This window comes from Ricinus communis, chromosome 6 (genome assembly GCF_019578655.1).
Source record: "Ricinus communis isolate WT05 ecotype wild-type chromosome 6, ASM1957865v1, whole genome shotgun sequence".
Lineage (NCBI taxonomy): Eukaryota > Viridiplantae > Streptophyta > Magnoliopsida > Malpighiales > Euphorbiaceae > Ricinus > Ricinus communis.
Genome location: NC_063261.1, coordinates 1,991,811 through 2,135,989, shown reverse-complemented (window position 1 = coordinate 2,135,989; position 144,179 = coordinate 1,991,811). Strand labels below are relative to the sequence as shown.

Here is a 144,179-nt window from a genome sequence, read left to right as displayed (position 1 = left end):
TATATGATTTCTGCATAAAGCAGGGAGCTTCAAGACTTTGGAGCCTTGACGAAAACCCATTCTTTGAAACCTTAACATTCTCATCCAATATGGGAAAAGCTCTGTCCTCATTATTGAATAGCAATTTATTCACTTGATTTTAATGATTGCTCTGTTAAATTGCCTAATAAATCCATTTCACTTTCTAAAGTGTCCATTTCTTGCTCTTTCATCGTACAAATAGTCGCACTTAATTATTAATTTTTTAATTTTGAGAGTTCAATCATTCATTGTCATTTTTTATCAGTTTGACAAGCTAAAAATGCAATTATTTCTAATATATAAATAATTAACTCTTTGTTTTAATTATCAGCAACACTTGAAATATTCACCGCTTCTTATTTGAGTATGAAGCTTTTGATTTTCTCCTCGTTCTTTTTCTTGGATAAGAATAGGGATTTGAAATTATACAAATTTCTCTCCAATCTGTTGTCTTCAGTGAAGAAACTGTGTAAGCATTCTTTGCGGATCTAAAATTCTTTGCTCTTTCCAAGTCTTCTTGCATAGAAGAACACAACTATTGCAAAAACCAGAATGTTAGTGTCTTAGTTTGAGTAGGTGGAACCATTTTGTTTTGGTTTGTCTTTACATTTCTACCGAATGATTCAGGAATTTGTTTATTTGCTTTTTATTTAATATTTTATTAATAAAAAATAATAAAATATGCTTTATTTTAAAAAGGAGAATATGACTCTTAAAAATTAGATAAACGTACCTTTGGTATCCCGTGTTTTTATTGTTTTTGACAATTTCTCTTTATGTTTTTATTTGTCTATATTGAGTCCTTGTATTTTTATTTTTATTGACATTAAGTTATTTTTTTAACAATAAGTTAGTGTGTGTATTTCATGCTCGATTAATGAGAGTGTAAATAAATTTTTGAGTTTTTTTTATTAAATTTTTTATAAACATTTGCCTCATATACTTTTATTGATTTTGACAATAAGTCTTTATATTTTTATTTTTAGCAATAATAACTCCTTAAAATTTATTATTTAAAATTTGATTAATAAAAAATAGTAAAAATATTATAATTTAGTTTAACTTATTATTTTGATTAATAATATTCAAAAAAATTAGCCAAACAAAAAATCTATTAATAAAATACACAAATGCTAAACACTAACTAAAATGCATCCTCTGTATTTGAGTGTTTTATTAATAGTTTTGCAGTATAACTAGTTCTATAAATATTATTAATTAAAATAATAATTTTTATAATATTTTTACTATTTTTTGTTAGTCAAATTTTAAATAATAAATTTACTATTTTTTGTTAGTCAAATTTTAAATAATAAATTTCAAGAAGTTATCGGTGTTAAAAATAATACTATAAAGACTTATTGTCAAAAAAATAAAAGTATAAAAGGCAAATTTTCAAAAAATATAATAAGAAAAACTCAAAAAAATCATTTATACTCTTATTAATAGAGCATGGAATACATGCACTAACTTGCTTCTAAAAGAAAAATCAAATGTCACTAAAATTAAAAGTACAAGGACTCGATATAGACAAATAAAAGTAGAAAGGAAAATTGTCAAAAACAATAAAAGTGCAAGGTGCCAAAGATCCGTTTATCCTAAAAGATTTTAAAAGATGGATGAATTAAAGAGAAAAAGAAAAAGCTCTTACGTTCTATTTGGTATATGGAATTACTTAATTAAGCCATAATATTAGTAAAACAATATCATATTTAGTACATATGATAAATGTTGGACTTAACAATCACAATGGCTTAACTAACTTATGAAATAAGGCTAATCTAAAACCAGATCCTCCCATGTCTTTAATAATCCATATATAGTGGGATTACCAATCCATAATTATAAAATTTTGATCTCTAGAATAATCTTAATTTTTTATTTTATTTCTCAATTATGTATGCTTATATCAATACACCCTAAAAAAAAAAAAAATCTTCCTTTCATATGAATAAAATGTAGGACAAAGGGTGTTTAAGTAATTTGATTACTAATAACAATTTATTTATCTATTTATCTAGTTAAACAATTCTACTATATCTAGAAATTATAAAAATAAAATTAATTAATTCTATATATTAACATATTTATATCAAATAATGTTTAATATAAGCAATTAAATGGCTTATCTAAATATAAAATTAAATCTAATTTTAATGATTATGAATCGATGAATCAAAGAAAGAAAAAAAAGCATAATTTAAAACTATATATTTAGAAAGGATGGCTAAACGCATGAATGCGCGCTTGCGCCTCATGTTTTTACCCAATTGGGTGTAATTGTTATTCTTTTATGCTGTTTAGACTAGGGCTGAGCACGAATCGGTCTAATTCTGTTATTTATAAATCACCGTTACCATACCAAACCTCGGTTATTTTAAAATTGAAGGTACCGGTACCGTACCAAACATAAAAGGATCCAATACCGTATTGTACCAATTTTACGGTTCAATACAGTTCAGTTTGGTGCTATTTTCGGTTCTAAAAAATTTAAAATCACAATTTTAATCTCATCTTTAATCAAATACATTTAGAGAAAATATGATTACCAACCTAAAAAAAAGTAGCATGAAAATCTGAATTAAAATTGCAATCACATTCTTGAATAACCTGTTTCGCAATTCAATCACTTGCAAATACAATAATTCATTCAATATTCAAACACAAACCATTAAAATATATATTACTGCTAGCATAAAAATATTTTACAGATGGCAATCATTAAAATAAATAAATTTACAAACTTAATGTAGCACTAAAATACATGTCCAAAATTAGCAAAGGAGTGTTATTACCTCCCTTCAAAATTAGCATTCCATATTTAATCTTGGCATAAGGGACTCACCAATCTCAGGATCTTGAATAATTTCTACAATAAAAGTAAAAAATTACGTCAATAAGACTTAACAACATCAACAATAAACAAACATATATAAGAAGTAAAGAAATGTTACCTGACTCTATGCTTTCAATATCCTCTATTGATTCTTCTAGTTGGATAGGTTTATTTGAACTTCTAAGCTAATCTTGACAACAAATGAGGACATCCGCTGTTGTAGGAAGTAAAGAACTTCTATATTGTTAAAAGATGTTTTGACAATTTTTTCTCAAGTTTTATTTGATCCTTTTCAAAAAAAAAAATTAAATTTATAAATATAATTTAATATTTTTTATATTTTAATATTAATTTATAATATTTTAAAATTTAATAAATTAATTATTTCTAAATATTTAATTTTTAAGTTTTATTAGTATAATAATATAAAAATTATTTTTAAAATATTTATTTCTTAATTTTAATATTTATATAAATTAATGCTTTTAGTATAATTGATATTATTATTCTTAAAATAGAAATATTATATAATTAAAAATTAATTTATTAATAAATATAGTGTAAATAATATTATATTTATATAATAATATCTTTTATAATTTTTACTAATTTATATAACTTTTTATTAAATTAAGTAATTTTTAATTAATTTGTCAAAAATTTCTAGATAGTAAATAAATTTTAAATCTAGTATTATAGTATGTATACTAGATTACTAGTATCAATAAACTATGTGACATATTAATATATATAACTTATATTTTTTATAGAGTATAAAGTATATTATAATATTATAGTTATTTTTAATATGTATTATTTTTTATATTTCGATAACAATTGCTTGAATTATATAAATGATAAATATAAAATAATTTTTTAAAGAGTATATGTATTATTTTTTAATATATGTATTATTTATATAATATAAATAATTATTTATAAATATATGTAAAAAATTCGATTCTACGGTTTGATCCGGATCAGTACAAGACGGATCAGTTTTGGTACGGTTATAATACGGTTTTTACTAAAGAACTAGTACCATACCGTAATAGTAAAAAAATTCGGATCGGTTTAATTCAGTTATAAAAACTTTCGATTTTTTCAGTTCTGGTACTTTTCGGTAAGGTTATTCGGTTCGGGCGAGAATCACCGAGATCCATGCTCAGCCCTAGTTTAGACACATCACATGAGCATAATATATATGGGTATGTGATCAACCTCAGCTACAGAAGAACGAAGTTCCTCAATGGTAACATTATATCAAAGCATTGCAATGTAATCTAAAATGGCATCATTCACATGTTGACATCAAAACCAATATTTATTCCCATTCGATAACTCAAAGATATGGAATTAAGAGGAATGAGGATTTCAAGATTGCTTTAGACTAGGGACAAATAGTGTTCGACAAAGGAAACTAGTCCGAACAGTGAACTATCCGATCGATAGATGACAAGGAAGCCTGTGATAAAGCATTTTAGAGAAGCCTCTTTCTTGTATGCAGATTCATCATTGGCTCATCAATTAACAAGAACGCTCCTTGCATCATTCAATAAAGATCACCTTCCTTGTGGGTATGAATCACACAGTCTGAAGTTGGATACGAGATGCAGGTAAGGACATACCCCTTCTCCATTTGCTCATCGCTAAGAAATGACCCATCTGATTGGTCCACAGATCCAGAAGCCAGCTGCCCAGCGCAGGTAGAACAGGCCCCAGCTCTGCAAGAGTAAGGAAGCTCTACTCCTGCATTTTCCGCAGCATCAAGGACGTAAGTATCATCAGGAGCATCGAACTCGCTCTCTTCACCATTCGGTCCAATTAGTTTCACTTTGTATACTTTTGACATTGCAGATACCCGGAAAGAGGAAGACTTCAAGCCAAATGCTTTAGATACATTCTTTACGGATCCAAAAGAACATGAGCTCTTGATCAAGGCACAAGATTTGTCCATGCTTGCAGCTTTGCTAGAAAGTGGTACACTTCTAACCAAGCATGATGTGGGAAGTCGCACGGTTGACATTTTCCGCCTGAACTAGACCCATAAAAAGATACATGCATAAGCTTACTGTTGCTTCGTCATTATCTTAAAGAAACTTTACTAAAACATACTAAAAAGCCTAGAACGTGGAGGCTCTAGACACTTTTCTCTAAGATGAAAAGTAAGCAATTCTAAAACAATATAACATTAAAATGGTCAATAACTCTTAGTGTTCAAGCATACAGCTTTTACATTTTCATAGATATAGCAGCAGGAAAATTATCAAGGTACTAACAAAAAGCATGAAATTCGGCTTTTCTCCATGAGTTCTTAATCATGGTTGTTCTAGACTTGATAAGAAAAGCCAACTGCTGAACTTCCTGACTGACTCCATATTGTGGTCCATGAATTCAAAATAGACAAATCGCTTTCATAAACATTAAACAAATAAAGAGCCCTTGAGCTTAAAAAGTGAATACAATTCTCCTCATAGTCATATCAGGATAAACAATTCATAAGAACTGTAATTTACAGATGGCTGTGTTTGTGTTAGCAATATTCGCAGGAACCACGGAACATGTTCTCTACATCTTTAGTAGATACACCAATAACAAATAATGTAGCAAGATCATTTTTAAATCCCTAAATGGCAAAACTATAGTATAACTATAAGTCAATACATATATGCTGCAGCTGCCATGACAATGATCAGCATTGCACAAAATTTCAGATTTCTAGCTTTAACCAAGCTCAACTCAATTTCCCCTCCTTTTTTTTTAAAACTATGGTGTGTGTGCGCGCAGGTGTGTATATTACAGTGAATATGACATAATTTTGTGAAAATTAAAACATTTTGCTACCCCAACTAAGAGTTATGGTGTCTCAAAACAGTTTGATTAAAAAAAAAAACAAGCAGAGAAGAAGAAGTTAAGGAAAACCTCAGCAGATTTATACCTTGTTTTATTTCTAAATAAATCTGGTAAAAAGAAATGAAGAATCAAGAGCCCAAAATTCAGGACAACCAAATATAAGGACGAAACAACAAAGAAAATGAATTGAACAAGGAAAGAGATAGAAAACAAAGAAACAGTTAAATGCCTATGAAAGAACTAATTGAACTCACTACCAAAATAAGACTAATATGTTATGCAAATCATAAACAAAACCTTTAATCAGTCAAATACTTCAAATATATAAAATTAAAAGAAAAAGGGCATACAGTATTAGATCACTCATGAAGAACAAGCAAGTATAAAGAAGGAAAGATCACAAATGATGATATCAAGACGAGAAATCTCACAAGTGCAAGAACAGGGTGATGGGTGGTTATGAGCGATTGAAGTGAAACAGTAGGCGGAAAAACCAAAGTCCAGAGAGTGTAGCACTGGTGGGTGCCAGAAGGATCCTTTGCCCTACCAAATTCCTTTGCGTTTCTCGTCTCTGTTGCACTGTAATTTATATTATAATAAAATTCTTATATTACAGTAATTTTTCCTAAAAATGAATTAATTTAATTATAACAATAAATAACTTTAATATATATTATTAAAGTATTAAAAATCTAAAAATATATGATAAAAGTATATTAATTTAATAAAATTGATAGTATATCTAATAAGGTAATGGAATAAGATTTTCTCTATTTAAGTTTTTTTGAGTTTAAATGTAAATTTGACTCTTCAACTTGGAGTAATGTCAATTTATTCAGATTTTAAATTTTTAGCTCATCAACTTGGTAAAAGCGATTAATTTAGTTTAAATTTTTAAAAAATTAAGAGATTGGATTCTATGCATCATATAAAATAAATAAAAATTTAATTAAAAAACCTAATCAATAAATAAAATTTAATTTTATCTCTAAAACTTCATATTAAGTATCAAATTCAATTAAAATGAAATTATTTAAAAAAATTGAATTAAATAATAGTAATTAATTACTAATTTTTTATCCACTTGACTAAGTTATGATAAAAATATTAGAGATTAAGATTAATTATTTTAAAAAATTAAATTTTTTAGTTTTAATAAAAATTTAAATTGTATGAGTTTGATTTTATTATTTAATATAAATTTTTATTAAAAATCATAATTTAATTATTTTTGGTTAGATATTATTATTAAATTATATTAAAATAAAAATTTTATTATACAAATTATTTTACTAAGTTTAATATATAGTGTAAAGTTAAAGGACTAAGATAAATTTTACTTATTAAGTTCTTTATTTACTTATTTTGCATGATGCCTAAAATCTAATTTCTCAATTTTATTAGAATTTTGATTGATTTGGCTGTTTTTATTAAATTAGTGGATAAAATGAACTAAAAAGTTAAAATTTGAATAAATTGGTCATTGACTCTAAACTGATAGGTAAGTTGACCTTTAAAGCCTTTTTCTATTCAAACCTTTCTATTATTAAAGATTTAAACAAGGATGTAAATTAAACCTTGACTTATCATTTTTTTCTTTCAATCTCATTTTTCTCTATTTTTGTCATTTTTTATTGATATATTTTTATAAGATTAATTATTATTATTATAAAATTTATATATTATCAATTATAATATAAAGTTATAATGAAATATTATCAATTGTTAATAATATTAATTTCAAATAATAATATTATATAAGCATTAATTTATTTTAAAAATAGATTTATTCTAATTTATTTTTTTATATTTTTTATTTTACTTTTTCATTAAAAATTTAAAAATCTTAATTCCTTGCATAGAAAGTTAATATGCAAAATTGATGATTTATTTCAAATTTTTCATGCTACTATAAATATGTATGCAATTAATTAGTTAACAGATTCTTAGTATTAATAAATTTTAATGACTAGTTGAGTTATTCTACTAAATAAAATATTAAATTATTTCTTCATTATAATTAAATTCTACTTCTATCTCATTTTGATAATTAAATTCTTATTAATTTATGACAAAAACATTTATAATTAAAAATAGATACTCAAACTAAGAGATTTATTTGAATAGACTCGAAAAGAGTTTTCAACTTCTGGATTATAAATGAAAAAATGGAAGTTAAAATACATCTCTACAAACTAAAACTTAATTACATTCTCATAACTATATTCAAAGGAAAAAAAGACTATTTTTAAATAGTATAATAGCCAATATACTGCAAAAACTTATTTAATAGTTGTCCATAATATATTATTCGAGGATAATAATAATAGACTCACTGCAATACCAATTTAGTATTTTTCAAATTATGTCCTAATTATACTAAAGCCTATAAATCATATACATAATGGATCCAGTTGTAATGTTTTTCTTTTCGCATTCTATAGAAATTTTTTATTTTTTTTATTGAAATTCGTAAACGTTTTATGTCTATATTCATTAGGTGAAAAAGTTCACTCCAACAATGTTAATTGCAGTAAAGTAGTACCAAACGATTTAAGTATAGACATTGTTGCCATACTTATACAAATTTCAAGCTATCTAATGAAAATAATACGAAAATAACAAAAAAAATTTATAATATATATATAATTAAAGAAAATGCAGTAGTTTAATCATTTCCAACTGAGATCCATGGACAAAGTAAGTTGGAATTGTAATTTTTGAAACATTATAATAAAAGATGATGTGGTAAGTTAATTTTACTTACTAATATAAAAAAATTTATTGTATTTAGATGTAAAATATGTAAAAGATACACATATATAAAATTTTTAATGGTCATATTATTAAGTTTATGATAAATTATTTTTACTGATTCATAATTATTATTCTTTTAATAAGTACAATCAACTTCCTATATCATTTTTTTACTGTAAAACTTTAAAAATTGTTATGGGAAAGTATTTGTAAAAATAAATTAAAATTAATAAATATTTATTTTAAAAATTTAAAATAATTAAATAAAATTGTTAAAAAGTGTAAAGTTCAGAATTTAATTTATAATTAGACTTTATTTAAATTTTTTATACTTTATACTTGAATCATGTCAATTACTTTGAAATTATTAAGTAAAAAAAGATTCCATATGCTAAAATAATAATAATTTAATACTTATATTAATATTCTTTACATACATGCCACTATTACTTTTTCTTTTCTTTTTTGTTTCCTTTGATTTGTAATAATAATTTTAATATATAAAATACAAATATAAAATATAACATTGTACTTATTTATTGCATTATGATTCTACAATCATCCACACAATCTTAAATTTAAATGTGTTTATATAAAGACAGTAAATCTATATAATTCTAGAATTTTATTCAATTAGAATCAGTAGATAAATTAAGTAACAATCGAGTTAATGTAATTCTATTATTATTATTATTGCTATGATAAAAATATGATGAATTTATTTTATAATAAATTCTTATATTATTAATTTTCATAATAGCTCTATAGTATTATCTTGACATATTTATTTCTTTCATTTTAATGAATTAAAAATATTTATAAAGATGATCGTACATTAATAGAATCTTATTTAAATCTTAATCCAAATACAATTCTAACTTACTAATTATTAATAAATCATAGGCCAAATGCAATTCAATTATTTTTGTTTGTATGTCAAAAAAATTTTATTATAAAAAAAACAAAGCAAAAGTAAGAAGGCAAATAAAATAAATATTGTTATTAATTATAATAGATAATATAATAATAGTAATAATAATATAATTTAATCTAGAAAATATAGATAATTATAATAAATAAATAAAAACAATAATAGTTATTAACTTAATTAACTAAATAATCAATAATGTATTATGATTTGATGATATGGAATAGTGATGCACAGTGTCAATCCCTTATTTGAAATGTGACTTTTCCCACAAGTGCCCCTTTCTCTCGGGTTAATTTAGTTTGTTTCATATACTATTTACTAATAGACAGACATGTTCATTCAATGGTCTCTGGGCTCCGATAGGTTTTGTCTGTAAGGACTAATATGGTTTCTGTTTTTTAATAGCAAATGTATTACACTAAAAACAACAAGAAATGCATGAATTTGCATTAAGGCAGCAACAGTGGACTGTAATACCATTCACTACACTCTCTCCTATAGTGGGATACGCGTGGCATGACTATGACATGAGTTAATGGAGCTGAAAATGGAAAATGCTTGGTGTCAGCATTATACTCTTTAGAGCGAACGTGATTTGATTGTGGGCCTATACAATTATATCTTTTAGAGTCTAATTCATAATAAGGTATAGTATAATAGAAAAGGTAGTTACAAACGGCTATGAGTTTCGGCCATTATTTTTTTTATATCTAAATAATCTTTTTATTAATAATTTATTAATTTAGTTAATTAAAGTGCCGAAGTATTATATATATAAAATTTTAAAAAAATATTTTTATTTTTATATAAGTCTATATTAAATTAAATTTATTCTAAAATAAAATAAAAATATTTCTATTTAAATTATGGTAAAAAATACAGTATTTTATTTTTTTATTTAAAAAGATAAAATGTTATATTTTATAAAAGTAAAGAAAATTTGTAATTAGACAAACTTTAATATTATCTTTAGTAATTTTATATAATAAAAATATTCAAATAGATAGTAGTTAATATAAAGAATGGAAGTATATATTATTAAAAAATAAAAGATGTATATATAAATTATTTCAAATTTCAAAAATATTTATAATTTTTTTTTAAAATGAGATAATAAAGTAATGATATAATATAAAATATTTTTTAATTATGAATAATATAATAAAAAAATAAAGGATAATATGACACATGAGTTACATTTTAAAAAGTATAAACTATTGTGAATGACATTTTAGAAAAGTAAAAATCATTGTGAATGTGTAATGGGTAGTATATACTATGTGACACGTATAATATCTGATATAAAAACTGCAAAATGGGACAAAATTCATAAAGTATTTTCTTATTTAAATTATAAAAAATAACTTTAACATTTGTGCTCAACCAATTTATTTTATTTTTTCAATAAAAGTATGGTAAAATTACATTTGCAACGGTACTCTTTTTAGAAAGAATTGTGGTCCATAATTTGTCAGTAAGTATTACTAGCATTTTTCTTAACATTTTTCTTAATAAGTTGTATTTCAAAAGAGTAAATATTTTTTAGAAAATAAATTTATTTATTTGTTGAATATGTATTATGAATTATTAAAATAAATATGTGATTTGATTATTGGTCCATACTATAATATTTTAGCAAAATTGAATTTCTGAACTTGTTATTTCTTTGTATCTAGATCCCTCGTATTTAAAATAGTTGAATAAAATTTTCTGACTTTATTATATAGTGTCATTGAGTACTAGTTAAATGAATTTAATAAAAAAATTCTTCATTTGATGCTGTTAAGTTTAATAATAAAAAATTAAATTTTTGCAATTTTTTGTAATGGGAAAAGAAATGGAAAGAAAATTCAGGTAAAAGAAAGATTTAGATTTTAGGATTAGGGTTTTTATATTCAAAATTGAATTAATAAAAAAATGGTTTCTTTTCTAAAAATTGGAAATCTTCTTAACTTAATAAAATAAAACACACTCAAATATTTGTTAACTTAAGAGTTTAGTAACACCAAATTATAAAATAAAATAGTTTAAGTTTATCATTTTAAACAGAGAAAATTACATTATAATTTTTTTTCTGAAAATATATATATTTTTTACGATAATTTCTTTTCTCTTTCATTTATATTGTATTCATGTTTTATTTTTACTGTGTTTGACTTTTTCTACGGTGACTTGCGTCTTTTTTTATTCTTTATTTTTATTTTTGCTTTCTTTTTTATAATAAAATTACACTTTCATCTTTAAAGGTAAGAAATAGATGCATTTATTCCAGAGACTCACGTGTAGAGTGTAACTTCTGAAATATGAGGCAGAGAAGATAGTTGAAACTTCTGAAATATTATGATTGTAATATTCTCTACCATTCAGGTAAAGCGAATGTTGCGGCAGATGCCTTGAGCAGGAAATCAGTAGGTAGTCTTGCTCATATCAGTGCGGAGAAGAGACCCTGACTAAAGAGTTGCATGAATTGTGCGACCAAGAGTTGCAGATGGAGATATTGGAATCGGAAGCATTGTTAGCACTTTTAAGGTTAGGTCTATGCTTGTTGACAGAATCAGGCTAGCTCAAGATCAAGACCTACAATTACAGAAAATCTTGAAATAAGTGCAGCAAGTTCGAGCTAATGATTTTATTATAGATGATGACGGTACTCTCAAGATGGGCACTAGGTTGTGTGTTACTGATGTGGATAATCTCAGGAAGGAGATTTTAGAAGAGGCTCACTGTACAGCTTACATCATGCATCCAAGCTCTACCAATATGTATCACGATTTGAAGGTAATTATTGGTGGAATGGAATGAAAAGGGATGTGGCAGAATTTGTCTCCAAGTGTCTGACATGTCAGCAGGTTAAATTGGAGCATCAGAAGTCGTCAGGGTTATTGCAACCGCTTTCCATACCAGAGTGGAAATGAGAAAAGATTACTATGGATTTTATTTTAGGTTTACCCAAGACTTCGGCTGGTTATGATTCTATTTAGGTATTGTGGACGATTGGCTAAGTCAGCGCACTTCCTTCCTGTGAAGTCTACTTATTTTATGGTTAAGTATGCACGAGTGTATATAGAGAGAATTGTCAGTCTTCATGGCGTTCCTATTTCTCTAGTGTTTGGTAGAGGGCCGCAGTTCACTTCGAGGTTTTGGAGAAAGCTACAAGAAGAGCTTGGTATTAGATTGGACTTCAGTATAGCCTTTCACCTCCAGATTGACGGACAGTCGGAGAGGACAATTCAGACCTTATAGGATAAACTTCGGATGTGCGTGATAAATTTCGATGGTCAGTGGGATTGGTACCTACCATTAATTGAATTCGCGTATAACAATAACTATCGTGCAAGCATCAAGATGGCTCCTTATGAAGCATCGTATTGCAGGAAGTGCAGATCTTCTGTGTGCTAGGAAGAAATTGGTGAACAGAAGTTAGGAGGACCGGAGTTGTTTCAAATTACCTCGGAGAAGATTTCTATTAACCGCGAGAGATTGAAAACATCTTTTAGCAGTCAAAAGAGTTATGCGGATCTGAAGTGGAAGCACGTGGAGTTTAGTATTAAGGAGTATGTATTCTTGAAGATATCTCATATTCCAGGTGTGATGCGGCTTGATAAGAAAGGCAAGTTAGCCTTATGTTATGGGGGACCCTCCAAGATTATTAGCAGAATTGGAGACCTAGCCTATAAGTTGGATTTGCCGCCGAATTTCTCGCATGTGCATCTATTATTTCATATATTTATATTGAAAGAGTATATTTTAGTCGCTCGTGTTGCAACTTCAATATATGGAAGTGAGTAAAAACTTGACTTATGAGGAGCAACCAGTCATGATCGTGGACACGCAAGTTTGCCAACTTTGCTCTAAGGTTATACCGATGGTTAAGGTGTTGTGGCGGAATCATTCTACCAAGGAATGTATTTAAGAGGTCGAGCAAGAGATGAGAAATTCCTACTCTCATTTATTTCAGTCTTGAGGTAAGCCTTGTCCTTTCTAAAATTCGAAAACGAATTTTCTTAAGGGGGAGAATGTAATACCCGTAATTTTTAAATTTAAATTTTCATCTATTTTGAGGGTATTTTGATAAATAAATATTTTTAGTGTTAAATTGAGCACCATTTAATTTAATTTAATTTTATCTAATAATTTAAAAATATTAATTTCGATAGATTTTAAATTTAGATTTGTGATTTTAAAAGAGTAAGTTAATTTTATTTATATTTATATTAGCTTTATTTGAAAATACTTGTCTATATTTTACTTGGATTTAATCTACATTAAATATTAAAGAATTGTTTATTTTATAGAGTGATCTTTATTATTAAGAGTTTAAGCTAGTAATTAATGGTGACAATAATGATTAAGTGTATGTGTGTATATATACACATATGTATAATAATAGAAATAAAAAGGGTTTTACTGGAGCAATGCATTTAAGGAAGGGGGCTTTGGACTTTTTTCATCTTTTTGGAAAATTTCATTTTCGCCCCATCCCCTTCCTCCCTTCTTTTCCGACGCCACCTCCCTCTCCCCTACACCTTCCATTTCCAGCCACCTATCACCACCACTAGCCACCGAAACTTCCTCCTTCCTACTCCCTTGCGTTGTCGTCCTTCTTTCCCTCCTTCTTCTTCTTCTTCTTTTCTTCTTCTTCTTCTCCTCTGTCGATGTCGACTTGAGGTTGAAATTATTCCTCCTCGCTGCCACCATATAACCAACCTCCTATCATTGTTTACCTGCAGATCTGACGCTGGATTCGAGTTCCTCGCCCTCCAAAAGCCAGGAACAACCCTTCCTCCAGCCTCCATCATCGCCGACAATCTTGGTGAAGCCTCACTGAAGTAGCCCCCTTCCAGCCGCGATCCGATGTTCTCCGGCGAGATTTGGGCTGTGATTTCAGTGTTTTCGGACTCCTCGTACCGAAAGCTTCACATAGGCACCTCTAGATTCGAATTTTGACACAATTGGTAGTACCGGCTTTCATACCCCAATATTTTTCAGACGTGCAGGATTTCAAATTTTCGGGTCGATATAATTTTATTTGTACCTTAAAAATTATTTTATAATTTTAGAAAATATTGTTGCTATTAATTATCAATTATAAATTATTTAATTTTATTAGATTTAATTAATTATGACTTAGATATAAATATTATAAATTAAATAGTATGAAAGTAAGACCTCTCTAGTAAATGTGTGGTTCGAGGAACAACCAGGCGGAAGTTGGTGGACATATGACAACCTGGCCTAGAGAAGCAGTCCGACGAGTGATGGGTGTCGAATCCAACAAAAATATATTCCTACTCTTCAAATAAAAACAACTTGTAAATAGTGACAAGTAGGGTCGAATCCACAGATATTGGTAAGATTTATTTCTTTAACAAAATTCAAACAAAATTAGGGGGGATTTTAAATTTGGAATCAAAATAAATTAAACTAAAAATCAATTAGAAGCAATAATAAAATTTGAGAAGATAAATCAAGATGAAAAAACTCCAACCCAAGGTATTATCTCAGTTTTAATTCATTGAATTGATCATTGATGCAAATATAATTTCTAAATCCATTAATAAATTGGTTATAGTTGTTGAGAAGCTCTAACAACCTAATTTCTCCTTAATTTTTCGTTAATCAATGGAAACCATTTGATTAATTCTCTTATTAAATAAACAACCCTAGAAAAGCTTTCAAGATTTAATTTACCAATAGCAATGCAATATAAAGAAACTCAATCCTAGCCAACAAATACATAAGATGAATACATTTAGACTAAATCATGCATTCGCATAACATGGGTATGTTATTCTACCACTAATCATTAGAATAATTAAAAAATTATGGATTTAATATTCTAATTTGGCATAGACTGTCTTGATAATTGGGTAATAGGCCTTTTTACACAATCAACAAAAATAGAATTCCTAATAGACATAGAAGATACATGAATACTAATAAATTTGAGAAAATAATGAAGAACAATTAAATCTCACAACCCATATGAATTTAAACCTTAATTAACTTTGAGTTGGAAAGAAAAGAGTTCAGCCACACATAATTGTTAAAGAGAAAATAAAGCAAAGAAGAAAGCTAAAACAATGGATGAGAGGAAGAAAAATACTGTCTGTAGCCCTCTTTTCACTCTCTAAAACCTAAAATTGTCCTTATTTTCTCATCTCTTTCTTTTTATAGGAAAACTTGCCCCCTAAGAAATATTAGATGATGTGTCTAAAGGAGGAATCATTCATTCCTAAAATAACCTTACGCAGTGAGGGGTTTTTAGTAAATAAACATTCCCAAAAACAAATTAAAAAAAGCCACATGGCAAATAATGTCACTTTAAGCCTCTTTCCATAAATTCAGATTTCTGGAATACGTCGTGGGCACGCTCTAACTGAAGAGATCTTCTGCCATCTTTTCTCCCTTCTATCCAAAATTCTCCAAATCATCAAACTCTAAAAACTCATCAAATATCATCCTTTCAGCTTCATGTTGCATCAAAACATTCCGTCTATCAGGAAAATCAATAATCACAATTAAGATCCACAATTAAGCATAAATACTCAATAATAACTAAGAAAATATGATAATTAGTATGCATAAAATGCACACTATCAAAATACCCTACACTTGAACAATGCTTGTCCTCAAATATTCATTAAAATCATCAAGCATGTTCGGTTTTCTCTTCAACTCCTCTCATGATATATTCATCCATGATATAAATTATCACGTCTCACTTTTTCGAATTAAAATATAGCAAGAGATAAATGCAATCTACAAATGAGTCTTGAAAAGTTAACAAAAATGAGTATCAATTTTCTTAATAAATTCAAAATCAAAGTGCAATAAAACTTTAACACTCTCCCAAGGATTTCTCTCAATGCACTCAAGGTGTTTTAGGGTAATTATAAACTCTCAAGTCAATGCATAGAAAGAATTTCACCATAAGCTTGCTTATATATCAAATCTCCACCACTAAACAATGAATCAAATGCAAAAATCAAAGGGCTTAATAAGGTTGTAATGAGGCTTAGGTAATGGGTAGGTAATAAGGAAATTTGGCTATAAATAAGTTGAAGAATTTTTACAAAAACATACATACATGAAACTTAACCTTTAGGAACAATAATATTCAATTCAAGTTACATTCTGACACATAACATATTTCTCATGAACTCCTTTTTATTCATCTTTTTTTTTCTTTTCGCTTTTAATTTTTTTTTTGAATTCCTACTTTCTTTCCTTTCTCGTTTCTTTTATTTTTTTTATTTTTGATATCTTTGAAGAAGACTTTATTTAGTTTCTTCCACAACTTGAGAAATAGCACCATATAATTGCAACTTAAAATCCTAATAAACATCCAAAAGTTTTATGCATATAAATTCACAAAATCCTTCAACTTAGGTTATAAAAGAGGTAAAATAAAAGAAAAGGCTATAATAGATTAGATGGGGATTAATAAACAAAGAAAAGATTTAAGGCTCAAAATTGGTTCACTAGGGGTAAAATCAGGGTGGTTTTTTTTTTAGAGTTCAAATTGGCTATCCCTAATTGCCCTTATCATCTTAATGCATTCAGTCCATTAATGTGACCTTAATACGTATAACAAAGCAAGTTCTAGAAAAATCAATCTACACATGACAATCACATAATCAAGAAAAATATGGAGCATATACGAGGCGCGCTGTGAGGCTGGCGGTGGTTGGGCGTGGCAAAAATGCGTGGCTGCAGAAAATATTAGAGTAAAAAAAAGGTTTTATGAAAGAAAAAAAAATGATGATTAAATTTTTTTTTGTTTTAATTTAATTTTTTTAATTAATTTTTTTATTTTTTTTTTAATTCAAAATTCTTAAGAATTTGGAACAGAAGATCTTCTCTGTTAGAGCGTGGGCACACTCTGTTATCTTTATGTTAACTCAAAATGTAGCGTGCCCGCGTGCTAAACATAGTTCTTTTCTACCCCAAAACTCGTAAAAAAAATTTAGTAAGGAAACACAAAAATCAACTATAAAACTGTAAAATGACAAGAAAATAAAACAAACTAAAGAGTAAATTTGGGTTGCCTCCCAAAAAGCGCCTTTATTTAATGTCTCCGGCTAGACATGGTTGCACGCTATGTATAACTTGAACATTCCAAGTTAATTTCTGCAATATTGTCAAGTTGAAATCCCTCATAGAAAGGTTTTAAGCATTAACCATTAACTTTGAACATCTTTCCAGTGTCTTGGCTTTGAATTTCTACTGCACCATGAGAAAAAACATTAGTGACAGTAAAAGGACCATTCCATCTAGAACACAACTTACCTGGAAATAATTTGAGTCTAGAATTATAGAGAAGAACTTTTTGTCCAATACAAAAGCTCTTTCTAGAAATCATATTATCATGAAATTTCTTTGTCTTTTCTTTGTAAATTCGTGCACTCTCATATGCATCTAGACGAATTTGTTCTAGCTCTTATAGTTGCAATCTTCTTTGTGAACCGGCTTCATCCATCTCCATATTGCATTGCTTGACAGCCCAATATGCTTTATGTTCCAATTCAACCGGGAGGTGACACGGCTTCCTAAAAATTAGACGATAAGAGGCAATACCTATAGGAGTTTTATAAGCCATTCTATAAGACCATAGCGTATCTTTAGGTCGTGCACTCCAATCTTTCCTATTAGGATTAACAACCTTTTCGAAGATTGATTTGATTTCTCTATTGGAGACTTCCGCTTGCCCACTTGTTTGCGGGTGATAGGCCGTAGAAGTACAGTGAGTGACATTGTACTTTTTCAACAAGGCTTCAACCACTCTATTGCAAAAATGAGTGCCACGGTCACTAATCAAAGCTCTTGACGTGCCAAATGTTGAGAAAATTTGAGACTTAAGAAATCTACAATAACTTTAGAATCATTAGTCCGAGAAGCTTTTGCTACTACCCACTTTGAAACATAATCCATAGCAAGAAGTATGTAAATATTGCCATTAGAAGGAGGAAAAGGACCCATGAAATCTATGCCTTAAACATCAAATATTTCACAAATAAGAATGGAGGTAAGTGGCATTTGATCTCTATTTCCTAAGTTTCCCGTCTTTTGACAATTTTCGCATGCTTTAAAAAATATGTATGAATCACAAAACAAATTGGGCCAAAATAATCCACATTCTAACACCTTACGAGCTGTTCTTTTGGGGTCAAAGTGCCCTCCACATGCATATGAATGACAAAATGTTAGAATGGATGCAACTTCATGTTGTGATACACATCTTCTAATGATTTGATCGGAGCAAAATTTTCACAAGTAAGGATCATCCCATATATAATATTTGGCATCACTCTTAATTTGATCCCTTTGAGCCCTAGATAAATCATTTGGTAGCGTTCTAGTCACTAAGTAGCTAACTATATCGGCAAACCAAGGAATAGAATTATGAATAGAAAAGAGATGCTCATCTAGAAGTTCATCCTTCAAAGGTGATGGTTCTTCATTTGTGATTAAGCGACTAAGGTGATCCGCAACCAAATCCTCTGTTCCTTTCTTGTCTTTTATTGTCAAGTTGAACTCTTGTAGTAAGAGTATCCAACGAATAAGCCTTGGTTTTATGTCCTTCTTGGAAAGCAAATATTTGAGAGCTGCATGTTCAGAGTAAACAATTATGTTAGTTCCAAGTAAATATGAGCGAAATTTCTCAAAAGCAAAAACAATGGCTAAAAGTTCTTTTTCCGTTGTTGTGTAGTTGCATTATGCATTGTTTAGTGATCTTGAGGCATAGTAAATGACATGTGGAGCTCTTCCTACTCTTTGCCCAAGGACGGCACCCACGGCATGGTTGCTAGCATCACACATGATCTCAAACGAAAGTGTCCAATCTGGTGGTTGAATAATTGGTGCTGAAGTTAGCGCATCTTTCAATTTATCGAATGCCTCCTTACATGACTCATCGAGTACAAATTCAACATCCTTTTGTAGTAAGTGACACAATAATTGAGCTACTTTCAAAAAATCCTTGATGAAACGTCGATAGAATCCTGCATGACCAAGAAAAGAATGAACTTCCCGCACACTAGCGGGGTAAGGCAAGGATTTGATCACATCTATCTTAGATTTATCAACTTCAATTCCTTTAGAAGACACAACATGACCTAGAATAAGACCTTGATCAACCATGAAGTGACACTTTTTATAATTTAAAACTAGGTTTGTTTCTATACACCGCTTAAGAATTTTAGTAAGGTTAGCCAAACATTCATTAAAAGAATTACCATAGACCGTAAAATCATCCATAAAAACTTCTATGATATTCTCTACATAATCTGAAAATATACTAACCATACACCTTTGGAAGGTTGCGGGTGCATTACAAAGACCAAACGACATCCGTCGATATGCAAAGGTCCCAAATGGACAAGTGAAGGTTGTCTTTTCTTGGTCTTTGGGTGCCACCGGAACTTGGTGAAGACTTGATTGACCATCAAGACAATAAAAGTGAGAACGACCGGCTAAACACTCAAGCATTTAATCAATAAATGGGAGAGGAAAATGATCTTTCCGAGCTGAAGTATTCAATTTTCTATAGTCTATACAAACTCTCCACCCATTTTGAATGCGGGTTGGAACTGACTCACCATCTGAATTCTTTACAACTGTTATACCTGTTTTCTTTGGAACAACTTGAATTGGACTTACCCATTTGCTATTAGAAATTGGGTAGATCATACCTGCATCGAGAAGTTTCATAATTTCTTTCTTTACCACTTCCATCATAGGAGGGTTTAGTCGGCATTGGGCTTCTCTAAATGGCTTGCTCTCTTCTTCTAAAAGTATTCTATGCATGCACAAAGAGGGGCTCAATCCTTTGATATCAGCTATAGTCCACCCAATTGCTTCTTTGTACTCTCTAAGTACCCGAATCAACATCTCTCCTTCTAAAGTAGTGAGTTTATTAGATATGATAACCGACAATGATTTATTTTCTCCTAAAAACACATACTTTAGATGACTAGGTAGAGCTTTCAATTCTAACTTTGGTGCCTGTATAGTAGAAGGAATAAGCTTTTTGTGAGAATAAGATAAATCAATATAAGCAACATTATTTCTCACAAACTTGAGTGCATTCAATGCAAAAATGGTGTCTTGTAGAGGCGAATCTATCACATAAAGTGCTTCAAGGCGTAGAAGTTCTTTTGGATTGAGGTTGTTGGTGAGTGCAACTTGCAACTTGTCTTCATGTTCCAACTCAAAAGTTTTCTGCGCTAGAGTGTCAATTGCATCTAAAACAAAAACTGAGGATACATCACTAGGATATCTCATGGCATTATAGATATTAAATTTTATGATCTCATTATCAAATTCCATGCTAAGTGTGCCATTATGTACATCAATTTTTGTTTTTGAAGTTTTAAGAAATGGTCTTCCTAACAAAATTGATGTTGAATTAGGAGAATTATCTTCTTCCATGTCAAGTACATAAAAATCTGCAGGAAATACCAATTCATTCACTTGCACTAATACATCCTCTAAGACACCCTCAGGATACACAACCGACCTATCCACAAGTTGTATAACAACACCCGTTTCTTTTAATTTACCATATTTTAAATATGCATAAATTGAAAGAGGCATGACATTTATTGAGGCTCCTAAATCATACATTGCCCTCTTAATTTCAACACTGCCTATCTTACAAGGGATAGTAAACGTACCTGAATCCTTGCACTTGGGAGGTAGCTTTCTTTGAAGAATATCCGAAACATTCTCACCCATATTTATCTTTTCCATACCTTCTAACTTTTTCTTATTGGTGCACAACTCTTTAAGAAATTTAACATAACGAGGTACTTGCTTAATTGCATCGAGTAAAGGAATATTTACCTCAATTTTATGAAATGTCTCAAATATCTCTTTTTCCTCTTCTTGTTTCTTAGATTTGGCAAATCTTTCGGGAAAAGGAGGTTTTTTCACCAATACCTTTTGTTTCTCATTGTTGGGTACTTGAGATTGGTCGGTTTCTTGCGATGAGGTCACCACTTCTTTTTCAACCTCCTCTTCTAAGGCTTACCCATGCCTTTTTGCATCATCAAATTCTTTTAATTCTTTTCCGCTTCTCAAGGTTATTGCACTAGCATTGTGCCTTGGATTGACAATTGTTTATGATGGCAATTTACCTTAAGATTCTAATTTGCTCAATGAAGATGCCAATTGCCCTACTTGAGCCTCTAAATTTTGAATACTTGCTCTCGTTTCCTATTGAAAAACATTTATATCATTAGCAAGCTCTTTAACAATATCTTCAAGAGACATACCTTGCTTTATGGGAGGTGATTGTTGGAAGTTTCCTGATCTTTATTGGAAATTTTGATTAGAGTTTTGGAAATTTTGATTTCTTGATCCATAGTTAAGGTTAGGATGATCCATATATCCTGGATTGTACGTGTTTGAATAGGGATCATACTTCCTGTTTGGAAATCCTCCAACCATGTTGACTTGCTCATTAGAGTCCTTTTGAAGTGTTGGACACATGTCAGTTGGATGAACTTGGATCAGTACAAATTCCACAAACTCTGGCTTTTGGTGCATTTCCTAAGGCCAACTGTTGAACAAGAGAGGTTAGTTTAGATAATTGAGTTTCGATAGAATTGCTACTTGCCTCATTCACTCTTCTTGATGTTGAGTCTTGACCGAAGCCAAATTATTGAGAGTTGGCAGCCATGATGGAGATCAAGTCCCTAGCGGCTTGAGGAATTTTGTTCACTATAGCGCCTCCACTAGTGGCATCCATCATTTTTCTCTCCATGGGTAACAATCCCTCATAAAAGTATTAGATGAGAAGTTGTTCAGTAATTCCATATTGAGGGCAACTCGCGCACAATTTTTTAAACCGTTCCCAATATTCATGGAGAGTCTCCACTTCTTTTTGCTTGATTCCACATATTTTCCTCCTTATACTTGCGGCTCTTAAGGCGGGAAAGAACTTGTCAAGGAATGCTCTTGTCATATCCGTCCATGTGGTGATAGAACCGGATGGCAAATAGAATAGCCAATCCTTAGCTCTATCGGCTAATGAAAATGGAAATGCACGCATTTTAATTTGTTCTTCGGATACCCCTTGTGGTCTCATGCTCGAACACACCACATGAAATTCTTTCAAGTGTTTATGAGGATCTTCTTTCTCAAGACCGCGAAAAGTAGGTAATAAATATATCAAACCTGATTTTAGCTCAAAGGCTACCTCCAAATCGGGATATTAAATGCAAAGCGGTTGTTGGTCTACATTTGGTGCCGCCAATTCCCTTAGAGTTCTTCCTTGATTTTTCATGGTTTCTTCTAATTCAGAATCACTTGAAGAATCAACCAAGTCAAAATCTGTTTCCAATTCTGGAGGTGTAGAAGGTGAAGAAGATTTTGAATTCTTACGACGTTCTTTAGTCTCCTTTCTTATTCTTTTTGCGGTTTTCTCAATCTCAGGATCAAATTCAAATTTTTCTATATGAGAAGAACGAGGCATAAAAGAAATACTAATTAAGTGACACCAATCCCCGGCAACGGCGCCAAAATTTGATGGTCCAACAAAAATATATTCCTACTCTTCAAATAAAAACAACTTGTAAATAGTGACAAATAGGGTCGAATCCACAGAGATTAGTAAAATTTATTTCTTTAATAAAATTCAAACAAAATTAAGGGGATCTTAAATTTGGAATTAAAAAAAATTAAACTAAAAATCAATTAGAAGCAATAATAAAATTTGAGAAGATAAATCAATATGAGAAAACTCCAACCCAAGATATAATCTCAGTTTTAATTCATTGAATTGATCATTGATGCAAATATAATTTCCAAATCCATTAATAAATTGGTTATAGTTGTTGAGAAGCTCTAACAACCTAATTTCTCCTTAATTTTTCGTTAATCAATGGAAGCCATTTGATTAATTCTCTTATTGAATAAACAATCCTAGAAAAGCTTCCAAGATTTAATTTACTAATAGCAATGCAATCTAGAGAAACACAATCCTAGCCAACAAATACATAAGATGAATACATTTAGACTAGATCATGCATCCACATAATATGGGTATGTTATTTTACCACTAATCATTAGAATAATTAAAAAATTACAGATTTAATATTCTAATTTGGCATAGACTATCTTGATAATTAGGTAATAGGCCTTTTTACACAATCAACAAAAATAAAATTCCTAATAGACATAGAAGATACATGAATATTAATAAATTTGAGAAAATAATGAAGAACAATTAAATCTCATAACCCATATGAATTCAAACTTTAATTAACTTTGAGTTGGAAAGAAAAGAGTTCAACCACACATAATTGTTATAGAGAAAATAAAGCAAAGAAGAAAGCTAAAACAATGGATGAGAGGAAGAAGAAAACTGTCTGCAGCCCCCTTTTCACTCTCTAAAACCTAAAACTGTCCCTATCTTCTCATCTCTTTCTTTTTATAGAAAACTTGCCCCCTAAGAAATATTAGATGATGTGTCTAAAGGAGGAATCATTCATTTCTAAAATAACCTTAAGCAGTGAGGGGTTTTTAGTAAATAAACATTCCCAAAATAAATTAAAAAAGCCACATGGCAAATAATGTCACTTTAAGCCTCTTTCCATAAATTCGGATTTCTAGAATACGTCGTGGGCACGCTCTAACTGAAGAGATCTTCTGACATCTTTTCTCCCTTTTATCCAAAACTCTCCAAAGCATCAATCTCTATGAAAACTCATCAAATATCATCTTTTCAGCTTCATGTTGCATCAAAATGTTCCGTCTATCATGAAAATCAATAATCACAATTAAGATCCACAATTAAGCATAAATACTCAATAATAACCAAGAAAATATGATGATTAGTATGCATAAAATGCACACTATCAACGAGGGCTGAAAGTGGACGCCGGGCAAAGATAGGATGCCTAGACAAGGAGCGGCTTCTGACAGGTTTTTAGGATCACAGCATTCTAAGGTACAGGGTACATGAATGAATCAAATTGCACATTGAAATAAGACGGGAAATGGTTAATTACATATATGTAAAGAGTTGGAACTAATCATATGAGATGCTTTTGGTTATTTGGCTATGGAGTTATAGGAACTCCAAAGTTAAACGTGTTTAGTTTAGAGAATTTTCAGGATGGATGACCTCCTAAGAAGTTCTCAAACCCGCCAAAGGGACAAAACCGTGAGGCCAATAGGGTGCCAAAGCGGACAATATTTATTATTTTGTGAGAAAATATATCTAATATATATTACTGTATTTTTGAAATAATTTCTTAAATTATAGTATTTTTAAAAAAGGAAATTTGTTACAGTAAAAATAATATTTTTTAGATTATTTATGAAAAATCCCTTTTAAATATAAGAGGTTGAATTATAAAGAATGCTAAAATCCAGAAGCCCCAATTACAATTTTTGGCCTGTACGTTGTAGAGTGTAATTTATAGTAAGAATTTATAATGAAAGAGAAGATGCTAAACTGATGACATAACAGAAATTATATTTTAAGAAGCGTGCACAGGGGCGGACCCAGCAAGGGAGCAGTGGGGTAAAACACTTAAGTTGATTAAGCTGATCCTGGTTCAAGTCTCATTGCACACAATTTCATTAATTTTTTCCTGCATTCATGTACTCAATTTTAGTTTTTTTATTTACATTTTTAATTTATATATTTTTACATTTCAATCATATACTATTGAAATATATATGACAATTTAATTAGATTTTATTTTAGTGGTGATAAATTTCTCTTTTTATTAAATAATTAATTTTTATTCTTATTCTTTAAATCTCTAATTTATTTATCAATTATTTGTATTTATTTTATTAAAAGTAATGTGTTTAATAATTTAACAAAAATATAATAGACAAATTAAATTTAAAAAACTGAAAATGAAAGAAGATATGTTGTAAAAGACAAAATAAAGAAAATAATAGAAAAGATAATAATTAAATATTAATTTGAGATGCTCAAATAATAGGTAAAACAAATCTAATAAAATTAAAATAAAAAAGAAAAAACGACAAAAGCGCACAATAACACTTATATTAAATATAATATTTTAATTTTATGTAAACTACTATATTAAGTTGAATTTTAAAATTTGGTTCAGTTTTGATTTATTATTTTTAAGCTTTTTATTTTTTAAATAAATTTGATTCAAAAATTAAATAAATTGATACTCATTTTTTAGCCTTCACTCATTTTCAATGTTGTGTCGACTTCTGGATGTGAACCGTTTTGAATGCTCGTAGAAACTATTAGGATCGCTAAAGAAATGATGTTTGTAATTCATAAGTACAAGTAAAACACTATGATGTCGATCTCTTAATGAATTATGAGGTAACTTATTATATAGATTAATTATCAATATAAAACAATAAGAGTAAATTTAAACACTCTAAACTAATATTTTGAAAAAGTAAAATATTCATAAAGAAATAAAATAAACTATAAATAAAATAAATATACAATGAAAATACAAATACTTATGATTTAAAATTATAAGCTAAAAATCTAGCCAATTACTTAATAATTCTATTATTTTACTTTAAGCATAAATTTAATGAATGAGATGGTGATGTGTATTTTTCTTTAATTATTCAAACTAATAATGGAGGTAAATTTTTTTCTACCAACATAGATTGAAAGAAAGATAGTGTCACTAATACATTCAACCTAAATATTTTCATAATAACTATTATTATTAAATTGATATGATGTTAGCTAATGATAATAATTAGAACTAATAAAGATACGAAGATATAGAAATCATTTATTAAATAAATAAATAATAAGGTTCATATATAAGTAAAAAGACTAAACTAAATATTTATAAAAACTAGTCTAACATAGTTAACCTGATAATAATGATATTAAATAGAAAGATATAAAACAAAACAAAAAATAAAAGCTTTCTTGAAATTTAGAATCCTTGAAATAGGAAGATGATTGGTTCTCACTTTCCACTTCTTGAAAAATTTCTTACATCTTAAAAAAATAATGAAAACTAAGACTAAAGTATTTTTTGAAGATAAACTATAGAGAAAATTGCAGAAAGAAGAATGATGGACATATGCATATAGGAGATATAGCAGTCCAGATCTAGGAATTGAAAATAGGAACAACATCCTAACCCAGTCTAGATTCAATGCCTCATCCGTCTATGAATGGAATATAGATGGAATGTCTGAGTACAACATCCTTGGTCCCTGGAAATCACCAGGGAAAACAAGTTTTATTTGAATCAAATATTTTCTTGAAGTAATTTCCTTTAAAACATTGATAAAGTTTTCAGGAACATTTTCAGAAACTTCAAGGTTTTGAAAATCATTTTCCTCATCAGAATCAGAATCACTATTCTGTTTGAGGATCAGGCTTTGAAGCAAAACAGAATCATTTTGTTGTTTTTCTTTCAACTCTTTGAGTTCTGTTTTGATGGTTTTAATCTCCTTCTGGAGTTCCTGAACAGTAGGAAGAGGGTTTTTCAACTTCTTCCCTTTGTCCAAAATCATAGTAAGATCATAAGTATTCTTACTAGAAGAAGGAACCAAAGATTCAGTTTTTAACCAAAGATTCAATTTTTAAAATCTCTTTTAAAACCTGCTTTTGAATAAGAGGATCACTAATATGCTTTACAGATATCCTATAAAATAACTCTTAATATAAATTCTAATAATAATAAAAATGACTAAAATATCTATAAGATAAATAGTGATTTTCGGCTAGCCCATTAAAATATCTAGTCCACACGTCTTTGATTATGGTTTTTGGCGTAAACATATCCAATTAAACTCTTTTTAAAGTATTTTTCTCGATTTTTTCCTTTTTGGCCAATATTACCTGAAAATAGACAATAAATTTAAATAAGGTATAAATGCTTATTTTTACCATATTATATATATAAAAAATATATCATTAATACTCTAAAATATTCTAAATAACTATATATAATTGGGACCTATCAAAAACTAGCCGTAAAAGATGTCCAATAAAAGAAATTACATATATATTAGGAAAAGATAAAATAAAATGAGAGATATTAAAATAAAATTATCTTGAGAATTGAATAATTTAACAACTGAAGTTGTTTTTTTCAATTATGCTTATAATAAGTTTAAATCATGTCACTTATATTAATAATAGGGATAAGATAAAGAGAATCCAATAATAAGAAAGTGATTAGCATTCCTCAAATAAATATAGATTTCTTGCATTCTCCTCCATCGCTTACTCTTTAACTAGATAAGTATACGGTTGATAGATGATTTAATTTTAATGTCATAAGAATTATAAAATTATAGAATATTAAAATTAAAATTGAATAATACCATATCATAAAGATTTAGCAAAATACTGAAAATATTAACTGATTACATAACTATATATATATATATATATATATATAAATTGTTTTATTGAATCTTTTATTAGATATATAAACATATTATATCTTTTAAATACTTTATATACTTACTAATTTTGATGACTATAAATTCATTCATTAAGAAAGTTTATTTTCTCTTTTACATAATTTAATAATTTTTTTCCAGTTTGAATTCTTTAATTTTTTTACTATAATCATAATATTACATGAAATTAAATAAATAGGAATATCTCATAAAATTAAATAAATTAAACATTTTAATAGTATAATTTGAATCAAATTAAATTATTTTATTATAACTTGATTTAATATCTGATTACTTTATTTATTTTTTAATATCTTTTTATGGATTAAATATTTTATATATTTTAAGTATATAATTTAATAATATTTTCTCACTTTACATATATAAAAGTAAAAATATTTTATATTACTTTTTAATTTACTAAATTATAGATTAGAACAATATTAAAATATTGCTCTCATATATATATATATATATATATATATATATATATATATATATATATATATATATATATATATATATATATATATTAAATTGCATGAAATCTAATTTAGCAATTATTTTTTAATAAATAGATAATTTATTTATTAACCTAAAAGTTAATTCTATTAACAAAACTCTTTTACTTGAAACTAAACTATGTCAAAATAATTTCAATGAAATATATGTAAAATAGAATAAAAAGAGAAATGCATGGTATAAATGAGTACAAATGTGATGATTTAAAAGAAAAAATAATTAATAAGATAATTATTTTATTATGAAAATAAAAAAATAATTAAAACTCGAAATCATAAAAATTAATTTGAAAGAAAATAATTCTTATAAGATAATTAAAATTTATAATTAAATTGTTTTATGTCGTAATACAATACTTAAATTTTTTTATTTAAAGTGAAAATTATAAAAATAATTCAAAAAGATAGAACAATAATTATGCATCATAATTAAGATATTAAAATTATAATATATTACTTTTATATAAAATAGTAAAGAATAATAAAATAATTAATTTTTTAATAATTAAAAAAGATAGTTTAGAATTCATAATATGGGTGTGAGAAAACAATATTATATATAGATTTAATTGAAAATGTTATCCAGTTTACAATACTATACACAAAGCAAAATTAAATCTCCATAAAGTCAAAAGAAAAATTCCTAATGTCTTACACCATTAGACAAACCTTTCAAGAAAATTTAACACTACTGATGGTTGATCTCACCATCACCGAAGAATCAAGATACAATAATGATAGATGTCACCTCTAACTTGATTGCCAAAGTAATAATTATAAAAATAGCTATAACTTAATCTGTGAAATAAATAATTATTAATATTTAATTATAAAATCAATCATTTAATATAAAAAAGCTAAATAATTAAAAAAATAGTATATCAATTTATTAAAATTTGATAATTAAATATTTAAACTTTAAAACTATAATAAATACATAAATTTAATAAATATTTATAATTAAATGTATATAGTAGGTTAATAGTTATTATCAATCTGAAACTTTGAAATACATATTATTAATTTAACAAATGAAATAGATAAAATGATAAATTTTTTTCCAAAAAGTATCTAATTCTAATAAAATAACATATCGTTCTCACTACCAACATCATTATACTGTGACCATTATATTTTTATTAATTTTTCTAAAAATAATCTTTATAAAACACTGAGCAACACTATGTATTTTTTAACCTATCATCATAAACATTTAAAATAAAATTAATAATTATTTAGAATGATACTAGCATTTTTTATTGTGACACTTATAGTATTTATTTATATTATCTTATTTATTTTTGTAATTTTTCTATTTAAATGAAAAATTTATCTTTATAAATATAGATATTATCTTTTATTATCTGAAAATATAATATGATTTGATTTAGGTCTAATTACTAATTAATTTCTGATTTTTCGCTCTTTTAATAAAATTACCCAATTTTTCAGAATTTACAAAATCAGATAATTTTTTCATTTTTTTTAACAAAAATACATTATGGTGAGATCTTTTGAGTTTTTACAGTAAGAGTATTTATGTGGCATTCACATGTGTCTATCATAGTTAATGGCGGCACTGCTCGTTTCTATCACCGCATGGCTATCTCTCATATTTTCCAGAACCACAACCTGTTGTTGGCCCCGGTTCTGAAAATGGGAAGGCAACCTCAACACTTTCTCTTGGCATTAGGCAGTCTACTAGATCCGATAGCTTATTTTGCAAAATTTCATCCCTACCTATAGCCATAAAAAGATCCCCATTTGAGATTGAGATTGATACCAAGTATTCAAAGGCTTTTGTACCTAAAACAGTAGCAACCATAGCCCTATTTTCATGATTCCATGCTGCACCTTCTCCCATGCCTATCTCAATCTTCATTTTCTATAAAATTAAATCAAAATCATAGCTTTACAACTAAATTCCCAAATTACAGAGAAAAAAATATAAAAAAAGAATCTAATAATGCATCCAAAGAAAATAAAATCATACAAATGTTTTCCTTGCATAACAGAACTCTATTTATAAAATTTTAGATCTTGAGAATACTAGAACTAAGTTACAAAGAAACCCCAAAAAAGAGTATAGTAAAATTAATGCAAAGAGAAAATAATTGAAAGACTAATTGTACACACTAGTTGAAAGCAAGCCAAGTAGTATCATGAGACAAGATAACAATTGGTTTAAGAAGAAGGTAGTAGAATAATAGATGAACTTTGGCAGTTATAAAATCTTTTCCAAGAAACTGACAGTTCAATTTGAGGAATAATATGTTTTTGGAAAACAAACAATCGGCTTAACTTCACAAACAATAAGGAATGGAAAAAAAAAAACAAATCGATCCCTTCTTTCCTTTTTTTTGTAGCATAACGTGATCCTTGTTGCTCTAGAAACAACGCAAGGATTTCATGCCGCTGTGATGGCGACCTAACAACATGAGAGGGCACATGTGGCTTAAGAAGAAGTGTCTAAAGAGGATGGGCTTCTTATTTCCGCCTTTATAACTTGTAAATGATGGATGAGAGTTTTGTGTTCTTTTTATGCTATCAAAACCACAAATCCAATTTGAGGAGATGAGAAAGAAGACAACATCCAGATTCTAGAATTTTGCTTCTTTTATTTGTTGTTTTAATTTTAAATCGTTAATAAAACAATGCGTCTTGATAAAGTGATGAGTTACCAAATGTATTTTTACTGACTAAGCTTTTTCTTTTTTATTAATAATTTTAGTTGTCACGTAAGCATTTTTATAGTAGATATTTAAAAATTTTCATTTAAAAAGAGTTTTTATTAAAAAATTAAAAGCAAAAGAGAAAGCTTGTAATCTACGGTATACGTCGCCTTTTCTTTTTTTTAAGATAGCTTTTTCTTCCTTTAGTTTTTTATTGATCTTTTCTTCTTTTTCTTTTCTATTTTTGTTTTAGTGTTCTTCTTTTTCTGTTCTTTTTATTTTATTTTCTTCTTTTTATATTCTTCTTGTTTAATTCTATTTTTTTCTTTTTTTGCTAGTCATATTAGAAGTATTCAAAGTTGATATTTTTTCAACAAGCCCAGCTTGATATTTCTTCAATTAAACCCCTGTAATAGTGACATAAACACAGAACAACAATAGCTTTTAATTGTGTACATATTGGGAAATTTAAGATAATCTTTCAAATTCCTTTGGTAATTATTAAAAGTCCAATTTCAAGTTGATGTAGGATACTACCAAATATTAATCTTAATTTAATCTATTACTTACTCATATCGATTCAACTAGATTTAAACTAACATGTGCAAATCAATGAATGTTATTTACTTTATTAACTAAGGACTTTAAGTTTAAGGCATTCTATTGAGTATTTATAACAGCTCAGGTTATTTTAATATAATAAATACTATCAAATGTTAATCTTCATTTAATATAATGCTTACTCATATTGATTCACCTAAATTTAAGTTAACAAGTGCAAATCAATGGATGTTCTTTACTTAATTAACTAACAATTTTAGTATAACGAATTTAAGGCATTCCACTAAATACTTAAAACGGCTCATGTCATTTTAATATAATAAGTACTACCAAATATTAATTTTATTTTAATATAATGCTACTCATATCGATTCACCTAAATTTAAGTTAACACGTGAAAATCCATGAATGTTCTTTACTTAATTAACTAAGCACTTTAGTATAATAATTTAAGGCATTCCATTAAGTACTTTACGGATCAATTATTTTAATATAATAAGTACTACTAAATATTAATCTTAATTTAATCTATTACTTACTCATATCAATTCAACTAAATTTAAGCTAACATGTGCAAATCGACAGATGTTCTTTACTTAATTGACTAAGAACTTTGGTATAATGAATATAAGACATTCCACTAAATACTCAGAACGACTCAGGTCATTTTAATATAATAAGTACTATCAAATATTAATCTTAATTTAATTTATTACTTACTTATATCGATTCATTTAAATTTAAATTAACACGTGCAAATTAATAGATGTTCTTTACTTAATTAACTAAGGCATTCCACTTAATTAATTTCAAAAATCACAATTTCAATTGAAAGTCATCTTACAAAATTAATAAAAATATATCTATTTTTATATAATCATGTAACTACAACTTTTTTGAATTATCAACTTAAGAAGTCATATAAATGCAAAATCTAGCTTTTAATATCAACCTTCAGATCATAACAACACATTAATCTTAACCACATGTTACAAGACATGTATCTTTTTGTTATCTTATTTTTAAATCCATGTTTTGCTTATTTGTCGAATCATTCCTAAAGTTTTAGTTCTTACTCATATGAATTTTAATTATGATCGACCAATCTAATGTTTATGACCTTTTATTTGATTAAATATTTTCAAGCACCCATCACTTTTTATTGTATAATTAATGCCCATTAATTCAAAGTGGATAATATCATTCTATCTTTATATGCAAATTAAATAAAAAAATTAAACCAATATATCCCCAAACCTGCATATAAATAATTAATTAATTTTAAGCATTAAACTCTCTTAAGGATTGAACTGACTTTATTGCCTCAAATATTCATTACCTCTCACATACACACACGCACATTTATATATATATAAATGCTATGATTTAATATAATTAAACAATTAGTTTAATAATAAACTGTACAATAAATCACTATAGTGATCTGAATTTAAATTCTAGGATATAAATATGATTTTCTCCTACCATTATAAAATTGTTCATATTGAAATATATCTTGCTCATCTAGTGCATAAATATCAAATTTCTATATGCAATTTGTAAACACCGAATTATTTTAATAAATAAAATAATTTTAATTAAAATATGCAATATAAGCCACTAAAAAATTTCCTAACATATTATAGTCACTATTACCATTACCTTTGATTATATAAAATCACCATTAATTCTATGTATAATACAAAATCACCATGACCGTATTGTAACAAATCATGAAAAGGTTCATACTTATTTACTTTACCTTTCAAGCATTCTCTCTCCGACTACACAAATAAACATTCGGTTATTCACTTAAAATTCAAGCATTTCCTCTCATTAATATTCAGATTTTTCTGCTTTAGTCTTATCAATGTCTCTGTTACAAAGATAAAATTATAAGTCTTCTCCAATTTGACAAAAAGAGAATAAATATATAGAACTTTATGAATGAGTCAATTAACTAAGCCAAAACTAAAATTAACTATTAACAGAAGTGGGCATACCTTAAATTTAAACTGGAATTAACTATTAATAGGAGTTTACATGCCTTAAATTCAAACAAAGATTTTGGCCATGCAAATACATTATATCCAATCTAAACTGCCTTTTTATTTTCATTTATAACACATAAAAATATTTAAAAAATAATAATTATCCTATATTACTTTTAGTAAGATTCGTAGGTCAAATCTTTGACAACACTTATTTACTCAGCTTCACATATCTCTTTAATATTATACATTTTTTAGCAACTCTTTAATATTATATTATATTTCATAAAATAAAATGTTTTTGCCATGTTTACAAAAATAAAAAAAATTAAATTTCCATAATTATAAAATACATAAGAATAACTATTTGAATAAATTTATACTCTATTATAATTTATTTTGGAAATGAGATATACTACTTTTATCCTATTTAATTTGATTATTCATAAGTTCAAGTATAATTTAATAAGTCCAAAATTAGTTACTTAAATTGAATCCATAACTTATAATCTAATGCTTGAAAATATAAAATATAAGTACAAAAACATGTATATTATTTTATTTAGCATATATATGATAAAAATATTAAGATGGATTATTTAGCATAGAATGTTCAAGGCTAATTAATCAGTTTGTACCCGTATCTTTTAACTTCATGACTATTGTTGATTAAATACATATGATTCTTACAGAATTTAAGTTCTTATAACGTTAAAATAAATCAAATCAAATACTAACTTGCAATATAATTTGTGATCCTAAGAAAATAAGATTTTTAAATGTAAATTTATAGAAATTACATATTTTTATAAGCACAACTAATGATAATAGTCATCAAAATTCAGAAACTAAATCGTTAATTTTGAATAAATATGTAGCCAAAGTTTATTTATTGTGAATTATTGTGAATTTTTAAAAAATATCAAAAGTTTATTTATTTTAATTTGTATTATTGTAAATTTACTTTTTAGAATTTATTCTATAAGAAGATACTAAAAGTATACATGTAAGATACTAATAGGATATGATTTTAACTTGTTTTATTGTAAAATCAGTCAAATGACATAGATTTATTGTTTTTATTTTGTATCTTTATATTTAATATTTATAAATTGAATAATATTTTATATTTTTTTATAAAAAATAGTGTGTTTTGATGACATGAAGATATGTGTTATAAAAAATATATCATAATATACCAAATACTGTTTAAAATTTATAAAAATATAATTAAAATAAAATTTAAATATATATTTAAGGATACTAATGAAATATCAAAAAGATACTATAATACAGTTAAAATAAACTGTACAAATAAAATTTCTTTTTAAAAGAAATAAAAGAAAAAGGGAGCATAAAAAGAATTTCCCGCTTATTTTTAGGTATGTGGTACTAACTAATAAAAATAGGCCAAGCAAATTTTTGGGTTAAATTTGTTAAGAAAATAATTAATATGGACCAACTAATTTGGATATTTAGCAACTTATTCTTTGAGAAATCTAAGATTATCAGTTTCTTTAGGGTTTTCTTTGAAAGCCCACCTCTATAAATATAAAGAGTTATCTAAGATTAGAACAGAAGAGAAAACAAGAGATGACCACAACAAGAGAGAGAGAGAAAAACTAGAGTGAACAACCATAGAGAAAAATTATAGAAACTAAAATAAAAAATGAAATAAAAAACTTACATTCATTATTAGACAGAAGGGTTGAAGTCACTGTGAAAGAAGGCCACTAAAAAAAGAACTGATTTTTTGGAAACCCCCTTTTGAAGTCGATAGAAGCTTTTTCAATACCACATCCAACACTAAATTTCCAACCAATCTTCGATTCAACTGCTTCTTCATCACTTGAGACTCGCATAACCATTAAGTACGGTGACAACCTGAGAGTTCCCTAACATGCATCCATCAACATTACTCTAAACTGGTTTCTTTACTTTTTTATATTTTTTTTATGGTTTCCTTACTTTTTTAAATTTTTTATATTTTTCTTAGAAACATGATTAGGATTAATTTATTATTTTATTTTTATGATTAACATGATTAGTTAGGATTTTTTATGAATTTGTATGTTATTGATTTATTGGGTTTTGGAATTTGATAATAAGAACATTAGGGTTCTAAAGTCTGATAATATGCCAGCATTAAGATTTTAGAATCTGATTAACCACAAGTTTAGGATTATATAATTAGATTTTTATTTTCATTATGATTTTATAATTAAATTAGCTTATTAGGATTATGATTAATCTACCGTCTTTTTTACTGTATGTTCAGTTTTTAGGGTTTGTAAGCTTTTAGGGTTTCTGGCTCAATTTATTGTTATTTGCTATTTTTATTTTATTTTTATTTTATTTCTTTTATATCTAATTAATTTTTACTCTCTGTACATATTAAAATTGGCTCCCGGACACGAGGAATATAATAGAAGTCGAAAAAGTCAGCTTGGATCCCCAAAGTCGATCGCTCAATGTAAAGCCAATTTGCTTTGCATTGAGCCGATCGACTCTATGTCACTCTACACCTTTTTGCGAGTTTTTGATGTACTTTCATCGATTTTGTGTACTGTATAGATTTTAAGGCTTTTTCTTTGTAATTTTAGTTGTAATTTGGGTTGTAATAGCTAGATTTATATCTATGCTTTTTATTTTTATTTATTTCAAAGCTTGATGTATAATAAATAATTATATATGTCCGCCTAATTAAAAAATAGACATATACTTTAGGTTAAAATGGACCTAATATGTAGTTCATTAGACTATTCAACATTAGTTAGGCTTAAAATCTAAAATTGAAGTAAACTTAAGGGCTTTGCCACATTTTAGTAAGGATTAGGCTATGTTAGAAATAAGTTCACACAAAACAGGCTTCATCACAATAAGTAGTCTATTAGGCTTAAAGGTTGGAAATTAAAAGCATAACTTGTAATTTAGCTAGAGTAAGTGGGCTATATACATAATTAATTAGTAAGTTAGATTAACAACTTCTTATGTTTATAGAAAATAATTTAATAAATACTAAAATTAAATATTAATATACATAAATAAAAAAGTTAATTTCTGGATCCATTTATGGATTTATGGCGTAAACTTCCCTATGGAATCTGAAGGACGCCACTTATTAGTAAAAGTGTTTTGGTGATTACCCGGGTGGTGACTCCCACCGCCTCGCTAGTCTTACTAACTAGTTAGCGTGTTTCCAATTAGGTTGAAAAGCCTTACTGTAATACCCGAATTTTTTTTAATAATAATAATAATATTAGTAATAACTAATAATGAGTTTTTATTTAATTTAATTTAATTTAATTTTAATTAATTTAATTAGGATGATTTGAAATAGAATTTTAATGCTAAAAACAAACAGGGGTTTTTCTATATTTAATTAGTTTGATTTTCAAAGAAATTAATTACGTAGATTTCTTAGGGGATAAATTATTTTTTTTTATATATATAGGTCACTTAATTTTCTCCCAATATGAATATATGAATTAAATATTATATTTGAAAGGTATGAAAGAATTAGTAGATAGTATTTTTATAAAAGAATTTATTGGAGAATGTCAAATTTTAATTAGCAAATGGTGTTGGTTTAAATTGGAAAATAGTTAGCAAATTGACTATTTAAGTTAATTAAGTGTTAGGATCAATTTGACAATTAATTTTGAAATAAGGACTAAAAGTATAATTTCTTTAATATGGGGTTTAAATGAAAATTTTCATGGTTGGTATTTTTGTAATTAAATATGTCGGTAATAGCATTTTAGTAATTTCACCTTTAAAAGCAAGGGTAAATAAGTAATTCTCTATTTTTAATAATGTAATTTTGGTGCCCCGATTCCCATTAATTAATTGTTGAAAATTTGAGGTGTTTCTGGTAGGTCCTGGACCCGTTATACTGGGGGTAAACGTCTGTATTCTAGGGGAAGTTCTGCCGAATTTTCAGTAGAATTTTCGAATCGAAATTCTTAGACAATCAGTTCTAGGAGTCTAGGCCTAGGGTTATTTAATAAATTCTTCACTCCTATTGATCGAATTATTCCCATAAATAGATAATCCATCATTTCAACTCGCTCTACCCGAGGCTTAGGAGCAGAGCAAGGAACTGTGAGTTAAAATCATATATCTACTATACATGTGTCTTGCAAAGATCTTAAATAGTAATCCTGATTAATTGATTTATAGATTTGAATTATTCATTTATTTACTATTCGTATATGAGTTTCTACATCATTGATATTATATTTGCATGATGACTCGAGATGAGGCTGCAGTAGAACTTGCCACCTGATAGGTTGCATCAGGACCGCGTCCGTCCCGGTGTGAATTTGAGACAGGTAGTAAAAGGTAAATTTGGGACTTGCCCTGGTCGAGTTCAACTCTCTGGGCTGTGTAGAGTATGTTTGCCGGAGTAAAGGTCCCTGGTCGAGCGTTGCTCTCTAGGCGCCGGCTTTATTGGAAATCAAGTGATCAGACTGAACTTAAAATCCCTGGTCGAGCTCCATTCTCTGGGCACCAGTCTTATTAGAGTGAGAGAGCCGAAAGGCTAAGACTGTTAGTATTGGAAGTTAGGGTTCTGCTGAGGTACTCGTCCCATAGTATGTAAAATTTATTTTATATAAGCATGGCATGACACGTATTTTTGCATGACTTAGTATTTTATTTTAATTAAATAAATATTTTATCGAAATAATTGTATTATTTTTGGATATAAATTTTAACTCACTTTCGAGACTGACACTCTCAATTTAACTGTTTTCCAAGTGTTGTTAGTTTTTCTGCAGTTCTTTTCCTCTAGCAGCCCCACTCCTTCATCTTCGGGTTAATGTAATTGATTTTTGGTATGTTTGACTTTTAAAATTCTAGAATCTTCGCAGTAGAAATTTCAGACTTATCATTTTATAATTTCATATAAATTCAGGTTGTGCCTAATTATGCTGGCAGACCGAATTAAAGGTATAATATTTGGGTGATTAAAAGTTGGTGATGAATTAGTATTATAATGGTTAGAAATTGAATTATACCTTGATTGAGTTAGTGAATAGTCAGGCTTACTACGGAATTCAGTGGCCTTACGTCTACCCATTCCCTAGTGCCGATCACGAGCCCACAGATCAGGCCGTGACAAAGTTGATATCAGAGCCTAGGTTAGGATTCTTGGTACTGCGGAGCTATGATCAAGTCTATCTTTGTTTATTTCCGTTGACTCCAGCCTCAGTGTTTACTATTAAAGAGTCTACCATTTCTCTTTCTTATGAGCTTATCTTTGATTATGTATTGAGATTCAGTGCTATAGTAATAGCAAGATCAGGAGCACGGTAGACTCATTGCCGTTTCTCCAAGTGATTAGTGTAAACCGGCCTTAGGTGCTTCGATTGTTGTTTCGGCGATGGGCAGTACAGTTTAAGGTTGGTGCAGAGTGTAGTTGTAGTCGTGCCATGAACTGCCTCGTCATCGCATCAAGTATCGTCTTAATGGGTAAAGTCGACCTCAGTACTTAGAATGCCGAGTAGAGGTTAAGGTTGAGTTTTATGATTGTAAGAAGAATAAGAATAGTGGTTGGTGTGTATCTTTCGGGCGCTCGAAATCCAAAGAAGCTTAAGCGAACACTACTTATTTTCTAAGTAGAACAAAAGTGTTTTAAAATACAATATTGCGTCCAGTCCTGCAAGGAAACTCATTATGGCATTCATCATTAGGCATGCATATAAAAAATCGAGTCTGCACCATAACTCATTTTCAGGACATGCATCATACATCATTGCATTGCAATCCTTTAGTGATGAAGGGTATCATCACCCTAGTGCGCAATATTATAGAATTTTATAAAAAGAAAATGACTAGAGATTTTACGATTTTATAAAGGTGTTTTTCAAGATAATATTTTTTTTTTATTAATAATGGTTATAAGTAAATAAATAAGTAAATATTTCAAAGTAAGTTGTGTTAGCTTGGGGCTCTTTGGATGACAAGCTTAGTTACTATGAGAATGGATCTGTGACTCATCATGTTCCATTTTGGACTGTAGAGGAACAAATGAGACTTTTTAAAATTTTAATCGAGGAGGAATTATGTTCTAGGATGATATGATTTCAATACCCAAATGGTCTTGTATCAGTTATTGCAACCATATGGATGATATGATATGGATGTTAAGGATATTCTATACGTGTAAGGAATACGCCATTAAGAAAGAATTTGGCGAATAGAATTTTGGTAGGACCAGAATTAGTTCAGATCATTTCCGAGAAGATTTCTTTTTACCCGCGAGCGGCTGAAGATAGCTTTCAGAAAGCATAGGAGTTATGCGGACCTGAAGTGGGAGCGCGTGTAGATTTGTATTAGAGAGTATGTATTCCCAAGGCATCTCATATGCAAGAAGTGATGCGGTTTAGTAAGAAAGGCAAATTAGCCCTTATTGTGTGGAACCCTTGGAATTATCGGCAAGATTGGTGAGGTGGCATACAAGTTGGACTTGCCGCTAAATTTCTCACAGGTCAATCCAGTATTTCATATAACCATGTTGAGGAAGTATATTTTTGATCTTTCGCACGTGTTACAACCTCAATATGTGGAAGTAAGTGAAGGTTTGACTTACAAAGAACAGCAGTCATGATCGTGGATTCTCAAGTTCGCCAACTTTGCTCTAGAGTTTTACTGATGGTCAAGGTCTTGTGCTTGAATTTTTCTATTAAGGAAAGTACCCGGAAAGCCAAGCTGGAGACGAGAGGTTCTTACTCTCGTTAGTTTCAGTCTTAAGTGTGAGCCTTTTTCTTTTAAAATTCAAGGACAAATTTTCTTAAAGGGGGGAGAACGTAATACCAAAATTAAAAAATAATAATATTAGTAATACTAATAATGATTTTTTATTTAATTTAATTTTACTTTATTTTAATTAATTTAATTTGGGATGATTTAAAATAGAATTTTAATGCTAGACAAAAATAAGAGATTATTTTTCTATATCTATTTAGTTTGATTTTCAAAGAAATTAATTAAGTAGATTCCTTTGGGGGTAAATTATATATATATATATATATATATATATATACACACATATATAAGTCACTTAATTTTTTCCCAATATGAATATATGAATTAAATATTATATTTGAAAGTTATGAAAGAATTAGTAGTAGTATTTTTATAAAAGAATTTATTGGGGAATGATAAATTTTAATTAGCAAATGGTGTTGATTTAAATTGGAAAATAGTTAGCAAATTGATTATTTAAGTTAATTAAGTGTTATAACTAATTTGACAATTAATTTTAAAATAAGGACTAAAAGTATAATTTTTTTAATATAGGGTTTAAATAAAAAAAATTCATTGTTGGTATTTTTATAATTAAATATGTCGGTAATGGCATTTTAGTAATTTCACTTTTAAAAGCAAGGGTAAATAAGTAATTCTCTATTTTTAATAATATAATTTTGGTGGCCTGGCTCCCGTTAATTAATTGTTGAAAACTTGAGGTATTTCTGGCAGGTCATGGACCCGTTATACGGAGGGTAAACGTCCGTATTTTAGAGGAAGTTCTATCGAATTTTCGATAGAGTTTCCGAATCGAAATTTTTAGACAGTCAGTTCTATGAGTCTAGACCTATGGTTATTTATTAAATGCTTTACTTTTATTGATTGAATTATTCCCGTGAATAGATAATCCATCATTTCAACTGGCTCCACCCGAAGCTTAGGAGCAGAGCAAGGAGGTCGTCAGAATTGTGAGTTAAAGTCATATATCTGCTATATATGTGTCTTGCAAAGATCTTAAATAGTAATTCTGATTAATTGATTTATAGATTTGAATTATTCATTTATTTACTATTCATATATCAATTTCTACATCATTAATACTATGTTTGCATGATGACTCGAGATGAGGCGACAGTAGAACTTGCCACCTGATGGGTTGCATCAGGACCGCGTGCGCATTGGTGTGAATTTGAGAGAAGTAGTAAAAAGTAAATTTGGGACTTGCCCTAGTCGAGTTCAACTCTCTGGGCTGTGTAGAGTGTGTTTGCCGGAGTAAAGGTCTCTAGTTGAGCGTTGCTCTTTGGGCGCCAGCTTTATTGGAAATCAAGTGATTAGACTAGACTTAAGGATCCTAGTCGAGCTCCGCTCTCTAGGCGCCAGTCTTATTGGAGTGAGAGAGCCGAAAGGCTAAGATTGTCAGTGTTGGGAGTTAGGGTTCTGCTGAGGTACTTGTCCCGTAGTATGTAAAACTTATTTTATAGAAGTATGGCATGACACCTATTTTTGCACGACTTAGTATTTTATTTGAATTAAATAAATATTTTATTGAAATAATTATATTCTTTTTGGATATATGATTTTAACTAACTTTTGAGACTGTAGTCTCAATTTAACTATTTTTCAAGTATTTTTAGTTTTTTTGCAGTTCTTTTCCTCTAGCAGCACGACTCATTCATCTTCGGGTTAATGTAACTGATTTTTGGCATGTTTGACTCTTAAAATTCTAGAATCTCCGTAGTATAAGTTTCGAACTTATCATTTTGTAATTTTATATAAATTCAGGTTTAGCCTAATTATGCTGACAGACCGAATTAAAGGTGTAATATCTGGGTGATTAAAAGTTGGTGATGAATTAGTGTTATAATGGTTAGAAATCGAATTATACTTTGATTGAGTTAGTGAATTGTCAGGCTTACTATGGGATTTGGCGGCCTTATGCCTACCCATTTCCTAGTGCCGGTCACGGGCCCACAGATCGGGTCGTGACACTTACACTGCCGTAGTTGCTAAAGACATTTGGGTGCACGTTCACTGCCAACGCCTTTGCCGTTGGTGTCACTATAAATGGCTCGATGACAACAATATGAGGAGGCAAGGTTCTCGTTGTAGTTGCCACCACTAGTTTGCTCAGTTGTTGGTGTTTTTCTTTTACTATTTTGATGCTTAAAATGAGTTTTTAGCCCTCAAAATCCCTAACTAACTTGAGCATCCTTCAATGTGGTTAGTGATGAAAAAAATAAAAAATAGTAATAGTAAAAAATGAACGAAATCTAGAAAAAGTTATTTGTGTGTCCATAAATTATTTAAAATTTAACAGAATTTTAATTTAAAATGATAATTGCTAGGAATTGAGAAGAAGAAGAAGAAGAAGAAGAAGAAGAAGAAGAAGAAGAAGAAGAAATAAATAGTTATTTAACTTTTAAGGTTAATATGATAAAAAGGTAGTCAATCATTTTTTCCAACAGTTAGAATTAAAAAGAGCTGATCTAATGCACATGGTGCACTACAAAATGACCCAATTTAAATGAAATAGAAACTTAAAGGTTCTTTTACTAATTAATCTTTATAGGGATAATTATGATTTATCTTATGAAGTTTGGATCTCACTTTTAAATACTATAATAAATACCCCTTATAATTTGTAACAATATACTAATTCCCATTTCTGTTAAATTTTTAGATAAATTTGTAATTAAGCTAAAATGAAAGGACAAAAATAACCTCCAATTAATTAAATATACATAATACGTAAATACTATTTCCATCCTAACATTTTTTATACTACACTAATTGGTCTCTCATTTTTTAATTATTATACTACATATCTCCAATAATTTGTAATAATATACTATTCTCCTTGTTATTAATTTTTTTGGTAATTTCAACATTTTTTTTGCTAAAACATCTCAATCAAATTTTCTTTATATTTTAATATTTTAAATTTATTATATATTTTATAATTTAATTGAATTATTTAAATTTATAAAAAGTATAAAGTAGTAATTGTTGTATAAATATATTTAAAATCTAAAATCTTAAAATGATTACTAAATTATCCATTATTCCTAAACTTTTAAACTAGTTACTAAAATTAATTAATTATTACCTCTTGTTAGATAATAAACTTTAATAATTAATTAAGTATTTTAACGAATAACATCAATTGTAATTATCAAATTTCAAAATTTATATGATAAATTAAATATACGATATTAAATAAAAAATAATATTTTAATGAAAGAACTAATAAAAGGTAAATTAATATTATGAAAAATTACAGAAATTTAGTATAATAAAATAAATAAGATAAACTAATATAATATAAAAATTTTTAAAAGGCAAATAGTGATTTATTTTATTTTTATTTGTCAATTAGAGGATATTTTTATTGTTTTACTTTAACTTAACACTAAAACTATCAGAATAATTAACAGAAAAAGTTTTAGTATATTATTACAAATTATAAGAAGTAGTAAGTATAATATTAAAAATTGAAATCCTGACCAGGCAAAGCTATGGGCCAAAATGCAATTACCCCATCTTTACATTCTAGTATCATATTTGGACATTTCAACCTTTGCCTTTAAAAACCTCTTTGTAAGTTAATAAATGAATAAGAAAAAACCTCCTAAAACCCTAATTAACAAGTTTGTCTTTTGTCTGCATTATTATTTATTATTTTATGTTTAAAAATTCTTAGACAGGCACCATTACAATCTAAAGAAGAGCTCACTATAGTATAGACAGAAAAAAAGAGAAAAACATGGCAGTATCTTCGTCATCTTCTTCACTGAATCTTGCATTTCATGGCTCCAAAGGAGGTAGGTGATGCAAATGTTTCTGCATTTTCTATACCTCCATTCTTTCTTAATGTTTTTCAATATCTGTTCTTTTTTTTTTCTTCTAGAATTACTGAATGATTCACATCCTACTTCCAGATGTGTTTTTGCAGAGTCACAAACTATCCTCTATCAAGAAATCACCAGCTTTATTCCAAAAGGTTAGGTAATTGTTATTATTATCTGGGTTGCATTTTGTTTTATTTAACATTTCGAATTATTGTTTGCAGTTAGGTGCAAAGAGGAGTGAGCTCCAAGGTGATGCATTTCTGGGCAGTAAACGAATTATTCTTCGAACTTGTCGAAATAAAGGTATTAAAGATGATTACCCATTACTGATTTGTTTAATGTGTACTTTTCAATTCATATAAAGATTGGTTTTTAAATTGTCCATTGTTTATTTGTTTTTGGATAAAAAATATTCAAGCATTTTAGTCATCTGAATAAGATTTCAATGAGTATATGATGTTAAATTCTTGAAAATTCTGATTAAGTGTTATATGTCAAGCAATCAGGATCATAGGGATGCTCTTGTTTGATAGTTTACCACATACTGACATCTGAACTTTATGTATAGCCGTTCAAGCAGTTTTATCCAGCGATAGAGAAGTAGAATTTTCAGAAGCTACAAAGAATGAAGGGTTACGGGGCAAATTAAATAAGGTTGTTTTAGCCTATAGTGGTGGCTTAGACACCTCTGTCATTGTTCCATGGCTAAGGTATGTTTGCTGTGTAAAGTTTGATGGCTAGATTTTATCAAATGAATTAGATTTAAGGTTCATGAGTCTTGAAGAATTATATTGTTAAGATCTAAGACATGTGGATGGGAGCTTGATCCTGGCATGTGAATTGTTTCCCCTTCTATAATTATGATATGTGTAAGTATATCTGATCAAGCATGCGCATGGTTCTTTAAAGCAACAGAAATTTTAGAATAGATAAGATGGCAATTTGCATTGTGTGATAGCTAGGCTTCTGGGGGTTTATGGTGAACTAATTAGTGTTCGATGAAGAGCCATCTTCTGACTTTATTCAGTATTAGTGAAAATCCTTGGTAGGAAATTTCCTATTTAGCTGGTGCATGGCTTTTTCACTTTGCATATTGGCACTTTGCCAGCATCTAGCAGTATTACTTTTGATTAAGGAAAAAGTTAATTTACTTACCAGAGAAGATGGGACTCTGATCTTGATCTCTTCCAAGTTGAGAGTTGCATTACCACCAGGCTATGCCTAACATTCCTCTCCCTTTATTTTCATAATATATGTTTTCCATGTTAAAGTGAAAACATTTTCATTGTATAATTGTTATTACAGGGAGAATTATGGTTGTGAGGTTGTCTGCTTCACTGCGGATGTTGGTCAGGTATGCCATTCATATTTGGTTTGATCTTTAGAAAGTCCTGATTTATCACCCAACTGTCTCTTGGACCTTGTTCTTATGGATTATTTGTTAGTTGTTACAGTAATTTCTTTTAGATTTGTTTGATGTAACATCAAAATTTCTTAGGGACTAAAAGAGTTGGAAGGCTTGGAGGAAAAGGCCAAGGCAAGTGGGGCTTGTCAGTTGGTGGTTAAGGACTTGCAGGAAGAATTTGTGAGAGATTATATTTTTCCTTGCTTGCGAGCTGGTGCGATCTATGAAAGGAAATACTTGCTGGGTACCTCAATGGCACGTCCTGTTATTGCTAAGGTTGGGAATTTGAGCTTTTCTTGGTCAATTAAATTCTACTAAGTCCTAACATAATTATCGAGCAACTAAAATGAATTATAATCACATTTTCTGCATGTCTTATAGAAGTGTATCTTCCGTTTTTATGGCATTTTCTCAGTCTCCAATTTCATGTTATGTGTTCTATTTATTTCTTTTTATTTTTTTCTTTTCTTCCAGACAAGGGATGGTGTTGTCCCTCCCATTCCCTTCTTCTAGTTATTGAAGTAAAAAGAAACATATCTGCACTTTGATGGGGGGTCTCTGACTTTTAATTGTTTGCTGTTTATGAAATATGTTTGTGTTATTTTTTGATGACCCTTGTAAGTATATGGTATCTTCTTTTCTTATGATTGTATTTTCAATTCCTATTGGAATTGTATGGCAGGCCATGGTGGATGTTGCCAAAGAAGTGGGAGCAGATGCTGTTGCTCATGGATGCACAGGAAAAGGAAATGATCAGGTACTTTTTGCAAATTATCCCTAAATAACATTGTATTGCATAACCTATATCTCCTTTTGACACAATCTTGGCTGGCTTACTTATCTATGCAGGTTCGCTTTGAACTGACCTTCTTTGCACTAAATCCTGAACTGAATGTTGTGGCTCCTTGGCGAGAATGGGATATCAAGGGGAGGGAAGATGCCATTGAATATGCCAAGAAACATAATGTGCCTGTCCCTGTGACAAAGAAATCTATATACAGCAGAGACCGGAACTTGTGGCACCTGAGCCATGAGGTCAGTATCCCAGCTTCATAGCTGCATCAGATCAAGGCCATGCCTTTAATATATGTTTTTCTAAATTATTATTGTTGTAAATTAATCCCATATAGAGGTTGAAAGGTTATACAACTTATTGGTTTTAAAGGTAAGTCTGCATCAATTAGTTCACTGTTGTTAGCTCAAAAACTTTCTGTTGCTGCTTTTTTCATTTTCTGAAGCTATACAAACACTTAAAAAACATGTAGTACCAGGCTGTAGATTTGGTAGTTGAATCGCTTGCCTAGACGCATGCTGATTTTTCAGTAAGCTTTGTTATTTGACTTAGTATGATGAGGTTCCAAAGGCTATCTGCTTGTTTGATTTCTTTCTTTTCTCGTACAGATTTTCTCCCCTTATATTCTTATGGAAGTTTTGTTTTTTCTCAATAGATTATACGGTTAAATCTAGATCAATTTTGAATTATCATCTACTTACTGGTGGCCTTTAGATATCTAAGAATTTCCTCATAACCCACCTGAATTCTTTCAAATTTTTTTGACCATTTTGTGAATTAATTCCTTTCTGGGGGTTATAAAAGTTACTGGATTGTGGAAGCCAACTTCCATAAGCAACCATGGAACTTAGTTTATTAATCTATAGCTTTGGAATCAGCTGAGTCCAATGGCAAACATGTTCTATACTAATTCAGTTTGATTTTTGGGGTTCGCTCTTCATTTTAATGAGTTTTTAGCTCTCTTGTAAAGATCATGTACTGAAGTCATTTTATTTTGTTCTTAAGCATTGCAAAAATTCTTGGTTAGATATAAATTAGTTATATCTTGTACATCTTTTAAATATTTGCTTGTTTCTCTATAGGGTGACATCTTAGAAGACCCGGCCAATGAGCCGAAGAAAGATATGTACATGATGAGTGTTGATCCAGAAAATGCACCTAACCAGCCCGAGTAGGTTTGCTTGTTATATTATGAGATCAAGTAATCTAAGTTTATCTCTTGGTTGGATTGCTAAATTGCATTTTACTTTCTATGCATTTGTTTTTTCAGATATGTAGAAATTGGGATAGTGTCAGGCCTCCCTGTTTCAGTTAATGGGAAGCAGCTTTCCCCAGCTTCTCTTCTCTCTCATCTTAATGAGATTGGTGGGAGACATGGTATTGGTCGTATTGACATGGTTGAGAACCGACTTGTTGGTATGAAAAGCCGTGGGGTCTATGAAACTCCTGGAGGAACCATTCTTTTCACTGCTGCACGTGAACTGGAGTCGTTAACATTGGATAGAGAAACAATGCAAGTTAAAGATTCGCTTGCCCTGAAGTATGCCGAGCTAGTGTATGCAGGTAGGTGGTTTGACCCATTGCGCGAGTCTATGGACGCATTCATGGAAAAGATCTCAGAGAAAACAACTGGTTCTGTGACTCTTAAGTTATACAAAGGATCTGTGTCGGTAACTAGTCGGACAAGCCCCTATAGCCTGTACAGGCAAGATATCTCATCCTTTGAGAGTGGGAAGATATATGATCAGGCTGATGCAGCTGGCTTTATACGGCTTTATGGTCTTCCAATGAAGGTTAGGGCAATGCTTGAGAATGGAATCTGATCTTTTTTTTCTTTCCCATCTTAGTGTGAATGATGATGGAGTTGGGGGCATACTATCGTGTTTCAAGTTATTTCAAGTACAACTTTCTGTTTATGCTCCAAACTTCTTCTCCCTTTTCTATATTAGTGTTCTATAATGAACTTAATCATATGCAGCTTCAATTCCACGACCATGACTTCTGCCACTTGCTTATCTTTACTGTGTTACTAAGCGCAATTCACAATTCACAATAATGAATGGGAATAGAATTTTCAAATAAAAATAAAATAAAATAATGAATGGCAATAGATGGGATATGGAGTGGGGATAAATATGAGTTGGACATGAGTTGTTTTTTTTTTTTTTTTGGCAAAAGGAATGAATAAGTTCCTGAATTTTTGGTTAATATATAATTAAACTCCTAAATCTGAAAGTAATTACTCCTAAAATTTGAAAAAGAAAAGAATAATTATTTTTTGAAACTAACTCATTTTTATAACTAATGACGATGGTTTTGCTTTTTTTTTTTTTTTCTTATCAAATGAGAGAGAAATTATCATTTTATGACTTTTATCTATTAAAAAATAGAATCAATAATTTTTTATATGCAAAATAAATTAGTTGGGAAAAACTGAAGTAATTTTTTTAGTACTTAAAATTATGTGGATCTCGTGTTATTACACTCTAAAATAGATAAAAATAAATTTAAGAATATAATATTATCATATTTTTTAAATTTTAGAAAAGTAATTAAACTACTTCCGAAATTTAAAGATTTAATGTATTTTGACTAAAAATTGAAAAATCATCTATACCTTTTGTGCGTTTCTTTTAATTTTGTTTGTTTGATTCATTAAAATAGGGAAGAGTGGAGTTGATGCAACAATTCCTTGATTTACTAATATATATATATATATATATATAATTGCATGAAAAGAACCAGATTTAACAATAAATAATTCCTATATTATGGACCTTGTTTCATAGTGTATTGTGGATTAGAGAACTATGATACACATTCAAAAATTGTCTCTGCTTCTTTACTTATTTTTTCTTTAAATTATATAATATAGAGACTTTTTCTCCTGTTTCTTCACTTATTAAACGCAGAATTTTCTATGCTTTTTAAAATTTATTATTATTATTATATTAAAAATTATATATTAAATAAATTTTTATATATTTAAAAATTAGTCGCTTATTCGCGTGTTATACGATTGTTGTAATTATTTTAGCATCGCTATTTTGAGAATTTTTATTTTGATATACAAAATTTTTATTTTCTTAACTTATGATAAAATGAATTTAAAAATTAATATTATATATTAAATAAATTTTTATATATTTATAAAAACTAGTCATTTGTTTGCCAATTGTACGACCATCATAATTATTTTGATTATAAATAATAATATAAATTAAATTTATATACAAAATTAAATAAATTTTTAATATTTTATAATGATTTTAAATATCTAAAAATAATAATAAATAAAATATTTTAGTGCCTTTGTTAGCTTTTTATATGTTAAGATTTTATTAATACAATAGTATAAAAATTATCAATAAATAAATAGAAAAAAATACGAAATCATACATAAACTTAAATTTTAAGTGTCAATAATAAATACATGTGTCAAAATAAAAATCATGTGTTAACATGTTAAAAAGTTTTTAATAGACAAGGTACATATTAATTTTTTTTTGTTCATTTACATATACTAAAATGTTTATTTTTTTATGTATAATCTCTGTTAGATATAATATTCTATAATAATTAAATATTTTTTATTTAAATATTCATTATCTGTGTACTTAGTATTCATTACAGTAAATGATAAATAATTACAACTTTTTGTACCAAAAGATGAAGATGAAATAATAATAGCAAGAACCCTCCTAGTGATCATTTCAAGGTGGTTGAAGGGGCATGCCCAACAAATACACCATCAACCATTTCGAATATAATACAACCTCATAAAATACAAAACCATTACTAATTATCAAAAACTCTGTAATAAACAAAGAAAAGAAAAACAACTAAGTATTTAGTAGAAGAGTCATTCTACTCACTGGTACACCTACTCTTCACCTAAAGAAGTGCACTCAACATCTCATTCCAGATATCAGGTACCCCAGGAAGGCACCAATGGCTACAGTCAGAGGAAAAGTCTCTTGGGTGCCGCCTTTCTTCTTGGCTTATTGCCCTTCTGTAAACAGAAGGATGCCCATCTCTACGTAGAGCCGACATCGTTGTGATATCTTGTAAATATACTGGAAAGCTCATTTTTCTCAACACCTCTTTCAACGCCACCAACTGTTCAGGGATATGTTGGTGACTGAAAAATGCTAAAGGCGTCCTTTGTTTATAGCATTTCCAACCATTATCCCTGCCAGAAATATATTAAAAAGGCATCGGTAATTTATGTATACTAATGTGACATGCATGTAATTCTTGCACATAATTTTCAGGGCACCTACCTGTTATGCCTTGGAGACATGCTTCTAAAGATGACTCTGGTTCTACGAGGATCAAGATTTAAATCTATCCATTTAGCCCATGTGGTGAGTCCCTTTTGGTAAGCGATCATTGGATTCATACTCTTGATTAGAGACTGCCCTTCCATGTAGTAGTCCCACCTGAAATTTTGATTAATATATGCAGATATTCAATTGGGATCTTGTGTCATATGAAACTTTTTTTTTTTTTTTTTTTTTAAAGAAAAGAGAACATTTTTCTGCTCAAAAACTTTGTAATTGAAAGGCAATGACATGTTAATTTCATTATGAAGAAGCTTAAAATACTTTAACTAAACATCGGGCTAGCATGAGACATATTAAGAATGTGGAAGAAAATAAAAATAAGAATAAAGGGTAATGATTTAAGTTCTTACGAACTCCATTTATCAGAATGAGTCCACCAATGGGCAGAATCAAACACAAGAATGTCAATATTTCTCCAATATCTTGCATTCTCTTCAATCATATCCAAATGAAGGATTCTCTTGTTTCCAGCTTCTTTCTTCAATTCCACAAGCAGTGGAGCCCAAGTAAACTCAATAGATGTCTCAAAGTCCTACATATTAACACCAAATGGCCAGTTCGAGCTTTTAAACATATATGTTAGAGGGTTTATGGACCAATTTATACATGCGTAAAATGTATCTTTTTAGTTTACTTTGGTTTGCTTAGATGTTTCAAGTTATTTGGGTTTGACATATGCATAGATTGGGTATCTTACCAAAGCAAGAAAGGCCATGGAAGGACCATTATAGTGGACCATCTTATGACCCATTGGAATAACTCCTTGTACTAAGCACACAAGAGACTCCCATTGGTTCCTCATTATAGAATCCCCAACCAGCATTATTCTTTTCTTTCTCATCTTTCCAAGAAATCTCAATGCATCAAACCTGTATCAAAATTAAAAATAATTACTAAATTTTGACATAATGTCTAATTCGAGTATACTGTATCTAACATGTAAAGTATAAGTTAGAGCTCTACTGAGGCCAATTAAGTATCAATACTGAAAATGCAACTTATTAAATACAATGATCAATAAATTAATTAGTGGCCAAATTTTCAGTTGTTATATAAGCAATGAAGTAGAACAACATGACCTTGGAACAGAGCAGGCATGAGGCTTCCATCTCCACTTTTCATAGTCAGAATCAGGCCTCCCATTTCTTTTACAAGTGACTGATGTACTAAGATAAGGGCAACTTGAGTCATAGAGAGGATATGACTGATCATAAACCCATTTTCCTGAAGTAAAATCACAACTATTTGAGGAATCATGCCTGGTCTGAACCATGTCAACTTCACTATCCTCTTCATTGAGCCAAGACAGCCCATCTTCTAAGCCAAACTGAGATGATTTGCCACATTGAAAAATGGTGAAGAAGAAGAAGAAGAAGAAGAAGGAGATAAAGAAGATGAAGTGATGAGTCCTGGTCATCTTTGGTTTAGCCATTGATGAAGAAACCAAAGTGGATAGGGCACTGAGCTGAAGAAGAACAAGAAGAAGAAGCTAAAAAAGTTGAAGGAGAAAAAGCTTATGGTAATTCATTAAGGCATGAATTACGGAAGGGGTAGGACCACATGAAATGTTCTGTTTAATCATTAACTATTGCTTCTAGTAATTAATATGTCTATGCTTTCTCTTTATTGTGTTGGCCAAAATAGATATGTAATCTATACCTATTCCACTCACATAGACAGCGTATTTTATTTTATTTTATTATTTTACATTTCTCTACTTATCCGCACCAGCTTATGGAAACCAAAAGGAGAATGTAGTTGGGGCATTTATAAGTTAAGCTTGACATTGATCAAGGTAGAAATAATACAAAAAAGCTAGCTTTCATATGAGTAAGTTCATTGTAATGAAACTTCTAGGAAACAACACATTTGGGGCCATATATTTGGTGAAGGAGAAATAAGTTACTAGTTTATCAGTAGTTAGTATATGTTTCTATAAATTTAGACAAGCATTCTAACTTTTTTTAAGGCAAAATGCATAATGATGTTTCTTTTTAATTTGTCTCTTAAACTTAATAATTGTTCCCTTAAACTTAATTTGGATTCAATTAAATATCTAAATTTTATGGATGGTTATATTTAAATCTTCGACAAAAAAACATTACCAACATTGTATTAACATTTTATGAAAATTTCGTCCCAATACTTCTATTAGATTATTTATTTAAATTAATATTTTATTAATTTCATTAAATAAAATATAATAAGAAAAATAACTTTATTTCCATTATAAGAAAATTTTAATTTACCAACAAAATTTATTGAAAGAACATTTTGTCGTTGCTATTTATTGATGGATTGCTGATGGAATATAAATAATTTTTTTTTCTTAATCTAATAATAAAATATCGACAAATTACTGATAATAATTTACGATATAATTTTTTCATCGCTAAAATAAGGTGCCAAAGAGTAACACCATCCATTTTTTTTACTCTTTACTAATAATTCACCTACTGATACAAAAAAATTTCTTCCCTAAAATAGGTGTCCACATATGACATCACCTTTAGTGACAAAAATTCTCATCACTAAAGTAAAATAATAAATAAATATTTTTATTAATTATTGATGGATTCTTTTCCATTGGTAAATGATAAATTATTAATTATTTAATAAAAATATTATAAAAAAATTATCAATGAAATTTCTGTTGGTATTTCATTGGTAAAAGAAAATTTTAGAAAACAATTCCCTCCAAATTTTTATTAAAATAAAAAATATAATTAAAATTACTAACAGAAATTATGTTGATAAAGCATTAGTATTTGAAAATTTTGGAGGAAAATCTCCTTCCAAGTTTTTGTTTTCATTGGTAGTTGGTCGATAAATTGCAGAAGAAAAAGAAGGTGATCCTCCTCTTTTCCTCATCAATTTCCCTCACATTTTATAGTTTTGTTTTTCACTATCTACCTTTTTTTATACTCCTGGTCCCCCTTTTGCACTCATCTTATTCTTTTCTTTCTTATTTATTTAATTGTTTTTTCATTTTCTTTTATCACTTATAATTATTATATACTCTCATACTTTTTTTTTCTTATGCCCCTTTTTATATTTTACTTTTTAATCCACCAAACCCATAAATAAAAGAAAAGATATTAAATTTATTTGAACTTTCTTATATTTAGATTTTTATACTTTTTTAGTTTTTTCTTGGCTATTTATATTTCTTTATTTTAATTGTATTAATGTGGACTAAAAAAGAATTAATAAATTGTTATACTGAATTTTACTTTTGAAAATTTTTCTTGAAAATTTTTTTATCACTAAGATTTTAATCTCTTCCTCTTTCTCTTTTTTCTTTTGGGTTAGATTTTATGTTTACTTTATTTTCTTTTAAGTTTGAAATATAATTTTAACTTTTAAATATTAGTTATTTTGAATACTATTTTATTATGTTTATTCATTTTTTAAATAATTTCTCATAATTTATCTTTTAAAATTTTTATGTCCATGTATTGAACTTTGAGGTCCGAACTTATCACAAATAATCATTAGAATGTATTTGTTAGCCTAAATCCTTTCATGACTATATGCACCATTGATTTTTGATATTGACTATTAAATTGAGTAGTATTAATATTATTTTTTAAGTGTCTCTTTTTGAAGGAATTCACTTTAGCCTAGAAAATTTCTATTTCCATTACTGCCTCATAAATCACGACCATGAGCAAGGTTATTGTGACCGCGATAGATGAAAAAATGAAGGCAGAGAAGATAGTAGCCACCATCATGCTCGATATCCTAGAGCTCTTGATTTGGGTAGATCACGACTGTAACAAAACCATCGTGACTGCGATGTTCATATACGTTAGAAATACCGCTAAGATTATCTCTAACATGACAAATCATGAGATACCACATGGATTATAGCCGTTGCACCTTTAATTATTGCATTTGTGAGATAAGTGTCTCAACCGCTGAATCTATGGGCGGCAGTTTCGGACGCGCAATCAAGTGTTCTTAGCGACTACGGTATTACAAGGCTTTTCAACCTAATTGGAACACGCTAACTAGTCACAGAGACTAGCGCGGAGAAAGGGAGTCGCCACCTAAGTAAATCATTAGGACATTTTACTTCTTATGTCTTAATTATGTATTCCTACCTTTAATTTTATTAGTTAGTAGTCTATCCCTATAAGTGCAACATAATATTTTCTACACATAAGCAATACAATATGTTAGTCCACTTAATTATAGTTTGTTTTATTAAATCTAGCCCAATCCCTTTTGATTGCTTAATCTAATTAACTACTTAATTACATGCAAAGAGACCCATCCAATTTAGCCCAATTTTGTTTATTAATTCCAACTTTACCGGCTTTTAATACTAAATAGGTTACATCTTGCCTGCCAAAAGCCTGTTTTAACTTCCTAAGTTTAAATGGGCAGTTCATTAATTGAGCATAGAAAAGCCCATCTAAGTCTAATTAGATTTTATGATTAAGCCCAGTTTACCATCTTTTTAACATAATGGACTACAGATTGCATGCCAAAATCTAATTTTTGAAGCACTAAGTCTATGAGTTATTTTTAATTAACAATCAAATAAGTAAGTATTTGTTCACTATTCACAGATTATAGATATCAAAGAAAGCACTAAAAATAGGCAAAAACTAAGAAGACAAGAATAAAATAAGTAGAAATTAGCAAAATTCGATCATCGGGCGAAGATCTAACAAAAGCTGTTAAAACTGGACAACTGTAGGACGAACAATCGATTGGCTGTGTCACAAGGTCGATCGGCTCTATGTACAGTCGATGAGCTATTCATAGAGCCGATCGACTTTAAGGTTGGTTCTAAGCCAATTCGAGGAGGCATAAACTTTAGAACTCCCACATATCCGATGTACATACATAAAAATACAAAATAACTATATGTATATGATGTGTGTAGAATACACACATCTAAATGGGGTTTTAAGGCTAATTTTATGTACATTTGGATGTGAATTGGTCCCAACACTCACCTTATGCGTCTATTTTTGTGCATTAGGTCCAAAAGAAGTCAAAGAGTGATAAAGGGAAGAATTGGAGCAGAATTGGATGTCAAAGTTGCCGAAACAAGTCAAGTTCGCGCATGAGGAAGCTGAACACGGCCGTGTTCCTAACACGTTCTGAAGAGTAAGTCGTGTTCCCAACACGGGCACCAAAACGGGCCGTGTTGGGTGCATTTGACAACAGGAAAAAGAAGCGTTAAGAAGCATGACCACAGAGAGTAACACGGCCATCAGCACGGGGCCGTATTCCCAACACGCCCACCAATACCAGGCCGTGTTCCCAACACAGGCATCAACACGGCCATGTTCTTGGCAGCTGGACGAATTAATTAAAAGAAAGAAAATAGGGAAACGAAAAAAAAGAGAGGGGGGGAGGACATCCCAAACTCTATTCTTTCTCTCTCTAAGGGTTTTCTGAGCTGGAATTAAGGAAAAAGGAGACTTGGACTAAGGTTTCAATTGGATTCTCTTTGAAGATTGAAGATTGGGCGAGGTTCGTTGATTGGTTTCAATTCGAGCAAGAGGAACAAGAATCAATTCAAGATTGGGCAAGAGAAATTAGAGCTGTTTACTCTCATCCAAGGGTGTATTCGGGTTTCTCTACCTTTACTCATTGTTGTAATTGAATTCTTGTGGGTTTTGATAATGAATATGATTAGCTAAACTTGTTAACCCATTGGGGGTTCTTTATCTAGGGATTTTTGTACTTAACTTTTGACTTAAATGTATTAATTTTCAATATTGGTTTGCAATAAAAATGCTTATTGATTTGTTCTTCATATCTTGTTGAATGATTTTTGGAATTTGAATGTTCTTGAGAAAGGCGTTTAGGTTTGGATTGTCCTTTGCAACCTAGAATTGAATTCGCCTAGAGATAGGATGCTCGTTCTACCGGATTGAGAATTAACAACTCTCAATGGTGTTAAATGGTACATAATGCTAATTTGGATAATTAGAGCTAGGAAAAGATTTCAACCTAATTAATCTAAGTTAATTTGTAGCCCATTAGGTTAATATATTAGTAAATCGGGCTTAAGTTAAAATCTATTTAGACTTAGCAGACTTTGCCATGTTTAGTTAATTAATCAACTCACTTAGAATAGGTTGAAATTGGGCCTTAGCATGCAAATGGTAGTCCATTTAGGGTAAGAACTTGGTAATCAGAGCATAAATTGTAATTGGGTTAGACTAGGTGGGCTTCCTCATATATAATTGAATAGTTAACTTATGCTAACAATATAAATGAGAATTATGCTTAACTAAAATGGGCTAGGCTTAAGTGGACCTCACATACTGTAGTGCTTGATATATAGAAAAATTTGTGCTATATTTATAAGCAATATGCCATTAAATAATAAAATTAGAAATAGAGATACATAAATAAGAAAGTTGGGTTCTGGATCTATATCTAGGTGTGGCGAAGCTTCCTTATAGAATCTAGTACACTACTTAATTAGTAAAAGTATTATGGAGAATTACTCGGGTGGCGACTTCCTTTCTCTGTGTTAGTCTCTATGACTAGTTAGCGTGTTCCTAATTAGGTTGAAATACTTAGGTGCACACTCAAAACTACTGCCCATGGTGTTTGCCCCCAGTTTGTTGAAATTTATAAACATGCACATGACTAAGTAAATTAAGAAAAATTATAAATATCAAGGATACAATAAAAGGATATATGAGCCATTGAAGCCACACTTTATAGGCTCGACATCTCGAAGACCACTCTCTCTAGAGGATATATGCAGAAACTTTTGGCTTTGACTTAAGGACGACGCTCGTTACTTCTTGAAGATCACTCTTCAAGATAAATACATGCTTAATATAAGGACTATGGCCATCACACCTTAAAGATTACCCTTCAAGAAAATACATGCTTGATATAGGGACTATGCCTGCCGTATCTTGATTTAGAGACCACACCTGTCTGATTTATAGGGACCACACCATTATGATTTAGGGACCACGCCAGTTTGATTTAAAGACCACGCCCGTCTGATTAGGGACCACACCCATTTGATTTAGGGACCATGCCTGTCTTCTCAAAATCCTAGATGATGGGCACTTTTGTTGTTGATTTTTTAAAGTTTTCTTGGTTACCTTTTGCTTTAGAAAGCAAAGAGTTATGATTTATACTTCGGGCCGTGATTTGGTAAACTTCCTAATTCCGAGAGTTAGACTGGTATATGCTTGCTCTCTTGGATAACTTATGCTTCGAGATGTGTGTCGAGTGTTCAGAACTTAAACTGATTCTCTATTTTCATAAAATATGTTGGTGAGCTTTTGCTTTAGAAAGTAATATAATGATCTTCTAGTAATTGTATTCCACTTCAAGATGAGGATATTCTGCTTCGGGATATAACAAATAATCTTCCACTTCGAAAAGTAAAATTGATAATCTCCATTTTGGGAAGTAAACTTGAGTGTCGATTAAGCATTTTCTCTCTGTTGGACTTTTTATTTTATTTTCATGTTATAAGTTAGTGGCATATACAAGTACATAGTGAAGATAGTGAAGGTGCATGATATGTATGTTGTGTATGGTAATGCATTTCTAAAAGTCATCCTTTAGTTTGGACAAAGACACTTTAATGCTCATCAGCAAAAGATTGATGCTTTGGTAAGTTGGTTGTCTACTCTTCAGTCATAGGGTATGGAGCCTAATAGTTGATAGAAGGAGATATAGACAATGATATATATCAGAGACTTAAAAGTCATGGTGACCACAGAAAGCATAGGTCTAGAGATAACTCAAGCATGACGGGATTGACTCATTTTTCCTTGAGTTGTACTAATACTTGTGCAATAATAGTGATACCTTTCCACAATCTCATACATATAGCAACCAAATATTTTCTTTCCTTACTTTTATGCTTTAACTTTTGCACAAGCTGCCCTTTTAGGTTTTCAACTTAGTATATTAATGTCTTAACTTTTTTCTTAGGCACCCTTTCGAGTTTTTAGCTTAGCAAACTCTGTTTTTGCTTAAGCCATCTTTTTAGGTTTTCAACTTAATAGACTCTTCTTTTTTATTTCTTTTTGCCTTAACTTTTTCCTAAGCCGGCCTTTCGGGATTTTTAACTTAGTAGGCTCTTTTTTTTTTTCTTTCTTCTTTCTTTTAGATTTGGTTATGTGAGAAATATGAACTGGAGTACTCGCAGTCTCTTTTGTTAACGCTTGCAAATGATTCTATTGATTCTCAAGACTTCCCCTAAGATAAAATTTCTGAATGAAAGTTAAAAGACTCTAGCTTTGTCGATTCATTGTGCATGATGTCAGGACTGATGGGGACTTAGTGATACAAATTCAGATTTTCCTGCAAAAGAGTTAAAGAGAATGCTCATACTTTTATTCAGATCTTATAGATTCCACTCCTTGTTTTGTTTTTTCCTTCTGGAAGTGCACAAGCAATAAAGACTTATGTGACAAATTTAACAAAATCCTAATCAAATTTTGTCCATTTAATAAGGGCACAAATGGGTATGTTTTCTATTTTATATAATAGCACTCCTGTTATTCATTAATCCTTTTAGATTTTCTAGCTGAATATTTTTCATTTTATTTCCTTAACTTTTGCTTGACTAGCTTATAAAGGTTTTAAAATTAGCAGGATTTGTTTTTCTATTTTTCTATTTGTCTTTGTTTTCTCTTTTTTTTTTTTGCAAAGATAGTATCTGAAACGGTCCAGTTTGACTTATGAACTTATTGCCCTTGATATTTGAACTCCTTTTAGCATCTTTAGACATATCCTTTTCCTTCTTTGTATGGAAACCCGATCTAGATTTTCTTTTAGATTCAAATACAATGGGTCTTGCATGTTTTAGGATTAAAGCACCAATCTTTTTAATCTCTTTTATCTTCGGAGGTCCTTGGTTTGAGGTAGTAATTAATACAATGAGGGATGAACTTGGCTTTCTTGCTTTGCCTCTAGTGTGTTAGATAACACTGCTACCTTGAATTTAATTGTGCGTATCCAATACTATCTCTTTTTTTTTTCTTTTTTTTTTCTCTCACTTTTCTCTATTTTTAAGAGTTATATTTTGTGTAGTAGAACTGTACTTAGGGTTATCATTTGTGCCCATATTAAATAAACCAACTCAAATCATATTAATGTTAAATATGTTCATGTAATAATCATCGTCATGCAATATACCATTAAAATAAACATCAATTAAAATAAGCAAAAATCATAGTTATATCATTGATCCTAGCTAGAAGCAAAATCATATCATTGTTCTAAATCAACATCTAAATCTTGCAAAGCTTCATCATCTTCAGATGGTAGGTCTTCGATCTCTCTAGCTCGATAGTTTCCCATGTTTCATCCAGCTTCTGCATTTTCAATTTTCTCGAGTTGTAAGCCATTATTATACAAGCTTGTAAAGGTCTTAAAATTCATCATTTGTGGCTTTTCCATCCAAGATGGGAGAACATTTTGAATTAACATTCAAACTTGATAATTTTCAGAAGGCTTATTCTTCATTAACCTTGCTTTGTTTCTCCATCTAGTCAAGAAGTCGGAAAAATACTTATTGGACTTTTGCTTTATTGATTCTAAATCCCTTATAGAGACTTCTAGGTAAGCATTATAGTCAACAAGCTTTTTTCATCACAAAGCTTTTTCCAGTTGGACTTAATAGGCTTTTCCAACCCATGGTACTAGTTCACAACTAGCTCTTTTAATGAAAGTACAAACAACTTAATAATTTGGGTCCTAGCAAAATGAGTAGCACTCATGATAGTAGCATTTTACTTTAAATGCACCTTTAGATCTCCAGTTCTATTGAACTTCTACATTTCAGGCGCGTGAAATTCAGGAGGCAACTTGTCTTCTCCAATTAGCATCAGTTTTTCAAAATCATAGGTTGAATCTAAACCTTGATCTTTCAGAATATCTTGCATCTTATTGAGCCTTTTAGTCAGATTGTGCACAATCTCAGATTTCATAACAACTTTTGTAGTAAGAGTAGATTCTTTCTTAACTTCTCCTAGCATGTAGTCATCTAGGTACTAGAGGTGCTTACCACGTGCTTCCAGAATAAAAATAATAGTTGTAGGAGTAGTAACAGTATTTTGAATAGTCTGTTTCTAAAAAATCTCAGCCAAAGCTTGGTGGAGTTCCTCTCGGATCATAATCCTTAGGTTAGCCATAATTGCAGTCTTGATAGCATCAGTGTCTTGGGCATGAGCCATCTTTGTTTCAGCTTTTGAAGCACTATTTCTTTGGCTCTTGTCTTGATTGTTGGTGAAATTGGTCCTCTTGATATCCATTCTAGCTTGCCACCCTTTTGTCTCTTCCAACCAAAGGTGATGAATCTATATGGCTTCAAAATAAAGGGTTAGTGTGATGCATAAGATGTATAATATGCATGATACACGTGTAATACACAAAGAGAAAGGTTAGAAAACACAAAGACAAATTATAGTACAACCATCCTTCTAACCTTATTACTCCCAGAGACTCTTCGAAGTGAGTCTTTCTTCCTTTCATTAAAAATGCAGCATAATATTTTCTACACATAAGCAATACAACATGTTAGGTCCGCCTAATTCTAGCACATTTCATTAAGTCTGACCTAATCCCTTTTGATTGATTAGTTGAATTAAATACTTAATTACATACAAAGAGGTCCACCTAGTTTAGCCCAATTTTAATTATTAAGTCCAATTTTACCAACATTTAATCCTAAGTAGGCTACATCTTGCATGCTAAGAGTTTGTTTTAACTTCATAAGTTTAAATGGGATATTTATTAATTGACCATGGCAAAGCCTATCTAAATCTAATTGGATTTTATGATTAAGATTGATATACCATCTTTTTAACCTAATAGACTATAGATTGCATGCCAAAATCTAAATTTTAAAGCACTAAGTCTATATGAGTTCTTTTTAATTAACAATAAAAAAAGCAAGTATTTGCACACTATTCATAGATTACAAATATCAAAGAAAGCAAGAAAAAAAAAATTACATCCCCAAGAATAAAAATAGGCAAAAACTAATAAAAAACCAAATAAAATAGGCAAAAACTAGTAAATCCAATTGTCAAGTAAATATCTGGCAAAAGCTGTCAAAACTGGGCGACTATGGGATGAACAACCGATTGGTTGTGTCATAGAGCTGATCGGCTCTATATATAGCCAATCAGTTGTTCATAGAGCCAATCAAATTTAAGGATGATGCTAGGCCGATTTGAGCAGATAGAAACTTCAAAACTCCCACATAATCAATGTGCATGCAAAAAAAAAATATAAAATAATATTAATGTATATATAAAACATATCGTAAAACAAGAAAATGACCTAATGCTAACATCAATGGATTTTGAACAGACAGACATAAATAATTAACTCTAAATCTTATTCAAATAAATACTTAACTATATACGACAACTTTATCCAAAATATTAAGAGATCAATGCCTAATCATATAATTCTCATAAGGAACATGGAAAAAACTTAAGATCAAACATGCAATCTCGTAAAAGCTACTAGATTTGAAAAAACTTAACATACTGATTCATGGGAAGTTATTAAATTCATATCATAACTAGATCTAACATCACAAATCACATGAATAGATCCTAATCATGATACTAGAATATAAAAATAATCATAAAGAGAAAAGGGAAGAAAGATGATGAGATGTATGAGTATTTAGAAATCCTTAGATTGTCACCATATTGAACAAATCCTTAAGTCTCAGGAGTAGAGAAGGAAGTTGATACCCAAAGTGTTTAGTGGGTTTTGTGTTTTCTTTTGGAAATCACAGTACGTACGCCAAGATCTTACGATCATTTTGTACTCAGTTGCCAAGCCCCCCCCCCCCCAGCTTAGGGTTTATATTTTCTATTTATAGATGTAGGACACCCTAGAGGCCAGGATATCATCCCTTTAATTATTGATAATTTCAAAGAATTATTAATAATTAAAAGAGATTTATCAAAATCCTTTTAATCGATAAATATAGGTTTTAAAGATAATTAGGATAATTATCAATAAATATCTATTTAATTAAATATAATAATTAAAATCTAGATTATTATCAATAAAATCCTTCTAGAAAGTCTATTTTAGTAATTATGAAACATCTAAAAATCAGAAAATATCGAAAAACAATGTAAAAATTCGAGTTTTAGGCCAATCGAAATTATCTAGAGTCAACCAGCTCTGCATAGAGCCGATCAGCTATGTGCTCTAACAGTACATTTAATGCACTAACTAGAGTTTCAAGTAAGATTATGGCTTATACTCTAGTTGTTACGACTCTTTGGCTTGAAGGGGATATAAATACCCCCTCCAAAGGTCGCCTATGGTTGATCAACAACCTCTAATGGTGGCAAATTTATTGTTTAACATTTTCACACCTTTTTGAATAATGTGTGTGTATCTAAACCTTATAAAGGTTGTTGTAGATCTTTTTATATTTTTGTAAGGGCGTGAGTGTTAGCCAAAACACTTGGATTAGGTTTGAGAGTCAGCCTTTAGGAAAAACTCTAGTAAGGTTGTGTATAAGTCTTAAACAAAAGTGTAAGGTTGTGTGTGAGCCTTAGATACAAGTGTAATTTTCAGTTTGAGACCTAAACACTAAGGTGGGAGTGAGCTTGGGTAAAACCCTATTATATTGTGTGTATGTGTTAGTGAAACACCCAATTGGATATTGGGGAGTGGATGTAGGATTTGTTAATACCCGGACCACTATAATTCTTGTGTTCTTTCCTTTTGACTCTTTCTAATCTTCTAAAATTTTTAATTGGTTATCATTCTTCCATTCACCAATTCATCCCTCCTCCATTCTTGGTTTATAAGGGCAAACAATACTTAACATTTTGCCTTTAAGTGCTCTCTTGCAAGTTTTAGGAATAATAGCTTGAAAAAGTGAAAACAAAATAGAGTAATGTCATGCCTGTGACTAATGATTCCCACTCTGAAGCAGCCGAATGAAGGAAAGATAGGAAATGAATAAAAGACTCCACCACTTCTAATCCTAACCGTTAACTTTAAATGTCACACTCGTGACATAGGCTTCACTCCTATGAAGAGTCCTCTCTTGAATTTTTAGAGAAAAGGGACATAAGATTTCACGACCTAGCTGTCCCAACCATGAACATTAACCATTATGGCTGTGACAATAAGTTCACACTCATGAAGATAAAATTCCTAACCGTGAACAATTATTCACAAGTAGGACGACTTCCTTTTTTATGGACACTAGTTTAGCAGTAAGGAATGTCCATGAAGAAAAGATCATGCTCGTGAAGCTGCATTTATTATGGTGGTTGAATGGCCATTTACACTTTCTATGAGCTCATTGCGTCAGATAACTCAATTTGTGCTAATCCAGTAAGCAGAATCCTCAAATTCATATCAGTCTTTATCTGCCAAAGTCAAGATTTTGTCTAATAGTCCATTTTTCCTCTATCTGAAGCCTATTCTACTAGCCGCAAGGAAAATGGAACACGGCGATCATTAGAAATTCATGAATTAGAGATGTTGTAATATACTCTTTCCTATAACTTCTCATACCAGACCAACCCACTGAGATGCAAATAGGGATCAGAAATGTGGTCTTTGGGGGTATCCTCTCCACCTACTCATCATGGAGCATAATCGGAACTTCCCCGAAGGAGATGTGGGTTCGTTCCTAAACTAAGGAGGCATTCGTGTCAGCAAATTTCGCTCATCAAGTTCTTTTTTGATCTGCCGCTGTTAGAACACCACAATATTCATCCTTTTTGGATTAATGCTCTCAATAGTGAATCGATCATTTGATATCCTTTGCCTTATGAGACGATCGAATTGAAGAAAAGTAATGAAACCTGCGCCATGGGAAAGAAAGGCAGAAATAAGAAAAAGATTCTTCCCTAAGAGCTTGTACAATATTACCAGTACTAGAAATGCATCTCCTTCGCTCGCGCGCGCTACTTTATTTTCCCTAGAAGTATAAAAATATTATTGTCAGCATCCATTTTCTTGATCCATATATTGAGGGAATTACGTAAAACCCAATGTTGAGAGTTACTACCTTTCACAAGTTTTGGGAGGTTGAGGACGAATGAATCTCATTTAGGTTTAAGAACAATTGAATTAACATTACTTTCTAGAATCAATTTGGACTCAATTATCAGGAAAAATTAAGTTTAAGGGGAGAAATGATAGTATCCTTAAGTTCAATGACTAAAATACAAAACTGTCTAGAACATTTTGCTCCTTAAAGCCAATCGGCTCTATGTACAATCGAATTGGTTCTACGCAGAGCCGACCAGCTCTACACAGTCCCGATTGGCTCATTTTTTGAATTCAAAATTTTTTTATGTGTATTTTGATTTAAGAACGCCAAAAAGTATCAAAAGAAGATTTTAGAAAGTTTTTATGATACTTATTAGGATTTAAAAAAAAATTATTGGATATTAATGATCAATAAAGGAAATCTTTTTTCTTTTAAAATTTAAAACTGATATAAGCTTATTTGTTGCCTTAAGGTTTCCTAAAAACCCACCTCTATAAATATATCCTTAAGTCCTAATTCTAGGGTTAGCATGTCTTGGCCATTGATAATAATTATTAGCAATTCTTAACTGGAGTTATTAAATACAGTTATTTGAAAACCCTTGGTTCACTTAGGAAGAGAGTTTTTTAGGTAACTAGACAAATAAGTCACTAAGAAAGAACTTAGATTAGGAAAATTTTGTTACTGAACGGCAGAAGATTTTCTCAACCCTAGACAATACTGGATTCTCATTTGATATTCAATTCAATCACCTTATCACTCTAGAGATTCGCAAAAACTATGGTGACAGCCTGAGGGTTTCCCCAAATCTAGCATCATCAACATTTCTTTTTTCCCCTAACTGGTTCTTTTGTTTTTGTTCTATGATTTAAAAATATGATTAGGTTGACCTTAGATGTTTTATATGATGATTAGGTTGATCTTAGATGTTTTATATGGTGGGTTTTGAATCTGATGATTAGAATTATTAGGGCAACATGATTGATGTGTCTCTATAAATGATTGTATTAGATTTACAGGGTTGCATGTTTGAATTAGAAAATGTGCTATGTGAAGTTCTTTTTTTCTCTGTCAGTTTTGTTCTTTATATATTTGTGTAATTTTGTTGTGCTTTAGTCTATTTAATTCATTTTATGCCTTTTATTTCATATTTTTCGAGTTTTTGATTGATTCTTGTCTTCTCTGTATGTGAAATCGGCTCTTAGGCATGAGGATTTGGAGAAAAGTCAGAATTGACCTGACCAAGCCCTAGAGATGATAAACTCTATGCTAAGCTGATAAACGCTATGACCTAGACCGATTGGCTCTATACTAAAATTAGCCCTATTTTTGGAATTTTATGCATTTAGTCTATTTTGTACACTCTAACTTCATTTTATGTGTTTTTCGTTGAATTTCTTAGTTATAGGAGGATTGTAATAGCTAGATTTAATTTTCTACACTTTAATTTTTATATTTTGATAGATGCCAAATATCTGCTGTATGAATGTTTAATTAAAATTGGACATATAGACCTTAACATGAAAAAGTAGTCTATTAGGTTAAAGGATGGTAACATGGGCTTAAATTAAAATCCATATAGACTTAGTGAGTTTGTCATGCTTTAATTAATTAAATGGGTCATACTAGAATAAGAATCACCCAGTTTGGGCTTTGGCATAAAAAGTAGTCCATTTAGGTTGAAAGGCTGGAATTAAATGCATAACTTGTTATTGGCTAGACTAAATGGACCTTTGCATATAATTAAATAGTTAAGTAGGTTAAGTAAGCTAAATAATGTTGGGCTTAAATAAAATAGGCTACACTTAGGAGTACCTCACATGTTGTAATGGATGCTTGCAGAAATACGAAATTATCATATTTATAGAGAATAGCCTGTTAAATAATAACATTAAAGACAAAGATACACAAATAAGGAAGTTGGCTTCTAAATCCATCTTTGGATGCGGCAAAGCTTCCTTGTGGAATCTAGTATGCCACTCAAATAGAAAAAGTGTTCCGGAGAATTACCGGGTGGCGACTCCCATCTCCACATAATCTTTGTGATTAGTTAGCGTATTCCTGATTAGGTTGAAAAGTCTTACAGTGCTGCAGTCACTAGAAACACTTGGGTGCATGCCCGAAACTGCCGCCCATGGTGGCAGCTCTAATAAGGATAAGAGAAGCTTATTACAATGTATCTTCCTCTTTAATTTAATTATTTAACAAGTGATTTTTGCACCATTGGCATGGTTACTCTTTTTGGTCCCAATAGCCCTGATGGCATCGGTTAGTGGTTCTTTGATTCCACTCGAGCCTTGGAATTACGATACTGGCTAACCTTCACTTATAAGTAATAAGTGAGTTTTCTTCATCGCATGGACCCTTGAGTGTGGAGATGAGCCAATGAAGGACACTTTTAACTCGTGAGAGCTTTTTATCCTTTCCCGAGATTCAGCTCATGGTAATGATAATAACAATCTCCCTTAGGAACCATTTTGCTTGCTATTTGAGATGTCTTCCCTCATAAGTACTGAAGCCCACATATTGAAATGTCTTAGCCCAAAAATATGTGGAATCAGGCCTTAGGGCCGAAAATATGCAGACTTTCTACGTATACTAAAAAAATCACATTGTTTGCTTTAAATATGCTTTGAGAGCTTATGGCATGCGCGCCGACCTTGCTATCCCTATTGATAAAAAGTCTAGACCCAAAGTTCTAGGAGAGAAAGATTCAGCATGAACCGTGTGTGGGAGTAATAAGGTTGGAAGGATGTTTTGTATAGTAACATGTAAAAGAAATTTGTTTGCTAACCCTCTTTCTTTGACTTTGTGCATTACACGTGCATCATACATACCATGTTGCGTCATATTAAAACCTTGGTTTTTAGCCATATAAACTCTCCTTTAGGGTGGAAGAGACAAGATAGCGGAAGGCTAGAGAGGGCTCTTATCTCAGCGTAGATCTAATCAGTACTAGAATACCTCGAAAGATTAAGGCATCAAGCTTTTATAGTTGAGACTGAAGCTACATCAGAAATGGCTAATGAAAGAGCTAATGAGCAGGATGTTGAGATCCTCAAGAATGTTGTTATAGATGATCTTAGGGGTGTGATCCGGTAAGAGTTCCAATAACTCTTGGCTTGGATGGCTGCAAATGAGGCCCCGCCTATTGCCCCAACATCGCCAGCTCTTGCAGTAGCTAATGGTCATGTTGCTATCGACTTGGCCACAATAGCTGTTGAAACTATTACTACTACTGCAGCTGCTGCTAATGTTAATGTTGAAGACCCTGCTAAGAGAGTGCCTTGAAATTTCTAAGATTTTGATGAGTTCATGTTGGACTAGGCTAAAAGAGAGACTGCCCTTGCCACTAATGACACTATGAGTGGCTTGAGCGCTAGACTTGATAAGATGTAAGGCATCGTGGAAATCAAAGGGTTGGACCTAATCTATGATTTCGAAGAGCTGGTTTTGACGGATGAAGACAAAATGCCTACAAAGTTTAGGATGCTTGAGATGTACAAGTTCAATGGGACTGATGATTCAAAAGTTCATCTAAAGCAATATGTTACCATTATGGAAACTACTCAGTCGAGTAGAATCCAAATTGTCAAGCTATTTATTTTGTCCTTGGAAGAACATGTTGTAAACTGGTACCACGGGTTGAAAAAATCCACTAAAGCTGAATGTCGTGATTTATATAATTCTTTTATCAAATAATATGATTACAAAACTCATCTGAAAGTGTTAATAGGGAACCGTGAGTCTACTAAGCAAAAACCAAATGAGTCCTTCTATGATTTCTTGATCAGGGGGAGGAACTAGGCTGGGTTAATGAAGAACAAGCCTTTTTAAAAGGACCAAGTACGTATGGTGGTCCGAAATATTCTTCCGGGATGTGTTGAGAGGCTCTAGATGATGGATCCAAAGACCTTCATGGACTTCTATGATGACAGAGTCGAAGAGATAAAGAATGACAAAAGAAAGACCATGTGAACCAGTGGAAGGCCGAATTATCAAGGTGGAGGGAGCAGAACCCTGGATGTGAATGTTGTCCAACACCGAGGAAGTTTTCCAACTTCAAGCAGCCTCTCTCGAAGATTTCTTAAGAGGTTAGTGCAAAAGGGCTTCCTTCAACCAACCACTCCCAAGAATCCACCTAACCCTAATGCACTCGAATACAAACCTAACGCTTACTGTAAATTCCACCAAGCACCCGACCACCACGTAGACAACTGCATCCAGCTTAAGCACAAGATTCAAGACCTCAATGATGCTGAAAACTGACTAACCCAGACTAGCCCAACACTAAAAGAAATCCCTACCAAACTACAACAATACACCACCCTTGAACCAAGTGTCCATGATCACCCTTGATTTTAGTGAAATGTAGGTTATGGACTCTTTCTAAGACATATTCCAACCTGAGCTAGAGGCAAAGAGCCCACAAAAAACCGTCACCGAGCTGGGGACACTATTAATTATGGTGTTCCAACATCTAATAAGGACAGGAAACTCAAGCCTTTGTCATCAAAAAGTGGTCCTAACCCTCATAATGGCCAATATTCCTAGTATCACCAGGTTTTCGGCCATGTGACGGATCAGTGCAATCGTCTTAAGCACGAAATTTAGGACTTAATAGACTATGGGGAATAAAAATTGGAGCAACTTCCTCGATATGAATATGAAGACCTGCTGGGTAGCCCTCGAACAAATTTGATCTCAAAATCCATTATTCGAGGCCTCCTTCGACCGATATTCAGATTGAGGATATTATGCTGAGTGGTTGGGGATTAGATGACGATCAAGCGACTGGTAATTATTGCTTTCTAGAGGTATGGAAGGAAGGCAAGAAGAAATTGGTTATGGCTATAGACATCCGGTATAACTCCAAGGATAAGTATAAAGTCTAAGACAGTGGTACAAAGGACATACGGGCGGACAGGGACTCTGATAAAGAAGTTGAGCTAGTGGATAAGGGTAAGGAAACAAAAGTGCAAGAACTGAAACAGGTTGAGAAAGCACCGAAAGAAGTGGACAAGGGGTGATATAGAGTTTTCTAAATTATAATCTCCTCAATCCACCGATTTGGTGAGTTGACATTTGAAAGATTTTGAAAGTTTAAGAAAAAAAATTAAAAACTTACTTTCTAAATAGTAGTTCCTTTCCAAACAAAAATTGGAGGTTACAAAACTTTATAAAACCTTCAAAACTTTACATCTTTAATTATTTTTGTTACTGAAGAATTATTCCATTCATAGAGGTGTACGAACCGAGTAAATACACTTCATTGTTGGGGAAAAAAAACAAAAACAAAAACAAAAAGAAACGTACCATCACGCTTATAACACTTTTTTATTATTGATTTATTTCATTTCCAGTATATTTTCTATTCTTTTTAAATTATATATGCAAATTGCTTAAATCACAAATTATTCCAGGTGTTTTGCTAGTTGCATGTAATCATAAAAGAATTCGATGAAGTTGCAGGTTCCATACATATAACACATGAAATCATAAAGGAGGGCCTTGCATTAGATAACTTTTAACGTTTTTCGGATCCTTAACAAAACAGAGGCATGCATGTCTCTACCGCACTTCCTGTGACTTACATGATACATCAGAACAATTGCCCAGTTTCTAATCAGAATCTGGATCGGCGTCGACGATATCAGGTAAGGTATCTGTAGATGAGTCGTCATCTGATTCAAAAGCAGATGCTGCTGCACCTTTCAGAGTACTGGATGATGTGTAAGCATTTCCACCTGGAGGGACTGCTGCAGTTTCACCACCTTCGTCTGCCATCCCAATGTCCGCTGGTGTCGTTTCATTATCTTGAGATACTAAGAAACCAGTTCCATCAGTGACTCGGGAAATATTCTTGCCTTTAGAAAATGAAAGCCCCTGAAGCTGCATGTTGGATTCTTTAACTTCTTCTGTTCGAACTATCATCTCATCACCTAAGTTTCCAGTCTCTACATCTGCACTATCTGCAGCAGGCTCCAGCTCACTTTGCCTGGGACTTTTTGTAGCTGAAGGGCCTGCCAGAAAATTCTTTTCTGCCTGTTGAACTTTCAAGTTTTCAGAAGGCTTGTTACTGATTGTAATTTTATCTGGGGTATCAGTTTCTTTGTTACCATCTAGCCAGCTGTCACACAGATCATCATCTGAATCAGGAGATCCATGCCCTATACCTCGCATTCCACTTGAAATTGGGGTATTGTGCTTCTGCCCACCAGAGTACAGAGTCTCTGGGAATCCGTAGTTAATCTCATGAGAAGAGTTTGCAGAGGGTAAATCTGCCAGTGGAAGGGCCCGGGGATGTATAAGCACCTCCAAGGCTGAGAGAGCATAGGAACAGAACTCTGAAATTTCTGTTCCAGTTTCTTGCTTGCCTGCAGAACAGAATTCTATATGATTAATGCAAAAGATTACATATAAACCATAAACATAACAGTAACAGATTGACAATGAACTTGTAAGACTGCTTCATGTTCATTCTTTCTAAATTATTCTTTTCTTTTTTATATATTCTTTTGTTAACCACTATAATCACGGTCCTTTCCTTAAATCAGAAACAGTAACTGTCTGTTTATTACAGAAACAAGAGTTTGTCTGTAATCTCTTCTCAGAAAGAAAAAGACAAAAAAAAAGAGTTTGTCCATCTTCATTCTCAATTTCTCATTAAAAGCTATCCCTTTACTGGTCATAAGCATGCACACAGATGACGCTAGCCTAGGCTGAAGTTGAGAGTTTAATCAATCCACCCGTGTCTTTTTCAGAAGAAAATCATTTATGTAGCAACAAGTTAACAAGGGGCATATGGTCGTTGCCCTAAGCAAAGAACTCCTCAAGGTGCTCCTAACAGTTGTTGAAAGACCAACAGATAAGATAAAGCCAACTGCATGAAAAACTTATAGGGAAGCAGTTCCTTGCTTCCCTAATATTTTAATATGATTCAGTGCTCGACTATAATTTGTGCATTGAATATTTATCACCTCATGGACAAGAAACTGTACAAGAAAAGAAACTTCACAAATATTTTAGAAAAAAAATTACCTCTATGGAAAAGCTCGAGACTCTGGGCTAAGTGTGGAGGACGCACACGAGATGGTGAAAGGAGAGACGCCAAAAGAGCACGTAAAACTGCAAGTTGCAAATCTGCATATGTTGAAGCCACCCCATTGGGCAAAAAGGCTGTCCTTTCCTCACTACTCCATCCCCCTTTACAGGAATCTGCTGCTAATGTTATTAAGAGCTTCTCCACTTTTGACCGCCAGGACTCAGATTTCAAAGCACCACCCTGGCAAAAGTATATACTTAAAGTTCATACTGTATCAACAATAGAAACAAGTCAAAAGAAAAAGTATCTTTTGAAAATTATGCGGTATTAACCCATATCTAGAAGAGTGAACTGTAATATCAAAAAGTACATTAGATACAAGCAGGGGAAAATATAAGAGTCAAATGCAATAGACATGTAGCCTGCAAACTGAAAGTCATTCAGCAATTAGATAATGTTAAAAGCTGTTAATATCATTTATTAAGTCTAGAAAAATCAGCAATCATCTCGCTAGACAGGGAAAGTAACCATTTCATAGCCTCTTTTATAAGGCTGGTTTATTATATCTTCCAAAATGGAGGAAAAAAGGAATTGAAAAACAGAAGATATTAAAGGAATACCAATAAGCTAAATCAATAAAACAGCACCATAACTATTGAATAAAAAGCAACCAGACATCTTTGCTCTAAAGAGGCATCCCAGACAATTTCCAACATTTTGTCAAGTGTACAGAATTGCTATCAGGAAAGATATCTACTCATTATTTATAAATTTTCTACTGTTGAACAATAACAAATTTAGTTTTCTGAAACTCTAATCCAAGACTGTAATTTATGTGAGATACAGTTAAAACAGTGAGCAAAAAAGACATTTGAGATTCTAATACCAATTATTAGTCTCCCCAGTACAAAACCCATTCTTTTACTTAGAATGGACAAATATGTGATTTGCTTTGGGATTTTAAATACAGTTCCAATTTCAAATCAGTTCCACCCTGCCAATTTCCAGCGATGGGATCCCACATGCATACACATAGCAAGAGGGAAAAAAAAGGCATGAAAAGACTGTTCTCTTCCATTAGTACCTATGTTGATAGCAGAACTTCCAAGACAAATTAAACGATAGGCTTGACTAACTCTTTCTGTTTGCACAAGTTATAGGAACCCACACAAATGTGCTAAGCCAAATCAATTGAAAAAAATACCCTTTGAAAGCAACAGAAAATATCTTAACTTTCACAAACCTATCCTGAAATTTTAAATTTTCCTGAACAAATTTCCCAGAAGTAAAGCCAGAGTCTTTCTCTCCATTGTATAGTGTCAAGTTCATGTCCCAGCCAATGACAATTATAAACGATTTTAAGTCCAAGAGTTGCAGCCATTTAGAAAATTTTGAAAACTCTGACATTAGGCAAGCCACACATCCTTTATGGTGGTAAACCTACCGCAGTTAGAAGAACAAAAATCTGCAATAACACCAGCATATTTCTTTATAAAATGAAGAAAAAAAAAACAAAAGGAAAACAGCTCCATGGACATCCATAGAGTACGTACCACTGTTAGAAGAGTTCTTAATGCCTCAAGGGCAGCTATCTTCACAGAAATCGTACTTGCAGGGCAACTCTTGGGTGCTTCCATTTCCAAACTAAGTTGGTCATAGTTTTGCTCAGATGCCCCATGCTTCCTTTTTCTATTGCAAGGCTGGAGCAATGCGCCAAAAGAGGCCTTGGAATATGCACTAGAAAATATACAACCCACGCTAGGATCTAAGTCAAGAAGAGAATTGTTGACAACTTCCTGTGCAAGGTATATTGCTATTCCTGATCAGGATATAACTAAAAATTAGAAACATCATTGAAACACACTTTCATGAGACCAGGAACTAGAGATCAGAAATTTGAAACTAACTTAATGGAAAAGATAATAAAATGCATATTTATTTTCACGCACAGCTTATGAGAAGGAACAGAGAAACATATCAGTAATTCAACATGACACTCTTGAAAGGACTTACGACTTGAATATAAAAGAAACAGAGACATGTTTATGCACCTAGGACTAGGGGGAGGAGGATGAAAAGAGAACACAACTCGGTCAGACATCTCAAAGAAGGTTGAGAAAAGGATACTTAGTTACCTTAATAGCACGTGGGATCAATAAGTTGCCAACAAATTCTCTGTGCACTCTATAATATTCCATGACATGTTATATTCTAGCTAGTCATATAGCTAATGATCCCAATAAAGTTTGTATTTTACACAATTTTGCCTGGAAAATCTCACAGCAGCACTGGAAATCTAAGAAGATAATTTTTTCTAATAATTTTAGCATAATCAAACTTCAAATCAACTTTCTTATTTATGAAAAAATTGCAGTGGAAGTGGTAAAATACTCTACATGTTTAACGCATACATCTATGGAATTCATTCTTTTATCATTTTCACTTCCTTTAGCTAAAAAATTGAAATGTAATTTACAAAGATAAAACAAGGCCATGAATCAGGGAAGATAGACTAACCAGCAAACAATGATAAAAATTTTGTGAATTTATAAGTTTGCCCTATCCCCTCAAAATATTCAACCTAAAGCATCAAAGAAGGCAAAAAAGAGCCTGAAAAATTAGCCTTCTCAGAGAAAAGGCAACAAATGATACCAAGTTAGAAAGCAACACCAGTGTTCGTCCAGAGATTCAAAGCAAAAAGCCAACATCAGTAGTCATCCACAGCATTCAAAGCAAAATCCAATTTCACAAGGACAAGAAAAGGCTAGAAACAAACAGACAGAAAACCCATCAAGCCCCTCAATAGTAGTTTGAATCTCAACCATAGAAAAATCAACTGAAAATCATTCATTTTGGCCTGATGTACAAAAATACAAACATCTGAAGGAATTTGCAATTTATCCTAGTTTTTAGAATTTTATCCTACTCTTGTGAGTTTGGTAACAGTTTTGTGAAATTTAAAGAGAGAAAGAAATAACTTTGTGAAGTCTATGTAGCAATTACAGTAGACAAAAAATATAATGATTTTATTTGTTTCCGATGACAACACCACAAAATTATTATTTTAATCATAGTTGGCGCACCAAGGCGATAAGGTTTCTTGGTGCCTGAGGCGCAAGGCGCAAGGCGAGGGGCGCGCCTGACAGAAGTGAGGCGCAAAAGATAAAATAAAATAAAACTAGGACTCATAACACAACCCATGCATAAAATAAAAAACATAACCCACAACCAAAAAAAGAAATAAAAAGATCATGGCAATCATGTTCAAGAGGCATTTAACAAACAACAAAAAAGCATGTTCAAAGAGATGATAAAAGTAAAACATAGTCTTATAAATAACTAGAAGTCCTAGGATAATAGAAATCCTAAAGCATCTTTCATTACTAATCTATTATCCTAAAGCATCTTTTTGCCCTAATTTTCTTTCTTCCATTTTTAAAATTTTTTTTTTGGAAATAATTAGGTGCGGGTAAGCCTACATATTCTATATTATGTCTATAATGAAGCGCTGAGATCATTGTATGTCTTAAAAAGAAAAAGAAAACAAATAAAAGTCAAAATATTACAAAGGCTCGCCTTGCCTTAGGTCTGAGGCGCACAAACGCGCGAACCTTAGCAGAGTCGCCTGCCTTTCTTGGCTTGAGGCGCTAAGGCACTCTCGCCTCAGGTGCACCTTTGACAACTATGATTTTAGTGAAACATTCTTTAGAAAAAAAATTACAAAGATTCAAAATTGTTTTTGGTCTTTTTCACCTTTATTTTGAGCACTAACATTACATGTTCAACACTCATTTTAAAGGCAAATGGAGTCACCCTAATTATTAAATTTAACAACTAAAATGGGTGAATATTTAATAGTGAACTTATAACTATGAAGTTTTCAATCAATAATACTATATTGGTTAATATGCATTTTTGAATTATTATCAGCAATTAAGCACTACTAGTTTCATATTTCTTTTGTACCAGAATGGTTTCAACTTTTTCCTTGATAGCTTCCACCCAAAGAGCTACCACTCTAGAGGATATCAAGAAATACGATATTACTTGTCCAATACAAAGAGATGGACTTCAGGTTGGCCATGATACTACAATTATGAAAAGGCCAACCAGCAGCTATAAGTGTCTTCTTCATGGGCAGTTAATATAAAAATCTCAACCTGACACCTAAACTTTTTAACTTCAAGTCTTCAATATCCATCATTGGGCTTCATTTACTGCATCTTCCAAGGAAATGATATAACACAATAAGTTCCATAATCGCTGGCATTAGAGCCCTGCGAAGATGATGCTATTGCTAAGCGACTGGATTATTCTTATCAGCATTATCCCAAGACTAGAAGAAGAAGAAGCGATTATGAGTAGATAATTTCAATGTTTCATATTCTTAAAAGATATGTTTTTCATAGGTCAATTGTCAGGGTTAATTTTCTGTATCTTTTCAGCAAGGGTCGGATTCTCATAATCATTTAATTTTAAGACTATTAAATTCCAACCTCACCCATACTTCAATTCTCAATGGACTACCAAACAATATCTGATCACTACAACTAAGAAAATAGAAAAGAACCGATATGTTAAATATGTCTATAGATATAGAATAGGGGAAAAGAGCAGTAAAAAGAAAGATCTTTTAATGCATAAAAGAGACAGGTACTTCCAAAGTTCTCTACATACCAACACCCATCGATGTCAGCAACACCTTTGTGATTGAGTAGGTTTTTATCCTTAACTCTGATAATTGGCATCTCCTAAAATACTCTTTAACAAGCCGCACGATATATGCAGCATGTGGCAACAGTTGACTGCAAAGGGAAACAAGATAATCGGAAAATAGTAAGCAGCTAAGTTCTCTGAGGAAATTAAAAGAAATATGAAGTTGAAAATGATTAATAGCAGAGATTAATAGAAGAAAAGGACAATTAGAAGACTATTTTCAGTATTGACAAATTCAAAAGGATTAAACAGCGACATCCTATCCATAGAACACATAAATCCAACCACACTTAACAAGAGAAGATATCACAAATTCAAGCTCCCCAAGATATCATACTCTTCATACATGAAGCTGATAAATGCTCATGAACAAACATTACATGCTTATTACATTGACCTAGATATAGCTTACATTTTTCTTTTTTTCTCGAACAAAACAACATGAAATATATGCAGAATATCGATCCATAAAAAAGCGCTGAAGAGTTTGTAATCAGCAAAGACATTATTGAAATATACAATGAAAAAGAACTAGCAATATTAATTGATTAAACACTTCCAGCAAATATCATCATCTTCACAGGTCTGTTAATTCTAGGTTAGGCTGTTCAACATGTACTTATAGTTTTCATAAATATCCATGCAATGTTTCAAAAGTCAATGGACGTGAATGGCAATTAAGTTCAATCAGAGGCATGAACCTCATAATTATCATTTTCAAAACAAGCATGCAAGGCTGATTAAATTTAAAAATGAGAAAAAACGAGTCGTGCATAATTTAAAATATATATATATATATATATATATATATAGTATTTCTCATCTCTCTCTCTCATCTTCATTAGGGTTGTTAACCCAAAAGAAGAAAAGAAGAAAAAAAGAAATTCATGAACTTTAGACAGTTTTTCAATTTCATCTTAAACTTTTGACATGTATAAATGTTTTGATCGATATACCAGTGGTGTTAGATTGAGATTCTCTTGTGATAATGCTTTCTGAAGATTTCCATGCTTCTTGAAAATCTAGTTGTGATTGTATAAAAATGCTCTGCTTTGGGATAAATATTGATGGTGGTTCTATAATACAAACAATTTTCATACTTTTTTTCCTACAAATTAATGCAGAAAACCCACCATAAAAATTCACATCCCTTTTCTGTTTTTTCTTCTATTAGGTGTTAATAGCTCCATATGTCCTGAACTTGGGAAAGAATTTCAATCTTATCCATCAACTACATAATTGATAGAAACTTTATGTAGGTATAAGAATCAAACAGTAAGATACATAAAGCATCAATATGGATAAGGACATGGATACAAGTGAGGGTATGGGAAACGGCATTTCATAAAAAAGTGAAACACAGATTCGACAGGGACACAGCGATTTCTTTTTCTTATACACACACAAACATTCATAAAAATCAAATTACAACTTTTGAAACATTTTCAAGCTCTTCATCTCCACCCGCTTCACCGTCAAACAACAATAATTCAAATTTTGGTTCACCAAGTGATAGATTGGCAATCTCAAGAATACTTACACCATCCAATGACTCAAATCACTCATCACCACTGATAACCCACATCTTTGTCACTCCCTGGTCATACAAAGAGAATTAGAGAGGCTAGGGTTTTCTTAATAACTTAGGGTGTGTTTACTTACAGAGAATTGTTCTCTGTTTTCATTTTCTAATTTTCATAGAAAATGAAAACTTTTCAGTTTCACAGAAAATTTGTAAAATGTGTTCATTCGTTATTATGAAAAACTGTTTATCTTTTGAAAACAGAAAAAAGTGTTTATTTATTATTATGTGAAGTTTATTCATTTCCAATAGCAGAAAAAAAAATTAATTATTATTCATAAACATATAAAATATATTCAGTTTAAATAATAAATATTAATTTTTAAATTGTCAAACTTGCCAACAAAAATTATAGTCTCTTGTGGAAGATGTCCCTTCTAGTATTCATCCTTTCGTGTTGCAAGATGTACTTTCAATTTCCAGTTAATGCAATTCATTAAAAAAAAAAAAGTTGTTTTCAAGGCAGGTTTTCAAGTGAAAACAAGGAGGTTTGTATTTTCTTTAAATAAACAGAATTTTGTAATTAAAATTCTGAAAATAGTGAAAATAGCTTTTAAGTCAGATTTTTATGGAAGAGTGCAAAGTAAACACAAAATTCTATTTTTTTTGTTTTCATTTAAAAAACTCCTAGAAAATTGGAGTGATATCCCCAAATAAATTTTTTAGAGTTATTTTATAAAAGAACCTATATTTCTCAAATTTGCCCCAAAATTTTAAAATTACAAATCCCTATGCCGTCCACATGTCCTACACATGTCCCCTTCTTATAACAAGGAAAAAGAAGGGGGCACAGATTCAGGTGTGTCCCATACATTTTCCAATGCATCCCATAGTATGGAACACACAAACCTCAACCACCGGAAGTGCTGCTGCTTCATAGAGTAAGATTTGTGCCTTGAGATGGGGTAAAATGGATGCACAAACTGAAGATGATTTCAACTATCAACTAAGGTCCACTAGGAGCACTCTTAATCCCTTCAAATCTCTCTCTCAACCAAAACAACAACGGACTTTTAAAGGGTTAGCTTACATAGTTGTGATCCTACATCTAGACCCAATTGCTACCAATTACCAAATTAGGGATATAGATTGACAAAACTACAGTTAAAGTTCAGGACTAATTGAACCATTCACCCTTTAATTACTATGTGGATTATACCGACATTACGCTACCCAAGCCTAAAAAGCAAAGAATCAAGTCAATTCCATCCCTTTCCTTCTAACTTCCTAAACCCATAAGTTTTAATTTTCCTAAACCCTTCTAGTAACTAAAGTAGACAGGTTTTCAAAATCTACAACACACTTCCTCTAAAAAAAATGATGCCAAGTGCACTAACTTTACCTGCGCATGCCCTTTATGACTGAAGTAAGAAGATCCAAGATAGATGAATGCAGAACTGGAAGTTCAGAACAAATGAACTCTTGTTCTGTCGCAATCACAAAGTTTGATGAGGCACGTGGCACTGAACCATCAACCATCAGCACTCGCTCAATAATGGCCAATAATGAGCGAACAGGGACTGTCACCTGTTAACCATTCATATGACAATTTTCAATATCATATAGTACTTTCTATCACGTCTAGAAGAGCAAAAAATTAGACATACTGCACTACCTGGACAGGATATGAAGTTGTAAGCATAGTACAACAGCTAAGCATCAAAGTAGAGACACTTGATAGCTTAGATCTCTTTCTCGCTTTATCCGATGTCTCTTCTAACAAATTTTGACTCCATATGGCAATCGGTGTAGCCTCTCCTGGTGGAACCAGTAATCTAACAGCTTCATCCCATTTAGTTTCTGAAAGACATGGAAATAGATTTGCTACTTACCTACCATACTCAAGACATGCACTAGCTAAAAAAGGAAGGCATTTAAGACATACCTTCTTCAAGACCATGGAAGATTTCAGTCAGGTAACCATTTACCAATAATAGAATCTTCCGCATCATTGCAAGCCAGCTATCCTCATCTCCTCTTGATTTAGGAAGTATTGCTAGACAATAAGCAAGTTTCTGAATGTTGAAAGTCAAGCATTATACTTTCCAGACTAAGTTCATATCTACACTGTACTCTGTTTTCCTAGTCATGGTCCAGTGTTTATCAGAGCAAACAGAAAAGACATGTTACCTTAAGCACAGTGACACTGCATTTTCCTGACAAAATTTTTGAGGCAATAACAGCTTCAACCTGCAAAGAGTAATGACATTGTTGTCTTTAATGCATTGCTAACCATATTTGTAACTAGTGTCCAGTGATAAGAGGAAAGCGACTAGGAGTGTTACATATTAAAGCCACAGTGAAACCAAAGATATCGATACTTTCTCTTTACCACAACTAAATCAATAAAAAATATGCAGAGTAAAATGCTCTTATCACTATGACATGTGTAACAGCAACGGAATCTCAAATGTAGGTTAGCATAAACGCAATATAGTTACGCTATAGCTTGAGAGTACATGCTAAAATTTATAAAATATCAATCACTGCAAAATAAAATAAATTTGTAGGCATAAAATTGATATAAGTTACTATTCTAGACCTCTTTATTATTCAATTGGCTACCTTAGAGTTTAGTTTTATATAATAGGCGTCACATATATGGTAATGATATCACCACAGATGTAAGATATTTATCGGTAAGAACATTGAATATTGAACCCAAATATCGAAGCCAAATTTTTCACAACTAAGGATGGATCTGAATTGCAAGTCATCACTTTCTTAGGTGGCACTTTGCAAAACTAAAAATTAAGTACTAAAAAATTAAGTGCTGAAAAAAAATCATATTGAATTTTTTACAATCAATTTGTTTCATAACTGAACTACAAGGAATCATTAAAGTTCTTGACTAGACATATTTAACTTTATGATATTGATTTTTAATAATTATCCATAAATATTTATTTAAAATTACGTAAAACAAAAATATTTAGAAACAACAATCATATAATGAAAATAATTGTCCTCATAAATATATAAACACAAGAGCATAACAGTTAACAAAATTTTAATGATATACTAATGGCATATAAGCTAAATATAGAATTTTGAAAATTTGTTAGTATTAAGGGCATAAAAATCACTAAAATATTGAAAAATCAATAACTTAGCATTTTAAGTAGAGATTTAAATCGACTATTTTGCCTTACTATTTTAAGTGGTTTTTGACTTAATTGAGACTTTTAAGTTGGACCAGTATTATGCTACCAAACCATCTTAGAATTAATAAGGCTGAAAATCTTAATTTAAAATGATAAGTAGGGTTATCAAACACCTCCTTAGTAGTATGGGAAGCTCATACTGCCCATATATAGTGTTTTGATTTGAGATTTTAATATCACGTATTAAGCACCAATATAAATGATGATATCACATTTTTCTTATACACTTGGTAAAACTGAAGAATAATTTTATCCAAATTGTTAAGTTTTATATTTTAGGATGATGATCCCAATTGCCAGTCATTAGAAAGAATGGAATATAAAAGTAAGCAGCGCGCAGGTCATATATCCACAGTAACCACCAAGTTCCCAACATGTGCTTCCATATAATCATTTTCCTCACCTGAGGACTAGTCTAATTTGGAAGATATAGACATTCATATACACGCATAAAAGGCAGAAAACCAATTCATAAATTGGCTAAAGTAATAGAACTCCATTATTTAACTATCATCCCTCTTCATGTCCTTTAAAGAATACTGGCACAAGCATAACTGCATAAACACATGCACAGTGAGATATGTTCTGTACGTGTATGACAGGTGAATGTGCTAATTTGCTTTCTTATCTACATAAACTAGAATTTGTAGGATGATTTAAACTTGACCAGATGAAATTTGCAAATACTAAAATGCATGGAACCAGAAGTGTTCATGTGGATTCACATGCACAAAAACAAAATGCTGAATTGAAATATCAAAGTAAACAGTTATGACAACATACACTGTCATAATGGCGAGGAACAGAAGCCGGAAAGCAACTTATAAGAGTGCATAACAGGTGAATTGCTCCTTCCTGCACACCTCACAACATTCCAATCACAAAAGCTTAGGACAGAGGAAGACCATACAACAAATGAAAGAGAGCATCAGTGACAAAAAGTGATAATATGTTCAATAAATCGTAGAGGAGCCTACTACCTAGGGTCATAGAATGTAATCTGTATGCAGAACAGATTCCCGATATATACCAAGCTCATGGAATGAGAGATTTTACCAAGTCTAAAACATGACTAAGAATGTGTTTTTTCCATGTGTAGGGGTGTCTACTGATGACATTAACTGAAGTAAGTCGCTCTCTCGTTACTTGAATTAGGAGATAAAAGCAAGAGCATTAGCATTTAGTGCAACACTTTGTCCATGCATTTAGCCAATTCCTACAAAATACAGCTCTATTTTATCTTACAAATGAATGCTATTACAGTCTTAAGAATTATGCAACTGAGAAGGGGGTCATCAAACAATATTAACTGTGGAATGCTGCGCGGTTAGAAGACTTTCCCTGAATGACTTAAGAAAGATAAAATAGGGATAGAACAAGTTTCCAGGATATATTTTGAAATATAACTTGAAGAGGAAAGCAAAATGACAAAAACGAAAAATACTGAAAATGATTGAATGAACATAAAGTAAGATTCAGATTTGAACTAAAAAAAGTCTATTTACCCACACAGTTTCTGAACTATCGTCCTGCAATAGCTTCAGAATGGGTTGGATGAGTTTTCCAGCATGCGAAGTTCCATCCTTCTTTGCATTAGGAAATCCAGCTAACCTGTTGCAGCAAAGAGAGTAGCTTTACAAGTTATTGAATTGCAAAAACATACTTTCATGTGCTATAAAATTGAGCAAGGATATGCAACTCAAGTTCAGGCCTCGCAAAAATCTTACCTAACCAAAAGATCAGATAAAGAGGTACAAGAAGCCACCTTGACAAATTGAGAATCTACAGGTGACTGCTTAAAACACAAGGCATCACATTGTATGTGAAAATTTGGAACAAAAGAAGTTTACAAAGACGGGCACTAGTATTAATAACAAGTTTGAAAAATAGGACAAAAAGAATAAGGTGAATCCACAATTTATTCAAAAGGAGAAGTCTATGAGAACTGTATAGTGTTTGGTGTATGGCTACTTAAGCAAAATGGCAAAAAGAATCTAGAGAACACACTAAATATATGGAGGTGTTCGTTACTAAATATATGGAGGTGTTCGTTACTAAATATATGGAGGTGTTCGTTTCATAAAACCATCCTCAAAGATTGCTCACTATCCATAAGTTTGAGGACTTCTAAAAATATCAAAACACCGAAATATAAGTTAATAGAGTAGTGGGCACATACACTTCATTATTTAAATGAAAGTAGTTTACATAAATAGTTACATATTAATTCTACCATTTTGATAATTTGAATATAAGTCTTGCTTTCTAGAGATATCAACTTGCAGCTGAAGAGTATAGAATAAGTATATATATTTCCCAACAAAGCAACGCTTAATAAGTAATATCACTCAAAACTTCCAAAACTATAGTCAATACAAAATCAAAATCAGTTTCACATACCTGAATATGTAATAAAAGCTTGTCAAACCAAACAGCATATGAAGCCAAGAATCGATGAGAGCTACATTCTTGACAAGTAACCCCTAGCAAACAGATTCCTGCCCAACATTTATCTGGCTACAAGCAACAGAATTATAATCATTAGTTCCAATAACTGAAGACAGAAGCTGATTTCTGGAATATAAAATAAGTGAAATAAATATACCAGTCATTATTTACAGGCCTACATCTCATGTCAGTAATGAATATAGCATGTTCTGAAATCAATGCTCCAACGGTTACATATAGAGCCTAAATCCTATCCTTATTTCCAAGGATCCACAATAGAGCATGAAGTACTTGAGAGTGACTTCTTGGGCCTTAAATTTCCACAATTACATGGTTCACTCCAATTTCATTCCTTTGGACGTAGAGTATTATATGCCACTCTTTGTAACAATTGACAGGCTTGGTAGGAAGAAAATCATTTGCCAGAATTTCAATCAAATTATTTTTTTGCAAAATCACATAAATATTGCAATGGTTCATGTCTTTCTGTTTTTTCAAACTTGAGAATTCAGTTTTAGCAGCTTTAACTTTTCCAAATCATGAGAAAATGTCTAAACAAAATTTCAATTGAATAGAATTCGTAACGTTTTAGACTTTCTAGACATAAAAATCATGTCTTATCAATGCGTGGATTCATTTCTTTTGGAACGCCTTAATTTTTTTTATTTTTTTTTTCAAATTTTAGCAACTTTTTAGGCCTTCCAAAACATGAGAAATGACTAAGAAACAGAATTGAATTCTAGCAGAAGCTTTCCGAACACACTAGACTTAGCTCTCCTTATCCTTAAAATTAAGGAATTTCTTCGTATCTGTAGTTAGTCATATTGCATTTAACACATAGAATCAGTTCTGACCAACCAGTAAAAGAAGTAACAGAATCTCATCAATAAGCCACCAATTCAATCACATAATAATTATAATAACAATACCTAGAAACCCTAAAATTCAAGAATATGGATAGATGATTAGATATACCATAGAAGAGGAGTTGACGACCAATGAGACCACTCGATTTTGCCAATCATCAACGGCAGATTTCCACCGTTCGATTAACTTAGTTTCCATCGAAGCAGTGAAAGATTCAGATAAGAGATTGAAAGTTTGGACGGTGGAAACAATTCTTGATAGCTTTGATGCGTTACCAATTGGTTTTTTATTATTATCGTCTGGCACATCTTCTTTCAACATTGTAAGGAGCATTCGAGGCTTCAAGGCAACATCGTACATGTCCTTTGAGTTCTCTAACGCTGCCATTGAAGTAGGGAGGTAGAGCTCCAGGTGTGTGTGGGAGAAGCGAGGTGATGAAGAATGGGGTTTGCCAGTTAGGCTGTTAGGGTTTAGGGTTTTATTTTTATTTTTTTCTCTCTATTTTGGAAGCCGATTATGCACCTATTAGTGCTAAGTATTATTGCATAAATGGTATATCAACTTTTCGAAATTTGTTATTTGAGTGTCTCATCTTTACTTTTGTACAATCAAGTATATCAACTCTTTAATAGCCGTGACTTTCGATGCTTATGTCCAATTAACATTAACAGAGTGTGCACACTCTGCATAAAATAGATCCATTGTTGCTTAGTAATAATACCACATCATTTATTAATTCTTTTTTACAGTTGCATCACCAAAATGCCATTGGCTTCTTGTGTACAAATAAGATGCTTCTTGTATTTGAAAAAAAGAAAAAAAAATCAAACTCTAAACCTTAAAAAATATACACATAAGAAATAAGAAAAAAAATAAGTGAAGAAGAAAGAAGAATTTGGACAATGAAAGACAACATCAGCTGCTCATGTGATCAAGGCACATCATAAGGAATTTTGGACGAATATTAATCATGATAGGCTATTTTGGTCTTATGAAGATCCTTCTTGCAATAGAACATTTTACTGGGTTGAGGTTTAGTTTAATGCAAGCGGGAGGAAGATAATTACTAGGTTATTGAATAGAAAATCTAATTTAAAAAATGGAGGTAGAGAAGAGTAAGGGAAGAGTGAAGAAATTATAGTCTTTGGTGCTTGTGTTGGTTATTGTCATAATCTTGAGATAATCTAAGTTAAATAGTTGGAGTTAGTGTTTTAGGTAGATTTAATTTGTTGTTTTCTTGTAATACGTGATTACTCTTCAATTGTAACAAAAAAAAGAAGCTTTGCTTGTAATGGGTGTATTGTATATTACGATTAAACGAAAATGTTACTTTTTAGTAGTAATTTCAATATTTGTGTGTTTATTTAGGAATTGAGTGTGATGAATAATTATTAACATTTTGAGTGCAAAATAAGAGATGAAAATAAATTGTGACTACAAATCGCAAATTGTAGAAAGTGGTCTATGAGCAAAATACAAATTTCCAACAATAATAATACCTAAGCGAAATCTCAAGTGCAGGTGAAGCTAATACATACTAAATTAAAAGTGGATTCTCATTAATATTAAAAAGTAAATTCAAACTACCAACTAAATTAACTGTAGTGACTGCCTTTTGCTCAATAGTGCATTCCCTTTGTTGTTTTAATGAAGGACATGTTTTCTTATTATATCATGTCCGATAACAAACCTGACATGTTATTTTTTTTTCTATCTTAACATTTTATACCGTTGACTTTCTTTTTTTCTTCTATTTTTTGCAAGTCTTCTTAGCATTCTTTTATGAGAGGTGGTTGTGGTGGATCAATTTCTTTCATAGTCCAAAACTTCTTATTATTCATCCTTCCCATTATATATGCATAGGCTTATTTATACATATCCTTTCTATAAATATTATCCACAAAGTCTTCAAGATTTTCGTGTATATAGTAGATAACAGAAATTGCATGGTGACAGGAGATTCTTGTCAAATCCCAAACTCTATAAGGACAGATCCTATTTTTCAAATCCATAACATAGGTATCCTTCTTATACTCAACTTCAAATCCCTCATCATCATTCCACAACATACGACACTTTGTGGTTTTAACATAATTATCATAAAGTTTTTTCTAATTCTAGGACTAAAGTCACATAACCATCTACTACATTGGTCTTTATTATCTTTTAGATTTTTCTTGACTAATTTTTTAATATCTTCTAACATTGAATATATATTCTTAGACCTAAAATTAACAATACTTCCATCAAAAGTCTCTATCAAGTTGTTATCTACAATATCATAGTCATAAATTCTTCTTTTTTTTTTATAAAAATTTAGAAAATCCGTCGACTTTAGAAATCGTGAGGGTTCAACCTTTGTATGAAAAAATTCATACACCAGAGTCGGCCTAAAGAGTAATGCTCGACCAGGGACCTTCCTCCGACAGTCAAACTTCCACAGCCTAGAGAGTTATACTCGACCAAGGAAAAATCCAAATATAACCTTTACTACCTGTCTCTGATTATTACTAGTGCCCACGCGGTCTTGATGCAACCCATAAGGTGGCATATGTTTTACTATCGTTTCATCCCAATGTCACAATCATAACAAATATAATAGTTATAAATAGTATAATTATAAGCAAACACAATTTATTCAATAACATATTGAGAATTAAAATTTAGTAGTCTCGGGTGTAGCAAACATGCAAATTTATGTGCAATAATAATAATAGTATTAAAATAAAATTAAATATGATATCGATAATAACAAAAATAAATTTACTAATAATAATGCTAATAATATTCGTGATAATTATCAATCAAATAAAATTACTCATAATAACAATAATAATTATTATAATAATTATTAATCAATTAACATCGCATTTAATTTAGACATGACAAATGTACAATTGATTACATGACTTTAATTCACAGTTCTGCCGCGCTCTGCAGTCTTCTCCTAGGCTTCGGGTGGAGCTGGCTGGATGCGCGGATTATCTATTCACGAAAATACTCAGTTAATAAGATATTCTTAATTTTTTCTAGGTCTAGACTCCTAGATTAGACTGCCTAAGAAAATTCAGACTCGGAAATTCTACTAAAAACTCGGCAAAACTTCCTCCAAAATATGGACATCTACCCCCCTTCTCCCCCTGTATAACGGGTCCAAAACCTGCTAGAAACACTTCAAATATTCTGCAATTAATTAACAGGAGTCAAGCCAGTAAAACTACATAATTTTTTCTGACTCTACAACATACCACAGATTATAATTACCTCACAGACGATCCGACATAATATTTATTTCGACAACCAACCCACACAAAATTTTATGGTATTTAACTATTCAACACGACCACATCTACCACAGAATAACACAATTATTAATTATACCAATTAATTGTAATATTTATATTTAAATCATAATTAAATTAAATTATCTATAATTGATAATTAATAGCAACAATATTTTCTAAAATTATAAAATAATTTTCTAAGGTCCAAATAAAATTATATTGAGGCGAAAATCCAAAATTCTGCGCGTCCGAAAAATACTAGGCTCCTAAAGCCGGTACTGCCAATGGTGTCAGAATTCGAATCCGGAAGCACCTACACGAAGTCTGAGTTGTAAGGAGTCTGAAAACGCAAGAATTTTGGCTGGAAACTCACTGGAAGCCACCGGATCGAGGCCGAAAAGGTGCTGCTCGGGTGAGGCTTCATCGAGGTTGCCGACGACAGAAAATGATGGGGGAAGCTCGACTTGGGGGTTTTCGACAGTCGGGAGCTTGTTTCTGGTGTCGGTTTTATGAGAAGAGGGCGGCAGGCGGCTGGTCCAGCGGCGGCAGCTCCTCCTTCCTACGTTGACGTCGGCAGCAACGAGGGAGAGGGAAGAAAGAGGAGAACGGACGTAGCGAGGGAAGGAAAGGGAAGGAAGAAGGCAATGGGGGCGACAGCTGGAAGTGGGAAGCGACGAGGGTGGAAGGTAAGGAGAAAGGAATAAGAAGGAGAAGAAGAAGATGATGAGGAGGGGAATAAGAAAAAGAAAATCTCTTTTTTTATTTTTTTATATATATTAAATGATAATATTTATTTATTATAGGGTATTACATAATTCATGAATAATTATCCTAAATGGACATGGATAATTAAAATCTAATTCTCCTTCTTCGGGCTTAATGTAATTGAATTTATTTGCATATCTGATTATTAAAGATCTAGATTCTTTGCAGTTGTGATTCTAAAACTTTTTATTTTTTTTGGCATATTAAACCAACTGAACAAGTGTTATTTAATTGTGTTGAAGGATTAATTTAAATATGCAGTATTAGTGTGGTAGAATATTAACAGTAAAATGTTATTTATAATGAATAAAATTATATTTTAAATAAAGTGATTGATTAGTTAGGCTTACTACGGGTTTTCGGTTGCCATACACCGACCCATTCCCTAGTACCGGTGACAGATCGGGTCATATGACATAAATAATTAAAGAATAAAATTAAACCTAAACAAATATGAATCACACAATAAATTCCTTCTTATTTCTATTATAGGTTCATCATAAAAATATATATTTTTAGCAATGGAAAAAAATTGAAATAGAGACTAAAAAATAAAATCGTTTTAAAAAAAGAAATTGAAAACAACTTTTATAGATTAAAAAGTCAACCAAACATAAACTATACCATCTTAATATCAACTAAACATTAACCAAACATAAAAAAAAAAACTATTTAAATTATAATCTTCCTTATTAAATATTTTTAAAATTTAAAAATAAATTAATACGTGATCAATATATGCTTACTAAAAAATTAAAAACTTAAATTTTTGGTTACTCTGTCAATAAATATAGAGAATTTCTTTTACATCAAATTTATAATTATTAATATTAATTAGTTTTTAGTGATTTGTTAAAATTAAATATGAGCAATTAATTTAGAAAATAAATGTATAATAATATTAATTTTTAGAATTTATACAAAAAATGTAATAAAATTTAATCATTTACAAAAAAAGTACTACAAAAATATAAAATAAAGAAAAATAAAGTCTAACCCAAGGCAGAGAAGGAGGTGTTTATTAATGATTTTATTATTAATTTTTAGAGATATTTTTTATCTTTGAAATTTCTATCGAAATTTCAACGGAATTTTCCCAATAAAACGGGCACACTTACATATAATAGGAAAAAGTATTTGTAATATTTCAATGTATACATTACAAGAAAATATACACTATACCACAACAAAGTCTATTCCAAAATATTGAAATAAAGTCATTTCATCAACATAATATTATATTTCAAAATATATAAAAAATGTACATTTTAGAAGCACAATTCAACTTTTCAGCACAAATAGTAGTTAATTTATTAATAAAAAAATATATAATAAATGTTCATATTAAAAAAAAATATCAGCATATAAAATAAAATAAGATTAAAATTCTATTCATTGCTTGCTAATTACGCGCTTTAGGATGTGCTATTCTTAAAAATACATTATTAAATAAATAAAGTGATATTATATACTTTTCGATATTATATACAAAGAAAATACATAAAATCTATTAAAAAATCATATAAAACATTAAACACATAACATAAAAAATAAAATAAAAAAAGAAACTACACAAATATTTTAAAACAAAAATTTAAAGACAATAATTAAAAAAATAAATTTCATATATAAAATCAAAATTATAAATTATAAATTATAAATTATACCTATGTAAATATTAAAAAATAAAATAAAAACTATAATAGTATTAAAGCAGAAAATTTAAAAATAATATAAAATTACAGATTAAGAGTCAATAAAACATGCAGAAATATAGGATAGCAAAAGAAAAAAAAATGAAAGTAAATAAAATAAAATGTGGTGACAATGAAAATGAAAGGAAAAGTCCAACGACGTATAAATAAAAACACTAGGCGTAAAATTGTAAATAGAAATAAATGAGAGTAAAAATCTAATAGTTTCAAAAAAGAGGTATAATGTATAATGTTTTTTATTTAATTAATTTTTAATTAGACATAATATATGAGCTTAAGTTCAAGGCTTAATAGCCTCATTTTAATCCTCACTTAAAGTTTATTTGTATGTGACAAAAAATTCTTAACATGGTTGCAATGAATATGAATTATGAATTAAATTTCTTTAATTCAATGTTAACTCTTTAATTTAATTTAATCTATATTCAAATATCAAGATTGACATCTAGTAATGCATCTTGACCATCGAATTGTGTAGGAATGATTAAAGTGTTTTAATCAACCTTTATAATTAACAATCTTATATTGTAATTCAATCTTTTCACTGTAGTTTTATCTCAATTGTTTCATAGAGTATGGATACAAGTGTTAACTCTATAATTGAACCAATTATATTTGTTCTTGATAATTGCATATAATATTTTGAATAAAATCTATAAAACACTTTTCATAATTTTTATTTATACAATCTTGATCAAGGATTTCTATGTTAAAGCATACAAAAAATCATTACAATAAGATTCCATGATATATTACTTTAGGCAATGAATTCTTTATTGATAGTTTATTATCTTCGTATGACTTTTACTATACCTAATGACTATCCCTTGACCGCTCCATGCATAGAAGAATATAAGATATTATCAAAGTAAAGTAATCTTCATATAAGATAATATATTATTATCTCAAGTCTAAGTATCACATCTTACATGATTGTCACAAGAGTATTGTTCATAGACACTTGGGTAAATTCCATATGAATTACTCAGTAGGGTCGTGTTCAATGAACTTGTTCTTGTAACAAACACCCATATGCTTATCTTGGACTCTCTATTCCTCAATCTTATAAGATAGATTACTTACTTTACAAGTAATTAATAATATATTATGGTAGTTTTAAGCGTTTGATCAATATCCAACAATCAATATCTAATTTTTGATCAAACATCGACTATGAACAAATTTTAGGAGCGTATGTAATGACAGCCTCATCATTGTAAACTCATTTTATAATTTCTCTTACATTTATGTTTACATTCCATGGTGTTCATCTTTAATGGTTTGGATTATTCTTTAATAATACCATAACTACTCGTACCATTAAGAGTTAAATAATACCTTTAGTATAATTCTATACCATCAATATGATGTATAAATTAACACAGATCATCCCACAACTCCTTGTCTTTAAGGCATGTTCTAATAATCTCTCACTTGAACTAAAGCACTATCAAGGCCAATCATCATGGTATCCAATACCAAACTCTTTCTTATGATGATCATGTTCTTGCTAAGTCAAACGGCTTTGTTAGAGGATCAACTTTATTATTCTCAATGGACATTTGTTTTATCTTTATGTTTTACTAATATGTCATTTATTGGCAATGCCCAATACAATATTTTGGATCGTAGATGAGACTTTGGTTTTTTAAAATGGCTCTATTATCTATCTAACTCTTTAGATCTACAATACTTAAGAATCACACCTAATTCTTAAAAATAATATTAAAGATCCAAATGTATCTCATTTATTGCTTCAAATATAATGAGATATATTGAGCTTAAGTTATAAGAATGACCTTTTTGGAACTCTTTCTAAAACTCATGCCTTCCCTTATAAAAAATGAAATGATTATACCTTGTGAGTTTATTTTATGTAATTCATAATCAACATCTAGAATAACCATAAAGTCTAGTACATAACATGACTTATGTATATAAGAGAATATTATGCTTTCGCATAAATCATTCTATTAAATACCTATTTCTTAATGAGTGTTTATGACACATATCCTTAGAAAGAGATATGTCATGGATATCGCCAAGAATCTTTCTTTGATTCTTCTATGTTAAACCTTTTAACATATATACCTATGTACTCGAAGTTTAGAACATTTGTGTAGTTTGAAGCATCTATCTCTATAGATCTCATTCCTAGAAAGTAAACTGCATACTCTAACTCTTTATGGATTTATAAGTCTTGGTAGACTCATGATAAAGGATTTCTCACTTTCCCTTTATCTATATGCCACAATATACAATATTAAAAAATATTATTGTACTCCCACTAACCCTTTCATATACATTTGTTTACTTTATTTGAATTGATACTTATAATTACATTACTAATCAATCTTTGATTAAGTATGTAACTTACTAAGTTTTCTCTGCTTAACCTTCGTGCAAAGATTTTTATATTAATTTTTATCAAAAACCCACTTGTACCTTAATGGATCTTATCCATTTAGATGGGTCCACCACACTCTTCACTTAATTAAATAATATGGTATCCATGATATAATCTAATGGCTTGATGCCAACTCTAAGTGTAACGATCCGGAACTATATCACATGAGATATTATCCGCTTTGGCCCCCAACTAGCCTCACGGTTTTATCCCTTTGGGAGATTCGAGAACTTTCCAAGAGGTCACCCATCACACGTTTAACTTTGGAGTTCCTATAACTCCACAGCCAAACAACCAAAAAGCGCCTCATGTAATTTAGTTCCAACTCTTTACATATATGTTATCAACCATTCCTCGCCCTACTTCGATGTGTAATTCAATTCATCCATGTACCCTCGTACCTTGTCCAGTCATCTTATCTTTGCCCTAACGTCCACTTCTCGCTCTCGTCAGACCGCTTCTCTAGGTTAGGCTGTCACAGACCCACCAGCTTTCGCCTGGTTTATCCTCGAATCACACATCTACTAGGGAGGTCCTGCTCTGATATCATTTATAACGACCCGGAACCAGATCACATGAAATATTGTCTGCTTTGGCCCCCCACTGGCCTCACGATTGTGTCCCTTTGGCACGTTCGAGAACTTCCCAAGAGGTTACCCATCCTAGAATTTTTATGAACCAAATACATTTAACTTTGGAGGTCCTATAACTCCACAGCGAAACAACCAAAAGGCGCCTCATGTGATTAGTTCCAACTATTTACATATATGTTATTAACCATTCCCCGCCCTATTTTGATGTGCAATTCGATTCATTCATGTACCCCCGTACCTTAGAGTGTTGCCATCCTATAAGCCTGCCAAAAGTCGCTCCTTGTCCAAGCATCCTAACTTTGCCCCAACGTCCACTTCCCGCCCTTGTCGGACCGCTTCTCTAGGTCAGGTTGTCACAAGAAGAATTAATATTTGACATTAATTCTTAATGTAGTAATCTTATCAATAACGAGATATATTTTCATACTTCATAAAATGTCTCAATTTCTTATAAATATGTTGTATCCTACTACATGCTGAAATAATGTATATGATTAGCTTAAGATTATGCATCTTATGCTAAACACCTTCAAACTATGTTCCATTTTAATGCTAGTTTGTTTATTTTAATCTTTATCAAGATCTATCAAACTTCTACTTCTTCTTTTAGAATTTTTTTTTCTTGAAGGACAGTATATCCTAAACAAACGCTTTTGTTTTAAGAGTATGATAGTATTGATATATTAAAACTCTTTTGGATATCTTACAAACTTATATTTATCGGGTCAAGCTTTTTTTTGCTTTATTTAATTGTGCATGTTTCTCTTAAACGTCATAAATTAGTCTATATCTTATATATACTTTATTATTATCATATCATAAATAGAACATACTCGAGTTAATAGTTATACGAGTATAGATCTTATGTGAAGTCTTGCAACATTCTTTATTGATCTAACTATGTTTCATAAAGTTAGATTTCATCATCTTATGAAACTCTATCAATTTGATTAATTGCAAGTTTAGACATTCTAGTGATAATCCAAGTATTTCATATCATATGATCTAATCTTGATATGATACTTTATCATAACTCTTGCTAAAAGTAAGTGTATACATCCTATGTATAGCTTAAGAATTCAACATATATGTCTTTCTCAAAGACAACTTAATTATATAATATTGATTACATAAGATGTATAAGTTACGTACTTGTTTATATTACTTATTTGTCTTCATATCAATAATATAACCCTTATTGACAATATAGGATTATTTTAGGTTTCTTGCAACAAGGTTTTGTTTTCTTACTTTTATATAAGCTTTTGTATGACATTTTAGAAACATAAACTATTTAACTAAACAAGGTAACAATTGCCTAATAGTACTAAATACAAAAATTACAAAAATTATTTTGGAAAAAAAGTTAATAGTAATTATTAAATCCTTAATAAGGAAGACAAAACTAATACCTAAACTAAATGGCGACAATTGCCTTCAAGCTAGTATATTCTTTCTTTTCAGAATTAGAAGCTTGTTCTTGCTTCTTATCCTTCAAAGTAGCGAGATAAACCTTGCAGTTCCTTCTCTAATGTTCTTCCTTCTCACAATGGTGACACTTTCCTTTATCCTTGTTGATGCCTCCAATAGCCTTTAAGACTTTCTTGGACTTCTGGGCATTCTTTCCCTTTTTCTTCTTAGATTTACTCTTAGTAGCCTTAGAAGATTCTACCATAAGAATAACTCTCTTTTGCTTCTTTATGGTGCCCTCTGCAGTTTTTAACATATTAATAAATTCAGGTATCATAGTATCCAACTTATTCATATGAAAGTTCATAACAAACTATAAATAACTATCAGGTAAAGATTGCAAAATTAAGTCTATACTTAATTCATGGTCCATCATAAAACTAAGATGCCTTAGGTGTTCAATATATCCAAGAATCTTTAGTCCATGTGAATTCACAGATGCACCTTCAGCCATCTTACATCAGAACAATTCCTTTGAGGTCTCTGATAAGAACATAATAGTCAACATATTTTTTTCTCTTTATATTTACCTTCTAATATGGTCTTAAGTTTAAAAGAGCTTATTAGGTTGTTTTATATATGTAGGAATGATTTAAAGGAGTTTGTGCTTAATTGAAAGAAATAGTGAATTTCAGCATTATGCAGATTTGATCGCATTAGCTTTGGTGAGGCCTTCCATGATCTTAAAGGTCCATAATTGAAAAGTGATCTTCATAAATTTTGTAGAGGGCTTTAGAAGCTATAATTCTTATGCATGACTCAACTCCATATCAAGTTGTCAAGGATGCGAGAACTTGGGTCGAAATCAAATGTTGTGCAGTTCGTTTCTATTTGGGTCAGCTTAGTGTTTAGGCTTCATTTAGAGCTTCAGAAGTCCAATTCAGGTGATTCAAAAGCCTAAAATGAACTACTCTTCAAGGCTACAATTTTGATGAATAACATAAGCCCAAATTTGAATTCGATGAGTTTTTGAAATAGCTAAAAAAAGAATGGATATAGACACATTAATGAGTTCTCTTTTAGCCTTTTCTTGTGTTGCCCTATAAATAGATCATTATAACTTAAGGTTTGGTATCTTTGGCAATAACTTTTACATTTAGAATAGTAGCTAAACTGTTTTCTTTCCATATTTATTATTTTCTAGTCACTATGTGTCCCTAATTTTTTTATTTCAATTCAAGGGAACATCTTCATATTGATTTGATTATTATGAGACGTGGTTCTTAATCTAAACTCTATTCTTATTTTAATTATCTTTTGTTTCTTTATTATAATTTCTTATGATTGCTTAGATGTAGAACTAAGTGGCCAATTAGTTAGAGATCTATAGTGATTGAATGCTTTGTTGAAATCATAATCCGTAATTATTGTGAACTTTAACTTAGAAGCAATTAGATTATGTGCTAATCTAAAAGAAATTAGGAACAATTTAATTAATCATCACTTGATAGGTTATTAGTCGGCTTAGAAATCTCCTAGAATTTAATGTTATTCCTAATTATATAAGGATTGCTTAATACCAAGTAAATTAGGAATAAGGATTAATTTAGAGGTTGGGTTTGAAGTAACTTGTGTAGTGAAGATTACGACTTATTCTCCCTTCAGGTAAATCTCTGGCTAAGTAGTTAATAATGGAATAGAAATTCTAGGTTTCAATGATCAATGTGAAAAATCAATGGGATTAATTTCTCTTAGATTGAAGTTGTTTATTATTTTGTTTTCAGTTTTTTATTTCAATTTGCTTTTCAGTAATATGCAATAAAATCCTTTTATATTTTAGTTTCCAAACTATGATTACTCAAATAATATTAGTAAGGAATCAGTCTCTAGGGTTCGACCTAGACTTGCCTCTATTATAATTTTGGTGAGATCCACAATTTCATCTTGGCGCTCACGACATGCATCATATTTTGGCGCTGTTGTCGAGGACTGGTTTTCACTTTCATTAATTTCATTAAAGTTTTATATTTATTTTTATTTTTATATGTTCCTTTTAATTTTTAATTTTTATTTTATTGTTTATGACTACAACTTCTTAATCCAGTGGCTTAGAATTTGATCCAAAAATTGAAAGGAGTGCTAAAAGATTGAGAAAAGCAAACTCGGCAAGCTAGATTGAAAACTACAGAAACTGAGCAAGCAATTATGGCATCTCTTAGTTTACTCGACTTACTTTCCATCAGTTCATCTAGTGATTCAGAAAAGGAAGAGATGGTTGTGAATAATAATAGGACAATGAAGGAGTTGGCTGCTCCTGATCTTAATCATCAACCTTTATGCGTTAGATACTTTATTTTAGAAGTTGATTTTAAATTAAGATCATGACTAATACATCTGTTGCCTAAATTTCATGGTCTTGTAGGTGACGATCCACATAAGCACTTGAAGGAGTTTTATGTGATGTGTGCAAGTATGAAACCTCAAAATGTTACTCAAGAGCATATCAAGCTGCGGGCATTCCCATTCTCATTGACAGATTTAATGAAAGATTGTTATATTACCTTCCTTCAAGATCAATTCAAACATGGAATGAGATGAAAAGGTTATTTTTGGAGAAGTACTTCCCTGCCTCTAGAGCTGCCAACAAATGAAAAAAGATATGTGGTATTAGGCAATACAATGGAGAGTCTCTCTATGAGTACTAGGAAAAGTTTAAAAAGTTATGTACTAACTGTCCTCAACACCAAATTATTGATCAACTGTTGATTCAATATTTCTATGAGGGTTTATTGCCAATGAAGAGAAGTATGATTGATGCTGCTAGTGGAGGTGCATTGGTAAATAAAACTCCAAAAGCAGCAAGGAACTTAATTACTAATATGGCGGTAAACTCTCAACAATATGGCATGAGGATGGATCATACACCTAAGAAGGTTAATGAGGTAAGTTCATCTAACCTTGAACGTCAAATTTCATATTTAACTACTTTGGTTAGACAAATGGTTGTAGGTAATATATAAGCAGTAGCAAAAGTGTGTGGGATATGTGTTGTATTGGGACATTATACTGATCAATATCCAACTTTGCAAGAGGATGAAGGTGTGCAACAAGCTAATGCAATGGGCAATTTCTCAAGACAACAACGCTATTATGACCCCTACTCTAATACGTAAAACCTAGGATGGAGAGTTCATCCTAACTTAAGTTATGGGAATCAAGCTAGTCAAGGGTGGTATCAACCTCCTTTCCAAGCTAAACAATGAGCAGCTCAAGCTCCAAATTCAGGTATGTCTCTAGATGCTATTATGAAAGCTCTTGCTAATAATACTATGCAATTTCAATAGGAAACAAAGGCAAGCATACAAAAATTTAGAGACACAAATTGGTCAGCTTGCAGCCACAATGAGTAGGCTTGAGCTTCAAGGTTCGAGAAAGTTACCATCTCAAACAGTAATGAATCCTAGAGAGAGTCAAGTGCCATTACATTAAGAAGTAGAAGAAAAATAGATAGAAAGACCCTACAAGATACAAGTAAGAAGAGCCAAGAGAAAGAAGAGGAGTGCATTGTTGAAAACATTGCTCCAAAACAAGGCCCCTGCTCTAGTGTGATGAACAAAAATGCTGAGGTACATTCTGAAAAATTTATCAATTATTTTTCTAACCTATTGTGCCTTCTTTTCCTACTAGATTAGTTGATCAAAAGAAGGAAGAGAAGGATTTAGATATCCTTGGAACCTTTAAGAAGGTAGAAGTGAATATACTTTTGCTTGATGCTATTAAGCAAATCCCAAGATATGCTAAGTTTCTCAAGGAGTTGTGCACCAATAAAAGAAGATTGAAGGGTAACGAGAAGATAAGTATGGGAGAAAATGTGTCTGTCGTTATTCAAAGAAAATTACTTAAGAAGTGTAAGGATCCAGGTATGTTTACTATCCCTTGTGTTATTGGTAACATCCAGATTGAGTCTGCCATGCTAGATTTAGGTGCATCAATTAATGTAATGCCATATTCTATTTATGCATCTAAGAACTTGGGTCCTTTGAAAGAAACAGGAGTAATTATTCAATTAGCTAACCATTCTAATGCATATCCTAAAGGGGTCGTTGAGGATGTTCTTATACAAGTTAATGAGCTAATCTTCCCAATTGATTTCTATAGTTCGAGAATGGCAGACATTGGATCATCTAGTTCAGCACCAATCTTATTCGGACGACCTTTCCTCAAGATAACTAAAATAAAGATTGATATGGAACATGGAACACTCATCGTTGAATTTGATGACAAGATTATTAAATTCAATATCTTTGATGCTATGAAATATCCTATAGAAGATCTAAATGTTTACTCTATTGATTTTATTGATGTGTTGGCGCAGGATACTTTTGATCTGAACGGAGAAGATGAGCTTAAAGTAGTGTTTAATCAAAGTGTGGTACAAATTAAGAATGAATTAGAGCTAAGTCTTGAAGCAAAAGAAGCAATTATGGCTTTATAGTCATTGCCACCAGCTCCAAAGAGGTATGAAGTTAATAAATTAAATATATACCAGATTTTTATTGCCATTTATGGTGCATACACCAAATGTAGAATTGAAGCCTTTACTAGGTCATTTGAAGTATGTGTACTTAGGAAAAAATAATACACTCCCAGTCAATATTTCAAGCAAGTTAACACATTTACAAGAAGAGAGGGGGATTAGAGAGCTTCATGGTAGTAAGAGAGTTGTTGGTTGGACTATAGCTGACATACAAGGCATTAACCCCTTCATTTGCACGTATAAAATCCTTTTGGAGGATGGAAGTGGTAAATAAAGAGAAAACCAAGGCATTTCATGATAAGATTATTGTGAGGAAAGAATTTACAGTTGGATAGAAGTGTTATTATATAACTCATGATTGAAGTTAATGCCTAGTAAGTTGAGTTTTCATTGGATTGGACATTTTGTTGTTATTAATGTGTTTTTCTTATAATGCAGTTGAGATTAGAAGCTTAGGAACTAATAAAGTGGTCAAAGTTAATAGGCATGGACTAAGGCTATTTAATGAAGGTTATTATGAGTGCACAAGTGAAGAAGAGAAGTTTTATGAGTAAGGAGTATAACTGTGTCGAACCAACGATATTAATAAAAGGCGCTACTTGGAAGGCAACCCAATGATAACACATGGGATAAGAAGCATTGCTCAAAGTGAGAAAAAGCAACAAATGTGCTCACTCTTATAAAAAAGAGAAGTAAGATCCTACTTTACTACTTGGTTTATATTAGTAAAGAGGATTAATTGATGAATAGATTATGCATGTCTTGGTTGTGTTAGTTGCAAGATTTTTCAAAGAATGGATTGAGAATATTATGGATTATTATGAAGAGATTTGGGTAGCTTTGATTTGTTTTGTTTGAAATTTCTACAAATATAAGTTCGATGGGTATAACGCCTTAAAGAACATTAATGATAATGACCTATGCAGTTTGTGATGTCTTAAAATGTAGCTCTTGTATGATTTCTAATTCTTCCTTTTGCTTTATTTTATTTTGCTCGAGGACGTGCAAAAGATAAGTGTAGGGGGAATTTGATAAGAATATAATAGTCAATATATTTATTCTCTTTATATTTAGCTTATGATATAGATTGTTTTTATGCATGTAGGAATAATTTAAAGGAGTTTGTGTTTAATTGGAAGAAAATGGTGATTTCAACATTATGCAGATTTGATCGCATTGGCTTTGGTGAGGCTTTTCATGATCTTAAAGATCCATAATTGAAAAGTGGTCTTCATAAACTTTGTATAGGGCTTCAGAAGCTATAATTCTTATGAATGACTCAACCGCATATCCAGTTTCTAAGGATGCAAGAACTTGGGTCGAAGTTAGATGTTGTGTAGTCCATTTCTATTTGGGTCAGTCTCAGTGTTTGGGTTTTATTTAGAGCTACAGAATTCCAATTGAGGTGATTCAGAAGCTTAAAATGAACTACTCTTCAAGGCTACAACTTTGATGAAGAAATAAGCCCAAATCCGATTTCAACAAGGTTCTAAAACAGCCCACAAAGTAAAGAACAGAAAGAGACAAATTAATGAGTTATCTTTAGGTATTCCTTGTGTTGCCCTATAAATAGATCATTATAACTTAGGGTTTGTTATCTTTAGCAGCAACTTTTACATTTAGAATAGTAGTTAAAGTTTTTTATTTTAATCTTTTGGTTATTTTCTAGTCACAATATGTCGCTAATTTCTTTGTTTCAATTCAAGGGAACATCTTCGTATTAATTTGATAATTGTGAGACATGGTTCTTAATCTAAACTCTATTCTTATTTTAATTATATTTTGTTTCTTTGTTATAATTGTTTATGATTCCTTAGATATATAACTAAGTGGCCAATTATTTAGAGACCTATAATGATTGAATACTTTGTTGAAATTATAATCTGTAATTATTGTAAAATTTAACTTTAAAGCAATTAGATTATATATTAATCTAAAAGTAACTAGGCACAATTTAATTAATCATCGCTTAATATATTATTAATTGGCTTAGCCATCTCCTAGAATATAATGTTATTTCTAATTATATGAGGATTGCTTAATACCAAGTAAATTAGGAATAAGGGTTAATTTAGATGCTGGGTTTGAATTAACTTGTGTAGGAAGATTAGGTTTTAGTCTCGCTTGAGTTAAATTTCTGGCTAAGTAATTAATAATGGAAAAGAAATTCTAGGTTTCAATGATCAATGTGAAAAATCAATCAGATCACTTTCCCTTGGATTGAAGTTATTTATTATTTTTTTTTATTTTTTTTATTTCAACTTGTTTTTCAATCATATTCAACAAAACCAAATTCTACTTTAATTTCTAAACTATAATTACTCTAATAATATTAGTAACAAATCAGTCTCTAAGGTTCGATCTAGACTTGCCTCTACTATAGTTCTGGTGAGATCAACAATTTAATCTTGGTGTTCATGACACTCATCAGTCTCACACCCTTCAGTTCTTGATCGCTCATCAAACATATTCTTCAAATGTAAGATGATAGTTTGAGCATCCATATTCTCATGTTGTCTTTATAGTTCAAAAGTCATACTTCCTAACATCACACAAACAATTTGGTCATCATCTTCTTGACACTTTCTATACTCTTGTACCACCTCCTCAGGTACATTTGCAGTAGGGAGGTGCAACGGAGGTATGTCTAGGACATAAAGCTTCCTTTTTGTTTAAGAACAATTCTCACATTGCGATGCTAATCAAGAAAGTTCAGCCCAGTAAGCTTGTTAGTGTCGAGGATACTATGCAAAGATAGATTGCCACTCATTTTTTCTTACAACCTTTCAATATAAAGATAAACAGATAAAAGTTAATTTATACAAGTAACTAGTAAAGGTCTCATAACCAGTTACTTAACTCCCTCTATTTTTTTATACAAATTAATAGCCTTCACTATCAATTCGGGATATTAATGATTGAGCTATCCTTGTGGGTTAGAATCCCATTTATTTTAATATAACCTTGAATGACTCAATAAACCATATAAAATTAATTAGGTAGATAACTATTTGTCAATTGTATCTCTATACGACTTCTAGATCAATTAGTCGATAATGGCGTTTGTTTAAACATATTTTATGATGTTTCAAACATCATATATGTTTCACCTAATTTATGTCTCTATCTTCATATAAGCATGAGTGACTCATGCAAGTTATATAAGATAGTTAAGTAAGACCCATCAATTAAAATAGAGAACATGTTGAGGTAATAAGCAACCTTGAGTGACTCAACAAATTGACCTATGAACAAGGCTCTCATTCCTATTTTAACTATGGAAGGCAACTTAATCATGTTCTTAATATGTGACTTAATATTGAATGAGGGATTTATTATTAGACAGTAATTAAGATCTCATGCTTTGGCATGAACATATAAATATCGAATATAAGAATCTCATACTTTAGAATGATCATGCATATATCAAACATCACATATATAATATCAGCTAAGCAGGTCAAACTACTATGGATGATTATGGACTTTCTAAACTAGTTATCTCAAGCCATCTAATATAACTAGATGGCCAAAACCTAGGTATTGCCTTCATGATCTCCAAGTCTTGAAGCAATATCTCCTACATCTCCATTTGGCACCATATCTCCAATCATATTATGAAATAAAACACTATCTAACTATTCTAACACTATATAACCATTATATAATATTTGGAGAAATCTTAAGTTGCATTCAAGGGGAGTTAGATAAGAAAAGAATTTTACAACCCAGAGAAAATTAAAGAAAGACAAGAAAGCAATCCTTATTTCAAAAAATACCAAATCAAAACATTCAACCATTCAACACAATCACATTGGTCTTTATAGTCCATAACCATCCATCAAGCCAAATATAATCAAATTATATAAAGCATATAAAAGAATTAAGATAGCATAATTCAAGTTATTTGATTATTGGACGCAATTAGGACTAAATAGTGTATGGAGAATTAAAATAATTAACTTATATTCAAAAATAAAATTTCTCCTTATTCTAGAGTGTAAATTTTGGCCAAAATAAAATTAGGACATAAAATCAACCTATGACTAAGTAAACTTTACTAATCCTAGTCATACTAGAAAATCCATATTTAATCTTAGTTGTAGTATGCTGTAGAGAATTAAAATTAATTAAATCATATTTAATTAATAACTAATTTCCAATAAAATACTCTACATTTTAATTTTATATCCTTTTAGGATACAAAGTCAAACATTAAGATATAAAGTCAAACTTATGTCTTAATTAAGACAAACAACCTAGTCATACTAGGATACTAAGACATAAGTCCTAAGTTAATTGGGAATGATGAGAATTTTAATTAATTAAATCAAATTTAAAAAATAAAAATCCCATTTCAATCCTTGTAGTTTTTGGCCATTTCTAAGATTTAGGACAAGATTCAAACTCTTGTCTTAATCTAGAGAACTACCTAGTCCAACTAGAATTCTAAAATTACATATCCTCATCCTAAAGGATTAATCAAACTTGTATTAGTTAAAATAATATATTAATTAATCTTCTTAATCATATTAGGATAAGTAATTATAATCCTAAGACCACTAGGATATATCATAAGATAAGGAGTCACATGCTAACTAGGATACCTTATCTAGCAATCCTTATAAATAAGGAAACTTATTATTTAACAAGATTTAAATATCTAACAAGAATAATTAATCACAAATAATTCTAGAATTATTTGAGTTCATCAAAATTCATCAAGATCTATCATCAAGAAAATCAAATTTTCTATCAAACAATTCGAGATAATCAATATTCATATGGCAATCATAAAAAACAAGGCAACTATGCAAAGAATATGATCAAGACTTAAATCAATCTTTAAGATTGCTTCAAGAACTCATACTATGCATGATCTATATCTGATTTTCTTTCTCAAAAGACTTGCCATTAGACCAAGAACACATGCATATGCCAAATTCATCAAGCAAATGCACACTATGCACATAACTTATCAAATCAACACGTGATTTGGATGTTGTGTGCATATATGGTGTTCATAAAGATCAAACCTTAAATTTTTAGAAATCTAAAGGTTCATTATTCATTTCTGTACAAAAACAAATCAAATAAAAAACCCATATACGCATGCACATGTCAAATATTTAGGATGTGTAGTATGTGCATAGTTTTGGTTTGATAATCAAGAATCCAATTTCAAATTATTTTGGGAAAATTTTGAACATAAAATATTCAAGAAGATTTTTTATAACAATTACCCATGCATTTATTTTAATTAATTTTTCCATCTTGTTCCCTAATTGCTTTAACCATGAACATGAGTAGCTAGATCTTTTGAATCCATTAGGGTTCACCTTTGTTGATGGATTATGCTTAATTGTTAGTTTTTATAATTGTCATTCTTGCAATCTTCTTGCTATTCAGTAATAAAAGTTTGATTCAGTTAATTTGAGACGTTGGATTAATTGTTTATTAGGTTGTTTCTTGACATTGAGAAATGCTTGTTACAACTGGACATTGAATAGTAAGAACTGGTAGTTAACACTTAGAGATAAGGTTGATTTACTCGCCGGATTAAGAACTAATAACTCTTAATAGTTTTAAATCATACTTAATGCTAATCTGTAGTAATCCGATAGGAAGAGATTCCATTAGGTTAGTGCAGGGTTAGGAATCCGGTAAGCTCGAGAGAGGAACCGGGATTCAATTCAGGATTTAGGCACGGGTAAGCAAGATCGGCAATCCATAAAATCCATCTTTAGAATTCCATCACTTAGATTGGGTGTTGTTGATCACATTAAAGTTGTCTATGCGCATGGTATGAACTCCCAACATCCAAACCATAATCAAATGAGATCCAAAAATTCTATAAACTTCCATATCATAAGTTCTATCTCTTAGGATTCATATGTAATAAGAATCACACAAAAATCCAAAGTATAGCTATGGCAATTAACAAAGTTCCTAAAACAGCCTATAAAATCCAAATTTGCATGCTTATGATTAATTAATAATTATGCAACCATTATGATTAAATTAATGAACTAAGCTCTGATACCACTATTGGAAATTGAAATTAAAATATAAGAAAAGGCGCAATGGAAACAAAAAAAATTCAATTTTTACCAAGGATGTCAATGATGTAAAGTAGCCATAACACACAAAACAAGTAAAAGATGAAGAAGGCTTACAAAATTAGTATGCTGCTAATTCCAAGGAGTGTTTCTAGCTTTGTTGATCCTTAAGTCTTCAATGATGATTGATGCACTTCAAAGCTACTCAAATTACCAGTCTCTTTTGGTGATCCACACAAGCTTCTAAGCGAAGATCTATTAAACAACTTTTAAGAGATTGCAATGAGATGTAGGAGATTGAATGCTAGCTCCAAGCAAGGGGGATGAATCAATTAATCTTATTGATTGATTCACCTAGGGTATTATTCTCAAGAAAATATTTTTCTCATTAAATATATTAATTCTTTCCGCTTCATGCATCCCTTTCTATATATATGGCCTTTTAATCAAAGTCCTTAAAGGTTTAGGATTACTACAAAACCCTAGCTTACATTAAGTTGGGCTTTTATTCTCCTAGTTAGACTTTAATTAATTAAGATCCAATCCATGAATAATAAACCTATTATCTCTTAATTAATTAATCTTTAATTAGGCCCAATATATGTGAGCTTAAGTCTAATACTTAAAGCCTCATTTGAATCCTCAAAAAGTCAATTTGTGTGTGACCCAAAAGATTCCTAACATGCGGCAATGAATATGGATTATGAATTAAACTCCTTTAATTCAATGTTAATTCTCTAATTTAACTTAATCCATATTCATAGATCAAGATTGCCATCTAGCGATGCATCATGACCACCCAAATATGTAGGAATGGTTAAAGTGCTTTAATCGACTTTTATAATGAACAATTTTACAATGAAATTCAATCCTTTCATTTTACTTTTATCCCTATCGATTCAAAGAGTATGGATGCAAGTGTTAACTCTATAATTGAACTAATCATATTTGTTCTTGATAATTGCATATAACATCTTTAATAAGATCTATGAAACACTTTTTATAATCTTCATTTATACAACCTTGGCTAAGGATTTCCATATTAAAGCATATCAAGAATTATCAAGATAAGGTCCCATGACATATTACCTTGGGCAATGAATTCTTTATTGACAACTTATTCTCTTTATATGGCTCTTAATATACCCAATGGCGATCCCTTGAGTGCTCCATGGATAGGAAAACATAAGATAGTATCAAAGTATAATAATCCTCATATAAGATAATATATTATTATCTCAAGTCTAAGGATCACGTCTTACATGATTGTCATAAGAGTATTGTCCATAGACACTTAGTGTAAATTCCATTTGGACTACTCAGTAGGATTGTATTCAATGAACATGTTCTTGGAACAAGCACCCATATGCCTATCTAGGAACCCTTTGCTTACTTCACAAGTAAGTGATAACACATTATGGTAGTCTCGAGCGTTTGATCAATCTAATTAGATACTCATCATTATAAAATTCACATTATAATTTCTCTTACATTTGTGTTTACATTCCGTAGTGTTCATCTCTAATGGTCTGGATTATTCTTTGATAATATCATGACTACTCATACCATTAAGAGTTGAACAATGCCTTTTATATAATTGTATTACATCAATATGATATATAAATTGACAAGATCATCTGAAAACTCCTTGTCTTTAGGGCATACTCTAACAATTATATTTTAATTAAATTGACTGAATTTAAGTAGAGACATAGAATAAATATTTATATCATATTAAAATAATAATATGAGTGAGGTTCATTAGGGCCCGCCCCAAGTGCTACTAAGGCATTGTGTCGAAGTTTTGCTCGTCCATATTAGGCCCATTTGGAAATGAGACATCCGAGAGGAGGCCTTAACACGACAACCACAGTGACCATGAATTGTCAAAGAACACTACGAGTCACCACCTAGGAAAGATAATTGGGACAATCGAGAGAGGTGAAGATGGCATCTCAGATTCCTCATGGAGAACCTAACTTTTTCCCTCCCCAAATCATAGATTTAGATTTGGAAAGTTAGGTACGTGTTAGGAAGGGATTAGGCACCCCAACACGCTCAGAAAAACAGTATGGCCTCTACTAGACTCTAATGTTTTTTGGTTTCCCTAATCAAACTCACCTAGCTTGGTTAATACTCATTATATTAAAGGACATTTTATTTTCTTTATTTAGACATGTGTATGTAAGGGACAAAAGATACTCATCTAGCATGCATCTACCTGAATGAAAGGCACATTGGTGCCACTAATCCTAGGGAGGTAGATTAGTACCTTAGATTTTATCTGCCATATGGAGGTGACCAAGTAAGAACTGGTTTTATTTAGCTTGTGAGTGCTAGGTTCATTTTATCTAAAGTTAATTAAGTGAGTGAAAGATGGAAGGCGGGAGCCCGCATTGGTGAGTTGATTCATTTTAGTATGCATGTGAGATGATAAATGAACCTAATCCAGTTTACCTTTAATAGACTGAGGAGAATGGTAAGTAAGACAGCTCTCTTAGAATACTATCATAATGATTAATGGAGGGATGACTAAGGACCAACTAATGGGTTCTTTCTCAATTGATAAATGTAAAGACTTATTAGGTGGACATCTGAAAAATTCAACTATAAGGTATTCTATTATAAACCATCTTCGGCTAACATTTGAATTAATAATATTGTACCGAGCGGTTGGGGTTCGATGAACATGAGCAGCTAATCGAGGATTCTTGCATTATGGATGTATGGGGTAAAGGGAAAAAGAAGCAAGGAGTCAAGGGAAAAAGAAGTCAGTTATGGCAATTGACATCTAGTACAGTTCTAGGGATGAGTGTGAGCTCCAAAATGATAATGCTAAGGAAATCTGGGGGGATAATGACTCGAATAAAGAGACTAGTAGATAAGCCAAAAGTAGTGGTAAGAGACCACATGATCTGAAGCAGCTAAAGAAGAGTCCAAAAGAAAAGGGTCCGAAGGATGACAAGCTATTGGAAGAGCTAAAGAAGACCAAGAAAACTAGAGATATCTGGGAATTGCTAATGTATTCACTAGATCATCAAAAGGCTCTGATTCAAGCCTTGGCAAGCATTAGAATAAGTACAACAACTACCTCTAAAAGGTAACAGGCAAGACTATTGGAATGACCACTTTCTAGGATGAAGACCTACCACTAGATGGAAAGGATTACAACAAGGCTCTATACATCCTAGTTGAAGTGAAGGGAAAAAAGACTCCTTGTGTGATGGTAGATGATGGATTAACCATCAATGTCTACCCTTTTCATATCCTCCTTAAATTAGCAATGAGTGCGAAAGATCTGAAGACACCAAACATGGTTATCAGAGCTTATGGTGAGACTAAAAGATATATGGAACAAACATTCTCGGCCTAGGTGAGAACTAGTCCTATAGAGTCCCGAGTTGAGTTCATGGTCCTAGATATCCCAATAACCTTTGAATTGTCATTAAGAAGGCTATGGTTCCATGCTTTGTGAGGAGCAGCCTCTACAATGCACCAGAAGGTCAAATTCCATTTTGAAGGAGAGGTAGTCATTATCCATGTTGAGGGTGGTAAAGTTTTTATAACCATCCAAGAAGCTACCAAAGAACTCGACGCCCTAACAGCGTTCCAAGTGGTTGTATGGATCCCAAGTAGCTAGGATGTTTAAGAAAATAGACTTCATGTTCGGACTAGGGCTGGAAAAGGATCAATAGGGAGTTGTAGAGCTACCAAATTTCAAGAGACAAAAGACTAGGCACAACCTAGGCTATAAGGAAGATGATGATAAGAGCAAACCGAAGGGCAAGACATTGAAGGAGGTTTTCATCAAGGAATACAAGCCCTACTTTGGTGAGCCTAAACCAATTACTATAGTTGGGGCTCAAATGCCTGGTTTTGAAATATTTAAGAACCTCATCACCGACATGATGGTCGAACTTAGCATCAAGGATATTAGGGAGAAGATCACTACCAAGGTTAAAGACATAGAGATGGAAGATGTCCTCAGCCTGCCCAAAGACTAGCCACAAAACTTAGTTGCAATAGTTGACAAAAACATTATTGATGTTTTCTATGAAAAAACTAATCTAATAACGTCCAGACTTTCTGAGGACGATGATGTTTTTTGCTTCTAAGATCAATGATCCACTATGATTTTGCTTACTTGTGTGATGTTCTTTCTGATGGTAGTATGCATTTTAATGATCATTACATATGCATATTTGATATTAATTATATACAACTTGATTCATTTAATTTAAGAACAAACGATAATCTCATAACATTTTTATCACTCATGATATAACTCCTAAAGAGAGAAAAAATTTGAGAGAATGGTAGATAAAAGAAAATCAATATTTGTTTGATCATGCAATAACATGCCAGTGTTAGACAGGAAAATACCAGAGCACTACATTCTGACTTATCCACGTATTAAGCAGAAGATGAGAAGGCTGAGGCCAGAATGGGCAAAAAAGATCAAAGAAGAGATCACCAAATAGGTAAAAGCCAACTTTTTAAATGTGGTCGACTATCCAGAATAGTTGGAGAATATTGCCAAAGTCTAGAAGAAGGATGAAAAAGTTAGAATGTGCGTGGATTATAAGGACTTAAACAATGCTTGCCTCAAGGATGATTTTCCATTACCTCACCAAGTGTGTTGTATTCCTTTACGGATGGGGTTCAAGCTACAACCAGATTATGATGGCAGTTGTGGACAAGCTCAAGACCTCATTCATTAAGGAATAAGGAAATTCTTACTACAAGGTCATACCTTTTGGGTTGAAGAATGCATGGGCAATTTATCAACGAGTAGCCACCACCTTGTTTCATGATATGATGCACAAAAGGTCTATGTAGATGACATGATGGTTAAGTTAGAAATAAGGGAAGAACATTTTCAAGCTTTAGATAGGTTCCTTGGATGAGTAGAGTAGTATAACCTAAGGTTGAACCCTAGGGAAGTTGCTGGGGTACATTATGAGTCAAAGAGGAATTTATATCGATCCATACAATGTCAAAGCAATTTAGGAAATGCCAGCACCGAACATAGAGAAAGAAGTTATAGGGTTTTTAGGACGTTTACAATACATTAGTCAATTCATTTCCAAACTCACAATGGTTTCTGATCTTATTTTCAAGCTCTTAAGGAAACACTAGTCTAAGGTGTAGGATGAACAATGTCAAAAAGCCTTCTACAAAATTAAAGAATACCTTATGCATTCGCATGTATTGAAACCACCAATATATGGCCTCTAATTCCTTACTTAGCTCTAGAAAAGGATACTATGGGGGAAATGTTAGCACAATGCAGGGATAATGACATGGAGCATGCACTCTATTATCTCAACAAGAAATTTTCTACCTTATGAGTCAAAATACATCTTGTAAAGAAAACTTGTTTGGCTATGATATAGGCTATGAGGAAGTTGATACACTACTTCCAGTCAAATAATTTCAAAAATAGACCCACTAAAGTATTTATTCGAAGCTCCATCACTTATAGGTGAGTTGGACAAATGGTTAGTTCTACTAATAGAATTCAACATAGAGTACATAATGAAGAAGGTGGTCAAGGGAAGAGTAGTGGTAGAATTCCTAGCATAGAATACAATTGAAAGAGACGACCCTTGAGATTTAGATTTCTCTGATAAGAATATGGGGGCAATAAAGATCCAAGAATGGAGGTTGTAGTTCAATGAAGCAATGAATGTAAAAGGTGTTATTAAGTCTAGTCTTGATCATGGCAGAAGGAGAAATGCTACCAATGGCCAAGAGATTGGACTTCACGATTACAAATAACATGGCTGAGTATGGAGCATATTTATATGGGCTAGAAGCAAATATGATGTTAGGAGCGAAGGAACTGATGGTCTATGGGAACTCCATCCTAGTAATCTAACAAACTACCAAAATGAGAGGTAAAAGAAGAAAGGTTGAAATTCTATGTCAACTACCTCAGGACTTTGATTTTCAACTTCTCTAAGTGCTCGTTTATTCACCTACTGAGAGATGAGAACCAGACGGCGGATTTATTGGCTACTTTATCATCAACATGGGACAATCCTACCTAGCTTCTAATGAAGCCATTGGTAATTATGAAATTCGGGGTACCTTGCTATTATGGGAAAAGGATTATGGATATCTAGATAAGCTCAAAAGATGGTTTTATAATCAGAAGAAGTTTCTAGAGAATAGAAAATATCTAGAAGAAGCAACTACAAGGGAAAAGTATGCACTTCAGTTACAAGCCAAGAACTGTTAGAGTATGTTCTAAAGATAAGGAGTTGTCAAATGATCTATATTAATTTATACATCATAATTGATGGCATACAATTATTCCAAAGGTATTGTTCAACTCTTAATGGTATGAGTAGTCATGGTATTATCAGGAAACAATCCAGACTGCTAGAAATGAACACCATGAAAAGTAAACATAAAGTAAGCGAAATTATAAGGTAAGTTTATAATGATGAGGTTCTTATTATATACGTTCCTAAACTTTGTTTATAGTCGATGTTTGGTTAAGAATTAGATATTAATCAAATGCTCGAGACTAACATAATGTATTATCACTTACTTATGAAGTAAGCAATATGTCTCACAAGGTTAAAGAATAAAGATTCTGAGATAAAGCATATGGTGCTTGTTACAAGAACAAGTTCATTAAACATGACCCTCTTGAGTAGTCCATATGTAATTTATCCCAAGTATCTATGGACAATACTCTTATAACAATCATGTAAGTCATGATCCTTAGACTTGAGATAACAATATATTATCTCATATGAGAATTACTATACTTTAATACTATTTTTTATGTTCTCCTATCTATGGAGCGCTTAGAGGATAGTCATTGGGTATGGTAAGAGTCATGTAAAGATAATAAGTTATCAATAAAGAATTCATTACCCAAGGTAATATATCATGGGATCTTATCCTAATGATTCTTGATATGCTTTAACATGAAAATCCTTGGCCAAGTTTGTATGAATGACGATTATAAAAAGTGTTTCATAGATCTTACTCAAGATATTATATGCAATTATTAAGAACAAATATGATTGGTTTAATTATAGAGTTAACACTTGCATCCATACTCTTTGAATTGATTAGGACAAAAGTACAATGAAAGGATTGAATTACATTATAAGATTGTTCATTACAAAGGTTGATTAATGCACTTTAACCATTCCTACATATTTGGATGGTCATGATGCATTAATCGATGCCATTCTTGATATCTGAATACGAATTAAGTTAAATTAGAGAATTAACATTGAACTAAAGGAGTTTAATTCATAATCCATATTCATTACCTACAATATTAGGAACCTTTTGGGTAACATACAAATAGGTTTTAAGTGAGGATTAAAATGAGGCTTTTAGACTTAGGCTTAAGCTCTTATCCCCTTGATTGCTTAATTATCTATTTCAATTGATAAGTTGACGTATTGATTGTGATTTGTTTTCATAAATTGATTAGAGACAATTATTTATAAATTGATCCTCTTAGGGATTAAGAATTGATTAAGATACTAGAGACAGATCTATAAAATTCTTTAGTATAAAAGTTCGTTAAACCTAAAGCATGACCTAAGTGAGTAGGTTTGAGAAGAGATTCATTTTCTTCCTCTTAGGAATTAGGGTTTAATCACTTCAGAGAGGCTTTTACCTAATTTTATGGAATGCCAATTCATCTTTTGGGTTTGATTTAATTGCTAATTGATTCATGAAGAATTTAACTTTTTAGGGGGATTCATTACCTGAATAAGCTTCCTTCTTAATAAATATTCCAATTGATTTAATTCTTGCTTTTAACTTAGTTTACTTTTAAATTCCACCATATCCAAAACATCTAATTTGCTAACAATTAGTATATGTTTGAAAATAGTATTCACAGTTAGTCTCTAGTGGAACGATACTTTTAATCATCATTTTATTACTTGATATGATCAGTGCACTTTGTTGTGTGTGGACAGCGTACATCAATATATATGTATTTTTCATATCTAATAATTGACACATTCAATTATTTAAAACTAATAATTATATATCATTCATCTATCAGTTTAGTGTATAAATGGACATGTATATATAAAATAGACAAGAATTTCTTATTTCACTTATATAATCAGTATATATAGAAAAGAGTCATTCTAACATGCACTTGATGTATTTTACACCTATAGATATAACATGTTACAGTAGATAAAAGTAAAAGTCACCTCTAACCTACTATAGTGGGTTAATAAGTTGAGTCTAAAAATAATAGAGGAAAAAAAGACATAATAAAAGAAAAAGAAAAGATAACCGCTTCTATAAATTATAAGTTATTATTTCTTATTTTTGTTATCTACTTAACAAGCACTAGGTAACAGATTTCAATATTTAAAAGTAAAAATCAAAGATTTAACAACTATTATTTCACAATTGTAAATTACATCAAAAGAAACCTATAGAAAATAGGGGTGTGATAGTCTTTTGCACCCAAATAAATTCTACCAAACTTGTCAATGGCCATCATAATCATATATCTGCCCACTCCTAACTTTTATATGAATGCAAAAGATTCAATTTTTTAATATAATGCAAGTAGAATTTACATTTTTTGGACATCACATTTTCTATGGCAACTTTAAAGTGTATCTTATATTGACTACCTTTTAAATTGGAGAATCAAATAAAAGATTTAACAAATATTATTTCTTATTGTGATTTTAGGCCAGCCAAGATATAACATCTACTGATTTCAAAATTAGTAATAGAAAAGAAGATATTTATTTAAAAAAAACGAAAAAACAATTGTTAAAAGATTAATAATAAAAGAAGGGCCATGAGTTTCCATGTGTGGTACCATTTTCAAATCCATTTAATTACACCTATCTACCATCATTAAACGAGGCTTTGCTCTATATGCAGATGGAAGGCTTTCTATGAGTGGTTAACTGCATAACCTTCAACCAGAAAGTAAATAATCTATTATAACAAAATAGGAAAAAAGCGACGGATAAAGACTGTTGCTGGAGGGGTTAAATCCGTTGGTAAAGCAACTTAGCGACGGACTTACAATGAATATCATCCATCGGTAAAGCGAGCCTCGCTAATCACTAATTGAGAAAAATTTTAAGTCTATCGTAATATAGCGATTGATGAGGCGATAGATAATCTTCGGTGAATGATGGAAAAGACTTATAAACTTGGCAACGGGATTTTAAAGAGTAGCGACAACTTAGCGAGGGAGAAGTTATCGCTAAGGAAATCCATTTAGTGACGGAATGCGTCCCTTGCTAGTGTGGCAGCGGAATGTCCCTAGTTAGGTCCTTGCTAATTAGCGATGGATATCGTCCGTTGCTAACGTCATAAATATAACAATGGACGATCCTTGCTAACTCGTAGACGTTTAGCGATAAATTTGGTTTGTCACTAATATGCAATGGACATGTCCCTCACTTCTTGCTTCTATTAATAATGAATTATTTGTCCGTCGCTAATTTATTTCTTAAAAAATAATATTTAATTTTGGTTCGTCATTCAATTGTTGGTTTTTAATATAAAATATTCTTTATTATTATTAGTGTTAATAAAACACAATATTGTAGAGAAATTAAATGGAAAGATGAGAGAAATTATATATAAATCAATAAACAAATTTGATTACAAAATATAATATCATAAAGTATATAGAATTTATAAAACTATGAAAAAAATAAAATTAGTCGATAGTCAATAAATCAATGGTCAGGATTAGATGCTAATGAAGAAGGATCTTATGGAGGTGCAAGCTATCTACAATGAGGTGTTGCATGTCCATTTGCTTCTACATATGCTCCTGCATTTGCCACTCCATTGCAACCCGTTATGCCTTCATGGCTACCCGCTGCTCCTCATCTGATATTGCAGCTCATGCTGCAAGTCTTGGCAACTAGCGTCTCGCATACACTAGACATTAAAATCTAAAAATGCAGCAGTGGAGGAGGAGGAACTGTTGTAGAAGTCTGGAGTTCTGGCACCCATGTCGTACACTCGACACTTCTTCTCTCCACCAAACGCTTGTAAGAACAATTTCTTTAGGTCTGACTCTTACGTCTCTGTCGAACCGTCCTAGGTCTAATTAGCTTTCTCTTTCAGCTCATCATAGCAATCTTGCAATTAGTTTAAAAAATTATTAATAGAATAAAATTGTTAAAAATTAATTAGAAGAATTAACCTTAAATATTAATTGTTAATAAACTTACAGCTACTTCCTTAGACCTTATGTCAACCAGTCTTTATTCTTCTTGCTCATGTGTGTAGCCTCAAAAAGCTCAATGTAATTTGGCTCTCAACCTAATTCTTTATCCGGCCAAAGAAAACATTAAATATTAAATAAATAAAGTTAAATAAATATGAAACATATAATTTAAGATATGATTATCACCATACGTCTATTACACTATGCTATAGAGATAGAACCTCTAATATGGCGTGAAGGACCAAATATAGGGCCGCTTGTCTTGCTCAACCAGTTCTTCGATGTTGTAACACACTTGCTTTGAACTCAGGCTTGGACCATTTTTTCTGCGAACTGTCCCAAACATTATACGGGACAGCCAACAGTCTCTTATCGGATCTCCTGCACCTCAACAGATTATTGGTGCATTAGATACTTGCTTACGATTCCCACCTCCTACGAATTTGGGTCTTAAGATGTGACTGCCATATAAAGTGTTATTGAAAAAATAGAAGAAAAAATATTAGTCGAAAGTTACTCGAAAGTGTGGAAATAGTTACTAATAAACAAAACTAATAAAAATTCGGCAGAATCTCTCCTATACAATGAATATATACCCCCTATAGAATGGGTCCATGTCTTTTTAAAATGATTTAATAAATACAATAATAATACAAGTATTAGTTAAAATAATTTAAACCTGAAACTCTTGCCAATAATACTTTCTGATAGCCGGTGGCACTGTCTTCCATGAATGGCCAGCAGGATCCATTTTTTGTAGAAAAATCTTTGATATGGTGGATGAACAAGCATTAGACTGAACAAAAAAAAATTAAACAAAAACTATACATAATAATAAAAATAAACAAACACCGAATAAATAAATCATAAATTATATACGTATACCTTCTAGAATAGAGCTCAAGTAACTACCCAGCAGCACTTGACTCTACTACCGAGGCCGAGGATGTGATTGGCGTGCCGCATAAAAAGTTATCGGAGATGTTGTGGGTGACTATGATAGGGAGGGTGCTACATGTGGGGATGATATAGAAGGAGATGTAGGGAGTCGTACAACAAATAACGACGAAGCTGGCGAAGGAGGAACTGATAATGGTGTTGGCGCCTCTGACACTCGCCCACCTCGCCCTCGGCCTTGGCCATCTGATCCTCGTCCACGCCTCGCCCTTGCCCATCCGTCCCACGGCCTGACGGTGTAGACCCATCTCGACCCTTCATATTAACTACAATCAAACCATATGAGGTAAATATACAAACAAAAATTGGCAAAAAAAAAATCAATTATAGATAATCACTTTCCAACAAAATCTTTCTAAAGATTGAAATTCAAAATAATAAATTAATACATATTCGCATAAATGAGTATGTTCAACCTCGTCTAAGACATTATCTTTAATCACTATCAATCCATAGTACAAACCATCATTCTCTTCTGTTTCTTCATTCTCATCATCTGATTCTAACTTTTCCTTTTCCTCTTCTTCTTTTTCAACAATGTCATCATCAATTTCTAAGTATTCACCTTGTGGATCATTCAAAGAGAAAAAGTTTGTAATGTCTTAAATTATAATAGAATGAGTCTCAATGTCATCTTCTTGGAAGGACGGTACGACTCGAGATAGTTGTGTTGTTTCAGATAATTCTATAATTTTGAGTATAGTCCTTAGTTTAATTTTGCAAACAACCCACTATTCGCTTTTGTCACGCCTTAGGCTAGAGTAAGGACAAAAATACACTTGACAAGCTTAAGCAACTAAAATAAATGGCTCATACTTATTAAATATGTGCTTATGTTTGACCTCTATAAGCTTATTTTGAGAATAAACTTTAGTCCCCAGTTTCAACTCGAATCAAACCATTCACACTTAAGTAGTATGGTTCTCTTAATAGATAATGTAGGATACTCTAACTGTATAACTTCAATCAATTGCCCATAATAGTCACTCACATTGCTACTATAATTAGATCCTTTTATGCACATACCACAGTTCATGGTAGCTCTGTTAGAACCATGTCATTCAGTATGGAATTTGTACCCATTCACATAATATACTGTGTATGAAATGACAGTTTGCAGTAGACCTTTAGCTAGATACTTTATGAATTGGTTTGAAATATTGTTTAATGGATTATGTGCCTAAAGGAATTATTGGCAATTGAACAAAAGGTGCTAATTGAAGAGAAAATTCAAATTAACAATTTAATTCAAACACAAATACTCATGTAGTTATCAAACCAATATGAAAATTCATGTTCAAGTTTAACATCAACCTCATATCTTTCAATGTTTGGTTGCTATTGCTTTAAATCATAAACAAAAATTCTACAAGATAAAAAAAATTAATTATTCAATTTTTTTTATGAAATTAAAATATGAAATATGAATACTTACTTAATAAACGATTCAAATTTTGAGCAATTGAGTAAAATGTAGCATTAAGGAGCATTATATTCTTCCTTCGTTATAAATTTTGATGTTCCCTTTCCAACTGCTTGACCGAGATAATTAAATATTGAAAGATTACCTTCATGTTTTTCTCCCACTGTTGAACAACCCTCATCACTACATGGCAGTTTCTGATGCCTCATACTTACATGATCCTCAGAGTAGTGCGAACAAAACAATGATGCTTCTTCGACCAAATATGCATTACATATTGATCCTTCTGCCTCATACTTACATGCATTACATATTGATCCTTCTACCTTCTATCTTATTAATTTTGTCAAATCGATACATAAATAAAATTTCCGGTGAAGTTTATTCCACGTAGATGCCGGCGCTCTGGTAACTTAAACACGTAGAAACGATGCATTTTAAAGCAAAAGCATAAATGGTGCATTTTGGAGATGAGAAACAGTGCGTTTTTGACATCTTAAATTGAAGATCCTTGTTACCAAATGCATTGTGCTTCATATGCCCCAAATCCCTAATTCCCAAATTCATATGCAATCTGTAACCCTAGTTGTTCTTATTCTCGTGGTTCATATGCCCTCAAATTGACATTTGTCTGCTAGTTTGAAGGTCACGCATGGAAGAGGTAATGGTGTTGTATTAGGTTGATTGGAAGATTCATTTGGAACTTCTGATCTTGTAATGCTTCAATTGCGAGCTGGATCAGTAGTTCGATGGCTTCACCCTGACATATGAATGCCTTCCTTATATGAAAGAGGTGATGAATCATTTGAAGGCTGAAAGGACGCATTGGAAGAGGTAATGAAAGTGAAGATGGTAATGGAGTCAACGATGGTTGGCTTCAGTGTATTTGTTGGTTGAAGGGACCACAACGTGTTTGATTCTTCAAAGTGGCTTCACTTTCACTCTCTTTTACTTTCACTCTATTCTTTAAATGGTTTCAGTAATCACAAACGGTGAGAAGTAACAGCTATTTCAATTTTAGGGATTTAGGGTTTTCTTATACCATATACGCCATCGTTTCATTCTTTTTTTTCCTGTTTAAGATGTGAAAAGCTGACTGTTTCTTATCTCCAAAACGCATCATTTCTGCTTTTACTTTAAAACGCACCGTTTCTACGTGTTTAAGTTACCAGAGCGCCAGCAGCCACGTGGAATAAACTTCACCGGAAATTTCATTTATGTATCGATTTGATAAAATTAATAAGGTCGCGCATGACATTGTTATAATTAAAAACATGTGATTAAATTGAGAAAAACGCCAAAGGTCGAGAATTCTTTTGCAATTGAACCTTTTTTATATTATTTTTCAATCTCCTAATGTACCTATAACATCGGAACATAATAAATATATAATGCAGATTATACATTATACAATTCTTTAGCCCAATGTAACTTTAATTCTTTACGTCTCAAACGGATACATCCACTGGTATTGTATAGGACTGACTATTCTTGCTTCATAAGCCAAGTGGATCGGAAGATGTTCCATAAAGTAAAAAAAGCTTGGAGGAAAAATATGCTCTAACTTACAAAGAATAATAGGAATCTTTACTTCAATCTATATCATGTTCTCATTGGTTATTATTGTAGCTATTAGATCCTTAAAGAAGAGGCTCAATTTTGTAAGTGCCTTCCACACATTTTTAGGAAATAGTTCACAGAATGCAATTGGAATCAATCGTTGCGTGAAAACATGATAATCGTGGCTTTTTACCCCGAAGAGCTTAAGTTTCTTTATGTCCACACATCTAGCCATATTTGACACAATCCATTAGGAAATTTGAGACTTTTTATCCATTCACATAATACTTTTTTCGCATGCTTCTATAGTGTATAACAAGCTTTAAGTTACTTTCTCATTACAGAACTACGTTCCAACTCAGGTCGACGACAATATCGATGCAACCTCTTTCTAGATTTGGATGTGTCTTTCATTTTACCATCCACATTCATGATAGTGTTAAACACATTATCAAATATATTTTTTTCAATATGCATCACATCTAAGTTGTTTTGAATTAGGTTAGTACTCCAATAAGGTATATCCGAGAAGATGCATTTTTTCCTCCAACTGCAGCTATTACAGATCGATCGATTAATATCATCAGCATCAACTTTAGTAACCTTCTTAAGCCCAACTGCTCAATATTATGTAATATCTCAACTCTCGATCTAACTAGTGGTGGAACTTTATTAACTATTTTATTCTTAATAAATGACATTTTGTTCCTTTGAAATGGATGATTTGGTGGTAAGAACTTATGATGGTTATTAAACCATGATTGTTTTTTACTCTGAGTAAGTGTAAAAGCATCAGATCGCTCCATGCAATAGGGGCAAGCTAACCTTCCAGCAATACTCCAACCAAACAACATCGAATATATAGGGAAATCACTAATTGTCCATATAAGCACAAGTCTCATCTGGAAATTTTATTTCCTTGAAATATCATATGTCTACACACCTTCATACCATAATTATTTAAGTTTTACAATTAGTGGCTACAAGTAAATATCAAGTTTATCCTTGGAGTTTCTTGGCTGAAGTACTAAAACCATTAAAAATAAATAGGCATCCTTTATATACATCCAAGGTGGAAAATTGTACGCCATCATAATAATGGGCCATGAAGAATATTATTGTCATGATTGCCTGAATGGTTGAAACCCATCAGTGCAAAGACCTAGCCTAACATTTCGAATTTCAACAGCAAAATCTAGATGTGTCTGATCGAGATGCATCCAAGCAGGAGAATCTGAGCAATGCTGCATAACACAATCTTCAACCTCATTACTCAGCGTGCTATAGCATTTCCCTAGTTGTTGCATTTAATGCATACAATTGTTACAGTCGATGAGATAGGGGAAAGTAGTACATCTTTTTATAAGGCTGTAATGTTTTACGTTGATAACTAACTCGATGTTGCCTCCTACATCAAGGATGATCACAAAACTTGTAGCTATTCAAATCACTATCTTCACCCTAATATAACATATAGTAGGGATAACAATCAATCTTTTCTACTGGTAGTCTCATACTCTGCACTAATTTCTTAAAATTGTAGAAATTTTCAAGCACACAACTATCAACAGGAGTAGTCTCTTTGATCAATCGTACCATGTCATTAAAATTTCATTCAAACATTTGGTGTTTTACTTTCATGTTCATCAACTGAGCTATAAGCGATAACTGCGAATGTTATTACAACCAGGGTACAAGTCTTGATCTGCATTGAGCCCTGGGGTTCAATAATTCCTCCATTTAATTGGGATTAAATTTAGGACCTGCAGTATCCATTACCATTGTTTGGTATGGATTGGATGATTATGTATATTCTCCATAAAAATCATTAACATTCTGGTGCCAGTTACATCCCATAACAGTTTTTCCATAAAGAGTCTAATTGTAATACTCCGAAACAAAACCATATATGTATAAATGATGCGTTACTGTTTCCACTTCATGAAACATGCAGTTCTAGCACTTACGATGGTTACATGGACACCTTATTTTTGTCTTATCTATAAATTCTAGTTGACTACATATGAATTCAATAAAATGTTTCATATCACTAATAAACTCCCGATTTCAGAAGTCCATTATGAAGCCTGCTATACATCCATTGACGATCAGATCCCATTCTTTATCTTTGTATTTTAAAAAAAAATTATTGTTTAATTAATTAACTAACCTTTAAATAGACTTAATATGCATATTCTTATTCGTAGATTAATTGATTTCTTTAATACGCTTAATAACACCTTATAACTTCATTTTTTTGATAGGTAGGAACCTACTCATTCAGAAATGCATCCATACGACCAAGAACAAGTGCACGATATCCATAAATATATAGAAAATTTAGCAATATCTCCCTACAGTTCCCCAAATGCACATATGAAATATATGCCCATTCATATGACTTATAATCCATTAAAGTTAATCACATGAATCAACACATATTGCAAAATGCATCCAGAGAACAATAACAAATATTGCCGTCTTTCTGTATATGCATGGATAACTATACATGTGCCCAGTTTATATACAAATATCGCATTCCCAAATTATCCAACTTGGACGATCCGATGACCTCTCACTATCGAGTGAGAGACACCAAACGAGCTAATAAGGCTATATACACTTGCTTAATAGTGTATAGTTGAGTTCAAGTTATTTTTATTTATATTGTATTAATTATAAAAAAAATAAATGATTTTAATCATTCTCCAAAAATTTAGCAGAACTTTCTCTATGCACATAAGTTTTTGCCCTGTAAATTGAGTCTGTTTTCTAATAAACAATCTAATCTTATGCACATCACATAAAAATATATAGTATTAATTGTGTAGTACTTCTTTAAAAAGCCATATTATATCCTTCACCCTTTATTTTCCTCTGATCACCAAATACTCGATAAAGTAAAAATAAATATATAAAACATAAAATAATAATTTCAATAGCTTAAAGCACTTCTAAGAAGTAAAGATATATCCTTCGCCTCCAGTTTTTCTCGGGTCACCATATATCCGGCAAAATACAAACCAATATTAAACAAACATCGTAACAATTTCAAAACATTAAATAACCACTATGTTTTGGCCTTTTGTATAGGATCCAACTTCGCATCTCTTTTCTTATTTTTTTCTAGTTAACATAATTGGCTATTTTTTTCTTTTCCAAATTTTTATTACAAAATTATATTTACATATGATATCACATAACTTTTTATTTCTTTCTTTCTCTCATGGCAATTTCATTAAATTTTTTTTCTAATAAACATAATTGACTGTTCTTTTGTTCTTTGCCAAATTTTTATTATAAAATTATATTTATCTATCATATTTTATAAACTTTTATGTTTATCTTGTTCTCATGACATTCTCTTTTTTTTTTTTGTTAACATAATTGGCTATTTTTTCTTTTCCAAAATTTTTATTATAAGATTATATTTAGCTGTGATATTACATAAATTTCTTTTATCTATATACTTCTAACTTATACATTTTTTCTACTCTAGTCAAAATAAAGAAAATATTAATCAAACAAGCTACTCTAACATTTAGGTTATGAACTCAATTGTCAAACTCCCTCTTTTCTTCTTGATTTTTGGCCCATTTCTTTCTTGCAAATAAGTAAATGACCCACTGACGAGATCTAAGCAACAACCCTAGATTTATTTGTTTATTTTCCTTTAGAGTATAAAAAATTGACAATTCTAATTTTTCACTAATCTTTAAACTGCTGATTTTATTCTTATTCTTTAATTGTAAATTTTTCCAAAAAATCCTTTAATTCTAATAAAAAATGCTAACAATTAATTAGAGGACAAAGAAATTTAAAACACTAACCTATGATGCAAATGTTAATCCCCTAGAATCGGGTCTACCAGATTCCCTAAAAAATAAACAATTTAATAAATTAAAAATCAAATAAACAAATTAAACGAAAAAAGTAAAAGGGATATGTTTCTTACCTACATCAGGCTAGAGAGAGAGAGAGAGTGACGGCGAGAGAGAGAGAGAGATTAGAGAAGGAGAGGAGGAAAATAGGTCTGCAACAATGAGAGAGGGAAAAAATGAGAGATATTTTTTTAGGTTTTGTGAATAAGGAAGAAAAAGATCTAAACCTTGTGTTTTAATATTATAAATATCGCTAATTCTTAAGTTAAATGGTACTGCTTCCTGTCATTTCAATGAAGGCTTTTGCGAATCCGTCAGTAAATATCATAAAAAAAAAATAAACTTCTATTTTTTTATATAAAAATTAGCGACGAATATTAATCCATCACCAACAGCTTATTAAAACAACAACAGTACTGACGCTTAGCTGTAAGCACTTTAGCGATGGAAAAGTTTATCGCTCTTGACGACGGATTTACAATCTGTTGCTATTAGCGACGGGTCCTACTATCGCAAGTCCGTTGTTAGTATCGATGCCAATTCTTAGCGTTAAAATTACCTATAATATAGCGACAGAGAAAATCAATCGCCAATACTCTGTTGCCCTTCCATCGATAAGTTATTTCCATTTGGAAGTAAAAGCATTGGTTTATGATCATCAATAGTCTCTCGCAAGTCCGTTGTTATCTAGTAAGAGATAAGGTTCGTCGCTAATGTCTGTCACAAAATATAATAGACAAAGAAAATAAGATAACTGCTTCTATAAATTACAAGTTATTATTTTAATTTTTATTATCTATTTAATAAGTACTGATAACATATTTCAATAATTAAATTAAAAGTTTAAGATTTAATAGTATAATTTCACAATTGTAAATCACATCAAAAAGAATTTATAAAAAATAAGGAGTGTGATAGTACCCAAATAAATTCTACCAAACTTCTTTATGACCATCATAATCATATATCCGCCCGCTCCTCACTTCCATATGAACGCAAAAGATCCATTTTTTTGTTTAATATAGTGCAAGTACAACTTATATTTTTTGGACATCACATTTTCTTTTGCATGCAAAGTATATCTTATGTTGACTACATTCCAAATTGGAGAATCAACCAAAAAGATTTAACAAGTATAATTCTTTAGTGCGACTTTGGGCCAGCCAAGATATAGCATCTATTGACTCCAAAATTAATAATAAAACAGAGGATATTTATTCAAAAAATAAATAAAAAATAATTATTAAAAGAAATTAATAATAAAAGAAGGGCCATGAATTTCCATGTGTACCATTTTCAAATCCATTTAATTATACCTACCTACCTACCATCATTAATTTGAGAACGAGTCTTTTCTCTATATGGAGATGGAAGTCTTTCTATGATTGGTTGACTCCACGACCTTCAACCAGAAAGTAAATAATAATAGAATAAAATATATTTTTTTATTTATTACTAATTAAAAGTTAGTAGATCACATTTTTTTTAAAAATAAAAAATATTACACGTCAGTTTTGAAAGAATTTTAATATAAATATAAAAAGTCAGTTCATTCTAAATATTTACATATAAATACTTTAACAAAATAAATAAAGAACATTCAGATTATGAATATTACTTATTTAATATAATTTACTAATTGACAAAAATTTAAGATATATATATATATATTACCATCCAATTTTTTTAAAATTTTTTAGAGTTTCTAAATTTTTTTTAGTATACGAAAAAACATTTAAAACTTTATTTAAATTGAAATATATATTTATAATTAAAAACATTTATTTTATTTTATTTATTATGTTATAATTAACCAAATAAAATTTAATATATCTTTAATATAAACTTATAATTTAGCATGATAAAGTCTGTAAACAATTTATATGCGTTAAACTTGTTGAGAATTTCTTTCCCATTTTAATATGTTACTATTTTATTTATCAAAGCACCTTTAAAGTTATCGATTATTAATAATTTAATTGTTTTTGTCATTACATATCTTAAGAAAATTAATTTTTTAAGGAAAAAGGTCTTTGGTTCAAAAAAAGAAGAAGGAAAAAAGTCCTAAAATGTTTTCCCTTAATAATTATCACCACGAATATTAATTACCAGTAATACCTTGAACACCGTGTTTGGTAACCAAGAGAGGAAAGAAGGAAAATAGAAAAAAGGAAATATGGTGAGGAGGAAAAATGGAGGGAGTTCATTCCTTTTCCTTCCCAAATAGAAAAAGAAAAACTAATGAAACTGAAATTGGAGGAAGCCAACTGTTTTCTTCCTATTTATAAATTTGGTTTTTATTTTTATTTTAATTATAATATTAAATTTATAAATAATTTTAAATATTTTTAATTTACAAATTTTTAATTTTATTAATATAATAATATTAAAATTATTTTAAAATTTTTATTAATTAAATATAAATTAATACTAACAATATAACTCATATTACTATATTTTAGAATTAAAAATTTATTATATAATTACAAAATTAGATTATTATTAAATATAATATTAAAAATAAAATTTAAAATGTTATTTTTTAGAATTAGTATTATTATTTATTAGAAAAATAATTTTTAGTTAATATAATATTAAAATATAATTAATATGCTATTTTTTATAGTAGTATTAGTATAATCATCTGAGTAGAAGATTATTTATTAATTAATATAATATTAGATATAATTAATATGTCATTTTTTAAATAGAATTAGTATTTAATTAAAAATATAAATTAAATTATAATTTATTAATTAATAAATTAATATAAAAAATATAAAATTACACATAAACTTAAATTCTATGTGTTAAAAATAAATATATATATAAAAAATAAAATTTAATAAAATTATACATAAACATTATTATTGAAAACACCAAAAAAAAAAAGATAGCCTTATTAAATTTTTTTTAATTTATCGTTGTAATTATAAAAAAAAATTTAAATATAGTAAAAATTCTCTAAAGTTATGCTTTTAAATTCAAATTAATTTTATTAGTGTCATAAGATTGTAACTTAATAAAGTTCTAGTACAAGAGTTCTTATTTTGACTTAATGGTCTTTGTTGCAATTAATATATATTAATTTTAATATCATTATCTATAGAACATGACTAAATTAAGTATATACTTTAAGAAAAAAAAGATGGATATAATTTTAAAGAATTACATTATATAAAAATAGATATATTTTTAAACAATTTTAAAAATATGGACTAATTAAATATATCCCCTGCTTTAGCCTTTTGTTGCAAGACTCCTAGCATAGGCTTGTAATATCTCTTCTATATCTTTGATAATAAGTTTAATGATTTGATAATAATTTAAAAAAAATTTAAAATAAATTATTGTATCAAACTATTTTATAGATGTATTTGGAATTGCAGCTCGGGTATTCAAAAAGCAGATTTGGAAATCTTCTTATTTAATATATTAATTTTTTATTTTTTATAAATTATTTTTCTCAAACCTGTTTTTAGGAAAAGCATCTATTTACTTGCTTTTTATAAAAATAATTCAAAATTTAAAATATAATTCAAAATAAAAATTGAAATTAGAAAAATGTTTTTCCAAAAACTCATCCTACATAGATGGAAAATCCTTATTAATTCTTTATGTATTGCCCCTTGTACACCAAAGCTATTCAATATATAAGGGATACTAAGATGTTTAGTTATGTACTTAATATATTATATAAATTCTATTATGTGTTAAATGTTTGGTTGGTTTTAGTGTATAAAGAGGACATATAATAAATATAAATAAAAAAAATTCAACATAAATATTCTATTTTATTTTAAATCTTTAATATAGTATATATATATATATATGCAGTTTTTCTAATATGGAGTCTAAAAGGAATTAAAATTTATTAAAATATAAAATTTATTTATATTTATAACTCGCTTAGATTGTGATTAAAAAGAAAATGTGACCATATATGAGTTACTTCTATATAATATAACTATAAAGAGATTTTGTACTGTACATCTATAATCTATATAAAAGCATGAAGAATTTGAGAATTTTGAATTGATTAAGATAATTTTAAAATTGAATTAATAAAAATTAAGTCCAATATAATTCTATCACAATTTTATATTTGATTAATTTAATTTAAGACATTCCTAATTCTATTAGAATTAATCGACAATTAACCTAATTTTAAGCTTATTTTATCATAATTTTATATATAGCTAACTTAATTTGGCACTTTCTTAATCTTATAAATAATTGATGAATTATAATATCACACTATATATACTTGGAAAAATCCAAATAGCTCAATAAATTTTTTTACAAAAATTAACAATAAGAGATAACAAAAAAGTAAACTACTATTAATTTTATTTTATTAATATATTGATTTCATTCGTTCATAATACATAATCTCTTATTAGAATACTTGATTAATAAAATTATTGTAAATAAAGTACTTAAAGCAATTGATTTTTTTTATTTATATTAAACTAATTATTACATCAGAGTAATATTTATATAAAGTTGAGTCGTTTAGTTATATTTTATATGAAAACAATATATATTTTATACATATAAATTATTGAGATATTTTGATATTAAAAGGCTTATTTGCCCCTATAAGCCAAGAAGGGAGGATTAAATTGGTGAATCAGAAGAGGATGATAATTTAAAATTTTTGCGTTAAGGAAGAATGAGTGAGAGTAAGAGGAATATCACACAAAGAGTTATAGTGGTTCGGGTGTTAACAAACCCTATATCCACTCTCCAATATATAATTGGGTATTCACTATATTACAATCTTTATACTTGGAGTTTTTTAAGTTCATACTAAATATTACATACTTGCGTTTCTTAGATTCACACACAACCATTACAAGAGTTTTTCTAAGCTAACCCTTAAACCTTGACCCAAGTGTTTTTGGCTTACACTCAAGCCTCATAAGAGCATTCAAGCTCTTTTATCAACCAAATAAGAGAAATATTAATTGCAAGAAGGAAATAAATGAAAGCATAATAATTGAGACTTTTGGAGGTTGTTGATAAACCATAAATGACCATTTAGTGTGGTTTTTATAGCCTAAAAATTTTAAAAAGCCATTACTCCTATAATAAAAAAGATTCACCAATTTTTACTTTAAGACAATGTATTAAATGCATTTATCAGAATGAAAATTGCATTCGTAATTTTTGAAATGCCTCCAACGGCTATCTGACTTGGCGGCAGGAATCAGCGGCTTTTTGATATGACTGTTGGTGGTTTCTAATAAATACTTCAATTTTCAAATTTTGCGGTTGCGCCCTCCTAAAATGTGGTTGCAATTTCAAGCTTTTCAAGGCCAAAGACTCTGCCTTCAAACTTTCAATTTTCGTAGTTGCGGCCTACATGGTGCAATCACAATTTTGAGCAATTATAGACTAGAAGTTGCTGCCACTAAAGTGTTAATTTTCGAGGGCGCACCTTTATGATGCAGTCACGATTTGAACTTCATTTATGCTAGACTAATAGAATTCAAGAGAAACATTAGTCCAAGCATCAATTTATCTGTTAAGATCAAAAGATAAGAGAATACGCCATATGACAAGGCACTTAGGCTAACAAGGCTCATTCTTACTTTGTTGTTAATAAATCTAAGTGAATATATGAAACAATATAAAAAGGGTATTTTTTAAATTTTTAACATTTATTTACTATTAATATTTAATATGAATTTTTATTCCAATTACCATTGTTATCCCTTGGAACCAAGAATGGGGGTCGAATTGGTGACCTCAAATTGCAGAAGTTAGTGATTTAGATAAGAACACAAGAGATTAAAGATAATATAAGGAGAGTAAGGGTTAGAGAAGATGACACAATGGTTTTTAGGGGTTCGGGAACAATCCTCCCTACATCCGCTCCTCAAGATTACACTTGAATATTCCATTATAATCATTTAAGATCACAAACTTTGGGTTTTACAAGTTCACCCAACAACTTGTTATTTTCAAGACTCACACTAAACCTTTTTTCTTAGTGTATCAATCTATCACTAAGTCTCTTAATCATTGAGTATTAATGGTTACTTAACAACCAATTCCTTGTGTTATTAATACCTAGGCTCACACAATAATCCTTTAGAATTTTAGTTGAACAAAGAGTTCTAACTTAATACACTTTAAAAAAGAGCGAGATTGAGTGTAAAAAGTTGAAAAATAGATTTGCAAGAGTTTTGGTATATCTAATTCACTCACTTAGTTGTATAGTGAATTAGACATACCAACCTCTTGAAAAAGTTATAATAGGGCTAAAAATTCTTTAGTTGCAAGATTGATGATTTGGCAAAAATTGCCTAAAGTCATGGAAAGTGCCCTCGCGCTTTCGGAAAAGAGACATTGGGGCTCCAATGGCTCCAGCCACGTGGCATGGATAAGGTGGTTGATATCTTAACGGTTACTGACATTGCATTAATTGTGAAAACTGCCCTCACGCCACAGTTGCGCCCTTACGCTTCCCTTGTCCGTACCTAGAAGCGCCCTCGCGTTTCGCATCGCACTATCATCTACCCATTTCAGTCACAAGTTCTAATATATAGCTCCCTACCGCTTCTTAATGCTTTGACACTTTGATTGCCAGGTGTCATGAGGCAATCAACATGATGTTAGGTGGACTTTTCAACGTCTTGAAACCTTTTGGTCATATGAAAAGTGCCCTTACACCCTGAAAGCACCCTTGCACTTTTTAGGTCTTTTTACAAGACTTCCTTCAAGGCTCAAGAATATTTAGTCTATGTTTGGTCCCTTTGGAGCTCTTTCATATAAACACTTAGTCATGATGTTAATGATAATTAATTTGGCTGTTAGGATCAAAATAGAGATCAATTGCACCTTAGGTCAATGATCTCCCTTTTTTATTTTGACAACCAAAATGATTAGAGATTCAAAATTGATCAAATATAAATGCAATTGAATAGTTACTAACTAATATTCAAGAGTCAAAGGAACAATTTACTTAGAGATTTAACAATGTTAATACTCCCATTCAATGTTTGCATTATTTTAATTTTGACAATCAAATTAATTAAAAATTAAAAATTAAAAAGTATAAATGCAATTGAATAGTTAGTAACTAATATTCAAGAGTTAAAAGAATAATTTACTTAAGGATTTAATAATCCTAATACTCCCCCTTAATGTCTGCATTTTCTTCCCCTTAGTTTTTGTAACTAAGTTATATACATATATTTTTCTATTCTTATTCTAAGCATATACTTATTAATTTAAGAATCAATTTAGGTCTCTCTCTCCCTTTGTCAAAATTAAAAAATAAGACAAACAAAAATAAATTGCAAAGAGATAGAAAATAAAGTAAGATTTCATTCATAAAGATGCTTTACATAAGTGATCAAGGAGAGATGCATACATGAGAAAGTGAAAAAAAGAAAAGAACAAAGAAAGAGAAAGTTAAAGAAAAATAAGAGATCAATCTTCTTCTTCATCATCATCATCATCTTCTTCTTCTTCTTCTTCCTCTTAAAAAGCTATAAGCTCCTTTCCTTTCCCACTAGAGCTAGCTTAAGGAGGTGGAATTGGAGCTTTTCTTCTTCTTTTTTCCTTTCAATCCTCTACATGACAATGAGGAATTTTGTGGACTTTTTAGATTTTCACTAAATCTACATGCAAGTGATGGAGATAATTCCATGTTTCCTCCATTTGCTTAACCACTTTGTCCTCAAAAGAAAAAGAGGATTGAGCTTGAAATGAGGAAGGAATGGGCTCACTTAGCGTTCTTTGGTCTTTCTTTCTTTTCTTTCTATCATCCACATACTCCCCTATGAGTAAGAAGTACTCCCCATTAGTTTTACACTTAGGTCCAAGTCTACTGAATTTGGCATGCTCAAGGAGAGCTAATCCTAGCAGAAGTGTTGAGATAGAAGGAGTTAAAAAAGTTTTATTTAGAGGAGTTAGGGCTGAGAAGTGTTTGGAAATTGTGTTAACATGTGAAGAGATCAGAATGACACCTTTTGGAGTATTGCCAAGATGAAGTAGGTGATCAAGAAAAAATTTAGAAATAAGGATGCGCTTGCCATAAATCATCGCATAGAAGAAAATAAGGTCTTTTGTAGAACTTTCTCAACTCCATTATCCCTTACATGGATGTTGGTTGCTATCATCCTATGCACTACCTAATGTGAAAAGGATTTAAGGTCTTTGGAGAGTGATTCTTTAGAATGAATTTTTTTGGTATAGATTTGCCTCCAAAATTATGAAAAGAAAATAGTCATTTCTATAAGATTTTCAATAATAGAGAGATGACATCTTTCTTGAAAACTAAAAATAGAAGAGAATTGGAGTCTTGAAAGGTTTCGCTTTTCCCTAAAGAGTCTAAATTCTATCCCATAATAATAATCCTCATCTCCCTTTTTATTAATCATTAAGGTAGAAAGAAATTCCTTAGTGAGATTCTCAAATCCTATTTTTAAGGTTTAAGGTAGGAAGAAGTCTCTAAACCCTACATTTTCAAGGAGTGTGTTTACCTCTTGTGATATACCGAGCTTGATGAGGACTTCTTCATCGAGGAATCTACTAGGTTGAGTTTCTTTCCTCTCTATAGTCATGTACTTGATCCTTGCTTCATCATTCACACCCTTCATTCTTTCTATGATTGTTTCTGAGGAAGAAGAGCCTCTTCCAATAGTCTTTCTTGAACCCATACTTGTCTTAAAGAAGTAGAAGAGAGATTTGGAAAAGTTTAAAGAAGAAAGGGAGGATTTTTGAAAGCTTAAGTGAATAAGTGTGTAAAAAGTGATGCAAGTGTATAAAATGTGGCTTTTATAGCCTTAAGGGCGGGGTGTGAAAATGGTCAAAAAACTGCTAGTTTTACATTAAAATCCATTTTCTAAAAGCCTATAATGGCTAGTTTTTTACTGAAATCAAGGAGAAGCATGGGCTCGCTTGAAAAGCGCGGTCGCGCTATTAAGAATATAGTTATAACAGTTATAATTTTAAGAAATCACTACCGCACTGTGGAATCGCGAGCTCGCTTTTAAGGTAACTTCCAAGATTGCATATGGACCTATGAAGCGCGAGCGGGCTTTTTGCAATTTCAAGTAAAAAATAAAAAATTGAATGAATGAACATGCACTATTCACATTGATCACATCATTTAATGTATGAGTATTAAAATGCACAAAGATACAAGTAATCTAGTACAAAGACAATTTTAATATTCAAAAATTACACAAGAATAAAAAATACATAAGTACAAGCATCACAAATAAAAAGACATGCACAATTAGCACATATGGGAAAGAATTTAAGTTAAGATGCTTCCATCATTCCTAGTTCTCTTTTTATGAAATTCATTCTCTCCTCATTTAGGGGCTTAGTGAAAATATCGACTAGTTGTTTGTTTATATCAACTTACTCTAGTACTACACTACCATTTTGAACATGATCTCTCAAAAAATGGGGTATAATATCTATGTGTTTACTCCTAGAATGTTGAATAGGATTCTTAGAAAGGTTTATAGCACTAGTGTTGTAAAATAGTGTGATCAACCTCTCTCCTATAATCTTTTAATTGTTACCTCATCCAAAGATATTGAGCACAACAATAACCTACCGCCACATACTCGGCTTCCGCGGTAAAGAGAGCAACTAAGACTTGTTTTTTACTAAACCTAATATACTAAGCATTTACCTAGAAGATGTCAAATTTCGGAGGTGCTCTTCCTATCTAATAAACTACCGTCATAATCAACATCTGAATAACCTATTATATCAAAGAATGTTTCCTTCGGATACCAAAGTCCTAAGTTTAAGGTTCCATATAAATATTTCAAAAAGTCTTTTTACGGAATTTAAATGAGACGCTTTTAGACAAGATTGAAATCTAGCACAAAGACAAACACTATACATAATGTCGAGTCTAGAGGTGGTTAAATATAAAAGTGAGCTAATCATACATCTATAGAGCTTTTCATTTACGCTCTTACCCTTCTCATCCTTGTCCAATTTAGTTGTAATACTCATTAGGTTCTTGGCTACTTTGTAATCATCCATCTTAAATTTCTTTAGGAATTCTCTTGTGTACTTGGATTGGTTGATGAATATCTCATCCTTGCTTTGCTTGATTTGAAGACTAAGGAAGAATTTAAGCTCTCCCATCATGCTCATTTCAAATTTCTTAGTCATACACTTAGCAAAATCCTCACAAAGTAACTCATTAGTAGCTCCAAACACAATTTCATCAATATAAATTGAACAATTAGAGTATCATACTTATGTTTCTTTATAAAAAGTCTACTGTCAATTTTGCCCTTTTGAAATCCATTTTCAATTAAAAAAGAACTAAGCCTTTCATTCCAAGCTCTAGGAGCTTGTTTCAACCCATACAAGGCTTTAGAAAGTTTGAAAATATGATTGGAAAACTTATAATTCTCAAAGTCGGGAGGTTGCTCAATATAGACTTCCTTCTCAATGGAACCATTTAAAAAAGTACTTTTCACATCCATTTGGAACAATTTAAAGTTCTTCTGATATGCATATGCTAAAAGCATCATAATAGCTTCTAATCTAGCAACAGGATCAAAAGTCTCATCATAGGCAATGCCTTCCTCTTGGTTGTTACCTTTTGCAAGTAATCTAGCTTTGTTTCTAGTTTACACAGCCTTGTTCATCTAGCTTTTTTCTAAACATCTATTTGCAACCTATAATTTGGTTATCCTTGGGTCTACTAACAAGTTCCCATACTTTGTTTCTCTCAAATTGGTTGAGTTTATCTTGGATAGTAATCACCCAACTCTCATCATTTAGAGCCTCATTAATGGTCCTTGGCTCAATTTGAGAAACAAAGGCTAGACTATATAAAGCTACTAGTTTAGAACGAGTACTTACACCTTTTGATAAGTCTCAAATGACTTGAGTAGGAGGATGATCCTTTTTGAAGTTCCAAGCCTTAGGAAGATTTTGGGAGGTTTCCATCTCTTGGGGATCTTGAGTTGAATCTTGATTATATTGATCTTCTTAAATTTCCTCTATAGATTTGTCTACTCCTTTTGAGGGGTGATCAATATTCACTTTGAGTTCCTCAAATGCACCATACAAACACCTTTCCCAATCAAGCTTGTTTGATTCATTAAAAATTACATTCATAGACTTTTCAACCACTAAAGTTTTGTTAAAGACTCTATAAGCGTTGCTTGAGATGGAATAGCCTAGGAAGATTTCTATGTCGGTTTTAGCATCAAATTTTCCAAGGTTGTCCTTAGTATTCAAAATGTAGCAGTTGCAACTAAAAACTCTAAAATATGAGACCTTAACTTTTCTTCCTTTCCAAAGCTCATAAGCAGCTTTGTTTAGTAAAGGTCTTTTGAAAACTCTATTTGCAACATAACAACTAGTGTTAACAGCTTCGGCTCAAAAGTAAGAAGGAAGTTTATACTCATTGAGCATTGTCCTAGCCATTTCCACTAGTGTTCTATTTTTCCTTGTCACAACTCCATTTTGTTGAGGAGTTCTAAGAGATAAAAAATTGCGAGAAATTTCAAATTCTTTACAAAGATTTTCAAAAAGATCATTATAGATGAAATGAAATACCTTTTTTATTTTGAACACGTTTTATAAAAGATATGAAAATATTGAATGCTTCATTCTTATGAGCAAGAAAATTAATTCAAGTAAATCTAGAGTAATCATTAACAATAACAAATACATATGACTATCCATCCAAACTATACTCAAACTAGCTGCTCTAATAGGTCCAAACAAATCCATTTGTAATAGTTGAAATGGTCTAGAAGTACTTACAATAGTTTTGGATTTAAGAGATAATAAATGTTATTTCCCCATTTGACATAGTTCACAAGGCTTATTTTTGATGAACTTCACTTTGGAAAGTCCATTAACTAGCTCTTCTTTTGGCTAACTTGTGTAGAAGCTCCATGCTTGCATGTCCAAGTCTTCTATGCCATAGCCAAAATTCATCACTCATAGACACAAGACACTTGAAAGATTGATTAGCAACTTTGTGTAGGTCAATTGTGTAGGTATTGCCACTTCTTTCTCCTTTGAATATCACTTTGCCATCTCATCTACTAGGGAATTGACAAGACATCCATTGGAGTAAAAAATGACTTTGTTCCCTTTATCACACAATTGACTTACACTCAATAAATTATGTTTCAAACCATCAACTAGGAAAACATCAATGAAAGATTTACCATCCTTACCAATGGAGCCGATGCCAATTACCTTCCCCTTGGCATCAATTAGATTTCCAAATGTTACTTTGCCTCCTTTATAGTTCTTGACATTCACAAAGAGGCTCTTATCATCTGTCATGTGCCTTGAATATCTACTATCAACATGTTAAAGATTTGTGCTTGTAGATTTAAAATACGCCTACAAAAGGAAGTTAATTCACTTGATTTTAGGTACCCAAATAAGATTGGGTCCTTTGGGGTTAGTATTGGAAAATCATTCATGAAAATGTGCATTTTCCTTATTTTGCATTTCACATTGATATATGCAATTCTCATGCAATAGTGCAAGTGACCTTAGAATTTTTAATGGGATTTTGATTGGTCCTTTTAGCCACTTTTTCTTGAGGCTTGGACCTCATATGATTACCTTCACACATGCATGAATTATTGACATTTGTGTTCTTATATATGAATATATGCTTTGTTCCTCTTGGCTTAGCCTTTAGAACATGTGTGCATTTTTCTTTCTTTTGAATGGGAGGTCTAGTATGTGTATTGCTTTTTGGAACTCTATTAGAGTTTCTCTCAAATACTTGTGGTTGAGTGGCTTTAACAAATATCTTTTTATGTGATGACGATAATGAAACTCCTTAGAATCCAAGTCGGTGTCTCACAAGGCGAGGTCTTTGAGACATAACTAGTGTGTTGAAAGACTCTTTCCCTTTGTAAAATATTAAAATTGAGTTCCTAAGCTCTTCAACTTTATTTTTTAAAGAATTGCTCTCTTTAAAAAGTTTTTCTTTTGAAACATCATCCAATGATTTCCTCAAGTCATCATTAGAAGTTTTTAAGGAGGCAATTTCCTGTTTTGAAATTTTAAGGTCTTCCTCCAAATTAGAATATTTATTTTTATAAAATTTTAATTTTGAAAGCATTTTTTGTAAGAGCTCATCCTCATCATCTAACAAGTCATCACCAAAAGAATGAGAAGATGAACAAGAAAAAGAAGAATTGTATGAATAAGAAGTAGAACATACCTCTTGAGAGTCTTCCATTTTTGCAATGAAGCAAGGATTAGCCTAATCTTCTCTTTCACTTTCATTGTTGTAGGATGAAGATGCATTACTCCAAGTAGCCTTCAAACCCTTTTTCTTCTCTTTGTCTCCCTTCTTCATCTTCAAGTACTTGGGACAATCCGATTTGATATGCCATTGTTTTCCCATATTCGTAGCAAGTGACTTCCTCATTCTTGTCCTTATTCTTATTTTGGATAAGGATTTCTTGCTAGTAAAGAGCTTGTTGCTTCTTCTCCTTTTTAGCTTCAAATATCTCCTTTACATGCTTGGTGATAAGAGCCACATCATCACTCTTACTTAGAGCTTTCCCTTGAGATATCAATTGCATCTTGAGCTCTTGTGCTAGCCTTGAGTGCTAGGGCTTTCTTCTTCCCACTATCTCTATCAACTTCATCCCTCATAAGAGACATCTCATGAGTTAGAAGCTTACTTATAAAAACATCCATAGGAATCTTTCCTAGGTCTTCATTTCCTTCTTCAACGCTAGCTACGCTAGCACCATATTTATCTAAAGGAAGGCTCCTAAGGATTTTTTTTCGTTGATGTCTACTAGCTAATAGTGCTTCCTAGGCTTTCTGATGTTGTTGATGATGGTGAAAAGTCTATTTTTCATATCAATGATGGACTCATTAGGCTTCATCTTGAACATCTCATATTCGATTATGTACATTTGGATTTTTCTTAATTTTACTTGCTTCGTGCCTTCATGATAGTTCTCCAAGGTAGTCCAGATTTGATGAGCCATAGTGCAATGTTGTACTCTCCCACATTCTTCTCTAGAGAGGCAACTCACAAATATAGTCATTCCTTGCTTGCTCTTGTGGTTGTGCTTCTTGTAGGCATCCACCTATTCTTCTATAGGAAGGATTCTTTTTTTACCATTCTTTATTTTAGTGGGAGATTTCCATTCCTTCACCATATAGTCCCACACTTCAATGCTATAGGAATCCAAATAGATTTCCATATGGAGTTTTCAAAACGCATAGTCAAATCCATCAAAGAATGACTTGAGGTGGTGGGCTCATTCATTGGTTGCTATGATCTTTACACTCATAATTAAGCTTGATAAAAGTGAACTTGTTTTGATATCACTTGTTGTCCCTTAGAACCAAGAAAAAGGGATTGAATTGGTAACCTCAAATTACAGAAGTTAGTGATTTAGGTAAAAATACAAGAGATTAAAGATAATATAAAGAGAGTAAGGGTTAAAGAAGATACACAAGGGTTTATAGTGGCTCGGGAACAATCCTCCCTACATACACTCCTCAAGATCACACATGAGTATTGCACTATAATCAGTTAAGATTACAAACTTTGGATTTTACAAGTTCACCTAACAACTTGGTGTTTTCAAGGCTCACACTAAACCTCTTCCCTTAGTGAATCAATCTCTCACTAAGTCCCTTTACCCTTGAGTATTAATGATTACTCAATAACCAATTTCTTGTGTTTTTAATACCTAGGTTCACACAACAACCCTTTAGAATTTTAGTTGAATAACGAGTTTCTACTTAATATACTTTACAAAGAAATAGATTGAGTGTAGAAAGTTAAAAATACATTTGCAAGAGTTTTGGTATATCTAATTCACTCACTTCGTTGTAGAGTCTCTAAGAGAACTATTTATACACATACCAACCTCTTGGAGACGTTATAATGTGGCAAAAAACTCTTTAATTGCAAGATTGATGACTTGGCAAAAATTGCCTAACGTCATGAAAAGTGCCCTCGCGCTTTTTGAAAAGAGACGTTGAGACTCTAATGGCTCCAGCTACGTGGCACTGATAGGTAGGCTGATATCTCAATGGTTACTGACATCACATTAATTGTGAAAACCGCCCCCTCACCATTGTAGCGCCCTCGTGCTTGCCTTGTTCGCACACCTCGCACTTTGCGTCGCGTTATCCTCTACTCATTTGAGTGACAAGTTCTAATATGAAGCGTCGTCGTGCTTCTTGAAGCTTTGACATTTTGATTGCTAGGTGTCAAGAGGCAATTGGCATGATGTCAAGTGGACTTTTCAATGTTTTGAAAACTTTTGGCCATATGAAAAGCGTCCCCGAGCTCTAGAAGTGCTCTCGCGCTTTTGAGGTCTTTTTATAAGACTTCTTTCAAGGCTCAAGGATGTTTAGTCTATGCTTGGTTCCTTTGGGGCTCTATTATATAGACACTTAGTCATAATGTTAATGATAATTGATTTAGTTGTTAAAATCAAAATAGAGATTAATTGCGCCTTAGGTCAACAACCATGAAAGCTAAAATCTAACTCCTTTTATATTCTTTTTCACCATTTTTTGAAATAATAGATTTTTTTTATTTTCTAGAGTAATACTATTAAAAGTATTATATTATAAGATTAAAAGTTTATAAGAGATCATTGAAATTAAACTATTGGACTATTTCATATTTTTTTATTTTTTAGCATGCAACATTTATCCTTAAATGTTTATGTTAAATAATTATTAATTCTTAATAGTAGAATTAAATAATTGTGAGAAATTAAATAAAAAATAAAAATTTAATGAAATAAAATATATTAATTAAAAGAATTCTAATAAAAATATAATAAAATAAAATAAATAAATTTAGTGCTAATAAAGAAAAAAATATAAATTAATTTATTTTATAAGATATAATTTTTAAATCTTTTCAAATCAAATTGTCCATTGAATTTTTAAAATATATTACCACATACGCATTCTTATTGTATGATAAAAAAACACACATAATAGTTAAATGTATTCAGAAGAATTTTATATTATATCAAGGAGACGAAAAGCTATGTGAAGTAAAAGAAGAAAAGGTCACCGACTGCTACTAAGAACCTATCAGAACTTTTCATTGAATTCGCCCGATATATTGATTTATTAAATATCTTTATTTGTAATTATTATAATAAATAATTTTTTACATAAAATGAGTTCTAGCAGATGTGATTAAATAACATAAAAATAAGAATATTGCCAAACCATGTAAACAATATTAAAAAAAATTAGTAAAAAGATAATAAAGAATAAACATAACATTCTAAAGAAATAAAGACACATAAAACAAGTCTCTCTTTAAAATTATGTGGTGGCATACTATCTAATCTCTTTACTCATTTAGTAGCCCATTTAAATAAATCCAATTTATAAAGAGAATTTAGATATGAACTAAACCGTGTCCTCACTCTTTAATTTAGACTATAAAATAATTTATGACAAAAAGCAAACCTAATAAAATTTCTACCAAAAAATAATTTTAATGGCTCAAAAATCTAAATCTTTGCACATTTTGACATATTTTTTTATTTTTTTTTTAATTTTGACAAATTTAACCAAATAAATAATTAGTAACTATAGTTGATTGTAGAGGTTGATCAATATTATGTTCCATGACAACCTCATATGGTAAAATTATGTGACATAGCAAATACAATTGGGACCAATTCTTTACTACTTGCTTCCAATTGGTAGCAAACCTTCAATTTGTTTCTTTTTGGTACCACTCTTATTATAATTTTTATCTTATTCAATGATACCAAAGAGGAATTTGGCCAAAATTTGTTAATTTTGCAGCCAGTTATCCAAGTAAGCCTTTTACTATATTGATACATCACATGCTGATTGGATTATTTAATATCAGTTATCATTATAGGACATATAATTAGTAAATAACCATGAAATCTAAAATAACCTATAATTTCTAACCCTAGGTCATCTTATTTATAATACTCTCCTTCTATCTCTTAAGCAGTCTTTTGCTTGTTTCACTCTCTAGTTCCCCTATCTCCCATCACCAATTCTTAAGCTTCCTTGCATTTTACCTTGTCGAAGAAAATAAAATAAGAAACAATTGAATTTGTGCTTAACCTAGAGAAATATACTTCTAGAGATGAGGATTCTAATTGTGCATGTGGAAAGCCTACAAAATTATTTGTCTCTCAAACTTAAAGGAACCCTAGTCATAGGTTTGGGAATGCTCATTTACAGTAAGTATAAGGTATAATCATAGTATATATGGTCGTGCTTGTGCTTGTAAGAGTGCTTTATGATTTTCTCATGTATAGGGCCTAAGCTATGATTTTTCTAAGTAGCATGATGAAATGGTTAACAAGAGGACACTAGTTCTGCTATGAGAGTTAAGGCATTTCAATTCTACTATGGAAAGGTTTGAAACTGACATTACAAGCGAGCTGCAAAATGAATAAAAGAAAGGAGTTAATTTGCTTAATTCTGAGCTTAAGAAAATAACAAAATACAAAAGGAAGCCTGAAGCGTCTAGGGGCCTATATAAGCTTATTTTTTATGTTATGATTGAGGTTCTTATTTGAAAGATATGTTTTGGTTAGCTATATTGTAGTTATATTTTTCTCAGCTTAGTGTTGGGATGTATTTTGGTTAGATATGTAATTGTGGTCCACTGTTGATAGCTAAGTAAGATAAATGACCACTACAAGAAGTAGCTTGTATTTCTAATTTGATTATGAATGATATGAAATATGGTTGGGATTCTCAACCAATTTTCTTGTTCCTATAAGATATTGCTAAATAAGATTTTACTAAATAAGATGTTGTACTTGTAAGATATTGCTAAACAAGTATATTTAAAACTATACTAACAAGCAGACAAATTGAGTGAAAATTTAATAATAGGCTTGCTGATTGATATTAATAATCAAAGTGTTTGATAAATAACAAATGAGGTGTGGGATTCATGTGCAATATTTTGTTCCTAATATGACAAAAAAAGAGCACACGAACCCTACACTTAAGGTTGTCAAAAGGCAATTTTAAAAAATCTGTCAAAGGACCACTTATAAGGCCCACACAGATAATAAGAACACACGACAACCAAAATAAATAATAATTAATTAAGAGTTCAAGAATAAAAAAACTACTATTTTCTAGGTCTTCTTTATCTAGGCCTTCTTTTTTATCCTAATTTCTTTATTTTCTACAGCTCCTAAAGGCAGCCAAGCTCTCTTCTTTAATGTAACACTTCCATCAATCTTTTGTTTTCCTTTTTCTTGTTGCTTCGTAGCTGTGAAAACTCCTTCTATATTTTTACTCCTTGCTTTTTTGTTGTAACAATTCTAGCCTCTTTATTTAAAATCCTTAAAAGTTTGAAAATCTTTTTTGCAGTTGCTAGTTTGTTTACAAGCATAAATTTTTGTGGTTGTAAATGTAGGCTTCCAATTCTCAAATTTGGTGGCAACTTACTCAACAAATCATTTTTTCTTTTGGTCTTCTTACTTATAGTTGTTATAGTGACATACTCTAGATTTGATTTCCAATGTGAAGCAATAACCCTAGAAATCAGCTAAATGAGCTGGTATCCAAGCTCAACTACAATTATTCTTATTTGCGATGGTGGTAGTATAACATTTAATAACTATACAAAACAATCTAAGTTATTAGTGGTATATTTCCAAGTAAACAACCAAATTGAGGGATTTTTATATCAGATGTGATAATTGTATTAGAGGTGACAAATTATCAAAGGTAGAAATTGTCCTTATAGGAGCTCCATAACCATCTAGATGTGGTTCAAAATTGCTGGCAACATTCCTTTCCACCTGTAAGTATAAGTTAAGATATTGTTAGAAGTTATAAATATAGAACTGATTAGATAATAGAAGTTCTTTGAATCAAGCTTACATTATGTTTGATAGATTCACTATTGATTCCCTTTTTCTTATGCTATTTTTTCTTTTCCTTTTAACCTATTAAAATATTTTCACATTAATCTTTAAGTAATCTTTCAACCAAAATAATAGCAAAATTAATGTGATACTTGTAGGCAGTTTTTTTTAGGCTGATTTGGAATTTTGCCAACTCCATGAAATCTCTTGTTGTGTCCTTTAAGATCGCGTATTATGCAAGTCATAGTCACCTTCCCATTCTTAATTAGGGTCTCCATCTCTTCTTTCTCCAATCTTTTTTTCAATGGTGGCCTACTTTTCTTAGGTTTTATAGCTCGAAGGAGTAGAACTAGTAGGGCAATTGCCCTAGGCCAAAATTGCTTACTTGTAGTTGGATTTGTCAAGTGGCTATAGCACCTTGAGTGAGTTTAACCTTGTAATAATCATGTAAATACAATTCTAGATATTTATTATTATACTAAAGTGCAGGCATAACATGGTAGCAGGGTATGCTAGTCAAATCCTAACTCCTATATGTACATATTCTCTAATTTTTTATCAACTACAAATTGTCACCCTAGCCCAACTACTTAAAACCTATCAACCCTAGACCATTCTGTTATATACATCCAACAATAGTCTTTTAACTTTTCTAGTTTGGTTAGAATCCTAGGACAGTAATTAGAGGAAACTCTATTCATGGCTTTTCTTATGAATCCTTTTAATCAACTTTGTTCTTATAATCTCATTCATTACTATTACAACCTTAGGTCTAGCATCCAATATAAAAATATTAAAATATTCACATAAATAGTTTAACAACATGTTCACTTATCATCAGTTCTAAAATGAAACCTAAATCAATGATGAGATGTAATGTTATTCATATAATTATGCCCTTGCTTTGAATACCAATGAACTATTTATAATCTGTAGGTCTGTAGTAAGATTTGAAGTTATTAGCATCTATAATAAGAACTATCAAAAGTTGTCCTCCAAATACTAATTTTAGCCAGCAACATTTAAAGATAGCAATGGCCTACAATACTTTACTCATTCTCTCAATGTAGCAAGGCACACATATATATTGTTAAGAACCCCTTCGTTCGTATCAAATACAATAGTGCTTCCTGGATTACTTCTTAATAGCTCTAGCTTGTATTAAAAGAAGTCTAGATAGTTATTTTGTTTCTTCACCATTGATATATATTAAAGCACTGTTCCTAGCTCTCCAAACTTTCAGTCTTGATACATCTACTCTACAATCTTATTTCATAACTTGTATAATACACTCAATTACCTAAGTGGGCTCAACTCTGAACCTCTCCATATAATGTTCAATGATCCACTTGGTATTTACATGCCTATTGTATGCCTTTCTTAAATAATTATGGCTTAAACACCCTGATTTAATCTGAACAATTTTCTTGTCTTTATTCAAAAAGTATGCCTATATAAAGAATTGAGACTTCTTCTTGCATTTAGTCTTTCATTTCTACTTTGTATTTAGTCCAAATATAATCTGATTTCTATTTCTAACTGCATCTTTAAACTGCTTAAAGGAACTGAAAAGCATCCCAATCTAGAATTGAGGATTAGCCATGTCAGTTTCTTATTAAAAATAGGCCACCTATACTTTATTGAATTTGCATCACTATAATCGATTGAAGAGCATGAAAGCGGCTCATCTGATGAAGCATACACTTCACATCTGAATCTTCACATGACTCCTCACTAGTTGCCTAACACTACAAGATCTAGATGGTTTATCACTCTCAAGCTCTTTATTAACAAACTTCTCAAATATGTCATCATCATTAACATCTTCATCCCTTAGGTTATAATCAGGGTCCACAAAGTCACTATCCTTTAAATTCACATCACTATCATCATCAAAATTTTATTCATTATATGGTTCCTCTCCTTCTATTTGACAGACTTTATGTACAACCTCTTTACTTGCATTCTGCTCCATAACTTTTTTTAGTT

At 30.8% G+C, this 144,179-nt stretch overlaps 5 protein-coding genes and 1 long non-coding RNA gene across 15 annotated transcripts in view; 2 read left to right on the top strand and 4 right to left on the bottom strand.

Moving 5' to 3' along the window:
• Positions 1-33, top strand: part of LOC8277735 (40S ribosomal protein S25-3) — a 3,352-nt gene extending 3,319 nt beyond the window's left edge. Inside the window, exon 4 of the mRNA XM_002515705.4 lies at positions 1-33. This exon is cut by the window's left edge and continues 381 nt beyond it. The gene's annotated coding sequence lies outside the window, so the exon portion shown is untranslated.
• Positions 34-4,162: 4,129 nt separating this feature from the next.
• LOC8286527 (ferredoxin, root R-B1) lies at positions 4,163-6,299 on the bottom strand. 4 transcript variants are annotated; one of them, XM_015717229.2, is made up of 2 exons: positions 6,142-6,299; positions 4,163-4,895 (listed from the first exon to the last, which is right to left on the bottom strand). In XM_015717229.2, the coding sequence occupies exon 2, from the start codon at positions 4,881-4,883 to the stop codon at positions 4,410-4,412; it is 474 nt and encodes a 157-aa protein (XP_015572715.1). In that variant the 5' UTR covers positions 4,884-4,895; positions 6,142-6,299; the 3' UTR covers positions 4,163-4,409. The 4 variants fall into 4 exon arrangements, with proteins under 4 accessions (XP_015572715.1, XP_015572716.1, XP_002515750.2 ...); XM_015717230.2 differs by having other exon boundaries at positions 4,163-4,890; positions 6,142-6,298; XM_002515704.4 differs by having other exon boundaries at positions 4,163-4,890; positions 6,061-6,285.
• Positions 6,300-43,910: 37,611 nt separating this feature from the next.
• Positions 43,911-48,333, top strand: LOC8262817 (argininosuccinate synthase, chloroplastic). Its single transcript, XM_002521122.4, has 10 exons — positions 43,911-44,116; positions 44,234-44,295; positions 44,365-44,446; positions 44,712-44,853; positions 45,449-45,497; positions 45,642-45,824; positions 46,231-46,305; positions 46,398-46,583; positions 47,424-47,512; positions 47,612-48,333. The coding sequence occupies exons 1-10, from the start codon at positions 44,059-44,061 to the stop codon at positions 48,162-48,164; spliced, it is 1,479 nt and encodes a 492-aa protein (XP_002521168.1). The 5' UTR covers positions 43,911-44,058; the 3' UTR covers positions 48,165-48,333.
• A 1,684-nt stretch (positions 48,334-50,017) lies between these two features.
• On the bottom strand, positions 50,018-52,251 carry LOC8262801 (protein trichome birefringence-like 36). The gene is made up of 5 exons (XM_002521123.4): positions 51,767-52,251; positions 51,385-51,556; positions 51,038-51,219; positions 50,625-50,783; positions 50,018-50,533 (listed from the first exon to the last, which is right to left on the bottom strand). Exons 1-5 carry the CDS (start codon positions 52,117-52,119, stop codon positions 50,236-50,238), a joined length of 1,164 nt encoding a protein of 387 aa, XP_002521169.3. The 5' UTR covers positions 52,120-52,251; the 3' UTR covers positions 50,018-50,235.
• Positions 52,252-70,191: 17,940 nt separating this feature from the next.
• LOC8262802 (proline-, glutamic acid- and leucine-rich protein 1) lies at positions 70,192-85,433 on the bottom strand. 4 transcript variants are annotated; one of them, XM_048375635.1, is made up of 14 exons: positions 84,626-85,433; positions 83,603-83,719; positions 82,930-82,994; positions 82,708-82,813; positions 81,986-82,057; positions 80,169-80,228; positions 79,924-80,053; positions 79,654-79,838; positions 79,381-79,565; positions 76,418-76,545; positions 73,294-73,559; positions 73,185-73,205; positions 71,737-71,980; positions 70,192-71,072 (listed from the first exon to the last, which is right to left on the bottom strand). In XM_048375635.1, the coding sequence occupies exons 1-14, from the start codon at positions 84,902-84,904 to the stop codon at positions 70,318-70,320; spliced, it is 2,613 nt and encodes an 870-aa protein (XP_048231592.1). In that variant the 5' UTR covers positions 84,905-85,433; the 3' UTR covers positions 70,192-70,317. The 4 variants fall into 4 exon arrangements, with proteins under 4 accessions (XP_048231592.1, XP_002521170.2, XP_048231593.1 ...); XM_002521124.4 differs by lacking the exon at positions 73,185-73,205 and having other exon boundaries at positions 84,626-85,424; XM_048375636.1 differs by lacking the exon at positions 82,930-82,994 and having other exon boundaries at positions 84,626-84,764.
• Positions 85,434-114,906: 29,473 nt separating this feature from the next.
• Positions 114,907-123,525, bottom strand: LOC112535196. 4 transcript variants are annotated; one of them, XR_007216284.1, is made up of 6 exons: positions 123,396-123,525; positions 123,271-123,316; positions 116,386-116,723; positions 115,722-116,296; positions 115,505-115,601; positions 114,907-115,411 (listed from the first exon to the last, which is right to left on the bottom strand). It is a non-coding gene; the product is annotated as an uncharacterized LOC112535196 (long non-coding RNA). The 4 variants fall into 4 exon arrangements; XR_007216286.1 differs by having other exon boundaries at positions 115,722-115,961; positions 116,180-116,723; positions 123,396-123,524; XR_007216283.1 differs by having other exon boundaries at positions 115,722-116,723; positions 123,396-123,524.
• Between the last annotated feature and the right edge of the window lie 20,654 nt (positions 123,526-144,179).

Bases quoted from the DNA above. Each gene is read 5' to 3' on its own strand.
- LOC8262801 (XM_002521123.4), bottom strand. From the start codon at position 52,119: ATGGCTAAACCAAAGATGACCAGGACTCATCACTTCATCTTCTTTATC. The intron at 51,557-51,766 runs GTCATGTTGTTC...ATTTTGATACAG, and splicing joins CATGCCTGCTCTGTTCCAAG to GTTTGATGCATTGAGATTTC. The intron at 50,534-50,624 runs GTAGGTGCCCTG...TATTTCTGGCAG, and splicing joins ATGTCTCCAAGGCATAACAG to GGATAATGGTTGGAAATGCT.
- LOC8262817 (XM_002521122.4), top strand. From the start codon at position 44,059: ATGGCAGTATCTTCGTCATCTTCTTCACTGAATCTTGCATTTCATGGC. The intron at 44,854-45,448 runs GTATGTTTGCTG...TTGTTATTACAG, and splicing joins GTCATTGTTCCATGGCTAAG to GGAGAATTATGGTTGTGAGG. The intron at 45,825-46,230 runs GTTGGGAATTTG...ATTGTATGGCAG, and splicing joins CACGTCCTGTTATTGCTAAG to GCCATGGTGGATGTTGCCAA.
- LOC8262802 (XM_048375635.1), bottom strand. From the start codon at position 84,904: ATGGCAGCGTTAGAGAACTCAAAGGACATGTACGATGTTGCCTTGAAG. The intron at 83,720-84,625 runs GTATATCTAATC...TGTTGCTTGTAG, and splicing joins TCGTCAACTCCTCTTCTATG to CCAGATAAATGTTGGGCAGG. The intron at 73,206-73,293 runs GTACGTACTCTA...GTGTTATTGCAG, and splicing joins TAAGAACTCTTCTAACAGTG to ATTTTTGTTCTTCTAACTGC.